The following is a 144179-nucleotide window of genomic DNA, read 5'->3' as shown; positions in this document are numbered from 1 at the left end:
TACTGTGCGCCACTCCCTCATATCTTTGTTATTCTAATCTCCCTTCCATTTCTAGGTGAGCTTGGACATGTCATATATGATCCGCGATCTTTTCTCCTCTCTGAATACCGTGGAGTCGCTAGAGAAGGAGGTTCGCAGTCCTAGCGGATTGAGGGCCACCTATGCCCGTCTCCAAACCGACATGGAAGCCGCGACTATGGCTAAACTCCGAGCTGAAGATGAACTTAAAAATGCTGAAACTGCCCACCAAAAATTCATGGATGGAGTAAATGATCGCTTGAGCAAGCAACGGGAAACCCTTCTCTTCTAGCACACTGAAAGCACCAATACCCTCCTTTTGTAACACACCAAAGATATGGAGCAACTGCGAATAAGCTTCAAGGCCCAACCTGACAAGCATGTGGCTAAAAAGCTCTGTGAAGAGCATGCCCGTCTAGCCAAAGAAGGTCGCCTCCTCCCAACCAAGCTTCAGTCTCCCTTACAAGAAACTCATAATGTTGCGGACCCTACTAGTGAGAATACTTCCATCCTGATGTCCAAGGACCTTGTTGATGATAATACTCCTCTTGAACATGCCGCGACATCACCTGAACCAACACTCCTTGCTGAAGTCCCGCTACAAGACTTAGATTAGCCCAACTGCTGGCTATTCCTTTGCTTTGAAGACTGTATTTGGCTTTGCCCTATCTATTTTGTAACTAACTTTGACACTTGTAGTACTCAGTTGTTATTTTCATGATGTTTAATTACTTTGTTTGAACTATTTTGCTCCCCACTTTGTTTTTCTTTCCCTTTGTCTTGATTGCGACCTCACATACCCATGCACCATATAGTGGCTCTGCCCTTTGGCACTCTCTAGTGTAGTAACTCCGGATACCATTATTCATCCTTTTCCATCTCAACTCTCTCCAATTGACCGTGTCACCCATTGGGGCCGCTTCTTTTCCTGTCCCCACGTGTGACTCAGGCCTCTCATCCGCAAAAGGCTCGTTCCATTCCACAGGATCAAAATTGATTTGGACCCCTCGTCCGCTAAGGGCTACTCCCCCCCCCCCCCCGCCCCGCTGCCTCTCTCTTTGAGTGATTTTGCAGGCTGCGGGGGCTCTCTCTCTTTGCCCCCATGTGTGATTTAAGCCCCTCATCCGTGAAGGGCTCATCCCACTCTGCGGGCTTTAGTAGGCCATGAAGCCTGTTGGGACAACTCATCTTGCCCTAAATTTAATTTGGGACCCTCGTCCACGAAGGGCTCCTCCCCCCCGCTGTGTCAAGTTTGATTGGTGAAACTATTCATAACAAGTGATATTCTCTTCTCAAAAGTGTCGTTGTATTATATATTTACAAATAGCTCCAGTGTTTTGCTCTGGATCTCCATTACATTCAAGTGTAGAATTTTTTTAACATTCTCACATTCCATGGCTTTTCTATTAATTTTCCCTCCGCGGTTCACAGTTTGTACGTGCCAGCCCCTCCTACGTCAGCCACTATATAGGGCCCCTCCCATCTTGGACCCAGTTTTCCATTGTTTTCCCTCTTGGTACTGGGTGTCACTCGTCGCAGCATGGAATCTCCTATTTTGAACTGCCGCAGCTTGACTCTCTTGTTGTACTATCTCTGAAGACGTCAGTGATACTCCTCTAGCCTGATGCGGGCCGAATCCCTTCTTTCTTCTGCCAAATTCAAGTCACTTGCTAGTATGCCCCAGTTCAAACCTTCTTCTATGGTCTTTGTTCGGGTTGTGGCTGCCACCATTTCCGATGGGATCACGGCCTCGACACCGTAAGTTAGGGAGAAAGGAATCTCTCTAGTAGCAGTTCGTGGTGTGGTTCTGTAAGCCTAGAGAATATGATTTAATTCGTCGGCCCACGCCCCTTTCTTATCCTCCAGCATTTTCTTGAGATTGTTCATTATGGTTTTATTAGAGGACTCCGCCTGCCCATTGCCTTAGGGATTGTATGGAGCCGAGAACCCTTGTTTCACCTTGTATGCTTGTAAGAACGCTTGCACCTTTGCTCCTGTGAATTGAGTTCCATTGTCTGCGATGATGGCATATGGTAATCCAAATCTACATATGATGTTTTACCACAAGAATTTAATCACCTGTGCCTCCTTCACCTGCTGCAAGGGTACAACCTCTATCCACTTGGTGAAATAATCGATGGTTGCTAGCATGAACCTCCTCTTGCCGCTGGCCATGGGCAGCAGACCTACTATGTCCATCGCCCACATCGCGAACGGCCACGGACTAGACACGCTATGCAGTGGTTCAGCTGGAGCGAAAATCAACTGAGTGAATCTCTAACACTTATCACATATCTTAGCAAATTCCACCGCGTCTCTCTTCATATGGGGCCAAAAGTAGCCCTGTGTTAGTAGTCAGTGCGCCGTGGTTCTTCCCGCTGAATGGCTTCCACAATCTCCCCCATGTAACTTTGCTAGCACTTCTAGGGCCAACCTCAGCCCGAGACATTTCAATAGGGGTCCATTGAAGTTCTTTCGATATAACTCTCCCTCTAACAAAATATACCTCTGAGACGTCTGTTCCAATCTTCTTCTCTCATTTCTATTAGTCACCACTTTCCCAGATAAAAAGCTCTTGATGGGATCCATCCAACCCTCCTCTTCTTCCGCGGTCTGGCATACCTCCGTGCTGGGTTTCTCTAACCTCCTTACTTTTATCATCCTCTCCTCAGATCCCGGTATTGCTGCGACCACGTAGGCCAGGGCATTAGCATGTCTATTTTCTCCACAACCTAAATGCACAAACTTGATCTTCGCAAACCTAGCAGATCTTTCATGTAACACCTTCAAATACCTCGCCATTTGCGGACACCGGGTGGCAAACCCCCCATTTGCCTAACACACCACCAGATTTGAATCCTAGTACACCGTCAGCTCCCTTACCCCCAAATCCTCGGCCATTCTCAAATGCGCTATCACCGCCTCATACTCTGATTTATTGTTAGACGCCGTGAATCCCAGCTTCATGGTTAGTTCTATTTTGTTGTTATCTGGTGTAACCAATACAACCCCTATTCCACTGCATGCATCCGTGGCAGACCCATCTGCGAACACTCTCCACCCTTTTCTCTTGTCCCAAGGGTCTAAGAAATCCTGCTCAATATTTCTTTCAGGTTCCATGACCATCTCTTCCCCCCAGGTGGGATCCTCGATCTGCTGGGAACTCCGCTAGAAATTTTGCCACCGCCTGTGCCTTCTCCGCGGTCCTAATCTGGTATTGTATCTCATTAGAACTCAGCATCACTACCCATTTTAGCATTCTCCTAGACTTTCCGCTTTTAACGCTTGTTTTAGGGGCAAATTTGTTACCACCACTACCGAGTGTGCTTCGAAATAAGGTTTCAACTTCAAGGCCGAGAAAACCAACGCCAAAGCAAACTTCTCAACTCTACTATACCAGGTCTCGACATCTAGTAAGAGGTTTTACTTTGGAAGTAAACTGGCTTCTCTATCTTATCGACGATTCGGACAAGAACTGAGCTAACTGCATATTCTGTGACCCCCAGATATAAGTATAATTTCTCTCCCTGTTCAGGCCACGAAAACAAAGGGGCCTTGCCCAAATAACTCTTCAATTCTTGAAACGCCTTCTCGCATTCTATGGTCCATAAGAAATCTGGTGTACTCCTTAGCAATCAATACAGCGGCCTACACTTATCCGATGACTTTGAAATGAATCTGTTTAATGCTGCGACCCTTCCTTCCCGCTAGGTGTTGTACCTCTTTGATGTCCTGCGGTGACGACATCTCCACCAAGGATCTTATCTGTTCAGGGTTAGCCTCTATTCCCCGGTGAGTAACAATGTAACCCAAGAACTTCCCCGTGGTCATGCCAAACGTACACTTCTCTGGATTGAGCTTCAAATTATGCGTCCACAGTATACTGAACGTCTCCCTCAAACCTTTTAAGTGCTCCTCCTCTGGCATACTCTTCTCCACCATGTCATCTATGTATATTTCAATTCCCTTTCGGATCTTGCTTTCAAACATTTTCTCTTTTAACCGTTGAAAAGTAGCCCCGACGTTCTTCAACCCAAACGACATCCTCGTATAACAATACGTACCGCCTTCCACCACAAAGGCCGTCTTCTCCTGATCTAGTTCGTACATCACGACTTGGTTGTATCCCATAGATGCATCCATGAACGAAAATATTTTGAACCCTGCGGTTCTATCCACCAATTCATCTACTCTCAGCATGGGGTAGTTGTCTTTAGGACACTCTAAGTTAACATCTATAAAATCGACACACATACTGACCTTGCCATTCTTTTTCAGTACCGTGATGACGTTAGACAACCAGTCTATGAATGCCACTTCTCATATTATTCCAGCTCCCTTCAATCTCGCAACCTCCTCGCAAATCCCCTCGGCATATTTCGGCCTAATGCTTCACATCTTTTGTCTCACAGGCTTAGCATCTCCCTTCATGTGTAACCGATGACATGCGAATCCTGGGTCTAATCCTATGACATCCTCAATCACCTATACAAAGGCATCCTTATTTTCATACAAGAACTGTACCAATTTACTCCTCCATTCCTTAGGCAAACTGGAACCTACTGACGTGAACTTCTCCTCCTCTCCCTCCCCTAAATTCACTATTTCTATCTTATCGAGGGTCTTCGGTCCCACCGCTGACTCAGCCTCCCCCTCCATATAGGCACACTGTAATTGCTATGCTTGCCTCTTCTTAGGGTGCGATGTCTCTCCTTCTGATTCGCAGACCAATCTCTTCACTGTACCCTGATGACTATTCTTGGCCGTCATCTAATCACTGCGGACTTCATACATCCCAGTTGGGGTAGGAAACCGAATCACTTGGTAGTAGGTGGAGGGTATCGCCTTCATTTCATGAATCCACTGCCTCCCTAAAATGGTGTTGTACTGCGAGTCAGCGTCCACCACCTTGAATTGAGAGAACACCGTAACCGGTCCCGTTGTCATTGGGAGCAGGAGCTCCCCCAGAGGTTCAGTCATGCTTCCATTGACCCATACAAATTTGTCTGCGAGGGTCTTAGTTGTTTCTTGTCTATCTTCATCTCTTCCATTGTCCCTCTGAACAACAAATCCACCGCGCTGCCGCAGTCAATTAGTACCATTTTCACCATGTAGTTACCCATCGCCACCGTGATCACTAATGCATCTACGTGCGGGGAGTCGACCGCCTTGAGATCCGCATTGGTAAACACTATGCTTCCCCTTCCATTCAGGGACCATGGAGTTGGACGCGAATGACCTAACGCCTTGTTAACTTGTTGGATGCTTGCAGTTCGTCTTATCTTATCTCGGTGGGCATTGTGACTCAAAACCTCTCCACTAAAAATTATGCTGATCGTTCCCAATATCCTCCCTTGATTTGGTACTTGCTCTGATTTCTCCTTCTCCATTGTAAACTCCTTTAGCAATCCCTTCTTTATCATCCTCTGAATTAACTACCTCAGCGCGTAGCAGTCATCCGTCTCATGGTTATGTATTTGATGGTAGGCACAATAAGGCTTGCCTTGCATTTTCGATGGCTTGGTTTGCGGCCCCTTATACCCCTGTAAATTCTGAATTAGTGGCAATATCTCACTCAGTGGCCTGTTCAACGGCACTTGTTCCGCTTCATGGTAAGGTTTTCTCTCCCTGTTCTCCCTCCTGACCTCTTCTCTACCCCTTTTGGGCCGCGACAAGTACCCACGATACCAACTGCCTCCCCTGTCTGACGACTCATATCTCCGACGGTCCTCGCCTCTGTCTAACGACAATATTGCATTCCCTTACCTTTTCATCTCTTTTTGCATAGTGTCCTCATACCTTATATATTTCTCCACCCTCGGGTATAGATCTTGTAATGTCGCAATCTTGTTCTTGGCTACAGACTCATGTACTATTGTTCCCGAGCATAAACCTCGTTCAAATGCTATCACCGCAGTTCTTCCATCCAAGTTCTCCACCTTCAATGTCTCTGCCTTGAATATGCACAAGAAATCCCTCATTGACTCCGCGAATCTCTATCTTACATTGAACAAAGCTGCGATATCTACTACCCGCTTCTTTTGATGTATGAAGTGGTCTATGAAAGCTTGCTCTAACTCCTAAAAGTTGTTTATACTCTTAGACAGTAACAGGTAATACCAGTCAGAAGCTCCCCCCTTTAAGCTTGCGGGGAACATCATGCATCGTAGCCCATCATACCGAGGTTCTTGCCATAGTGGCATCTGCTATCGAAAATCATGGATGTGATCCGCCGGGTCTCCTTTCCTGCCATACCTCTCGAACCTGGGCTGGTTGAACCTCTTTGGAACCTCGGACTTCCAAACTGCGTCTGCCAATGGGTTGCGGTTTAGTCCCGCCACCACTTGGCTCGCCGCTCCACCTATGCCCTTGGCTTTCTCCAGGTTCGCCTTCAGATCACTGGCAATCATTTCTCTAACTTGCTCCTTTGTGAGTCCTGCCACCGCATTATCCACCAAGTTTGGCCTCCCCTCCTCCTCTTTCTCTGACTTCGATGCATCTATCTCAGATTCCTCTATGGTTTCCTTCTCCCTTCGTAGCCCTTCATTTTCTTCCCTCAACCTTGCTATTTCCTCATGCAATAGCTTTGTTTCCTCTGAATCTAACACTACTATCTCTTCCCTTCCTTGCTCTCCCCCGTCGCTCCTCACTGACTCCACCTCCTCCTCGGTGACCACCGCTTCTCAGTCTTCCTACTCCTCTTTTCACCCTTGTCGCCATTTCTCTATTTACTTTGATCTCTCCCCACAGACGGTGCCAAATGTTGTAACCTCTTTTTCTCTCATTCTCTTCCTCTCTTCTTATTCTCTCTTAGCCTTTATCGATACCCCCATTCCTTTTTTTTTTCTGCCTTTCTCTCTCTTTCACTGTTCTCTTTATACCCCCTTACATTCCCTCGTGGTCATCCATCTGTCCATCAATCTCTCAGTCTCTCTGTCGCCACATGTAGGGTTTTTGTAAGTATCGGTGGGTCTGAGGATCTATCCTGCACCACACATGTATCGTGCTTATCTGACTCCAGGCTCATCCAACCTTTGACTCAATACATTCATCTGTCAGCCCCATGCCTCACGTGTTTCCCCCTCTCCCGGCCCCTATATTTCTGTAGCTGCGACCCTGCTAGGATGCTCCCTGTTTCACTTACTATCTTACTACCATGCCCATCTGTCGTTGATCTTCCGGCCATCATAATTTGGGTCACTACACCCATTGATCTAAGATTTCTAAATGAATACTCAATAGGAAAAATTGGAAGTCCTATCAACCCCTACACTACTTGAAGCACCAATATCTTGCGCTGGAAAAGAAGAAAAATATTGTGTTATAACTTATAAGAAGTTGGAGCAGAGACACAAATATATAGAGAGGAATAATATGCTAGAGCAATCAAAGTAAAACAATAGAAGTTCAGTTTAACTATGGATGAATAATATCCTAGGGTCGTAGGCACAATTACGCAGTTATTATGAAAAAAACTTGAATACGTACATATGCTGATATGCCAAAAGATAATATCAAATTAAACAATCAACTAGCAGACAAAATTAGTTTAAAACAAATCATCTATTGATTATGTTCTACCTTGACGTACACCTTCCTAAATCTGTAGCAAGCATGACAACCACCAGAGCACCGATTAATTTGATAAACCTTCAACAACTTGTTGCACTTTATCCAACAACTTTTGCTTGGTACTAGGATAGTAGGATGTAAGTAATAAGATGCCCTGTCGGCCTCTTCTTCTTTATAGCATGCCAGTATGCCACAACCTTCGGTATTGTTAGGAATATACAATTTAATTGTACTTACTCTTTACCAATTACCAAACTATACAAACCTTTCGTCTTGTAAGTGTCTTGTACTTCTTAGTTAAATCCGAGCCTAGTGTAGATACACTATGTCCTTAAGATAGATTTTCCCCCTCACGGTGCTTGAAGGTTGATGGGAAACTGTCTCCCAAGATAGAATGGATTTCCTTCTATAGAAAGCTAGTACTTCAATTCTATAGTGTATCTACACTAGGCTCGGATTTAACTAAGAACCGCAAGACACGTACAAGACAAAATGTTTGTATAGTTTGGTAATTGGTAAAGAGTAAGTACAATTAAGTTGTATATTCCTAACAACTTAAGATAGATTTTTCTTTGGTAAATTAAGTTTATTCGTTGAACTAAATGTTTGTTCATGATATATTTGTTATATTAGTTTGATTTTTTTGTTTACTTAACAATAAATATATTTTTGGAATAAGTTTACTACAAACTTAAGACAGATTTCTTGCCTTGAATTAATTTTGGTTATACTTATTGTAAATGCACTAACAATCTTGAAGTGGGTTTTGTTAACGTATCGTTGAGAAGCGGTGGTCAAAAGATTGATATGTGGCAGAAACGTTTTCTTGCCATAGTTCCTCACTATGATGCTTCCATGCACTGGGACAGGTATGTATTTCTAGTTAATTACACACTCAGAAATTATATATTTTGGCAGTTCTTTAGTAGTGAACGCTAAGGTGACCTTCGAAATTCCTTCAATCCGGTTGAAGAGATGTGAAAGAAGGGAATGGTTCACGTACTGATTGAATGGAAAGTCAATTTGCATCGATGAAGTGCTTGAAGCACACTAGTTTATATCCAATTTAATGGACGTCCGTCCAATAACTTAAATAACCACCATGGTCTTTGTAATAGTCTTGGCGCCATATGGTTTGGGTTTAAACAAAGATGGTTCATTGAACATGGGTGGAATTAAAGTGAACTTGACGAAAAGGTGCGACTGTTTGAAAAGGCAAACACTTAGAAAGCAGAACCAAGATATTTCGAACAAGACACCGGTGCAGCCTGTTGGTAAGATAAGGTTCAAAACTTGGAGTTTTTGTGACTCTTTGTGAACATAACCAATAACCAACAGAAGTACTAAATGGTTGACTATTCAGTCTTGTGAATGTCAACATACTTGTAAGCAAATTGAGGTCTTAGAAGTGTTTAGACACTATATGAATGATATGTGACATTTTTTAACAAGATGTCTCACTTGAAAAACATATATCTAAATGGTTTCCAATTTATTGACTTTGTCATGAGAAATTGGAAAAATGTGGGGGATTATGTATCTCATTGAATTAATCAATTCAAAATTGGAAATTTGTTGAAACATTACTCAAAAGACATCAAATGTGGTGTTTTACTCTAGGAGAGATGCATAAATTTCAAGGAAATCCTCAAAACAAACATGCATAGCGAGGTCCACTATGGAATCAGAATTCATAGCATTGGACAAGGCTGGAAAAGAAGCAGAGTGGGGCTTCGAAATTTCTTAGAGGATATTCCAAACTAGGCTAAATCTGTGCCAGCAGTGTGTATACACTGTGACAACTAATCTGCTATTGGTAGAGCATAGAGTAGCATGTATAATGGGAAGTCTCGACACATATGTCGTAGACATAACACCGTTAGACAATTACTCTCAAATGGAGTTATCTCAATCGACTATGTAAGGTCAAAAGATAACATTGCAGATCCTCTTACAAAAGTTTAACAAGAGAGCAAGTGGAAAGATTATCAAGAGGAATGGGTTTAAAGCCTTTGAGATAATCAACCAAGAGTCATCATAATGGAAAAACCTACCTAGTTGACTAGAGATCCCAAGATCTAGGTTCAAAGGGCCAACTGAATTATGTCTGTGACTCAGTTAGCACTGGAGAGTAATAATATACTATAACCTATTCCTATATAAGACAGTGCATATCTGCAGCGAGAACCAGGATAAGTCAAGATTTTAATGATTTAATATATCTTGGAAAGTTATGTTATCCAAGTAGAGTATTGCAGGATACTCTTTATAGAAATTACCTATGTTAGTGCAAAGTAGGGCCGCTTCTATGAGAATTTTAAAGGCAAATGTCTCAAAAACACTATCTGAAACCAAGAAGTGTTCAAGGCCAAAATGAACACAACCGTGAGAACCAACAATATTCGAGAAGGCACTGCGTGAAGATGATTGTCTAGGTTTATACAAACGGCTGACAGTTCAAGGACATTAATTGAAGTCTACTGATCGTCCAATTAAATCCGGTTGTCTTTCACTAAGGCAAGTTCAAGGCCTCCCATGCTACTTGACCTAATGTGGTATCTTTTCATTTGTAAAAGAACAGAAATCCGATGTTTATGATAGAAGAAGCCAGATTTTCATTCATGTGGGGGATTGTTAGAAAAATGGATTTTCTTTGCACAAATCCATTGAGATATGAATAAGTAATTTGTCTCCCAAGTTATGCCACATTGAGATGAAATGGGTTTCTCTTGAAACAGTACGTAAATTAAGAAAAACCTTTTCGGAAGGGTGCACTGGTTCGAAATAGTGCATTATGCCGAAAAGGTGTGACCTTTCGAAATAGGCACTGGTTCAAAACAGTGCATCATGCCGAAAAGGTGTGACCTTTCGAAATAGGAACTGGTTCGAAATAATGTTTTATGCCGAAATGGTGTGTCCTTTCGAAACATGTGACTTTTCAAAGAATTGCTTACTTTTTCCCAAGAGTCACTGTGTTGTTTCGAAGAGACACTACTCACCTATAAATAGTGGATGAATTTGGAGAGAAAGACACACCAGATCACACATTTCTGATCTTTCTCTTCTCTCTCTGTTCTTAGTCAAATATTATGTTGTGTTCGCTGATTCTATAGAATTGAAGTGCTAGCTTTCTATATAAGGGAATCCGTTCTATCTTGGGAGACAGTTTCCCATCAACCTTCAAGCACCGTGAGGGGAAAAATCTGTCTTAAGGACATAGTGTATCTACACTAGGTTCATATTTAACTAAGAAGTACAAGACACGTATAAGACAAAAGGTTTGTATAGTTTGGTAATTGGTAAAGAGTAAGTACAATTAAGTGGTATATTCCTAACAACCTGTTGGGAACTTCAGGCATTGGTGATAGGTGTTAGGAACAACTTAGAGACTGTGCAGCCAGGTTCTACCCAAGATCTTGTGATAGGGTGTGTTAGCTTTTACCACAACAAAATTTATGATGAGAGTTATCGGACCAGTAGCTACAGGTAGTTGGATCTCCCCAACTGTTAGGGCTTTGTCCCCGCTGAATCAATATAGGTTGGAGTTGGTGGCGACCATCTAAGAATCAGGAATCTCCAGCTTTTTGAAGGCGCCGTAGTATAACACATCCGCTAAGTATAATCCATATTACCTAGATCAACCAATATGCGATGTAAATCATAATCTCCAAAAGGAAGTGTCTGAACAAGTGCATCCTCATGTGGGCTCTGGATGCTACAACAGTCAGCCTCAGTGAAGAGGATAAGTAGATCTTTGCGGGGTACCGTGTTGACCTAAGCACCCGTAGTCAGTTGCTATTCATGATCCTCATTTGCTTAGCGATGCGCATTTGATATTGTGCACCATTTTCAGTGACCTGCCCACTTCGTTTGCTTGCCTTTCCAAAAATCATATTTATCTGGAGGCGACCATTAAGTGATCCAATACCTGGGGGATCCTGAACTAACGTGATGATCTCCTTAGGCTGTATTGTGTTTGCCTCTTCATGTGCTACAAACTGTTTTAAGTACCCCTTTTCAATCAGATCATGTAGTTCGTTTTTCAGGGTCCTGCAAGTTCTGGTGCTGTGACCCTTACTCTTATGGAATTTGCAGTAGGTCCTTTGGTCTCTGGTACCCAGGGAGCCTGGCTTAAGTGGAGCTAGCCATTTGAGGTAACTCTGATTCTTGATCGAGTTCAGAACCTCATCTGGCATTTTGTTCAAAGGGGCAAAGTTTCTGTCCATCGAGGGAAGAGCTTCTTCAGCTTCTTCCACACATGGCTTCTTCTGTAGTTTTCCATCTGCACTACTGGTTACATTTTGGTACTGTCTTATGGGCATTCGTCCCTTTGATGGGGATTCAGCCCTTAGACGGCCACGATGACGATCTCTCTTCTATTTTTGAGGGGAAGAGTTCCCTTCTCGAAGGGATACAGGAGCTGTTTGATTAGCCTTTTTTGCTTCTAGACGTATGTTCAGGACATCCTCCTCCTACCCCGCATTAGGGGTGTAAAATGGGCCGGGCCGGGCCAGCCCCCTTATGCTATGAGGGTCGGGCTTGTGAGGGCCAACACTTAAATTATACAGCCCTTGCCCTCACCTCAGCCCCCTTTAGAAAACTGCAGGCCGGGCCTGAGGGCCGGGTCTATGGGCCGGGTTGTACAACTTGTCTATTATTCGAAACTCTTAAATACAACTTGTTTGGACTTCATTAACATATTTGGTTTTTATCATTAACTGATTAACATATTCATTACAAAAATTCTTGAAAACAACTTATCAAACTTCATTAACATATATAATAGAATATATGAATATATTCTATAGGATAGAGATATATCAATATAATACAGTTGTATCGGAATAGGCCACTCTTTTTTCCCTTATAAATTACATAATACATAAAAGCAACATAAAGTAGTAACGAAATCTTGCCTGCGTGGTGGTTATGGCAGCAACGCAAGTGATGAAGGAGACAAGGTGGCTGGTGCATCCATAAATTTGCTTTGACGAATATGTTTGTCTGTATATTAGCAGTGCTTAAAGTTAAAATCACTTCACTTGTAGCATTTTCTCTTACATAAGTTATGGGGCAATTTAGATGAAGCACGAAACTTCCAGTCCTCCCTAAGAGTATCATCATTAAATAAAAATACTAACTACAAATACAATGACTAGTTACAAACTTACAATTTACAAACCCTACACAAGTGGATGGTTCTATTATCAAACCTCTCGACCTCAAGTACCATCCACTGAACTTCAATCCACAGTTCCACACGCCAAACACACCCAACTGACTTCAGAATTGGACAGAACCTAACCACTGAGTAGAGTGAACTAGCATTTCTACAAGGAAAACAAAAAATCAGAAAAGGCAAAAAGGAAAGTTGAAAGAGTGAACCTAGACATAGACAGCAAGTTTGAAGTTTGAACATACCTGAGTTTTCAGTACAAATGTATCCTACAGGTGTGCAAAACAACAAGAGAATTGTTTAAATGCATCATTAAGCTTCATAGTATTCTCTGTACTTGATTCTTGATCACAACTTATATTTGCTTTAGTCTTCAAATATCTGCAAAGCAAAAGGATAAATATTTACAGTTAGACAAATCCAACTCTTATCATTGGCTAAGTACTATGTAAATATAAAGAACTGACCTCTAGATAAAAGACATCATTCTATAGTCTGTACACATGCAACCATGTCAGAGAAGAAGAATCAACCAAAATCAGCAAGTTAAATTTCAATTAGATATAAAGAAATTAACTAAAGAACAGTGTGCCTGAGACTTCTAAACTTGCAACATTACTATGTAGAAAAATCCCACTTCATTTCAAAAGTAACTGAAGGCTTGTGCGATCACTTCATTTGGTGCAAAACAAAATTGCAAAAGCCCCCTTCCAAAATCTACAAAACAATAAGTTAATAGTCAAGATTCTAGTATCACATAAAAATAAATACATAAATAAGTCACGTACACCACAACAATAGAAAGTACTAACGCCAAAAATCCCTCACGACCAAAGTCCACACGCTTAGTACGCCATCGCCGCTACATCCCCACGCCGCTTCATCGTCTCTTCCACTAAATTTTCATCTTGAAGTCCTTCCTCAGCTTGAAACCAATCCTTCAAACAAACCAAAGCTTCCACTGTCTCCGGCAACAAACAACTCCTATATTTGGTTACCACTCGTTCGCTTCCACTAAAAGCCGCTTCAGATGGAACAGTAGTAGCAGCACCGTTAGTAGGTCACGTGCCAAGGCAGACAGAATAGGATAAGTACCTTCTTCATTCTTCCACCATCCCAAAAGATCAAATGTCTTTTCACTACAAACATTAACAATGGGCAGATCTAGATACTGCTGCAATTCAGATTTGCTAGTGAGTCTAGAAGCTTCTCTCGTTGTGATAGCAATGTGGCAACCATATCTTCCACTACACAAGTGTTAGATAATCGCCACATTCGGACCTGGAACATTCACCTTTATCTTCATTTGGTATTGATCAAAAAGTGCATACAATTTTCTTTTATATCGATTCAATCTTTTCTGACTCACAGTAAGGATAGGTCCGGACACGGTATCGGTTTCAGATTCATGATCAGATAAAGGTTCAGATTCATAGTTTAGGTCCAACAACAATTCTAAAATAGTAAACTTATACCTTGGATCCATACATGAAGCTAAACCAAGAAGCAAAGGGACACGCTTCCAGTATTTATCATACTTGTCCTTCATGTCTTCATACATAAGTATAAAACCAGGTTCATTGGCATACTTCTTTAATAGCAATGAAATTCTACTCAATTGATAGCAAAAGGCAGAAGAAGTAACATAACTAGTCCCTGAAAACAGCTTAGTCGAGTCAAAGAATATTTGAAAAAAATCTCTAATGACAATGGCATTATTCCAATCTTCTGGAGAAGGAGCATGTGGAAAATCACTATCATAGAAAAAGAGATCAAGAACTTTCTGATATGGAATTGCATCACGCAACATTATGAATATCGAATTCCATCGAAGTTGGCATGTCAACAGCAACCTCTTCTCCTCCATGTTCAAACTCTTACAATTCTCAAAAACTTTTGCAATTTTCTTTGGAGAATTTTTCACATGCTTTACACTCTCTCTAATGTTATCAAGAGAGAAATCAACATGTTTCAGTCCAACTTTCACTATAAGATTCATAACGTGTGCATTACAGCGAATGTGACACAATTGTTTAGATAACAAATCAGTCCCAAACAGTGAATTTTTCAATCGAGACACAAAGAACATCATTGTTAGAAGCATTATCCAGAGTGAAAGAACCTATCTTGCCACAAAGATTCCAACTCAGAAGGTTACAATACATTGCATCACTGATAGACTTACCAGGGTGGGGTGAAGGAAGCCAAGGGAAGCTTATGACCCTTTTATGTAACTTCCAATCTTTAGTGATGAAATGAGCATTAATAATACACATATAACCTAGTTTCGATTTGAAGTCCACAAATCTGAAGTGAAAGATATTTTTCCGGGGACAGTGTCTAAGAGAGCTTTCAAAGCAGCTTTGTCCTCTTCAAAAATCATCATGACATCACTTCTCATTGTGATCCTACTTGGAGGTTTAAACTGGGGACCAAAGACTTGGTAATCCACCTATGGAAAGTCGGGCTTATCTACTTTAACGAATGGCAACTCTTCACGAACAAAGTATCGCGACATCAGCCTCGACCGGGCTCTGTCTTGGTTAAAGGTGAAAGAGAATATGGAACCAGAAGGGCCAACACCAATGATGGTTTGTCCCGTATTAGTTGCTGTTCTATTGAGACAAGATTCCTTGTGCCTACGGAGATGACTAGTCCCACCCTTGTTCCCACAAGACAACTTTTTGAAAACATATTTTACATATAGCAACCATTGAATCGACTCCATCAAAGATTTTTACAACAATACCATCATCATTAATTTCAACAGTTTTATCGAATTGGGTCCAAACATCAGAAATTCTGCGTTTTTGTTTTTTAGGGGGTCAAGCATAGAAATTCACAGACTCTCCTTCTGCCCCATCTTCAATTGGAGTTTCTACATCAGTAATAGTATCTAATATCGAAGCTGACACGTTGGCCATTCCAATCATATAGAAGTGTTAAAGATCTGCAAGTTGGAACAAACAAACCTTAGCACCGCACAAGCAAAATTCGTTAAACCGGAAGTGTGATACCAACCTGTCCAAAAAGTTAACGAAACAACACAATTTCAGCGGGGTATTCATTCAAATACAAGCTGTCTTGACATTGTATGCTCAAGGTGCTTACATGAGTTGCAGAAGGTTAAGACTTTAATGTATCATTTTTTCAGTGTTGTGGCATGGTTTTCAGACAAGATTTGGCTTGACCCTTCACCTATGAACACTTTATTATTGTCTGATATCTTGAAAATCTTCAACGTGACATTTATTATTACAAAATATGGTCTGGTGGTCAATCATCTTCCTCATGATTTTGAATTTATTTATACAGGCTTGCTGACTAGTCTAGTTATTGATTCTGGTGATGGTGTCACTCATGTGGTAAGATTCTCTAAAGGCTATACAAGAATTTTGCTCTACAGGCAATGGGTTTTCCTTGTTTTCTTGTCTAACTATGTTAGAAACTTAGAATTTGGTAGAAACTTGGGAAAAGGGATATTGGGGGACAGGTGGGATATAACCTCATTGGGTGTAACCTTTTGTAAGATGTGGGATATTGGGTGTAACTTGCTAAGATTATACATATATTACAGGTACCTGTGGTTGATGGTTACTCATTCCCACATCTTACAAAACGAATGAATGTAGCTGGCAAGCATATAACCTCTTACCTTGTAGATCTTCTTTGTGAAGAGGGTAAGAAGATTTATAAAACCGTACCAAAGAATTCCAAAGAAGAAACAATATACAAAACCGTACCAAAAACATTTTGTAACAAAGAATGAACTTGAAATATATATAAAACAAGCTCATTAGAAAGCAAAGTAGAAATTACATCATATCATTAGAAAAATTATAGCTTACCTCCTTAGCAATTCTTCACTGATTGTCACTAAGTGTTACTTAAATAGATCCAAGCTAACTTGACCAAAACAAGTGCTACAGCAGTCTTAGCCTAACAAGCCACAAAGAAACACACAACAAAATTAGAAAACAACACTATGAGAATGAAAATGAAACCGTACAGACAAAAAAATAAAGAAAGAAGGATGAAGATACCTAATTTAAAAAGATATAATTGGAAGAATGATTATGGGGGAAGAATGATTATGGGGGGAAGAATGGTTAGAGGAATAGAGGATGCATATTGTGTCATTTGTGTGCGGCGGAAATGAAGGCTAAAAAAGAAAAGAGAAAAGAAATAAGAAGTAGGGTTTTATTTGGTTGAATTTATATCAACCACTATACTTGAAATTTACATTTCTACCCTATGTAATAATAAGTAAAACTTAAAACCCTAAGGGTATTATATGTAATTTTTATTTAGAAAATCTAAATATCAATGAGGGCCTTAATACGGGCTTTGTGAGGGCCTTAGAGGGTCGGGCCGAGGGCCGCCCTCATGTTTCCATATCTAGGCCCTTACCCTCTCCTCAAAACATGAGGGTCGGGCCGGCCCTGCCCTCAAATTGCATGCGGGCTTAAATTTGAGGGCTTTTTTTGTTCATGGGCCGGGTCGGGTCTGGTGGGCTGAGGGCTTGAGGGCCGTTTTTACACCCCTACCCCGCATGAGCCTCAACCCTGTCTAGGAGTTCCTCTAAATCACGGGGTGGCTTCCTGGAGAGGGATCTGAATAAGGCGTTGTTTTCATCCAACCCTTGTTTGAAAGCTATTATGGTAGTATGTTCACTGCAAGACTCTATCTGGATTAGTGCTGTCAAAATAGCCCTCAAGCCCTTCGCCCGACCTAGCTCATGGGCTGAAAAAGCCCTCAAAACAAAGCCCACATTGATTTGAGGGCAGGGTCGGCCCGACCCTCAAACATATGAGAGGAGGGTAAGGGCCTAGACTTCAAATCTTAAGCCCGGCCCACAATCCGACCCTAATTAGGCCCTCATTTAGGCCCGCAATAAGCCCTCATCTATAATTACCTATTTACCTTATTACCATATTAAAGTTTTGTTTTACTTAAAATACCCTTAGGGTTATAGTATCTACCCTTTTAGAAATTGGGTAAAGTTGTCATTGTAGTTAATATAAAAGGTACTAAACAACAAACCCTATTTTCCCAGCCCCTCATTTTCACCTCACTAATAGAAAATAGAATGCTCACGATGGTTGCCGACAGGTTAAATCTCTCAAGATTAGTTTTCATTCTTTTTATACTTCAATTATTATATGTTTTAAACCTCATTAATTAATTGATAACATTAATTTGCAATGGTGGAACGCCATACATTAAACGCCGTCCTTTACAAACTGCAAGTGCACAAAGGTGATCTGCATAGTATAGACGTCTCATGATGTTTTCCATGATATCTAGTGGGAGATCGGGCAATGGTCTCTCTGTCACCTGTTGTTTTGTGTTAGATCTTCCACTTTTGTATTTCTTGGCCACTCGATTCTTCATCTCTCACGTTCCTTTATTTTAGTGGAGCAATAAATACAATTATACTTTTTATAACTTGCAAAGAGATATCTCTTTACTTTAGATTTCCGCATCTTTCACTAAATCTTTCTAAACGAAATTCCATCTTTATAGGAAGTTATGTAACTGTTGAAGTTGTGGGCAGAGATTTTACAGCCCAATCAAGTCAATCAAGTCAAGTTTAAGCTTCATATGCTTGCTTTTCCTTATCCTTTTTTGTTTTTTTTTGTTTATGGTCCAGGTTGTTGTTTTGGTAGTGGTGGAGAACCAAGCTATAAGAAGTCTTTGAATCACGTCAAAGTATCTTTGTCAAGGTAAAATGATTTTCAATACTGTCCTCAAATTAGTTACTTCTCTCATCGATCAAAATAAATACTAATATTCTATTATATACTCATTTGTTTTTAAATGCAGAGTTGACGCTGGGACGCTGCGTTACAAATTATTATTTCCTTAGGTTTGCTTCCTTCAGCTTGTTATATTTCCTTTACTAGATGGATACCATATTGGATTGTGATTCTGAGGTAGAATCTCCAGTTGAACCTTCAGTTGCTGTAGAGTCAGTTGGTTCTCATCCCCATACTAGTACAGTTACTTCAGTATCCATTGGTAAAAAATGCCCAAGATCTTCTGTTTGGAACCATTTTAATGTTAAGGCTGATAAGAATGACAATGGTAGTGAAGTAAAAAAAAACCTGATGGGTCTGTTAAATATAGTGTTGTGTGTAAAATTTGTGAAACTCCTCTTTCTACTGGGGGTAGGGGAGGGACTAGTCACCTTCGTAGGCATGCAGAATCTTGTGTTACTAGAACTTTAACTAAGAAGGGTCAAACAATAATTGGTAGAACTGAGAATGGTGTGGTTTATTCCTTTAAGTTTAATCAGATAATTGCCCGTCGAGAAACTGTTAGGTACTTTGTCGTTGAGGAATTACCATTTGTGAAAGTTGAGAAACCAACCTTTCATAGATGGATTAAGATGGCATTTGGCCCGCAGTTTAAACCTCCTTGTCGTTCAACAATGAGAAGTGATGTGATGTTGAGTTTTCAAGAAGAATGGTTTGCTTTGAAAGATATCTTGAGAAGTGTTCTTGGTAAAGTTTGTTTAACATCAGATTTGTGGACGTCAAATTAGAAGCTAGGATATATGTGTATAACTGCCCACTTTATAACTAAAGACTGGAAACTTCATAAACGGGTCCTTAGTTTCCCCGTGCTTCCTGCACCTCACACTAGAAGAGCGATTAGTGATGCAATGTATGCCAACTTGTTGAGCTAGGGGATATGTGATAGGATAGGAACTATAACCTTGGATAATGCGTCTAACAATGATAGTGTTGTGTCTCAGTTGAAAGATAAATTTTTTGGTGATGCTACATTAAGTAAAGAGCTGTGTCATCTTCATTGTACATCACATGTCATGAATCTGATAGTAAAAGCAGGATTAAAGCATGTTGAGGTGTCCTTTAATAACATTAGAGAGAGTATGAAACATCTCAAGTCTTCTCAAGGTAAACTAGAAAAGTTTTTTGAGAACTGTAAATCTTTGAACATGAAGACAAAAAGATTGCCCATTGACATTCCGACTCTGTGGAATTCCACCTTTATAATGTTGAGAGATGCAATACCGTACCAAAAAGTTATTGATCTCTTCTTTTATGGTGAGGAGTATGCAAATACTCCTACTCTTGCTGATTGGAAAAATGATGTTGCTATTAGAGATCTTTTCAAGGTTTACTAGGATGCGACTAAGTTGTTTTCAGGGAGTCGGTATGTTACATCTAGTGCCTTTTGTTATCAGTTGAGCAAAATCTTGTTGGTCTTGAAAAAATGTGATAGTGAACCTGCTTTCAAACCTATGTATACTAGCATGAGAAAAAAATATGATAGATATTGGAAAGATGTTCCTTTGGTTCTTGGGTTGGCTTCATGCATGGATCCCCGATACAAGTTTACGATTCTTGAGTTATGTGTGGACCTGAATTATGAATCTGAGCCTCAAGTTGTACCAAACTCAGAACTTACATTTAATCAGTTGAAAATGAAGACTTATAAAGCCAAATTGGTTGAGCTCTTTGAAGAATATGAAAAGAAAATGGGTAATACTAAATTTGGTTTGAATCAACTGGTACCTAATTCTGGTGATGATGATGACATTGTATTTGACTTGTTGTTACAGCGGAGAGCATCTTCTAGTAATACTAACAAGTCTGATTTGCAACATTATTTGGAGCAGCCAGTCATTAAAGTCGACAAAGAGCCACCATTTAACGTTTTGGATTGGTGGAAAACTCAGGAAGGTACTTATCCAATTCTGTCGGCAATGGCTCGAGATTTACTAACTTCACCTGTTTCTACAGTTCCATCGGAATCAGCTTTTAGCGCTAGTGCAAGGGTGGTCAGCAAGTACCGCAGCTCTTTGTTGTCGGAGACTGTTGAGGCTTTGATGTGCTTGAATGATTAGTTTCAAGATGAAGAAGGGCTCCAAGGTTATGGTGTGAAGGTGATGGAAGAGCTGATGCAGGATCTCGAGTTGTAACTCAATGTCTATTTTGGACAAGGGGATAAAATTTTGGTTACATTTTGTGTTCCATTATCGAACAAGTATTAAGTACATGCTTCATTTTCCTAATTCAGACTTGTAGGTGATTTTGGATAAATTTTGGGTGGGGAGATGAATGGTCTGACTAGTGACTAGGCCATTTATTGGAAGGGTACGGTTAGTTTTTTCAATATCCTTTTTATAATAATTATTATTCTATAAGTATTACTATGTCTTACTAAGTTTAATTTTATGTTTGCTGATTGTGGTTGTGTAGGTATCACATTGCATATTCAGGTCATATATTTGTGTAGTGTTATGGTGGGTCGGTGACTCGGTGTTACCTTTCAAGAATAGTTGATAGTGTACAGGTGATTTCTATGTTATTTTGCTTAGTTATGTACTTATGTAGCATAATTTCCTTGTTCTGATACTTGAGATTGCCTTCACATTTTTTAGACTTGCAATGTAAATTTTGCATATTTGGTAGTGATACAATTGGTTTATGCCATCTGAGTTGGCTGCTCAAATCAGTGTATTTTACACGCAAGATTCTTTGAGTGCATTATATGGTTTTTGACTTAATTTGGAGGATCAATTAGCTTTTCAGTTTACAAGCTTGTATGACCATATATTAGCTTTCTTCTTACGCAGTTATCGTTCATTTCCAGTAGCACTGGTCACTTGAAGAACAGTGAACTCAGAAAGGTATTGCCAAGTTCTGTTATTTGTTAATGTGTATGAAGTTTATTGTAACAAGTTGGTTACAGACCACATTTTTCTTAAAAGGCCAGGCATGTATATTGTCGTTGACTCGTTGTGCTGCATGTTCAGGTATGCCTTGAAGTCATAACCTGATTGCTGAATCATGACAGTGGATGGGGCCATAAACCACTTGAGACTTAGAACTATGTATTTGTTCCTCATTTTGTATGGTTGGATCCCAAACATTAAACATGTATTTGTAACCATAAATCAACACTCTATTTTGGGTCTAAGTGTTTGTATTGTAGTATGGGATAAGATCAATATTTCAATATTGAATGAAGACTGCTAGTCTGCGAGTTTCGTGTATTTGCACTTCTGCAGTCTTTGGTTATCTTCATGTTGGGTGAGCCAAATGGTATGTACCCATGTTACCCCTTATTATGGTTAATATGCACGCATTTCGCTCTGCTGATAGGAGATCGTCTGCGATTGATAGGTGCTTTCTTACATTTCCAATGTGTTTTACTTACAAATTTTTTCTATTACAAAAGCATCTCTTTGAGCAAACTTTCAAAACTGTAGTCCACGAATAAAGAAAGTTTAGGATGTGGTGGCTAAGTTTGAGTATACAGGCACTAGTGTTCTTTTCAAATGTATTGTACTAATTGGACATGTACGTTTTTTATTTCCTGAATTTGTTGGAGTCTGAAGTCCTTGTCTATCTTTTGCTAACCACACCCAAAGATTACAGTGAGGAAAAAAAGCTCTCTAACCCGGCCCTCAGCCCTCTACAATGGGCTGAAGGGCGGGCAAGGGCTTCATGCATTTTCTATTAGCCCGTTTTGGCCCAGCCCTCAACACTAATGATGGGCGGGCTAGCCCGGCCCTCAATTTGTGAGGGTTGTAAGTTTTGAGGGCCGGGCTGGCCCAGCTCGGCCTATTTGACAATACTAATCTGGGCTGAAATTTCCATGAATCGTTGCATGTAGGACCTCAATGCTTCTCCATCCTTTTTCTTGATGTTGAACAATGCGTCGATCCCCTTAGGTTGGTGCTTGTTGCATAAGTACCTGTCTATGAAGGTCCTAGACATTTCTTCTGAGGACCTGATCTGCCACTTAGGCAACCTGTGGTACCACTGGAGCATAGATCTAGACAGGGAAGCTTTGAACTCTTGGCACATGACATGGTCATACCTTTCATATTGTACCATAGTTGCTCGATATATGAATTCGTAATCCACCGGATCTGACTTGCCATTGAAGACACTAAACTTCGGTTGCTAGTAACCGCGGGGGCAAAGCTTTCTCATTATTCGAGATGCGAAAGGAGATCTGCCTGCCCCTATTATGGCGGATTGAACAAGGGAGTCTTGCATTTTTTTCCCCTTGCTTGTCATCCAATGCATCTGATGGATCAGGTCATTCTTCTCAGAATCCCATACAGTTTCTTTGGTAGAATGCTTATTGATCTGAGCTCTTTTTCAGTGTCGAGGGTCGACATCACGATCCTGGTCAGTTGACTCTGGTTTAGATGTTGTATCTGAGTCCTCATATGGGTTACTGTATTTCGACTCAGATGTCTCGTGTCAAACTGGACCCCACGCCTTAGGTTCCTTGCACAGCCACCTTCTAGAAGGTCGTCATCAACAAGATCGATGAGTGGCTCCTTCCCAGTGTCGAATTGATACAAATGCCTCAGCAGCTGTACTTCTCGTTCAAGATTGCTTCTTTGCTGTTCCAGAGCCTGTACTACCTAACTGGCCTGAGCAGACTCTGGGTTAGTGAGAACAACATTTTCACCATCTTGACGCTCCTCTTGAGCGTTATTCCTGGGGCCTACACCGGGAGCAGCTGGTCTATCGGTGCTGGTCATATGTCTTTGGAGGGGGTTATTCACATCATGGTGACCGACATCCTCCCCCCCCCCCCCCCCCCCTTCAGGTATCTCGTGCTCTTCTTCTCTCATAGCGACGCTGCGTGTGGTTGCGCTCTTTTTGTTTTCTTTGCTCCTGCCATCACAATGGTAAGAGTTTTTAAACTAAATCAGCCATTTGGAACGAATGTTTACCTGCTTTCGTCCCCACAGACGGTGCCACAAGATGTAGGGGAATTTTTGAGTATCCCCTAATCTTCCTCTGTGCCTTGTGATACAGAAGCTTTTACTGAGTAAAGAAGTGATGAGATGATTGTGAGTTCAGGGTTGAATTGCCTGGCGGCTACCTACGTATCTCCTTGTTTATTTAGGAGAATCAAACCCTATCTTGCGTAGTTCCTAAGAGTGAATCCCTCTGGTTTATATAGGAAGAGCTACGAGAGTCCTAGGGTTAGGACTGTCCTCACCGCTTGTGAGTTCCCTTCCATCTTTGGACTCTACCTTCCTATTAGGATTCCTCTCCTTATGGAAGTCTGAATCTAGACCATATTTTATGAGAGGTAAGTTTCCTTGTTGATCATAATGTCCCATCGTGTATGGGTAGATTATATCTAAAAGGTAACTCCTAAGATATGTCATCACAATTCCTTCTTTATTATCAGAGATCACTATCTTCAGTTTACTTCTGTTCAGGAACTGTCTATATCAGTTCCTAACGACTTGGAGAGTTGTCATACTCAGAGGCAGTCAGCCACGTGCCTAGCACATGTCTACTAAACACTCGTGCTAAGCATGAGATCACTTATTCACCGAACTGATTTAATGGTCCTCATCTTATTCTGGACATTTATAGTCTTAGGTTATTTCCCATACACGTGTCATCTGTTCAATGACGGGAAATCCCCCTTACACCATTCTTCTTATGTACTGGGACAATATTAGAAATTCATGTGGGGAAATTGATTTCCCTAACAAAATTAGCTGCCTTTAGTTTTTCAACTTCGGCTTTTACTGCTTTGGATCTGTCAGCACCTATCTTTCTCGGTTTCTGCTTGACCACTATTGCATCACTGCACACATTGAGCCGGTGGCATGCCACATGGGGGTCAATTCCTGGCATTTCTTCGAATGACCAAGCAAACACGTCTTTGTGTTCTCGAAGGAAATGTATTAGAGCCTGACGCTCTTCAAAACTCAACAAGGTACTGATGAAAGTGGTTTTTGGTGAGCTGCCTCCCACAATTTCCACTTCCTCTAACGGCTCTCAATTGTCCCGTTATACGGTAACTTAAGACATATTTCTTTTCCTTCTTCTTCTATACCAAACAAAATTTGTTTATGTTTTCTTTTCTGTTTTGGTTTAAAGGAATAACAAAGTGTAGTTGTATTTTACAAGAAAGAAACCCCCTCCTCTTGCACTTTACAGTTTCTGGACCATCTCAATCTCCAGAATATCTCTCCTCAGATGGCAGATAGTTTGATTAAGGATATCAATGATCTTGAAATCAAGGAAGCTATTTCTCTATGCCTGACAATAAAACCCCTGGCCTAGATGGTTTTAATTCTTTCTTCTTCAAGAATGCTTGGGATATTGTAGGTGAAGACTTCACCCTGGCAGTTAAGCATATGTTTGATCATATATTTATTCAGAGAGGTACAAACTCTACCCTTTTATGCTTAATTTCCAAAAATTCTGCTCCTTCCAAGGTAGAAAAATTTCGACCTATAGCTTGTTGTAATACCATTTACAAATGTGTTGCCAAGATACTAACAAGCAGGATGAAGGATTGCATCTCTCTTTTGATCTCTGGAGCCCAATCTGCATTTGTACCATGCAGGAATATTCAAGACAACCTTATTCTTGCTCATGAACTTCTAAGGGGATATTCAAGGAAACATGGCACTAGGAATTGTGCCATCAAGATTGATATTAAAAAAGCTTTTGATTCAGTCAACTGGCACTCTATGGTTTTGATTCTGCAGAGATATGGGTTTCCACCTCTCTTTATAGACTGGCTCAAAATGTGCTTTTGCTCTCCATCCTACTCCATCATTATTAATGGCACAGTTGAAGGCTACTTTGAAGGAGAAAAAGGGCTGAGGCAGGGTGACCCCATCTCCCCTTATCTCTTTGTTCTAGTGATGGAAATTCTCTCGGGTCTTCTTAATCATGCTCTTTCCATAGGACAGATTAAACCTCACTCCAAATGCAAGAAAATGGGCATTTCTCATTTGTTTTTTGCGGATGATGCACTCCTTTTTTGCAAAGGAGATATGGATTCTATTCTGGCTATTAAAGATATTCTTTTGAAATTCTCTAAAGCTACAGGACTGAATATCAACCCGACCAAATCTACTCTTCTAGCTGCGTGTATGTCTAAAGAAGCAGGATTGGATCTAGCAAATGCCATGGGGATTTCTCTCATTTCTCAACCTATTGTCTATCTTGGTCTTCCTCTCACCTCATCCAGACTAGGAATAAAGGATTGTCTTCCCTTGGTGGAAAGATTGACTTATAGAATCTCAAACTGGAAAAATATAAGTTTGTCAAAAGCAGGAAGATTAGAACTCATTCAGTCAGTGCTATCCTCCATCCAAGTTTATTGGTCTAAAACCTTTGTGCTCCCAAAAAAGGTTCTTGACAAGGTTTCTAAGATATGTAATCGTTTTCTCTGGTCTGGGCCTAACATGACACCCAAAATGCACCATGCAAGTCATGAAACCTTGAGGTATTCAAAAGAACAATGAGGGCTAGGTATGAAAGATGCTAGAACTTGGAACAGGGCTGCCTACTGTGGACTTGTATATAAAATTGCTAGTAAAGAGGATTCTCTATGGGTCGATTGGACATGGAGCCAGCAGATAAAGAAGCACCACTTCTAGACTATGAAAATTCCCTCGAGTTGCTCTTGGGTATGGAGGGGGATACTCAAACAGAGAAGTACAGCAAGGAAACATATCAAGTATGTCATTGCTAAGGGTTCAGAGACTCTTTTCTGGCATGATCCCTGGTGCTCTACCACTCCTTTATGGGAACTGCCTGAAGCAAGAAATCTCATTAATCTTCAAGATGATGCAAAGGTTAGTGATATTCTAGAACATGGAGAATGGTCTTCTTTAATTACCACCCTTCCGGATGGTAACATCAAGAAATCTATTATGGATACAGAAGTGAATAGATATCTAGCTAAAGATGAGGTTGTCTGGTCTCCAAGCAGCTCTGGTGATTTCTCGATTAAGTCTGCCTATGCAGTCCTCAAGAGAGTTCGTGCTAAGGTCAAATGGTATAGAGTTGTATGGGGTAAGTAGTCCATTCCTAAACACTCCTTCACTCTATGGCAACTTCTTGCTAACTGTCTACCCACTCAAGATAGATTGATCCAGAAGAAAGTATTGCATCATTCTCTGTGTAGCTTATGCAATTCTTCTGCAGAGCACTCCAAACATCTTTTCTTCGACTGTCAGTACTCGAAAAAAGTTTGGGAAATGGTCAAAAGCGACATTGGTATTTCTAGTATGGTAAAGAACTCCTCGGAAGAATGGTACAACATCTTTCGAATTTGTAGGCATACTTCTTCAGCTGTGGAGATTTACAAAGCTTTTGTTGGAGCCACGGTGCATGAGCTCTGGTGCGAAAGAAATAGAAAGAAGAAAAAGAATCTGAAGCTCACAGAACAACAGCTCAGTTTTAAGATCATGTCCCATATGAAGATCTATCTTCACCGAAACCTGTCAGAGGTGAATGACTCACCAGCGAATAGAGCTCTGGCTGCTAGACTGGGACTAGAACTTAACTACACTGTTCATGAACAAATCGGTTGCACATGGAGGAGCCTAGATGAAGAGTATTATATGCTTAACACAGATGGATCAGTGCAGCAATCAGGTAATGGATATGGAGGTACTATCAGAGACTCTCAGGGGAATGTCCTTATGGGATTTGCCGGAACTTCTTCAAAGCCTTCTGTCATCTTCCAAGAACTCTTTGCTATTGCGGTGGGCCTTAAACAAGCTCAATCCTAAAGTATAGCAAAACTGGAAATAAATTCTGACTCTCTAGGTGCTATTAACATCATAAATGGCCTTGCTCGAAGTCCATGGTATTGCTCCAATATAGTGGCCCAGATAATATCCCTTAAAAGTTCTTTTGTGGATTGTATTTTTAAGCATGTGTATAGAAAGGGTAATCAGGCAGCTGATTATATTTCGAAGTTGTATAGATCATCAGTTGATCAGGTTATTTCCTTCACCCCTCCTCTAGACTTTAAGTTACACTCTATTGTAGAAGAGGACAGGAAAGGAACTATGTACTTCAGATATTCTTTTAATACAGGTTGAGGTCGGCCATAACCTCTAAACTTTTAAAAAAAAAAAAAAAAATGTAGTTGTATTTTAGAATATGGCAACACCACCAGTTACTCCTGCTGTTACTGTTCTTACTGTTGTTCCCCATTATGTTCCTCATGGGGAAAAGCCTGAAAAGTTCAATGGAACTGATTTCAAGTGCTGGCAACAGAAGATGCTCTTCTATCTAACCACCCTTAACTTGGCAAGGTTTCTATGGGATAAGGCTCATGATGTAAGCCCTGATGAAACCGACAAGGAGAAGGTTTTGGCCAAGGATGCTTGGTTTCATGCTGATTTCTTGTGTAGAAATTATGTCCTTAGCAGGTTGGCTGACTCATTATACAATATGTATAGTATGTTCAAGACTGCTAAGGAACTTTGGGATTCGTTGGACATGAAATACAAAAGTGAAGATGCTGGCATGAAGAAATTCATAGTTGGCAGATTTCTTGATTTCAAAATGACGGATAGTAAGACCGTCATAAGCCAAGTCCAAGAACTTCAAGTAATCCTCCAAGATGTCATTGCTGAAGGAATGACCCTAGGAGAATCCTTCCAAGTGGCTGCTATGATTGAGAAATTACCACCATCTTGGAAGGATTTTAAGAACTATCTTAAGCATAAATGCAAAGATATGAATCTTGAAGAACTGATTGTTCATCTAAGGATATAGGAAGATAACCATCTATCTAAGAAGAAGGGCAAGGATCCCATGGTGGCAAAGGCCAATGTTGTGGAAGGATCAAGTGCTAAGGGAAAGATGAAGCACCAAGACAAAGCTCAAGGCGAAGAGAGTAGTATGCCTACTAAGTTCAAGGGCAAGTGCTACAACTATGGGAAGGCTGGACATAAGGCAAGTGAATGTCGCAAGCCAAAAAAATACAAGAAACAAAATATTGAAGAAAATGCGACAATGGACAAGCTTTCTGACAATGTTAATGACATGAACCTATCTGCTGTGGTTTCTGAATGTCTCATGATTGGAAATGAAAGGGAATGGCGGGTGGATACTGGTGCTACTTGCCACATATGCTCCAACAAATCGATGTTCACCACTTATCATGCTGTGGAAAAGGTAGAACAACTCTTTATGGGAAACTCTTCTACGTCTAAGGTTGAAGTCAAAGGAAAGGTGGTGATGAGGTTGACTTCTGGGAAGGAACTAACTCTGAATGAGGTGCTCTATGTGCCTGACATTCGCAAGAACTTGGTTTCTGGGTCGCTACTGAGCAAGAATGGCTTTAAGTTAGTCTTTGTTTCTGATAAACTTGTACTAACTAAGAATGATGTATTCGTGGGTAAGGGCTATCTTCAGGATGGGCTCTTTAGGATGTCTTGTTTTACTATTGCGCCAAAGAGTGCCAATAAAGTTGAATCTTCTGTTTACTTGATTGAGTCTTCACATGTGTGCATGGTAGATTAGGACATGTTAATTATGATAATTTGCATAGATTAATTAATTTGGACTATATACCAAAGATAAAAATAGACCCACAACATAAATGTGAAACTTGTGTAGAATCCAAGTTGACTAGATCATCTTTTCATTCCATTGAAAGAAGTACTGAACTTCTAGACTTAATACACACAGATATATGTGATCTTAAGTACGTGCAAACTAGAGGTGGTAAAAAGTATTTCATTACTTTTATTAATGATAGCACTAGATATAGTTATGTTAAGTTGTTAAGAAGTGAAGATGAGGCAATTGAAGTGTTCAAACACTATGAAAATGAAGTTGAAAATCAACTAAGCAAAAAGATTAAGGCTATAAGGAGTGATAGAGGAGGTGAATATGAATCACCTTTTAAAGGCTTATGTTATGAGCATGGAATCATTCATTAAACTACGGCTCCTTATTCACCTCAATCAAACGGTATTGCGGAATGCAAAAACCAAACTCTAAAAGAGATGATGAATGATATGTTGTTAAGTTCTGGTTTACCCCAAAATTTGTGGGGGGAAGCTTTGCTTTCCGCCAATTACATTCTCAACAAGTTTCCTAACAAGAAGACGCTTAAAACACCATACGAATTGTGGAAAGGTCATTAGACTTCATACGAATTCTTAAAAGTGTGGGGGTGTCTTTTGAAGATAGGACCCAAGACTATTGATTGTGTATTCATTGGATATGCAAACAATAGTAATGCATATCGTTTTCTAGTTCATAAATCAGAGATTCAAGATATACATGTTAATAAGATTATTGAGTCAAGGAATGCTTCATTCTTTGAAAATATGTTTCCGTATAACATGTGTATAGAGCCAAGTTCAACAAAGAGAACTTTAGATGCTACAACTAGTAACCATCCTACACAAAGCGAAATTGAGGAGGAACCTAGACGTAGCAAAAGGTCAAGGACGTCAACATCATTTGGACCTGTTTTTCTAACATACTTGTTGGAAAATAATCCTCAAATGTTCAAGGAGGCAATGCCATATCCAAAAGCTACTTATTGCAAAGAAGCAATAAATAGCGAGATTGAATTCATAATGCAAAATCATACATGGGAATTGGTGGATTTGCCACCAGGTTCCAAGACTTTGGGATATAAGTGGATATTCACAAAGAAATTTAAGACTGATAGATCAATCGACAAGTATAAAGCTAGACTTGTGGTCAAAGGCTTTAGACAAAAGGAGGGATTGGATTATTTTGACACTTACTCGCTAGTTACAAGAATAACTTCCATAACGATGCTAATAGCAATAACATCAATACATGGATTTGAGATACATCAAATGGATGTAAAGGCGACATTCTTGAATGGTGAGTTAGATGAAGAAATATACATGGAACAACCCGAAGGGTTTATTGCTCCTGGACACGAAAGGAAAGTTTGCAAGCTTGTTAAATACTTATATGGATTAAAGCAAGCACCTAAGCAATGGCATGAGAAATTTGACAATGTAATGTTGTCAAACGGTTTCAAAATAAACGAGTGTGACAAGTGTGTCTATGTTAAAAGCACTCAAAAAAGATGTGTTATTGTTTGTCTCTATGTAGACGATATGCTAATTTTGGATAGTAATATGGATGTCATAAAATCTACCAAACAAATGTTGTCTAGTAAGTTTGACTTCAGTTCTATACATGATAATTAGGATGACAAATTGAGAATCAGTGAACACAACATAGTATTTGATTAAGAACCGAGGGAGAAGAGAAATATCAGAACTCTGTGTGATCTGGTGTGTCTTTCTCTCCAAATTCATCCACTATTTATAGGTGAGTGGTGTATCTTTGAAACAACACAGTGACTCTTGAGGAAAAGTAAGCAACTCTTTGAAAAGTCACATGTTTCGAAAGGACACACTATTTTGGCATAAAGCACTGTTTTGAACCAGTGCCTATTTCGAAAGGTCACACCTTTTTGGCATGATACACTGTTTCGAACTAGTGCACATTTTGAAAGGTCGCACTTTTTTGGCATAATGCACTGTTTCAAATTAGTGCACCCTTTCGAAAAGGTTTTTCTCACTTTACGTATTGTTTCAAGAGAAACTCATTTCATCTCAAGTGGGGTAACTTGGGAGACAAATTACTCATTCATATCTCAATGGATTTGTGCAAATCCATTTTTCTAACAAGTATGTCATCTGGAAATGACTTAGAAGCCTTGTTAGCGTAAAAAGCAGCAGTATCTTCAATCAAGAATGCTTCAAAGTCATCTTCATAACAAGCCATCCCCCCCATTCCGATTTCAACGAATATATCCACTGCGTTCTTTACCAAATCTCTGTCAATCTTCTCACCCTTTCGTTCTTTGTCTATCATAGCAATAACAGAGTCTTTAACCTCAACTTTCATATAGATATAGACCGAATTAAGGAAGCAAATTAGACCAACATCTTTGAGTTCTGGCAAAATTCTCCAACTAACATAGTAGCGATCAAGATTGTCATGTCCTATTATACGGACATGCCAGTAATTACGTTAGTTACAACTACTATATATAAGAAGGAACCCTTTTTGATTTGTTCAATTCATTGTCAAGGACTACTTACACACTCAAGAAGAGCTTAATCAACACAAAACCCATCACTTAATCGATAAATGGGTATATATTTTATAAACAAGAGATGAGAAAATTTTCACTCATCTAAGGGGTTGTTTGTTTTTTTATTTTTAAGCATTCAACACTGCACTGAAAACTAAGTTGTTTATTTTTACTGAAGAAAGAGTCACACAAGTTAGGTTTCCACCTCTACCCTTCCATAACTTGATAACCCTTCCACAATGTAACTCATCTTCTCCCACTTTTGGTTGTTACGCTATAATAACTAGGTACGTAAAAGTCGTGTTTTATCAAAAAAAATTCTAGCAATGTGTTGTATGTACCGTTTATATATCTGTTTGTTTTTGTGTTTTAGTTGTTCTTTTGATTGGCAAAGATGTTTGAATGCGTTGGAAACAATTCCTTCATTGTAATTTGTATTGATTAATCAACATGTTTTGAATGATGCATATAGCTAGTACAAACTTGAGTGTTATTTATATAAGAATACCTAACTAGTTAAGTATATATCATAAAGTAAAAAGCTTTACCTACTAAATAGGCAGATTCCTTCGTCCTTCATGCTGTATTAGAACTTGTATAAAAAGACAACCTTCTGGTTTTTGTTTATGGTTACTTATGGACGGATCTTTTGCATCCATCAAATTCATATGACAATATATCAGTTTCATGTTAAGATTCACATCCTTGAATTGTATACATGCAATAAAACTCAAGTTCAAAGAGAGATTTTGAAGAGATTCACTCCCCCACATATGCTCTGATAGTCTAATAGTAGGCTGGTAGCAATACTAAGAAAAGTGGGAAACTAGAACCAGATGAAGAGGATATTTGAGGTTAACACTAAGTCCAAAAGCTTCAGCCATATCTATAGTGTTGGATGAAAATAAAGAAAACAATAAAGAGTCGAGGACAGTAGGAACAATAAACAACCAAGGCATGGATTACACTGTCCTTAAGGAAAGATTTCACCCCTTCCAATGGTGCAGAAAGACAGCAGTAGCGTCTTCTCCTCATAGGATACAACGATTACAGCAGTCTGACTTGCACTAGAACAAACTACTCTCTAGAACGGTGTATAACTCTCTCTGGCGGCTAATAGTAAGAAGAGAAGAAGAAGAGGCAGCAACAGTAGCTTGGGTTTAGAAATGTGAGATGTGTTTCTGTATTGAATACCTTTTATGGACGCAAAGTCCTTGTTTATATAGAGGTAAGGTCGTTTGTTTCCAAAACAAAGAAAGAAGTCTACTCGAAATAGAAGTCTGAACCCATAAGTAAATTGAAATACATTAAAGAGATTCCAACAATCCCCCACTATTTCAAAATACTTATAGTCCCCCACAATTTTGGAATAGAATATAACAAAAGAAAGAGTTACAAAATGCCATAGAGAATAAAAAAATCAATGCCTAAGATACTGGTGCCTTACGGGCTTAAACCAGTCATAGGGTAACATGTCTTATCTCACGTGAAACTGGTAGATATAAAATCTTTGAACCAACATTCCCTTGTAGTAAAATAGATCACATGCACCCACACCGCTCTTTCATTATATGCCAGTTCTGCGGTGTTGAGCTTTTTGGCCCTGCGCTACATGTGTTTCATGAATGCTCTAGGATACAAGTCTAAATATCCATAAGAACCGACCCAGTTCTACATTCAGATAGGTGGATATCCATCAAGTGAACATTGCAATTAAAATACACTATCTCATAATAAAATGGACTATGGATTCCAATAAAAGTAAAATAACTCATCCTTACTCATTGCAATTCAAGTTATACAAAGTATACAAAAATACTATCTCATCATAGGGTGGGATGTCTCAAAATAAAAGATAATAGTATATCAGAGCAACTAGGTGACTTGTTTTTCCCTTTGAACCTACTTCATGGGATCTCCAATCATATAGGTAGGGTTGTCGTCAGTGTCGCCCTATATCTTAGGCAAAAGTCTCATCCCCCTCGACGTTTCAACCACTTGCCTCATGCTAAGCGGTTTTGTCAGAGGATCGGCCAAATTTTAACTATGACCTCACATAATCTAGAGCCACAACTCCAGATTCCAGCAGCTGCTTTTCTCAGACGTATATGTCTGCTTTTCCCATTGTATAGTTTGCTATTTGCCTTTGCTATTGCGGCTTGACAGTCACAATGCATAAGTATAGCTGGAGGCGGTTTTGTACCAATATATAGGAAGATCTGCCAAGAGGTTTCGAAGCTACTCAGCCTCAGCACTTGCTTTATCTAATGCAATAAGCTCGGACTCCATGGTTGAACGAGGTATCAAGGTCTGCTTAGAAGATTTCCAAGCGACTGCACCTCCACCAAGGGTGAAAATATAACCACTAGTGGACTTGATATCATAAGAATCAGATATCCAGTTTGCATCACAATAACCCTCTATCACAGGTGGAGTTTGTCTAAAACGTATGCTGTAATCCATTGTTCCTCTCAAGTACTTGGCTAATCTCTCTAAAGCACTCCAATATTCCTTACTAGGACAATGATAGTATCGTACATGAGACTACCAATAATTTGGGCATATTTAGACTGAGATACACTATGTTGATTATTTTTCTTAAGTTCACTATTTGCCTCATAAGGTGTCGACACAAGCTTACTATCATAACAGTTAAACTTTTTCAAAAACTTCTCAACATAATGCTCTTGTGAAAGCTTATAGCCATCACTGTTTCTGACAATTTTGATTCCAAGAATCACATAAGCTTCTCTCAAATCCTTCATTTTAAATTAGGAGGATAAGAACATCTTGGTGTTTCTCACAATATCAAGGCTAGGACTCATGATTAACATATCATCCACATATAGATAGATAATCAAATATGTATTCACATCAAAAGATTTAAAGTAAATACATTTATCAGCATCATTAATATGATATCCATTGGACATCATGACACCGTCAAATTTTTCATGCCATTGTTTTGGCGCTTATTTCAACCCATATAAAGACTTAACTGATTTGCATACCTTATGCTAATTCCCTGGTACAATATTACCCTCAGGGTGAATCATATATATTTCTTTATCAAGATCACCATTCAAAAATGCATTTTTTACATCCATTTGATGAATAGATAAATTATGAATAGGAGATAGAGCCATTAGAACTCTTATAAAAGAAATTCTAGTTACAGGAGCATAAGTATCAAAATAGTCAATGCCTTTTTTCTGGGAGAATCCCTTGACTATAAGTTAGCTTTATATTTATCAATGGAACCATCTGTTTTCAGTTTCTTTTTGAAGATCTACTTGTAACGTATAGGTTTCGCCCCAGGAGGTAGATCAACTATCTCCCATGTGTGATTAGATATAATCGAATCTAGTTATGAGTTTATAACATCTTTCCAGAAAGGTGCATCTCTATAACTGATTGCCTCATTATATGTTACAGGATCATCATCAATGAGAAACGTGTAAAAGTCATCACCAAAATTGGTGGATTTTCTATCTCTTTTACTCTTTCAAATTTCTTGTTCATAAATTTCAGGATTTGTTGATTGTTGTTCACTAGGAGCAACCAACCTCTCAATGCCAATTTTCAAAAGAAACACATTCTCAAAGCAATCAACATTTTTACTCTCTATAATAGTGTTAGCATCAATAAGGTTATTATCAGATTTTACTACTAAAAATCTATATGTAGCACTATTATGAGCATAACCAATGAACATACAATCAACAGTTCTAGGTCCTAATTTTCTCATTTTAGGTTCGTTCACTAGAACCTTTGCAAGATACCCCCACATTTTAATGTATTTCAGGTTAGGTACATGACCCTTCCATAATTCATATGGTGTCTTATTTCCTGTTTTCTTGTTGGGTATCCTATTCTATATATGGCAAGTAGATAGGATTGCTTCCCCCCCATAAGTTCAAAACAGGGAATAAGACACCATAAGTTCAGGGAAGCTCCAGAACTTACAAGCATAGCATTCATCATCTCTTTTAGTGTTATGTTTTTCCCTTCTGCTACTCCATTAGACTCAGGAGAGTATGGTGGAGTAGTCTCATGAATAATGTCATTCTTGTCACAAAAGTCTTAGAAGGGGTTAGACTCATATTCTCCACCCCTGCCACACCGAAGTCTTTTAATCTTACAGTTAAGTTAGTTTTCAACTTCAGCTTTGTACTTGAGAAACATCTCACTTGCCTCATGCTTGTTTCTAAGTAAATATACCATGGTGTACCTAGAGAAGTCATCTATGAATGTAATATAATAAAATTTCCCTCCTCTAGACATGGTACTTCTAAATTCACCCAAATCTGTATGAAGAAGGGTTAGTAATTCAGTTTTATCTCTAGAAATAGTTCTGCATGGTTTCTTTGTGGCTTTAGTCTTAGCACATATTTCACATTTATCATTAGAAAAATCAGAAATATCAGACAATAAACCACATGCTTTCATCCTTTTCATATACTGAATATTCACATGTCCTAATCTACCATGCCATATATTAAAAAAGTCAAGCAAGTAAGCAGAAGCAGATTCATTCTCATTAATAATAATGTTGTCAAGTACTTTTAACATGAAAAGACCACTGTTATTACAATAACCTTTCCCAACAAATCTCTCAATCTTACTCAGAATGAACTTGTCACTTTCAAAAGTCACCTTGACGCCAGCTTTTCCCAGTAATGACACAAAAATCAGATTTTGACAAATCTCAGGAACATGGAGAACATTACTAAGTGAAACGGTTTCCCTGAAGTTAACTTCATAAGAATCTTGCTTGTTCCCTCAAAAGGAACAAACATTGAGTCACCCATATAGGCCTTTTCATCTTTCACTAGTATGTAGTCTGAGAAGGCTTCAACATCATCACAGATGTGGCGGGTGACACCAGAATCTAGTACCCAGTTCTTCTTCCTAGTGGCCATGAAAACCTGTGACACTACAGTAGATATGATGTCCTCTCCCCCAACTAAATTAGCGTTGGGAGGATCATCATCAGTGTCTTTCTTGTGCTTGCACTGAAAAAACCTATGTCCCAGTTTACCACAAACATAACAATTTCCATTGCCAGTACCACTCCTTTTAAAAGAAGTGCCTTTGACCTTGAAATTCTTATTTTTGTTGTACTTTTGCTTTTTAGAGTTTTTGTTGTATTTGCTGGGATTACCTTCAACGATATTGCCTTTGGAATTGAATTCCTTAGACAACACCTCATCCCGAGTCTTGTTCTTTTCCTCTATGTGAATGTGAATGATCACATCCTCAAGAGTCATCTGTTTGCGTTTATGCTTCATACTATTCTTATAATATTTCCAAGACTCGGGGAGTTTCTCAATTAAATATCCATCAATAAAGGTCTCGGGTAAATCAATACCCTCAGTTTTCAAATCATTAACTAGCATATGAAAATCATGGATTTGAGACGTTACATCTCTATCCTCTCTCATCTGGAACTTTAGAAAAGTCCCTACAGCATATTTTTGAGTATCAACATCCTCAATTATGTATTTTTTGTTCAAACTATCCCATATATCATGTGCATTCTTATTTGAACAATAAAATAAAAAAATTCATTGGACAAGGTATTCAAAATAGCATGACGACATATCATATCCCCATTGAGCCAAGCAGCTTGATTTCTTTCGAAATCATTAGAATCCTCCATGGGTGCTGTATCAGTGAGATACTTCACATAGCTGAGTACATCTAGGGCTGAGAACACCCTTTCTCTCCATTGCTTGACGTGTGAACTGCTGAAGGATTCAATCTTTGACACATTGGGTAAGTTGCAAGCAGACAGTAGAGGTGCAATATCCTTCATATTAGAAGTAAACTCCATGACTCTAGAATTGGTTTCTTTGTTCGGCGTGTCTGGTGGTGTAGACATATTGATTCTTTCCTTAAGATTGTTGGATACGAATAAAGAAAATAATAAATCGTCGAGGATAGTAGGAACAATAAACAACCAAGGCGTGGATTAGACTGTCCTTAAGGAAAGATTTTGCCCCTTCCAATGGTGCAGAAAGGCAGCAGTGGCATCTTCTCCTCACAGGATACAATGGTTACAACAGTCTAACTTGCACTAGAAAAAACTACTCCCTAGAACGGCGTATAACTCTCTCTGGCAGCTAATGGTAAGAAGAGAAGAAGAAGAGGCAGCAACAGTAGCTTAGGTTTAGAAGGTCGAGATGTGTTTCTGTATTGAATACCTCTTATGGACACAAAGTCTTTGTTTGTATAGAGGTAAGGTCGTCTGTTTCCAAAACAGAGAAAGAAGTCTACTCGGAATAGAAGTCCGAACCCATAAGTAAATTGAAATACATTAAAAAGATTCTAACATATAGCCCTATTGTTTGGCAGTTCCCAGTAAAATCTATATAACAGATTAGCTAGAATGGATTCAACAGTTGCAATGCCAAATGAAAATCCTACTAAACTTACCAAACTACCACCAGTTTCCACTTCCATCATCACCACTTCATTCACAGCCTCAACTTGTCTTCTTTCCATTCACGTCAATCCTAGCTCATATCACAAATCTTTTCTGATAACTGATCAAGCCCAACTCTCACATGATGCACGTCAGCTAATATATGTGCTTGTATTGGTCCATTTAAAAATTGTGCTAAACTTTTTTGTATATTCTCCATTTTTCTTGCAAACCGTAAGTAAACATTCCATTTACTAGAATGCAAGACTTTGTCTGCTAACTCTGAAGCGGAAACAAGTGTTCGAGAAAAATTGTCTAGTTGTATTTGACGTGTTTGTGGTAACTCAACACCAGTGTACTTGATCTCTTCTATGATAGGCTGGAGTTCTTTTATGGTAGTAATGAGTTGTTATTTTTTTATTTTGCACTTGGTTTGCATAGAAATTGTGTCTTTTTGCATATTAAAGATGAGTTGTTTTAGAAGTAATGGTTTAGTGGAAGTTGATTGTTAGTTCTCCTAAAATGAGCATTAAGAAATAAGGGCAACATTCATGGAGCCATCTCTGTGTGAACTTTTGGTATTGAACTATTAGTTATTGAACTATTGAACCAAGATAAATATATATATATATATATATTTATCTTATATTACTATATGAGTCTTTTAGGCGTCAAAATGTTGAATAAACAAAGGAAACTATGTCAAATCCATTTTTAACTCTTTTGTTTTACTAGTAATCAAGTTAGTGTTCAAAATAGATTGCAATGGTAAAAATGTCTAAATGATTTATATTCAGCATTCAGAGTCAGACTATTCATAATTCTGATAGAAAACAAACATGTTTTTCTTAGTTCAACATTCATAATTCAATATTAAGAAGGTGGGTCATTCAACATTCAGAATTCAGAGCTCAGAAAAACAAACGACCCTAAATCTTGACGTGGAAGAAGAAGCAGTTATTTATTTATGGGTTTTTTAGACATAACTGTCTCTCTTGGTATTGGGGAATTATGGACATAGTTATTGAACTAACCCTTATATATATATATCTAATTTTCTTTCTTTATAAATACTTATATCCCCCACTTTTGAATAAACAAAAGAAAACTATGTCAAATCCATTTTTAACTCTTTTGTTTTAGATTTGGTTCAAAATTGACCGTAAAAATGTCTAAATGATTTTTTTCTATTTTCTTCCAATAAAATAATAATAATAATAATCTAAAACTCTCATGATGAAATGCTGAAATTTAAAATCAAATCTTTCTATTCTACTATTTAACAAACATGAACTGATGAACACACTCAATGGGTGTTTAAAGTTTTAATTCATGTATTTGATGGCCATTGAGGGCATATTCAGCATTTCATCATGGGAGTTTTATATTATTATTATTATTATTTTATTGGAAGAAAATAAAAAAGCTGGACTAACGGTCAATGAGAGTCAAACCTAGTTGACCGACATCAAGCATTAAATTTGGGGGGTCATATCTAAAGAAAGAGAATTGCTAGCGTCCTGACCTCTAATGGGGTAGGACCATCCTAACCCATTACAGACAAAATAATACTACTTGCTCACCTATTTTAAAGGTTCCATTTGATTTATTAGAAAAAAAGACAATCAAATCTGAGTTGACTCAATTTCCTCCTATAACCTAACCAAGTCCCAACCAGCCCCAGCTACCTACTGCTCCGGCCGCCGGATTCCGACCAAGCAATTTTTTTTATTTTTGTTTTTTTTAATCCATACAATATTATTCATTTGAAATTACAAGTAGAACATAGAAGCATAACATCAAAATATGATACCTACCAATTTGAGATGAAAATCATCTAAAACAAGAGCCAATATATTCAAAAGTAAAAAAACTCTATATTTTTAGCAATTTCAAGTGAGTTTTAAATCCAAAAATAAAGCATAGTAAGAGCAAAACTAAAGAAAACTCATTCATTAAGTTTAGAGCAATTAAACTACTATGAGACTCCCATATTCTTTCAATTTCGGAATTTGGTAAGTAGTGGTGGGGGTGTGGAGAGTGAGAAGAGGGGTTGAGACTTAAGAGGGAAATGAGAGAAGAAAAATCAAACAAAAAAGATGAATAAGAAAATACCAAGAAGAAGTGAAAAGAAAAAACAAGATAGACGGCAGGTGGTGGTGGACTGTGGTGGTGGTGGTGCTTGAGGGAAGAGAGGATATTAGTGAAGATACTTTGAGTTGACTAGTTTTAGAATTTTAGAAAATTTTACAAGTACCTAGTCATTATGCCTTGTCTTTTTTGGGTTAGGATGGTCCTACCCCTTTAAAAGAGCAGGACGCTAGCAATTCTCTTAAAGAAAATTAGAGTGGGGGTTATATCTATTTCCCAGTTATAAATGGGAGGTATGTCTAAAAACCCTTTATTTTTTTATTTTATTTTGTGTTACGGGAGATCACTCATTTACCTTATTTATATTGCCAATAACCCATTTGCTTTTGCCAAAGGCAATTACCTAATTTGACGAAAATATCCAGGAAAGTACTCAGTTATCGTCCTACTAAAGAAAATATTCTTGTGATAGGTCATGTTCATGGGAAGATTACAAAGGTACAAATTCTACTTTTCTATGCTTAGTTCCAAAGAAAACTAATCCTTCAAAGATATATGAATTTAGACCTATAGTTTGTTGTAATGTGATTTACAAGTGTATTTCTAAGGTGATTAGCAACAGGTTAAAGCCATATATTTCTGAGTTGATAGAATTTAACCAATCTGCTTTCCTCCCTGGGAGAGCTATTCAAGATAATCTCCTCCTTGCTCATGAGTTTATTAGAGGCTACAAAAGGAAACATGGTTCACATAGATGTTCTATAAAGATCGACATCCAAAAGGCATATGATTCTATTAGTTGGGATGCTATACTCAAGGTTCTTAGAAGACTTAGATTGCCTGACACTTTTATTAGTTGGATCAGCATGTGTTTCACTTCTCTTATGTTCTATATCTTAGTTAATGGAGTGCCTCAAGGTTACTTTGAGGGCAAGAGGGGACTGAGACAAGGCGACCCCCTGTCCCCTTATCTTTTGTGATGGTCATGGAAGTTTTGGGAGGACTTTTGAAGAATGGAATCTACTCAAAAGACATGAAGTACCACCCGAGATGCAAGAGGGTCAGAATCACACACTTATGTTTCGCAAATGATGCTTTTTTGTTCTATAAAGGAGAGAGTGAGTCCATACATTCAGTGAAGAACATTCTTGATAACTTTTCTCTTCTTATTGGGTTACAACTGAACTCCATGAAGACTACTTTACTCACAGGGAGTATCACGTAAGAAAATGGTGAAGTTTTAGGAGGAATTCTTGGAGTTAACTTGGTGACTCCACCCATGACTTACTTGGGGTTACCTCTTACCTCATCCAGGCTAGGTGCAAGGGATTGTTTGCCGCTACTAGAGAAAGTTAATATTAGAATATCAAATTGGAAAAATAGATTTCTCACTTATGCAGGAAGACTACAATTGATCCAGTTTGTGCTCTCTTCTTTTCATACCTATTGGGCAAAAACTTTTATACTACCAGTTGAGGTGATGAATAATGTGGCTAAACTATGCAATAGATTTTTATGGTATGGTGCTGAAATGAAGAGAAAGATGCACAAGGCCAATCATGAAACTCTCAGACTTGACAAAAGTGAAAGGGGTTTAAGCATAATTGATGCAGAAATGTGGAATAACGCAGCATATTGTGGACTTGTGTTTAAAGTTGCTAACAAGGAGGATACCTTGTGGACCAAGTGGGTGTGGGCTTACCAGCTTAGAGGTAAGCATTTATGGACTATGAAGGTACCAGCTGACTGTTCTTGGGTGTGGCGGTGTGTGCTTAAATATAGGAAAACTGCCATGAAGCACATCAACTATATCATTGCAAATGGAAAAAGCACCAGTCTATGGCATGATCCTTGGGTCTTTTCAACTTTACTACAGAATAATGTACAGACAAAGTCTCTCTTACACTTACCTGATGATGCAAAATTTGGAGAACTTCTAACTGATGGAAGGTGGAATGATATAGTGTTGAACTTACCGGATTGTGACTTAAAAACTCAAATTCTTCAGATGGACATTTTCAACAGACTAACATATGACAAAGTTGTGTGGATTGGTACAAGCACAAGGAGATATACCACAAAATCTGCCTACATGTTGCTCAAGCCACTGAAAGAGAAAGTTATATGGTATAGGTTGGTGTGGGGGGAGTATAATATACCCAAACACTCCTTTATATCTTGGCAATTGTTTGCAGGTTGCATTTCTACGCAGGATAGGCTTATTCAGAGAAAGGTGTTAACTCAATCGGAGTGTAGCTTATGCAACTGTCACAGAGAGAACTCCAAACATATGTTCTTCAACTGTAACTTCTCAAAGGAGGTTTGGTCGAGAGTAAAGGAGGCTCTAGGATTGTGCAACACAATGAAAGAATGTACACAGGAATGGAATGATATTTTGAGAAGAACAAGAAGAAATGCATATGAGTCTGAGATCATTAGAGCATTCGCATGTGCAACTATCTATGCAATGTGGAATGAGAGGAATTCTCGGAAATTCAAAGGAAAGGCTCATGCAGCTATTACTATAGCAAATGACGTTTTGAAGAAAATGAAGATTTACTTACAACAAACCCTCAAAGAAATGCAAGATGCACCTGAAGCTAGGATGTTGTTGGAAAGGTTAGGGATTGTTTCTCGGTATAATCAGATGATACTTATGTTTCATGGATGGAGCAAACCACCTGAAGAATACATGAAGCTAAATGCAGACGGGTCTTTATCAGATGTGGATATTGGTTGGGAGGCTTGATCAGGGATCATCTAGGACAAGTGGTCATCACTTATGAAGTGCTAGAGCTCGATCTATTATGATGCAAGAGATGAAAGGAATTGAAATAGGACTGGAAGCAGGGTTGATGCGAGGTATAAAGAACATAGTGGTTGAATCAGACTCTAAGAGGGCAGTTAATGTTATCTTAGGTGCTGAAGAGAGTCCTTGGTATTGTCTAAATGTTACTGCCACTATTAATCATTTATTAACTATGTATGAGCAGGTAGAAGTAAGGCATGAGTATAGAGAATGTAACCATGTTGCAGACTATATAGTCTAGTGCTGCAAATGGACAAGGAGTTATGTTTGGTATCCCCCCACTAAGTCTAGGACTTTCTGTGATAGTGGAGAAAGATAGAATTGGGTACATGTATGAGAGATTTCATTCTAATGTAGGTTAGGATCAGCCATATATAACCCTTAAATGATTCAAAAAAAAAATGTTCATGGGAAGAAATATGGTGAAATCACTTGCTTGCCAACAAAATGATTTTGCTTGAATAAATGAACCACCAATACCATTTTTCTAAGCTCACTCCCAATCAATAAAGCAGAAGACTTCATCATTCCTTGTAAAATCTTACTCTTCAAATATATGATACAGTAAGTTAATTCCTCTCAGTACCACATCTTTCAAGAAGCAGAGAGGCACCAAATTTGTGTATTCGTCGAAATTAGAACTCAATCATCCTCACATATTTAATTAAAAATTGGAATTGGGAACTGAAGAATGGTGACAAAAATACAAAATCAATGAGAACTGTGGCTATTAAGAAAATCCTTCCTTGCTTAATATATTTTAAAATAGCGTGAGAAGTTCTCTTATTTCTATTGTCCAGCAAATCTACATGAAATAGATAATTTTTGTTTTAGAATATTTACATTATAATATTTAGTATGGAGAGAACGGTGCAATTTAATTGAAGTTGAGATTTGGGCTATGTTTGGTAGGTTGTATAAGGAGTCCATATCAATGAATAGGTGACGTGGCAGTCATGTTTAAGTACTGTGGGTGTTTGGTCCGAAAAAAATGAAAATAGGTTATGTACCACAGTGAATTACGTAGACACAAAAGTAAGGATATTGAAATAGAGAGATACAGTAAATCAGGTTTGATAACGAGGAGAGAGAAAGAGGAAACAAAATTTTTTTTTTGCTCATCCTCTCCACTATTCTGTCTAATTTCACTCTCTATTTTCATTTCACCCACAATTTTTCTTATTTTTCTTCTTTCTCTTTCTCTCAATACATCATTCTCCAAAAGAAACATGTTAATGTTCACAAACTCCATCTTTAATGTATGTATTTTTGTAATTGAAGAAAATATGAAAAAGTGTAGATAATCTCCAAAATAAGAGATGCTTATGGAAAGTGATTGCTATTTCAGATGAAATTACTAAATTTTTATACAAAATTGTTGGGTTGCCAATGATTGTTTGATTTGGGGTTTTTTTGGATAATTAATATTTTTTTCACCAACCAAACACTGGATTTGCAAAATCTGTGATAGAAGAGACTATTCCTCTCAAGCAATTTATCTACAGATTTGGGTCACCTAAACAGCTCTAAGTACAACGAATTCAGTCGCAGCAAACAGAGCCTTGATAAATTTTATGGTTAGAATTAAGGTGAAAATTTAAGTAAAATGGACTCATGGAAAATGGGTATTGACTTAATGAGGCTATTCCATCATAAAATGATTTTTAGTTTTGATCTCTAATCACCTTTCCCGATGAAGAACAAAGGTTCAAGAGGACAAAGGTTTCTTTGGGCTTTTTCAAATTGACTCATGGAAAATGGGTATTGATTTAATGAGGCTATTCCGTCATATTTGATATTGGCCCTTGGCAAAAGCAAATGGGTTATTGACAATAGTCGCTTCCTTAGAGCACCATCAATGCATTACTAAAAGTCATTTCTAATGTGATAGGTAGCAATTTCTGTCTCCAACACGTTGCTAAATTGTTGTTTCTATCCAATTGAAAACTATAGCAGAATCAAAACCATTTTTGTGAAAATTATAGCAGTAGTTCATGCGGAACAACTTTAACCGTCCCAGTAGGATGTCATCTAAAAGTCTTTGTTTGTTTATTTAATAAAAAATCAAACTTTAGCAGCGAGCTTTATTTTTTTAAAAAAAATGGTTTTCTTTGGGTTCCAAAGTTTTTGTTTTATTTTTTTTTTAAAAAAATCAAATTTTAGTAGCGTGTTTGTATAAAAATAATTGATTTTCTAAAACAGGATAACTTGTCCTGTGCCAAAAAAAAAGGTTTTTGCAGTTTTTACTGGCTTGTGTGGGGCTTTCTAAGCTGGTTTTTGCAGTTCGTACTTGTCCATCATCATTTTTTAGGGAGGCAGCTAAGAACTTTGATTGGCATCTCCATTGTGTTCTTCAGGGTATTATAGTTTCTGATGGCTGCCCTGGCTTTGGTGATTTAATTTGCAGTGGTGTTTAGTGACGCTTCCATTATGCCTTGGTGGGTTAGGTATCTATTGTGCTTCCAATGTCTCTGTTTTTGCTTTTGTGGCTTCCTGTTTTCAGACTTTAGAGTTTTAGAACCACATTCTTAGGAGTTGTGGTTAAGTGCCCTATGGGTAAGATCATTGATGATGCTACAAATGCATTATGTCTTTATCTTCCCAATTTTGACCTTGTTTTGGTTGTGAAGGCTATCGTCCCGTCAAAACCAAGATTTCTACGGTAAGATTGTTGTTAGTCTTGGGACGGAGTTTGAGTTATCTGCTCATTAGAAAACAATCATTGGATGTTTGTAGTCCGAACATGCAAAAAAATTTATACGTGTTATTCCGATGGATGGACTTGGACAATGCATGTCACAGGTGGATCGGAGTATCGTGCCATTCTTTAGTACCGTCTTATGATTCCTCTATACTTTGATGGTGGTTTTTACCCTGTATGCAAAAAGAGTAGATTAGATGCATTTAGGGACCATGCAGCACGTTGTAGACATTTTCTCAGTTTTAAATACCGACACGATCATGTTAAAGACATTTTATGTGATGCATTTTGGAGAGTTGGGGTACAAGTGAAGAAAGATGCTCATGTTAACTTTCTCACTGATTCGATGAGGGTAGATCGACACTTCGGCCTGTGGATGTCTTGATTTACAATTAGTCTGAGGGAAAACATATATGTGTTGATGTAATTGGAGTCTCTCCATTAGTAGTGCTAGGGAATATTGACTTTGAGGTGGGGAGAAACAACTAAGAGAGCATCGACAGGAAAGATGGAGAAACATGAGGAAATTTATAGGACTAACCATCATTATTTTATTTCATTCAATTTCGACACTTTTGGGTTCTTGGAATAACAATCTGTTGAGCTCCTCAAGAGACTTTAGAGAGTTATGGACAGTGACGTTGTGACAACTGGTTCTAACGAGTTTGTTTTTAGTAATATATGATTTGCTATTCGGAAAGGACTTGCGGCTATACTTGTCCTAATTATTTGTAATACTTGTTACTAATTAAATTTCCAATTGATACAAACAAAAAAAAACGGAAAAACTATACGTCATAATTAAATAGAAAATGAAAATTATAAAAAACGCCTTGAAATATAAAAATATACTAGCTCGTAGGCCCGTGCATACGCACTGGCTCTTTTGAAAACATTTATATTTTTTTTAGAAAATTGGGACTACCGTTTTAGTCGCTAACTCGTTTTAATTTTCTAATAAATTATTTTAAATGAAGTTTTAATTAAATTTTAAAAACCCGTTTTTTCAATTGGGAGAGAGATCCTGTTTTAATAGGAGAATAATTCCCGTTTTAATTAGATATGTTAGATTTTCTCTTTTCAATAAGGGAGGAATTCCCATTTTAATAGGAGAATGATTCCCGCTTTAATTAGAAATATTAAAATTTGTTTTAATAGGAGAGGAATTTCCATTATAATAGGAGATGAATTCCCGTTGTAAAAAAAAAATATTGTTTTTCAAATAGGAGAGAAATTCCCGTTTTAATAGGAGATGGCGTGGAATTTTAATAGAGCTCAAAAAATATCCTTTGTGGGAGCTTTAATATTAAGATACTAGCTTGTAGGCCTGTGCATATACACTGGCTCTTTTGAAAACATGTAGATTTTTTTTAGAAAATTGAGACTACCGTTTTAGTCGCTAACCCGTTTTAATTTTCTAACAAATTATTTTTAATGAGATTTTAATTAAGTTTTAAAAACCCGTTTTTTCAATTGGGAGAGACATCCTGTTTTAATAGGAGAAGGATTCCCGCTTTAATTAAAAGTGCCAGAATTTATTTTAATAGGAGAATAATTCCCGTTATAATAGGAGAGAAATTCTCATTGTAAAAAAGGATTTCCGTTTTCAAATAAGAGAGAAATTTATGTTTTAATAGGAGATGATGTGGAATTTTAATAGAGCTTAAAAAATATCCCTTGTGGGAGCTTTAATATTAAGACTAGTTTTCGAACCCGTCCTACGAACTGGTGCCGTTATATTAAATTATTCTAAATAATATTAGCAACTATACATAGCTATGAGATATGAAAATTATTTTAATCACTCATTCAAATTAAAAGGGAAACAACAGACATTGATAAAACCCATTAGTTAATCTCTTATTTTATTTTTGTAATATATATTGATTAGAGCAATTTATCTGTTCAAAGATACCTGTCGTTCTTTCCCTGTGGTTTGATGATTGGGGATAGCTCTTAAACTCCATTTGTACACAAAACCTTGGCTAAAAAATGATTACATTTATTACTAAAAATATGATTCCATATATGTAAAAATGTCTGATAAGTCATCTCATCTCCAAGATCGAACAGATAATTATGTAGAGAGAATCATAACTCTACCATTCCCTCTTTATAATTGCCTTTAGATAATTTCTTTTTCCTGAATTTGTATGCACTGATTTCTAGGCATGTCGTTCTTTTCTGCAATCTCAAGTTTGTTGCAAATTTCTTCTATTTCTTTGTAGTTATAATGTACTACTTCAAAGCCTATCTCACTGCGCAGAAAATCAATTGCTTTTTTCGATGCTGAATTTTCTGAATCTTCTCGAGTTGTTGAATTTCCTTCTAATTGGTGATTGTCTTTGATGTTAAAGATTGGAACGTCAATTGATATTTGACATCTGTATTGATTTTCTCCCAATATTTCGTTGTAAAATTCTGGGTTGTCTATCTTTAATATTTTGGTGCAGTGCATCAGAGTATCTTTGAATTTTAGAGGGATAAGTTTTTGAAATTGAATTCGCTGCATCAATTTATAGATCAATTTATTGTTAGTAAAACACTTAAAAATTACAATTAAGCAAAAAAATATGAACATTAAATCTGTTTACCTTTTTATTGAATTTGTTGAGACTCGAGTACCGTTCTTTATTCTCCTTGATCATGAGTTTGGTATTGTCTAAAATAATACTTCTAATATCTGTACTGGATATTCTGCGACGTGCTTCAATTCTTCTAACCTAAACTTTAAAAAGTTAGTTATATATAACATATGAAAAATCATATTAAATAAAAAAAACTTGCCTCTGTTCGTTGTTTGATATTCATTGATTTCTCGAGGAATTCGATTCTTTCTTGTTGTTCTTTGAAGAACTTTCGCTTGATTTTTAACTCCTTGAAGTTGTAGTCAACAACTTCGAATTCATTAACTTTTTGTGTAAATTCAATTCCCCGTCTTGCTGCAGTGTTTTCAGTCTCTTCAATGGATATTTTAGACGCACCTTCCACACCAACTACATCATTTCTCACCCTGACGGTTGCATTGTACATTCCGTTATGTATTGAACTTTCGTAAACAGGTTGATCCAGATTTAGCTTTTTCATTATTTCTTCCAGCATAGGTTTGAATGACACTTCAATCCCTCCTGAATATTGCTCTGTTCTCATCTCCATAGTGATCCTTTTATGTGTTTTTGTATAAGATAGCTAAGAAAAAAATGTTATGTTCACATTGTAGTAAGTAGAAGATTATTTTTTTAATCGAAATAACTAAATGTAGCAATACACATTCAAAAAAAAAAAAAAAAAAACAGATACTTGTTTTAAAAAATCGTACCTTTTATGCTTCTTGTAGATCCATATTTAGAACATTATATCAACTTATTAGACATGATATGGCAGAATTATAAAAATTTGATAGGCAATATTGGAAAACTTTATTTGATTCATGTATTGGTAAAACTACTCTGCCTTATGGATGTGGCATTTGGAGTAAAAATGAATGGGTGACCATATTGTTATTGCCTTTGAAGCTAATTCTAATTTGTTTTGGGCTGAAAGGTATGGCAACGAAACATTGGATATGAATGATTTATTGGTTAAATATTGTGGGATTAGTGAAATTTGGGTATGACTGTTTTATTTTCTGCTTATTGCACTGTCACTGGTATTCCTGCCATTGTGTTTTTACCTACGGATAGAATATCGATGGTTCAATTGGTTCAACCTATTCATACAACTATCTGTTCGAATATTTATGCTTAATTCATGGATTAAAATAACACATGTTAACTAATATTATTAAAAAATCTAATAAGATTGAAAAAATTTTTATTGGAATGTGTACCTTATTTTTGTAGTAGCTCTGAATCCTTGTTTATGATGATAAGTTTTCTTAAAATTATTTTACTTGAGGTATTGTTGTGGGGTATTTATAGTTTTAAATTGATTAGGGATCCCTATTTGATTAGAAGTTTAGTTTGTGTATTATTCTAACTTCATGTATATCTATAGTTGTACTATTCAGCTAATGTCGCAAATATGGTTTGGTGTCTTTAACTTGGGCTTAAGCCCATTATATTTTTCATGTATAGACTTGAGGATTTTCTTTTCTTTTTCATGTTTGAGGTTGGTTATTTTAACATACCACTTGATTTTACGTCTAAATCTCTTAAATTAAATACAGATGTGGATATGGACTGTGCTGCTGGAAACGAAGGTGAAGCTCTTGTATTTGCTTTGTAATTATAACACATATATGAAATTATTTTTGCCGTTTCTCATCTAGTTGGAACATACCGTAGTGCAATTATTCGTATTCTATAACATCTAGTGAAACTGTTGAACTCATCGCTAAACTTTAGCAACTTCTAGTACTATGTACTTGTTTAATCTATTTGTGAGATCTTGTTTAACAGTAAGAACAATCTTAAGGTTAGGACAAATGAGTGCATGAGGCATAACTGATATTTTTTCCTTTTTTTTTATTTTATTAATACGTTTATATCATTTTCAGAATTGTTTTTTGTGCATGTCAGGTTGGTGTGATTGGGAATTTGGTCCAGTTATCCCCAAACATAAAGAAGGATGTTCTAGTTGTCTGAGCTTTACAAACTGTAATTGGATTACTAAGGTACTTCTTCATTGCTATACAGAGAGACATTTTTTCAACATAGATAGCTAACTTGGAATATGGAAAATCCCATGTTTAAAGATTATTTCTTCACCCTTTAATCTGCAATCTGATTTTTCTACATGTAAATGGATAGATACATTGAAGACAATGTCAAGGTTGTGGAAATGGATTTTGGGCAATCTAAAGGGAGTACAAAGAGCAGGAATGGCTATTTAACCAACGATCATGTTTAAAGGGCAGATCAAAGATATTCACCACATCATTACGCAGAACTAAAGCAAAACTATCTCTGCCACATGTTATTAGCAAAGATGAGCCCTAATGCCTGCAGTAGACATTTTGATGATTACTCAGTGAGTACGAAAGAGCAGCAGACTCTGTCACAACTCAAGTTTGTCAAAACCTGATCCAAGTTTATTAAGTATCTTTCAGTTTTGGTCAAAGCTATTGTAATAAGGATGCTTTCTAGCTTATCCGGAAAATAAACATTGTTTTGATTTTGAAATTATATATCTAAAGCTAATATAGTTGATATGGTAATTCCATTGATTTGTATTTGTGTTTAATTTTGCTGTTTGTAAACTTTCAGCCCCTAAGCCGACCTTTTACATGTTGTTCTCGTACTCATGTAAAATATCGTAACAAACCTTAATCCCACAAAATATAATTTTGATTTCCTACCCGTGTTTTCCTCCTCCATCTACATCCAAAAAAATTAATATGGATATGTTATCTTTCCTTGGCATTGTTATCGGGCATATTGTTTCTTGAAAGTGTTCCACTAAGTCATTGTCTTTGGAATTGTCGTGAGCCCGCCACATGGGCGATGACTACCAAAATGAGGTGATATGCCATACTTTCGGTAAAATTTGGTCACATTGCCAAAGATTTCAGGGGCCTTCTCTACCCACTGGTGACCTCGGGGTTTGCAACAACCGCTATAAGATGGCCATATAGTTGTTGGACGCATCGAATGATAAGGCATACAACAATTGCAGGAAGACTGGCCACCTGGGTCGTGACTGTCCGAATGAGTCATGTGGCTAGGCATTGCCCAAAATCTAGATATTAATCTTCTTGGTGGTTTTTTTTGACGTAGTAATGGTAGATCTTATTGGTCGTGCTGGACACTTGGAAGAAGCCTTAAACCTTGCAGCGACGATGCCTATTGAGGCATGTGTGGAGCACTCTTTGGTGCTTGTCGAAACCATGGAAATCGATTAGAAAAAGGAGAGAAAAGAAACGGCCGCAGCGGCTTAATGGAAGCAGAGGATGGGATTTTACATGAGTTATTTGCTGGTGACATTACGCACCCAAAGTCAAAAGAGATCAAGGAAGCATTGGATGATCTTTTACATATATCATTTGGACTATTTACTACGACTGCTGGAATTCCCATTAGGATTGTAAAGAAACTCAGAGTGTGTGAGGATTTCCACACTGTGATGTGTGGTGCGTCTCTGAGGAGAGAGATTGTTGAGGGATAACATGAGGTTTCACCATTTTCATAATCGATTGTGCCCTTGTGGTAATTTGTGGTGATTTAGGAGAGTTTATATAATGGAGTTGCAAAAGCGCGATAATAATACTAAAAAATCTAGACATCTAAGAATGTTTTCCGACCGCCTAATTCTTTTCGAGACTTCCAATGGTGTGTTTTTTTTTAAAGATCATTTGGTATTTGGCATTAGAATACTGAAGGAAGAACTCACTATCTCATTAATATTTGGAAGACACTGTCCAGTATTTACATTGTTGAATGTTCAGGGCATCCACTTATTTACAATTACTCACTTCTTTTAGAAGGTCAGCAAACGAAACAATGTTATGATACGAATACCTACTCCAAAGGTGACAAATGACTTATATTTTTTTCGATATCGAACACAATATAACTTGAAGTAGTCGAATTGGAAAAGCGAGCATGCTAATATTATAAATTTAAACTAAATATTAACGGACTCAATAGTTACAAACTTTCATAAATAAGAAGCGTTAAACCTCGGCCATTAAAAAAATACTATATGACCAACATAATAAATTTTTGGTATTGAAGTACTAATCCTCATGATTTTCTTTTCTTTATTATGGAACTCTCCATGCCCTTCATTCCTTTAATTTTTTCTTCGAGATAATATATTTTATCTTTGTTGTGTTTATCATCAACCAAACAATCTAGCATAATATTTTTGAGGATGTCGAGTTGATTTTGTTTCTCTTCAACTTCTATTCTTTTCTTCATAAGTTCTTTGAAATTGAAGTTTTCAATTTCCATATCACGTTCATCCTTTATAAATTGTATTGCGTGTAGGAGTGTAAAAAAAAACCGTTGACCCATCATCCGGTAGGGTACCCGGTCTTCACTCGCCACCCAAACCCGCACCGACCCAAAAATAGACCCGCCCCGCCCCGCCACCGTTTTTACACGGTCGGGCTATGGGTGTAGGCTCTATGATCAAATCCGACCCGTCAAGCCGCCCGACCCGCACCGTGTCAAAAGCCGTTGACCCAACCCCGTTGACCCGTACAATTTCAAGACTCTAACTCTAATATTTTTATATTTTGTTTATATTTTGTTTTAACTTTTGTAGGAATTTGAGAGATATGAACACAAACTTATGAGTGCAACATCAATTTTAAATAATCAAGTTTGAACATTTGGCAAATATCAAAAGTTCAAATTCAACTTTCGAATATTTGAGAAGATGAATCATTCATCTTTGTATTAATTTTGAATTATTTTGGTTTATATTTTATTGTTTTGTACCATAGAACCTCGCTCCCATCTTTATTTTATCATGCTATGGAAAATAATCAATTTACAAATGGTAAATCACGAGAAAGAAGTTTCAAATTTGCAGATATGGTTTTGGGTTCAAGTTCAAGTTTTTTTATATTTGTTTATTTTTTATTGATTGATTCCATTTTTTTCTCTATGTTGTGAATTGGAAATATATTATTTGCAGAATTATAAAGTTTTTTTGGGTGAAATTGGGTTAAAATGATAATTTCCACCCGACTCGGATGACCCGCCAAAACCCCCCATAAGTTTGACCCAACGAAGTCGGGTGATGGTACTAAGACATGACACTTCAACCCGCACCGCCCCGGCCCGTCGGGGACCACTAGATTTGTATCCCCTAGACCGCCCCGGCCCATCACTATTTGACCAGTAGTTGACCCGGCCCGCCCCGTATTACACCCCTAATTGCGTGAAAAGCTGCTGAATCCTCTACTTTTGCAACATAATATGTTGGGCTTCCATCAATTTCTTTAACTATGACGTCTTCACTGTTAAAGAATAAGTATTTTGGTACCTTTAATGTTACAGTGCTTTTGAATCGTCCGCTCTCTAATTCTGTGTTGTAGATCGGATCTTGTTGAATGTTAAGTCCTGCTTCTAGAATTTCCTTTAGTATTTTTTTTTTAACATAAGCTGTAATTTTCATACGCCATTATCTGCAATATACATAATAAAATGAAGTCAATAAATAATTGTAAATAATAAAGAAGAGGAAGAAAATAGGCTACCTGGTTTTTCGATATGTGTAGTTAAATTGTTTTTTTTTAGGTTAATAGATTATGTTTTACTAAGTGATTGGAAGTTCACTTTTCGTAGGTTTTTAGTTTTGTATATCTCTTAAATTTTGATATTTTGGAACAGCGAGCTTCTCCTTTTTTGCAGCCTCCACTCTATTAGGAGCATGGATTATGACACGTGCCGGGTATTTTGAAATTTGGATTTGAGTTTTATGGTGTGGGCACGTGCAAAACGTGTGAGGGGTAGTTGTTGCATTTTGAAAGGGCATAACACCAGACACACCACAATAGACGGTCAAACTTGGTAAATGAATCGTTAACTAACGATAGGGTTACCTAAAGCTAAGAAACATAAAACTTTGGGTCCAATGCAAATACCCATATTATTAGGACAACCTAAAGCTAAATCACCTTATTTTAAATTAGATTTTTTTTTTAATTAGGTAGAAGCTATTGGGTTTAGAAACCTATAAGTATACTATTACTGTTGGGCCTGGGCCCAACAAATTATAGCATATGTTTTAAGCGGGTACTGTATCTCAAATTCAATTCAAATTTAAATTGCTACCTCTTTTTCCCATGCAGCTTCCTTTCATACTAAATTGCTCCAATCTTCATGGTAAGATATGTATCTGATTATGTGAATGTTACTCACACTTCAAAATCTTGGACGTTTCTTGATTCAATGGCAGAGGAACAAAACAATAGTGATCACTTTTCAAGGGTTTATGATATTGACAAAGATTTAACCAAGAATACTTCCACCCCAGCAGTTTTTAATCAAGATCCAGATTTGAAAGTTTATGAGAAGAATATTAGTAGTCAAGATGATGATGTTACCATGGAGACAGACAAAGCAGTTGAGAATGTTTTAGCGAGCAAAGGTGTTTGACATCTAGCGTGAAGTTGTAGTTTATTGTAGGTTCAATTCCCAGACGTCATATGGGCATCTGAGCAACTCTTTCTACATCTAGGAGATAAATGTTGCGTGGTCAGTTCGCCGATGGATTCAGTGTTAGGGGTTTCTGGATCTAGGCTACTTAAGAAAGGTTTCACACAGAATGATTGCACAGGTTAGTATCTTTTTTCGCATTATTAATTTGTTTTCTTGATTATAATTTCTTAATTAGGGTTTAATTTGCATTGTATGTTCTAGAAAAGTATATAATTGAGTAATGTTGAGCATTCTTTTTTTGGCCTCAGTTATTTGACTGGTACACTTGTTAGAATATTTTTGTTGAATTGTCGCGGTTGTGTAATATACTTGTATATTATGTTATGGCAACAAAATGCAAATGATTGGAAAAGAGAGTTGCATTATTGAGGTTAGAAGCACTAAATTTGAGGGATCATAATTTTGCTTCTGGATACACCTCTAGTTAAAGAATTAATGTAAAGGACATACCATTAGTAAAAGAGAATGATCCTAGAATATTCAATTATCCACAGTTTGTGCTCAAGAGTCTCTATCACTTTTATTAACTAAGAAGTTGTATTCTTTGGGGTCTGTCAGTTTAAAAGGCTTTATTGAGGACATATATAGTATACTATGTTACTCTGCAATTAGGGTTGGAGGAGAAAGTGGTTCTTGTCCGTAATTATCGGGTAACATGGGTGCTGATGGTGCGTAGTTTTGAGAGGTGTATCTATTGAAAGAATCCATTGATTGTAAAAGTTTGATACAAATTTTTTTTGGAGATGGAATCTAGGATTAGGGAGTTTTGACTTTTGAGAGGTGGTAAAAAGCTGATGAAACCGTCAGTTTCGAATGTTACCTACTTTTTTTTTTGCTGATGATATAACTATATAAGAAACAGTAGGAACATATTTATTGGTCCACTTAACCGTGTCGGCCGCATTATTAGCCGCGTGTACATCCTTTTTACGGCTGTTCTGGAAATTGGAAAGAAGGAAATCAAATCGGAATAAGTATTGACTATGACGTGAACTTTGAAAGGCATAAGAAAATAGTGAAGGATCAACATGAGAAAAAGAAAAGAAAGATAAAGGGTGGCGCAAAGAAGTGTGATTGTCCCTTCTTGCTTAGGGGGATTTACTTGCCTGGTCGTGATGATAAGTGGAAGGTGAGTGTTTGAATGGTGGTCACACAACCACCCCCCAAGACCCGACTTAGGGGGTCATACATATGGGGGTAGGCTAACACGTGAGGAGCAAAAGGTTTTGTTTCAGATGACCTTAGGTGGACACTACTAAAAAAAAGGGTTTTTATCTCGGTTCTAAAATTAGCCTTATCTCGGTTCTGCTGATAAGAGAGATAATATGTCCTGTAAATGAGATAATATGTCCTGTAATTTAGGTACTAACTATGAGTATAAATCTGTTATCTCACCTCTTACTTAACCGAGATAAAATATATGGATTTTACCACTGGTGGATAGGAACTGATATAATAGGAAATTTCATTTATCTCACTGATATAATAGGAAATTTAATTTATCTCACATTGAACTGATATAATTGATATTAAACCAAATATCTCGACACTCAAATGATATAATAGCTATTATACCAAATATCTCGGCACTAAAATGATATAATAGCTATTATACTAAATATCTCGGAATAAATTAAAGAAAACAGAAATCCTAAAAAAAAATAGAAGTCCAAAAAAAATTGAACTCCCGCTCTACAGTACTCTTTATCTCGATCAGGAATATCGATATCATTCACGAACTCATGATAATGGCAACTGCCATTCTAATCCCAAGTATCTCGCTCTTTGCTATCTGTTCGTTTATTTTTAATCCCAACTATCTCGCTAACTATCTATTTCGATCTCCACTATATATCTCTTCAATTCGTGTATTTTTAATCCAGCTATCTCGCGCGCTCTCCACTATCCGTGTATTTTGCCCTCTTCACCTCTCGCACGACTCTCCAGAAATAATTCAAGTTCCACTACCCATTTCAACTCAGCAGTTTAACAACTCTTCTGGGTTTTCAGGTACTAAAATTATCTTAGATTAAGCTAGGAGATTATATAGTGTTCAAAACTAGTCAGATTTTTGAAAATTCATGTATAAATAAGTTAGTGCCTAACCTTTATAAACTGATTTGCAGTTTTTACATCAGCTATTCATTCCTTGTTAAAACAAATTGGATCTGAGGAGGTTCTGGTCGTCCTGCTGCCTCAACTTGATTTGCTTTTGAGCAGGTATTACTCTTATCTTTTTTCAGATAAGGCCTTATTGTACATAGCAAGCTTTTTTCTTGTATCTATGACTATATCAAGCTAGTGTTATTATTTAAGGTAACGTGATTGCACACAAATAGCTGATGAGAGTATGAGACCAAACAGATTCTTCCGATTAACCAGAATTGAACTTATTCCACCGGCTGGATTGTCTTCATTATTTAAAATAAGAATCATTCATTCTATTTCCAGTTCGTCTGTGCCTTTTCCTTGGTATTTGAACTCGCAGTTTTCGAATAACCCATCGGAGTTAAGAATAGATCCAGGCCTGTAGTATTAGAACAAATAGTGCTATCGATAAGCTTGTTAACGAGTTGCCCTCCATAATACAATAGTTGCACTGGTAGACCAAGACCATCATACAATAAGTTACACAACATTTAGTATTTCTGTTGTCAGAATATCTGAAGTTGGAAATGATCAAGGTTTAGGCAATAGAAGTTGAAGGCCTTTTATTTCTTCAATGACCTTCCAGTCGGCACGCACCCTTGCAACTGGAGTCATGCTAGTTTGATTTCACTCTGCGCTTGGAAGCTTCTTGACCAGCTCATTAGTCGATGTTGGTACCCTCGTCACTGAGATTCGTAATAGTTCATTTGATCACTTCAAACTGTATTTTATTTGTTAGACAGAGAAGTGAATAAGCGGCATAATCTGTATTTACGAGGCAACTAGTCATGGCTGATTAAACATCAACCCACATGCATGGACAAATAAAGGTTCTGACCAGACTCAATTTCCAAGTAGAAATACCGCGATACTTTCTTTTCCCTAATTCTTTAGTGATATCTCTATATATACTATATTCTGATCACATGATGTTTGATTTTCCCAGGTCCGTGTTCGTATCAGGAAGCAATGCAAGTCCTTGTCAGAGGACCAGTACAAGAAGGTCCTAGAGAAAAACTACATGGATGAGCTGTGCTTTCCAGTGGACTACTAAAGTTTTTATAATTTATGGTGTGGTTGGAACAATTAGACTACTGGCTGGTAAGTTTGGATGGACTCCTTATATTAGTTAATTTTTTATCTTGTAGTCCACTGGAAAAATTGCAATAGTATAATGGGAGACTACTAGGCTAGTGTGCTATTATAGTTCTTATCGTCTTACATTAATGCAATCTCTCTGCCATATTGTTACTTTAGATTCTTTATGCTATTATGCTAGTAAGATGGATGGGGTGATATGTGCCTGGTCATATTGGTGAAGTCAGTTGAAAAAAGAACTTTTTAATAATATTTTTTGTACAGGAACATATTTACTTGTAATAACTTCTCGCAAGGAGGTTGGCACTTATCTTGGTTTCCCCGTTTTCCGAGTAATGTCTATGAAGTTTATGGCCTGCAATGGGATTTTGAGGCTTTCATCTTGTCAAGAAGTAAGAACTTTTGTATTTGTGGAAAAAGGCCTCCTTACTTCCACTTCATACTTCATGGTTTAATTCCCTTTCATAAGAGGGGGAGACAAAAGTCTAGGTTTATATCTCAGATTCGTGTGCACTTAAATTCAATCGTTCCTGTAGTTTGATTGGACAATTATTTGAATAAGAAGCGAGTAATCGCTTTTGCAGAAAAGAGATGAGGCTTACTTTATGAGCCCTGTTAAGGACAGTGGAATCAACATCGGGTTGTATTATTCAGATGAAACAGACCTTACATTAAAGTGAGTCCTTTAAGCAAGATTTTAAAGTAGACGCAACTAGTATGAGAATATTTTCACTTATTAGGTTCAGATTAAATCAGGTCAGTATATTGTGTCAAACCGCAGCCTCGATGGTGTGCGGCTTTTGATATCTACCGCCTTGCAATGGGAAGTTAGCAGAAGGAAGGGCAAGGAAACCATTTTGGAAACAGGTCTGTTGGTATAGTCTATTGCAACAGTCTCATAGTCGATCACAATTTCTTTCATTCAACCCGACAATCCGGTAACTACATGTATACTATCTAACAGTTCCACCTTAAGCATTGGTGACTTCAGAATTTTTTTGGGATAAAGCTGTCCATACCTCACATAAAGCTGTCCATACCTCACACATGAGAAATTGCTCCAAACTTTCTTTACATATGCGGGTCATTTGCAATGTAAGATATACTAGATTTCCATTGTCTTTTTCTTGGATAGATAAGTTCCTCTCTTCATAACGGATCTTTGAGAATCTGTGTTTCAGGTTCGAGGATCAATTCCACTTCTTTGGGAGCAAATCGTGGATTTGAGCTACAAGCCACCGGATCAAAAATCGTCAATCATGAATAAACAGTATGTGACTCTTTATTTTTTTTGTTATATGAATGTTGTAGTATTTCCAACACAGTGCTTCTATAATGATATGCAGTAATCTTTTCTTTCTAGCCTAAAATCGTTCAACGCCATTTTAATGATCTCATTCAAAGATACGGAGAGGCCATGGCTGTTGATTTGACTGACAAAGTAAGGTTTTGTGTTCATGTATTTTCTTTTTTTATTGTGTCATTTACCTCTTCTTTCAAACTTTATCAATTTAAATGATTGAAGGTGAAGTTGTATCAGCCTTCAGTGAACATCATAATTGAACTGGATACAGTGTCTAACAATTGATTATTTTGCCTGCTACTATTGTCCCTTTTCTGAAATACCCACTCGTAGACTTTTATTTTACCTTTCCACTTGGACATTGAAATCCATTTGGGGATATTTAGATGTGAAACCTTAAATAATATCCCAAGCTTGGGAAACCTCAAATATCCCAAGCTGTCAATGATTAATTGATTATTCTTGAATATCGAGCGTTCAATGTCTAATACCACCTCCAATGTCTGTATTGCACAATCTTCCCATCCATTGATGGTTTCATCGGCCAAATCCTTTTAAGCACACCACGGATGACTTGGACAAGTCTTACGCCAAAGATGGCTCTCGTATTCTTGAGAACTCGACCATATTTGCGAAACGAAAGCTTTCTGTTGTTGTGGGATTTATGCAAGAAACCGCCTTCCAAGGTGGTAATTGCTTCTTTTTCATCTAGAATTTTTGTAATTGTATCAAAGATTAGCTTCCTATGCACTTTGGATAAATAAGAGGAATTAGTCTTGTAGCATTGTCTTTCAAGCAAGGAATACAAATCAGAATCATAGATCAAATCGAAGCTTTATAAACATGGCGTGAAGGGGGTGTGATTATAAACATGGCTGCCCGCCGGGACTTTATCCGATGCTTCCGGACCTTATATACTCTCGGCTCCAAAGGTGTGTTTTCTTTTATTTTGCTTAGTTGCTATTCACTTATGAATGCATACTTGTACTTTTTCTTTGCGATCGTTGTTCCTTGGTATGGTAATACCATAGGTGGTGTGGTGTTATTTACGAGATCACTTCTTCTGTACAAACGTCAAGAAATGCCTTTTTACGAGTGAAATCAGTTTCTGGTCAACTCGTTCGCTTTTCATTTTAAATTTGTATTCAGCTTGTAGGAATTGAATTCTGGTTCAGCATAATCCGCATGCTATTGTGTAAATAATAGTATCTCTTCTGCTTCTTATCTGTTGCTAGCGACAAGCCTCTGTTTTGTAATTGTTTGAATTTCACACGATCTAATTACTCCATCTGTCGTATCTTTCTTTGTTGGATACCAGAAATGTTTACATATGACCTTTTTTTGAAACTCAAGATGCGTACTTCAATTGTTTACATATGCTATAATGACATTGTTATGGCATGTGCTCTCATTTTTTTCATCTACTTTTCAAATACATACCAACAGATTTTACAGACTAGAGCTATGCTACACATTTGTCTTGATAGGCGTTAATTTTTACCCTACTTTGATCCCCTTCTCCTCCCAAATCATCTTTATAAGTTGAATAATAAAATGATCTAAACTAATTTTCCATTTTTCTTTGGTCTCTTGACATTTTGGTGATGCTTGTATTTCTGTAATTCATGGTATTCGAGAAAAAGAAAAGAATCTCAGATGCCATAGGCAGATGTAGCGTTGTTGGTCTTAACCAGGCTGTTACCCTCCTATCTAACAATTGGTGTTACTTATATTTGGGAAAAAGTACAGTTGCATAAAGAATTTGTGGGTGATGCTCATGTGCAGAGTTCGATATTAATTACCCATTTCAATATTTTCATCCCTATCTCTATAAAAGAGTTGAATTGGTGATAACTGGATTTGTGGATACGTTTGCTCCTAATTTGTCTAGGTGCTTTTGAGCTTATACAAGATGAGCGTAGAGCTGGTGCATGTTTATGGATCACGAAACCGCTTGAGAGGCATGGAGTATTGGCCTACACCAAATGTAAGAAACCAAGTACCGAACTAAATGACCAAATGCAAGAAAAGTATACTCAAACATAGAAAAATCTTATATTCAAATCCCCCGAGTTATGAGAAGACGTAAGTAAAACCCACTGAACCTTGTTTGCTTTGTCCAACTTTATCTTTTTTCTCTTTCTAAAGTCTCATCATATTGTTCGCGACATACTATCCATAGAGGCTTAATTATGATCGGTTAGTTAAGCATGGCACTTTAGTTTAGAATCGCTTCATGCCACCGATATTTCATTTCAACTTTTGGCTTCAAAGTCCATTTATGGCATTGTATGGTTGATTGTCGACTTATTTTGGTTTTCTTTGGCTAGGGTTGTTCACACTCGAGCCACAATTTTCGGTGCAACTAGCATTGTGCGACTTTGTTAAAATTACCGATTGAACCACATCATGTCCTTCTCAAAGTCATTTATCTTTGGTGTAAATGCTAGTGATGTAAGTTTCTTGATTCCTACCTCATGGTACATATTATTCTTTATTGACATTGGCTCATGATTTTAATTTTGTTTTCGTTCTAAGGTATTTGGCTGCTAAAATGATTCTTTTTCTTATTAACATAAATATGTGTTGGTAAATTTCAGCTCCGGTCATTATTTTGGTGGCAGTGACCAAGAACTGTCCTCACGTCTACCATTTGATGCTGGTTTTGAGGTGTTGTATAGTGTTAAAACCATATATTTCTAGCTAAAGCAATAATATCAGATACCCAATGGTTAGTCTTATGGAACTGGTGAGCTTGGTTCTCAAACACAACCACGAAAGCAATCAAGAACTTCAAGTGCATACTCTGTTTATTTATCTTATTAAAAAAAAACATTGTCTATACAGCTTGAGGGTTTTGCATTCAGTATTACACACTCTGGAAAGTTTTTTTTACAGTATTACACACTTCTGTTACTTTTAATCCTCTCGGTGTGCTGAAATAGGTGCTTCAGTTGATGAGTTGAAATGACACATTTTGCAGGCTGTGGGACTGATTGCTGCATTAGGTGATTCAGTTACTGACTTGAAAGTAGGAATCCCTGCCGCGATTATGACTTTTGGAAGTTATTCCGAATTCATGATGGTACACCTTTTTTTTTTTCTGGTCAATGAAAAGGATATCGTACTTGTTTTTAGAAAAATTAACAAATAAATCACTTTAGCTGCTGTGTTGTAGTTTACCATCTAACAGAGGAAACTAAAGGAGCTGACAAGAATTGTTTGCTTTTTGTTATTTCTGATTTTGAGGAAGAGGATAAATCTACGTCCTGTGCAACCATTGCAGCTCTCCTCCAAGTGTCTATGGTTAGGTTGCTTCTTTGGTGGGTCTGCAACTTGTCACATTACTCATAAAAGTTTCAAACTCACTTGATCAACAACGAGATACTGCTGCAAAGACGTTAAACAATGAAAAGAACGAGGACATGATGCACAAATTATTTACTGGGTGAGGATTCTCTTGATACTATACTACAATAGGTATGTATATATCTGAACTTTTTCCTAATAAGTCGCTTGTGTTTTGAAGGTTGTTTGTGCATATGTACCAGGAGCTGGCTTTCTCCCTACGACGAATATACCACTACGACGAATCAGCCCAGACCAAATTCCAGAAAGAAAAACCGTGGACAAATGACCCACATTATTTCAAACGTGTCAAAATATCGGCACTTGCTTTGTTAAAGATGGTTGTTCATGCGAGATCTGGTGGGAATATTGAGATAATGGGTTTAATGCAAGGGAAAACGGATGGGGAAGCTATTATTGTTATGGATGCTTTTGCTTTACCTGTTGAAGGGACTGAAACTAGAGTTAATGCTCAAGTTGATGCTTATGAGTATATGGTTGATTATTCACAGACTAATAAACAGGTATATATATATATATATATATATTTTGCCAATTAAAAGATTACTACTTGTTTGCCTTTTCCTCATTTGGTTAATCTTAAGATACATACTTGTTTTTTATGTTAGGCCGGGCGACTGGAGAATGTTGTGGGTTGGTATCATTCGCATCTGGGATATGGGTGTTGGTTGTCTGGTATTGATGTTTCGATTTCGGATGCTTAATCGGCAATTTCGGGAACCATTTTTAGCTGTTGTTATTGATCCAACCCGAGGACTGTTTTCTGCTGGGAAAATTGAAATTGGTGCTTTTAGGACTTATCCCCGAAGGGTACAAGCCTCCGGTGAACCTGTTTGAGTATCGACTATTCCTTTGAATAAGATTGAAGACTTTGGTGTGCATTGCTAACAGGTGTACCTTTTATTTCCTTTTCCAATTTTATTGTGATTTTTTTGTGAACGTGATAGTAATAGGCAAATGAGTAGTAAGAGGCCGATTTGTATAGTGGTGTAGGTATGTTACTACAAGACTTTGTTTGTGGACTTTGCATTCCACACCTACAGGTTTAAATGACCAACTTACTTATATAGTATGTGTGCCTCATTCATGTATAAATTGTTTCAACTTTCGGGGTAATGTAGCTCTTGATGTCGCCAGATTCTTCTACGACCAACCACGTAACTAGCAAAAATAGATATTGCGGATCATGTTTTGGCTTTCTTTTGACGAGCTCTATCGGGTAATTCTTCTCATCGTTAATAGCAACTACAATGGTTTTAAACTTACCTTCTTAGGACTCAAGCTGTTGTTCAATTATATGATTATAGGAAGGTATATTTGGTTGGGAGCCCAAATCAGTAAATCCGCTGCGGTAATCGCAAAAGGAACCGCAAGAGGTTCTTGGTAATTGTCCAAACTTCGGGTGGAATGTATACAGTGATGTTCTTATTTTCATGGAAAACATCCCAGTTTTTATTTCTGGCTTTAGGTTCGACCGGAGGTTGATCAGTTTTAAAATGGGCTCAAGAATTGCAATTAGTTAACTATATTGTTGACTTTGAACTATGACTTAAAGTCAAGCTGAGAGTCAATGGTGCCTCATCGTCTACGTGAAGACAAATGTTATTTCTGCAATTCCTATCTCTATTATATTATTTTAAATGCACAAAAGTGTCTATTTATTAACAACGTTTTTCGCTCTTAGGTCGATTGGTTTAAGAAAGATGGAGATTCGTATAACGGGACACGGTTTGCCAAAGTTTCTGGTAAGGTCACTATTGCAACATTTTTATACTTGTTCAACCCTTCATTTTTTTTGCCATTCTTCTTTTGTTTATATTCTCTCTTATTTGTGTGGTTCTATTGCTTAGAAGTAACTTCTAAGCAATGTGAGGACCCTACATCTATCCTACGAGCTTCATTAGGGTGAGATACATAGCTTCCAAAGGACACACATAGTAATGATTCTTGAGCAATCAAATAATTCGTTTCAGTGGGGGCCTCCACTAAAGATGCACCTCAAGTTGAGTCCTCGGTTGCTGCGTGGAGATATTCTTATTGACATCAATGACCGATTCCCTCGGGATTTCTGTCGATATATTTTCAAAGGAAAGATTGATCAAGACTCCTCTAGCATAAGTCCATTTGTACAATGATGGAACTGGATTGAGCATAAACATTGGTCATTCTTTCGGAAGTTAGTGTGAGGATGAGTTTGTTAGAAATGATGTTTCTCTTATGGATCAGGACCATCTTGGATATTCGTCTCCACTTACTAAAGTTGATGAAGAGAGTCTTGGAGCCTATAACTTTTCACAGCTGATGACCGACGTGAATATATACCTTGGGAGTTGTGGATTCTCAAATTTTTTTTGAGTAGGAAATTCAGCAGGAACCATCTGTCTCCTTTCCTGCATATATAGAGAAAGGTTAAAAAATGTCTTATTATAGTTCGAAGAATAGTAATTGATACAATATTTGAGTTTCTATAAATAATTGACTGATCACTAGTACTTTTTGAAAGTTATGTTCATGTTCGACATTGTTCTTTCTTATCTTAATGAAATAAGTTCTTCAAAGAATTTATTTATGTTGGGTTGCTTTTGTTAATTGGTGTTGATGTTTATGAATATGAAAGGGAATGTGGTGGTTTGGGGATGTGTTTTATTTTCTGGTTAATTATTATAAGCAATACCAACAAAAAATGACAAAGGGTGAGATAAAAAGTTGTCCAACAATCTCCTTTTCCAAAAGAATTTATCACGGTTATTTTTTGATATTATCTCGGTTTCAATAAATACTAATTGGTTTCAATCAACAATTTATCTCGGTTTTATTCTATATAATATCGGTTTTATTTAGAAAACCGAGATAATATATTTAGATAAGATGTCAGACTTCTGAGATAATTTAGTAGCTTATTATCTCGGTTTTGTAGAACTCTATTACCTCGGTGGATTTTACCTCGGTTGTTTTTTCCTAGAAAACCGAGATAAAAACTCTAACATCTCACCTTTTAGCTGAGCTTATAAGCCCTTTTTTTAGTAGTGGGAGTCAAGCCAAAACAGGTTCTTAATGTCATCAAAAGAAATTTTTGAACGACTCTGTTTATGTCCTAAAATAAATATTTCATTAAGTTATGATGAACTATATATAATTCAAATTGAAAAAACAAAAACATAAATTTGATGGATCTAACACTGTGCTAATCCTCATCCAATATAGAATTCAGCTTGAAAAACACTACGTTAATCCTCATCCAAATCTGATGGATTATTTGGGATGCTTAGGTAGTCCATATCCCAATTTGGTCCTCCTATAAGCAATGCTTCATTTATTGACTTCAAATAGGCATTTTCTTTTCTCAAGTTTTCAATATATTAATGAAATTGTTTTTCTCTAGTATTTGCTTCATGTAGCTCTTCACGTTTAGTAATGACTTCTTTGTGGTTGACGTCTAAAACCTCAAATTTGTATACCTGTTGTAGAAAGCGGATAGCGTTTCCTAATGCTGCATTTTATGAGTCCACTTTCTTAGTTTGATACGTCCCCGGAAATGATTGGCTTATAGGATCATTCGGATTTTTGAAGATTTCTCTCATTATCGGCAAATCTATTATGACATCTACAGCCTATTGGTTGTTTTCAATCTTTGATATGTAAACTGGTTCTCCCTGAATTTTTTCCTTGATTAGAATTTCCCTCAACGCTGTCTTGAGTGAAATTTTGTGTTTGGTTTCATACTCCATGAGCTGCATTTTAAAAATTACATTAGTTTATATTATACAGAAATATGCAGTATCACCATTGTCAGGGCATATAGTAATTTGGTATTTTTAGAACATGCAAATTTTAGGTTTTGTTTTATTGATGGATCTTTTACTATTTTGTAGGCTTTGTGGGAGGATACCAAATGTGTGTCAAAGTGGGCTATAGTGAATAGGTGCAGGTATATATATACCACTAAACTTTGTTCCAGCATTACGTAATTTTGATATAAAAACATGCATTTCTTATACTCTAGTTACATATATATACTATACCGTACCTTATACACACACACACCTTTCCCCCTTGAAATAAATTTTAAAGCATATGAATGATTTGAAAGTTGATATGTTCTCCTTAGGTCTGCTCTTATATTTCATATAATTTCATCAATAATTGTCGTGTTGGATTGATTGACTCAATAGCTTCAACCCGAGACTTGTCTCTTCCACAGTCCCACTGATTTCACAATATTGAGAAGAATTATAAAGAGGAGGGGTAAGAGGGGTTCCAGGAACAGTTAATAGTGAGTGGTTGTTACACTAATACATGTCTTAAGTTCAATATAGTTCAATATAATTTTGAATTAAAAGAATAATAAAAAATAAACCGTTACACGCTTACGCTAATATCTCATGTGTTTAAACTTTAATATCATTATTATTATTATTAATTTATCATCAGTTGAATCATAAAAGAGAAATCAACAAAATTATTAAATAAGATACTGGAAAAAAAAATAGTTTACCTTATCCATTTTTGTTAACTCTTTCTGAAGCTTTGATTGAATATCTTCTATTGTATGCAATGAAAAAAAGAAAAAGAACTCAGTTATATATGTAAAACTAATGTAAATCAGACTAAAAAAAACTGAAAGTTTACCTTTGTTTTTTGTTTTGTGTTAGGAGGATCGTTGGTTTTTTATATATATAGGTTTGTTTAGGTTTTCTTATGTCATTAGAAGTTTAGTATTAATAGAATTCTTATTAGATAGGTTTGTTTAGGAAATTAAGTATAAATAGGATTCTTTTGGTAGAAGAAGTCCTTATGTAGGCCTGGGAATTAGACCGTATACTTCCTTGCTAGTCTAGGAGATCTTCCTCAGGCAGTGAAGTTCGGCTACAATCATGAATCCAAACCCAAGATACTTCTTGAAGTAGGATCTTCCCATATCAAAAGCAGCACCCTCACACCTTCCTGCGACTTCAACTTGAGAAAATCCTCTATAATGACATCTAATCCAGAAGCAACATCTCGAACTAATCAGACTTTGTGGTACACTGTCCAACCAGTAATATAAATCAAGCGCCGGGCTTGACTAATTACATTGAATATGTCATACCAACATTTCCCGTACTCATAAGGTACCCCACCTTCGAGCTTCAAAGCTGGAAGGCAACCGTCAGGAACATTGGCATCTTGGTATAATGTTAGCTTCCCTCCTTGGCTGAGGGAAGTATGTACCTAGAACTCCTGGCAGTCAGTCTCTCAATTGGTATGTATTGAATAGATATCTTCAATACAGCTCCAGGGTTACATGGCTTCTTGTTTGACATATTAAGGATTTGAAAAGATCCTTCAATTTTGTTTCCTGATATTATATTTTCTACTGTGATTGCCACAACTCCAATAACTTGGGACCCCACAATATCACTGTCCTTAACAACAAAATGTGCTTCTACAGCGTGATGCGCAACAGGACCACTAAAATGTTGTGTCCAAACTGGGTTATCGTTATTACTAATAACGTAAGTTCTGCTGACGACAGCATTGGCCACTCAAACAGTGACATAGGGATCACTGTTTACCTTTGATACATGCCCTTCAATTTTGTTTGTGGTTAAGGTCTTATGAAACATATCCATGTTGGGTAGGTTTTTCGCCTCATAGACCCAAATATTCAAATTCCCATGTAAGAGCATAACCTTCAAAGATCCTTTAGACGATGGAACTGGCACAATCTGTAAAGACTGACCATGGCACAATCACAGAAATAATCTACAAAAGGCCAAAAGCCAAATATTAGAAGTGATCCATTAGCCAAATTGTAATTAAAGTCCAAAGCACTCACAGATTATGGTGCATCAATAAGGGGCCATAACCTCCTCTGTATTGAAAAATTGTAACAGCCTCATGAAGTGGCAAGCTGTAAATAATTTAAAATTTGTATAGTGAATTCACCCACTACTCTGTGTTGTACTTTTGGGTGCACTAAGAGGATTAGTGTTTTGATGCCCCCTCCCATTATGAACTTTCTAACTTGTATTACCGTGGTTATCTCAACCACCTTTCCATTTGCATTTAGCAACATTTGCATCTTTACTTATTAAGAGAAACTATATAGGCATATCAAACAAATATTAGGTATAATACTTTGTTCTTTAATGTACTATCCTATCTGGCTACCCTATTGTTTATAAGAGACGGCCAGGTTGAAAAGTGGTCCAGACATTTTTGTTTTGTAGTATATTATTTTGAATGGTATACTTGGGGGGTATGGTATGACATTATCATTATTCTTTCTAGTGAGTTGTGATCACCGACCAATATGATACCACTTATTGTGTTTGGCACAAAATGGAGATATAGAAGCAAATTTCTATTAATAACATAATTAGACTTATGGTTCGGCTCTCTTACATGTACTTTGTCTGTTAGATATCTTGGAATGTATTATGAAGCAAGAATTCGGCTTCTTGATTAATTTTGTTGAGAAGGTCCCCCGCTTTGCTTGTTACTGAAGCGAAAGCTTAGATGCAAGTATGCACACATAAGTGTTTACCTAGCATTATGAACTCGAGAATTACACCCACTAAACGGACATTTATTTTTTATTCATTTATTTCTTTTACAGGTTTCTTGGTGGGTCTGTGCAATGTCTTGTGTATGTGACTTGATATCTGTAGGAACCTATTAAAAGAATTTGGGATTCTGGAGGGACATAATGGAATCAAAGAAACTTGTCTTCAAGTCGATGGCATTTGATTTACTCCAACATTCTTGACACTAAATTTGAATTGTGGATTCTATCAAATTAGTTCATATACATGTTTACCACTGCCCGGATGACTAAATAAATTGTCTTTTCCTCGATTGGTGCTCTATGCTTTTGCTATCACATCATTCGCTCAAGTATATGGATTCTTATATCTTTTAGATTTGAGGTGCACATCTTGGTTTTGCGATACACAATTTGGTCATGCCCGTGAATTGTCCTTTCAACATCCAATCAAATTTTACTTTGGTAAGAGTGCACTTCTCTTTGTTTGTTTCCAAGTAAACTTAAAATAGTTGTATTTCTTAGTTGTTTCTGTATAGATTTTATATGGCACAACAATCTCCTAGACTCCTCACATATCTGTCATAGAAATCTTTCGTTGGTTTTAGCGTGTCTATAGGTGACTTTATTGTACACCTAAACCCGTTACGCAATATAGGCTAAGGTGATTTCTTTGATAGGCATTTTAGGAGATCTCTAGGTTGAGTAGTCGACATTTAGGTGTGTTTAAGTTTTCGTGAATTATAGTTTAAATTTCGGTGATTTGTTTTTAAGCGTGCAAAGTTTGGTCTTGCCGGGGAAGCCCAAAGATTCCGAGTTTACAAAAACGGGTACCTCATATGCTTTTTCTTGTTTTCTTTGATTGTTAATATCTTCAGTAACACATGTTTTGAACACATTCATATCTTTTGTTTCCTTTCTAAACAAAGATCTGCTGAAACCGCCAAGTGTATTGTATATATCTTCTAACATTTGAATGTTTCTTATTTGCTAGTCATTTGGTTATTGAGACATCACAGAAATAGGTGATGTGCCTTATGCACTACTACTTCCTTGTTGAGGTATCATTCTCAGTAATCTGCCATGTATTGTTTTTCTATATTGATGCTATAGCTTTTGGGTGCTTTTTATTGTAGGATATTTTTTGCGAACATAGTATGTAAAAAATTTAGTTTAAAGTGCATGTTACTTAATTTTTTGTCACAATATATGCATCCTGTATACTTGATTTCTTAACTTGGTGCTATGTGGACTATGAATACTTAGTGTGGTTGTGGTTGTAGACACATTAGTAGTTATATATTCGTTTGTGAAATTACCATACTCTTTTTATACTGTTAGGCACCAATTTTATTCCCAATTGCATCTGTTGCTATTTGATTTTAATACAATATTTTTATAGTCCTTTTTCTCAGTTTTAAATCTATCTTTATTTATGACTCTGCTATTCTATGATTTATTTTCTTACTTTTTTGGTGATGAGTGTTTCAAGCAAAACTCAAGATGATGCTCTGATATGTAAACAATTGAGCTACTTAAACTATAATAGCTTTGTAATTATAGAAGATATAATTTTAAACATCTAAAACCTGAGGATTCACATTTTTGTTTTTGGTCATCCTAAATCATATGTGGGTATGCCTGTTATATTTGTTCTTCATCATTATATGCTATACTGGGGCACCTTCTTCCTCACTTAGTTGATTGATCACGATAGTTTCTTTTATTGAAATAACTTTGTAGTTTGTATGTTCAAGTGGTCAGCTAGGCCATCTTTTTGGAAATCACTATCCTAACAACTTCTTATAGTGTACTCATTCCAACTTTCATTGCTTGCTTTACATAGCTAAAAATTCGAAAAAATAAAATAAAAAATAATTGAAGTTGGTGTTTTTGGTTTGTTGAATCATTCTTTTAGCCCCTCTAGTGTATGTACTCTTTTGTATCCTGTTTGATATTTTAAATGTTACAAACATAGGATCCAGTTTCTGTTAGAATTATTTATTGGCAATGTACTTAAGTGTAACATAGCTGTGTAGATTGGACTCGAGAGATACACCGACACGTGAGGATCGGGTCTTGTTCCTTCTTTCGAGAACCGATTAACTGATGAAAGACGATAGTTTTATCATTGTATGCAAACTTTCTATTTTCAAGCTGGAATTGGTACTACGAAGCTGTATAAGAATCTCCACAAAACTGTTGTCTCAACTTCTTTTCATGAACCACAGTTTGGCCTTCATTGTGTCTCAGTTGCAATCTAAAAGCATAAAATTCTCTTATGCTAATATTTTTTCTTTTTCTAACTACTTTATTGTTTCTATATGGAATGTCAATTCTATATCCATCTTCAGCATGGGGGAACAAAAGTGGATATTGCATTGCCATGAAACTTGGAAGTAATTCATTGATTCTCTTCAATCCAAATCCTTTCTTGTCCACAATAACATCTCTATGCTCATTAAATTCATCACCATTACCAACAATTAAACCAGCAACCTCTGTTGATGATGGTAAATTATAAAGTCTTCCATCTTTTTGTCTTCTATTAATCAGTTTTATGCTGATGTCTACTACATGACATTCTTTAAATCTATCCCTTGCCATTCTGTAAGTCTCAGTGAGTTTGTTGGTAACATTCAACATATCTATCAGTCCTCGAACAATGCTAGGATCTAACTCGTCTCTTGCCCTCTTCTTTACAATTTTTCTTCTTGAGTGAGTTCAACCTGTGTGAGACTTCATTTTCAGTATCATGTATGTACAACTGTGCAAACCTTGGACGCACTCCTTCTGGTGGAAGCAAAGTTCCTATTTTATGGTGATTTTGTCCTTTTATTTTATAAACAAAGGGCCCATTTCCATCGTTAATTGAACTCTGTACTGCACCACCAGTGGATGTGAACGCAAACATGGAGTTGTAGATGCTGATGTTTTCCATGTAATTTGAAGATTTCTGTCCACCTTTGCAATCCAATAGATTTCTCAAAAATTCAGGAGTTTCTTTTAGAAGAGGCAATTGAACCTTGCCGTTCTAACAACATATTGAGAATCTAGGATTCATAGGTTTTTTGCTCATATCATTCCTTTCTTCATACCAGACAATAGCTCCACAATGAGAACATATTGAAGTTGGACAACCAATATCTAAAGGCTCAAAACAACTTCCTGCAAAACAATTATTAGATTATTTTATTGCATACACTAAAATAGCAATACGGTATAATTTAGTGTCAAAACACTTACTTGTATGTGAAACTTCTAAATCACAAATACGTGGCACTCCTAGATTCAAATCATTGACATCGTCATCTTCAGAATCAGTCCCACTAATCTGTGAGAGGTAATCGTCGTCATTTATATCAACATCATCCAGTTGATATGAATGGAACTGATTTGGAGAAATACCAAGTCTCTTATTTCTTAATATTTGACTTCGTTTAAACCGTCGTTCTCTATCTCTTTCTTTAGTAATAATTGTTTAAAAATTTTAATCAGTCACAAATAATAAACTAAAAGGTAAATTATGTGATATTTTGATCATACCTCTTCTTTTTTTTTGGATTAATCTTGCCAGATGGATTTATTTTCGTCTTTTTTCCATCCTTTTCCTTCGTTGTTGTACACAAAAAAAAAAAATTACTTGATCAAAACAGGAGTCTGCAACCCAATAAATGCAAAAACAATTTGTTTAATCTTCAAAATAGACAGGGCTACTAATTTCAGTTCATGGACAACATAAGGTAGAGTTTACTTCCAAGCTTTAGAATTCGGTCTATAAAAGCATACATACTTCGCTTGTTTGGTTCTTCTGGGCATGTGCCCATATCTTTTTGTTTTCTTTTCAAATTAGTTCTCTTGTTTTTGAACCAATTATTTATTTGTTTTTCAGAAATAGGACCATGTTGTATGAGATCATTGGTAATATTTTGTATTCTATCTTTACATGGATTGCAGGTCTCTCCATCAAAGATTTCATTCAAAAATCTTTTTTGAACTAGTTTTGGTGTCCAACGCTTCATGATGGACATGGAGGAAGAGAGGGATAAAGATGAATGTGATGAATATTTATTGTAAACTGGGTGAATTGGAGATGAAGAATATAGAATACGTATTAATTTCTAAGTTTTTAAACTTCTATCGGTGGAAGAGTTTAGGAAAAAGTGGACACTATATAAGTACAAATTGGGTGTGTTTAGGAAATTGACGTGGCACTCTAGGAATTCAGCAGGTGATAAGAGAAATGAACAGAGTGATAAAATCTACAAATTCCTAGAGGAGTTGGGTGATAAAATGAGACTTGCAGGTTATCTTCCCAATATTGATTTTGTTCTGCAAGATGTTGATCAAGAAGAGAAGGAAGAGGTTTTGTGCGATCCACAAAGTGAAGCTTCTTGTTGCTTTTGGCATACTCAATTTAAGTGGTGGTTCTTCAATTGCGTGTGTTCAAGAATTTGAGAGTATGTGGAGATCGCCATACCGCCATCAAATTCATGTCAAAGATTGTTAGGGTGCAGATCACATTAAGGGACTCCTTGAGGTTTCACCACTTCAGATTGATGGATTCATTTCTGTTGAGATTTTTGGTGACCCTCCTTTCATCTAGTGGATGTGACTCGTCGAGGAAAAGAATACTCTAGCTAGTGGCAAAAGAGCAAAGGGTTCCTCGAACTTGGCTCCTTTTTTCGAGGTTGGCATGCTAAATAACTTCTCTCTCATGAAATAGCGAGCATTAGATGTTGCACCTCCAGCCATCCGCAAAGGATGTTCACAACAACCCGGCCTAAACTTTACACAAGCTTAAGACCCAACTCAGCCTTGTCCATCGCTGAAACCTTCTATGTTACTGGTCGCTTTGATCTGAAGCTTATTTGTTAAACATATCACAAAACATACTTGGATCCTCCTGCAAATTATGCAAGCTCCTCATGATACTTGCCTTGATGTATAACCCTCATTGAATATGCAAGCAAACCATTGGCAGATTCTGCCAAAAGCCACTTTTTATTGGATTATACCTTCTTTCAGTTCTTTGGAACAGAACTAGTGGAGCTGATCATTTTCTTGTTGCTTGTCATGATTGGGTACACTTCTCGTGCCTCCTTCAGACTTAAATTTCACCATTTTTTAGTTGAGACTGCAATTTCTTGTGTAGTCTCTGATAAATTGTGTATTTCCCAGGCCCCGCATGAAACGGTGATAAATACACACATAGGCAAAAGGATACTGAGAATCAGGCCGCAACATCAATGACCATATAGACTATAGAACCATTTAATATGTAGAGATGTATATCTTTTTGTCTAAATTCCGTAAACATTCATTGTCACAATCAATTCTTAAAGCTGTGTTGCAAGTTGGAACCCTGTGATACTAAGCAGACTCTGTTTTTGTTTGTCAATTCATAAGTGAAGTATTATCTTATTCCCACTACATAGAAAATTATGCTGAGAAAATGATCATAGGGCATAAAGGAAGGTGCATAAGGATCATTCAACAGAACCCCGTCTGTTCAATGGACTCTGTCAACTTCATACAGAGCAACAGAGGATTGGCGATTAACATACTAAAAGCCATTTCAAGTAGGAAGTGCAACCATGCTAACCATCTTTATAAAGGCTAAAAAGAGCCTAAATCTGCTGGAGCAGATCCACAAAGGTGACAAAGATAATTAATTATAAGCATTTGCTATACTGAAACGGAAGACAAAGATAACAGTCAATGGACAAAAAGAAACACGCCATGTAAAGTTAGCATGAAAAGATATTCTGAAAGCAATCTCTTGCTGATTATTCTTGTTTCAAGTAAAACAAATATTAAGTTACAAATGACTCATATCAGTACAATCACACTTAAGTTACATTACATGCTAAGGAGTAAGGCCTCAGGTTTTGAACTGACCATCAGGCATCACAACTCGATTGAAAGTAAATCTTCGAGGCATGAACCTCTATCCACCATCTCCACCAACACCAAATCATACGCTTTCTGAAAGAGATTGCAAGAGATTGCATCAAAACGGAAAGAAGATTTATAAATTTGACTTGATGCCTTGATCCAGATTCGGCTTCGCTGTAATACAATAAGAAAAATAATTCAAGACCAACTTGAAAAGGTTATCAGCAAATCTCAATGGCTTGCAAAAATAAACTTGCTGTCTTAAGAGTCAAGAAAGGGCTAATCATCCTACCGAAAACAATGGAGTATTAATGAAGATCAATTAAATCAAGTCAATATTCAATGAGCAAAAAAGAACACGGAGAGTATTAGACATTAACAATGAACATACATGTTTAATTTCACGACAACAAAGCAGATGCAACAGTGGGGTAAAACCAAACTGTTGAATCTGATTCAACTCTTAAGAAAAAAACTCATAGACTCCAATATTAATTAGACTGTAGTATGGAAGATCAACCCATGGTACATGGTTATTATTAAAGACGATAAAACATCTTAATGGTACAAAATTTCCTAAAAACTCATTTATGTAAGTATCTAACTTTATATCTGTAAGCACTAGGGGTGGGAATTTGGCCCTAACGACCCTAACCCGGCCCTGACCGACCCGACCCTAAGCCCTATAAAGCCCTCACAACTAAAGCCCTCACAGAGTTTAGGGCCGGGCCGGCCCGGCCCTAATGCCTTCTAGGGCAGGGCTAGGGCTAAGATTCTAAAACATAGGCCCGACCCTAACCAAGCCCTAACCAAGCCCTAACCGGCCCTATTTCATACTTTCACTATAAATACACATACCATAATTGTCCAACTCTTTGTTAAATATTTTCAATTAAAATAACATTGTCCTTTGTAATTTATCACTTACACCCAAGGGTACTTCCAATAACTTGTTTTATATAACAAAAACTTGTCAACTTAGCAGCCATGAAGAACAATGAGCACTAGCCTAATAAAAAATAAGACTTTATTCCTTTGATCATCAAGTCAAAGTCTATAACTTATTATTCTTAATTTCTTTTCTCACTTATTTCTTATAAATTATATTTTTATTCACATCCAAGCCAAGTCTAAAACTAAAGGTTTCCTTCCACACCATTAAAAGCAAAATCTGAGCAGGCGGACATTTGTAACATAGAAACCAAAAAACACCCTTTGTCAGAAAAATGACATTTGTAATCTCAAACCTTTCTCCATCACTTGTTCAAAAGCCAATATTTTCATTTCCATATACAAAGCTTGAATCACTTTTAAATTAGAAGAAAGATAATATTATATTTGTTTGAATCTATTATAGAAATAATTTATGATATTACAAATAGTTTAACAACTTCCATGACCCTTAACCAAAACTATTATGTTTCTTCTTATATATATTACTTCTTCCTTTAAAATGATAATATAATTATTTGTCTATGTATTTCAATGTTAAATGCAATTTTAGTGAGGTTTGAGTACAAGGAAGAACAAATTCCGAACTCTCGATGTACTTCAGTTCATTAGATTGTGGATGTGCATTTTAAATTTTTGGACTTATACAGGATTATTACTAGATTGGTTGGACTTTGAGTTTGTAGATTATTGTACATTTTTGTAATATAAATGAGTTTTAAAACTGATGTAGTAAAAAAAAAGAAAATATATAGGCCCGGCCCTAAAGCCCTTTGATAACTGTAAAATGAGTAGTTTACCTACGTGATAAACGATGAATTCAAAACGTAAGTAAACTAAACTTCTACTTTTAGATACGAGTCTATTATCAAAGCTTCTACTCTCAATGCGAATTGCACTAAATGGAGTACGAAGTTCGTTCCACTCCTAGTTCCCTAGCATGGATTGTTTTCTAAGTCTAACTAGTCACTCTTAAGTCAATGAGAGCTTTTTTCTGAAATATTATACTACGATACTTAATTAAGATGATTACTAGAAATTAACTACAAATGCTATGGAAATACTATTGTTTGACTCTAGATAAAGGAATTGTAGGGAATTGAATCCACCTCGAATCCAACTTAATGACCTAGTACAGATTGTGGTATCTCGATTCTTACGTTTTCACGGCAAGAATTCCGAGTCTAATCCCTAGTGTTCATGGCATTTCTACCAAGTACTAACTAGCATGTGAGGTCGCCCACCCATTCTCATGGCTTAAACGCGACCTTCTAGAGTGGAATAGATGCTACAACGTTTCTATACTAAACAACTAAGGTTTCATCAAGGCTTCATCAACCCCTCTAATGGAGGTTTAGCCTTGAGTCATCAATCTAACATTTACCATTGAATCTAAACTAAACATAATGTGAGAAATTGAGAATTACTTAATTTAGCAATAATGAATCTAATTTAATGGCCGGAATAAAACAATGACAAGAATTGAATTTAGATCTAAAATGGAAATGACAAATTCGAACTTGATAAAAATACTATTTTATTTATCTAATCTATCAAGAACAATGATTCAAGGATTTAATCTAAAACAAGAATTTAAATGGAACTAAAACTTAATTTAATTAATAAAACTAGATCTAAAATTCTATATCTTAATTTAGGTCTAACTAGCTACCATTAACAAAGATCTAAGCTTTTGTTTTTATACATCCAGATCCAAAATTCGTGCATGGGCTTGGAGCCATGGGTTGGGCCAGAGAATCGTGCCCAAAACCCAATTCTTTTCAAATTCAAAAGGCCTCTTCAGCTGCAGTTAGCTTCCACAGACTTTTCGTCCACTTCTGCTCCTCTGATTGGGTCAAGGCTTGACCATTGCAAAGCTCTTTCCGAGCCGGTCGTTTTGACATAAGATAGGCCTCAATCCGAGGTCTGAGTCCAAAGATATGGCATTCGAAGTTCTCACTGACTTTTGCTCCTTTATCTCGCTAAAGTGGCACATTTCTCACAAGATAATGGACTTTGAAGCCCCGAAATGCATAAAAAACACGTAATCAGTATTAACTCTTACTTATTATTCACATAATTGGTCTACAAAGTATGATTATTAAGGGGTTAAAACTACAGTTTTGGGCTCTTATCAAACCACCCCAAACAAAGATTTTGCTTGTCCTCAAGCAAATATGAGAAATTAGAATAAGTGACCAAAAATGGATGGAGTTCTATCTAATCTCGTTTCACATTGAGTGCGATTGCATTGACCATATGCAACAAGGCCTTAAACCACTAGGAATTCCCTAGTGGACGAAGTTATAGCCTCGTGAGAGTTTTCCAAATGAAGGTACTCACAAACTTCATCTATACTACAACGACTAAGAAATAAAACTATTGTTTTCCCCTTCATGCTCAACTATCTATACATCTCTATAGCAATTACATAAGAATAACAGTAAAACCCTAAGTTAATATATGCATAATAATCAATCATCTACAATAAACATATAACAATGAGTAATACTATGAAATGTTTAGCAGGTGTTTTTTCGAAAACTCGAAATAGCGCCCTTAAGTAGGTCCTCACATAAATGTCAAGACAAAACCCTCTGATTTTTCCACTGTTTTTACATCTAAAGCAGCAGTGGGCACACTTTACCTTACAATCTCAATGACAACAAGGAAGCCGGGTCGATCAAACACATCCGCCACTTACTATCACACTAACCTATTCCTAATTGAGCTAGAGGTCTTTATTAGGTGTCATGGGATTAGGAGATGGTTTAAGAAGGAAGGAAATGGATATTCTAGAGAACAAGTCCGAGATAATAGAGTCTTCATATTATGTAACTAGAGAAAACCTTGTTATTTTACTTTTTTCTACACTTTGTTTCCATCCTTAGCCATATTTTTTTTTTTTGGGCTTTGACTCCCCTTTTATCTATATTTTTGGAGTTTTTATTTATTTCTATTTTTTTTTTTTTTTTTTTTTTTTTTTTTTTTTTTCTTTTCTTTGGATGGAAACTTCTTTTTTTTATTTTCTCAAGCAACTAACTAATTTTTGTTTTTACAATGTGTTTTTCTTCTTCTTTTCTTCCTCATTCTATTCTCGACTTATTCTAAATTGGGTAGGTTGATTTTTTTATTTTGTTTTGTTTTTGTAATGTGGTAAAGGAATTGTGGTTTATGGAAGGCTAAAGAAGGGCTCAGAGTGGCTTACTAGCGGAAAGTAATTCATAGGTTTGAATTTCGGTTATATCGATCCAAAAGAGCGCCTAAATTTCTTTTTTAGGATATGGTTTAGTGATCAAGCAAGTGGACGGTGGATTTTCTATCCGGATTTTACTTCTCCCTTGTGTCATTTCTCAAATGTTTCGCTTCATATAAGGCTTTTAGGCTATATTCTCACAGGATTTGTAGAATAAGTACTCTAGCCTAGATTTTTAAACTTATCGCTAACAATCATAGATACTCATGTAATAAATTTATAGATAGATGCAAAGATTATTACATACATATTAACCTAAGTTTCTAACAATTATTCGATGCAACAGCCTACGGAGACTTCTAGATTGTTAAAAGCATGGAGAAAGAAAACAATACCAATATTCCTAAGTGTATAGCATACTTTTTATTTATATTTTGAATTTTTGAAATTTTAACTAGAAAACAAGTGCATATTATACATATCTATATCCTAACAGATGTCTTAATTACACGTGTTTCTATGCCCCCCAAACAAAAAGCATGCTTTGTCCTCAAAGCATTTAAATAAAGAGGGTAGGAAAAATACCATTGAAACGCGGGAAATTCAGAAACATCTGCAAAACAATGTTAGAACGTACTAATATAGGAAATAAAAACTGACGCAACACTATAAGAGTTCCACCCATTATGGGGTTAATGTAATTAAATTGCTCGGGACATAAGCGCATAACTAACTTAACTAAAACTTACCCGCACCCCAAAGATTTACTAGTCATCCTCCTCTTCTATATGAGGTTCTTTTCAAGATCCCCGCCATGCCATAACAACTTGCCACGCCTTTACGCCGTGGTATCATCAACTAATGCTAACCCTCTAGTGTTATTTGGTCCGATGGGGTGTAAGGAGCAACCAAATGTGGTTGCAGACTCGCCATCCCGCCAAGTCATGGCTCGAATGATCTTACCACACCATTGGTAGGTCTCATGATTTCGACCCTTTTCCAACTGCGGTAATCGCGTACGTATCACGGTAGGCAAGCGCCAAGATAAGGCGGCAAAACCAAGACAGATAAGAAGGTACTTATGCCTCAAGGTATGGGCTCGCCTCAGAGAAGAACTAAAACTCGGGAATGTCATACCTACGACGCCCCTCGCCTAAAGCAAGGAAAACGCCACCGGCCGGTATTATTGGCGTATAAACCGCCGTTTCTAGAATGTTCATCATGATGAACAACATGGTTGTGCCTACATTCAGTGATAGGCTACTCGTATTTATGTTATATTGGTCTTGGTCCATGATATTTAAATACCCTCCCCCCATAATACTCATGGAAATAGGCATATTCATATAGGTATGAAGTTATCCGTCATATATCCCCACGGTGCATGTGGTCGTAATGGCAACCCAAAACCAAAGCTATCAAGTGCTTATTGAATTCCATAGTCTTACCATCAATAGTAAGGGAAAAATTTTGTTCTCCTTTGGGTACAAAAAAGTAATATTATTATAGAAGAATTCAGTTAGCTTAGGTGAAAAAGAATCGGCATCACTCACCGTAAGATGCCGCCATCCTAATCGCAAGATCCGCCATGAACGATGTCCATAGGTATAGGTTCCCATCAAGTCTTCAAAAAGACTGCTCAGAATGACTATAGGTGGTGTCATCTCAACACTACTTTGTAGAATAGCCGCTAAAAACCGGAAGAACCTCGAAAATCTAAAAATTCTCGCGGTTTAAAAAAGCTGGCGGGCGCTGCCAGATAGAGCGAAGTCGCGCTCTTTGGTTTTTGACTTTATAGAGTTTGAGCTGGTCGCGCTCGATTTTCGATTTGGGCGCCAGTGAAATTTTCGATTTTGAAGTTTTTGAGCTGGTCGCGCTTTACTGGCGCGGGGCGCTTCTAGTGAATTTTCGATTTACAAGAAAGTAGGGCGAAGAAGTCGCGCTGCCGCGCTGGCCAGAGGGTGCGTAAAGTGAGTTTCTAAGAAAAAAAACAAGAAAAAACTAGAAAAGGGCCGGAGTGAAAAGTGAAAGATGATTGTGGGGTGTAGGTGGGTCAGTGAGTGTAGTATGATGGAAGTTTAAATAGGTTTCGGTTTCAAAACGAATCGGCAAGTTGCCAAATTGTTTTAAGGCAATTTCGAAATAGAAACCGCCAAACCCAAAAACGGAACTAACCATGTCTTTGATTTCCTAACAACCCCGGTATCTTTTAAACTTGGTTTAGAATAGTAACTTCTAAACTCTCCTACATATCATGCTACCGCTACAAAAAATCATAGATATGCCGTGATCGGACTAATTTTCAACTTTTACTCCAAGACAACTATAATAAAGATAATCAAAATAAATTATATTAAAATAATATGAAATCCAAGCAATCTAAAACAAACAAACTTAATACTCAAATCTAACTACTGAAATAAAATTCCACTAACAAAACAATAAAAACAATGTAATTAAAGGACAATAATCGATGGTGCACACCTAGGCGCAGGAAGAAGATGGTCCCCGAGATGGAGACGGGCTGTGGTGTCGAATGGCTTGAGCTTATCCGGCTCGGGCGACGACGACGCCATGCCTCTCGACTCAAACCGAGACAGACTCATCCACGAAAGTGGCATGCGTCAGAAAGCATCTCTATCCCGAACAAGCCGCGGCTTCCATCTCGCCTTGAGTACGCAAGATATCGGGCTTGGTGGTTATTGTGGATAACCTCCATGTTAGACAAGATATCATCCCGACTTTTTACGAAAGCATTTCAACCGCCGCCCCAAGGTCCGCTTTGCTTATTTCAAGCAATAACTGCCTATGTCTAATATCTTCACAGATACGATAACCGCGATCGCAAAACCACCAAGCAAAGATTATCATTCGCTCTAAATTAGAAGTATGACTATCAAAATTATCCTCAACCAACCATGTCATATCTTCCTTTTCATCATCCGACTCAACTTCCGCTCTCGCAGACAACGCCAAGTCTTTTGAATGCATTCCTTATAAATACCGCATTAGAGGGCAATTTGATCTTAATAGGAACAGATCTAGCGACGGCTCTAAATGAGAGCATAATCTTAGTGATCAATACGGGAAGAGGCGCGTGGCTCTTTCCCACCTCTAATCACATTCAAAATTAAATCAAGGATGCAGAAATCATACTCCTTCGCTTTGCAAATTCCGAGAGAACGCAAGCGCATTAATCAAGTCCGATGTCGCCGACTTTGTCTTTCCCGAGGACGCTTTTACCAATCCACCGAGCGACACCTACCGATTGATTGGTTCTCGTGGTCGCCCGGGCTTAACGAATGAGATATCGTGATTGTATTCACCCTCTATGACCGTGATTTTCATCAAAACAGAACCGCAGATAATCGGGCTTCCCGCTTGGTCGATCTAGGTTGGTTACTGTGGGTGATTCCTAATAGCTCACCAACAACCGCCTCGTAAATCCTCCGCTCCTCGCTATCCTAATGAAAATCCTATTTCCCTCCACTTCTCGCTTTTCTTATAAAACTGTTCCACCAAATCATAGTGGTAGGAATCCTCCATTTAATACCACAAACCGCTCCAATTTCGCTTTAAACATCTCCGCCATAAAAATGTATTAAACCGCTTCGAAGCAAAGCAAACGCTTTTCCGCAGTAATTCTACGCCGCCGGCGCCATTGAAGTTTTTACTCGATTTGGGGTTTGTAGATGGTGGTGGATGCGAAGTTTGATGAAAAACTAACCAAACCAACAAAGTGGTGGTTATGGTAGGTTCGGGCGCAGGTTCAAAACTCGAATTGGTTGGTGGTTTGTTGGTGGAAACGGTTGGAGATTGTGTTGGTGTTTGACAATGGGGTTGGGTGGTCTTTCTATTTGAATGTATTCTATTTTATTTATTTTTATTTTTATTTTTTTTTTTATTTGGGTCGCTAGGGTTTGGATTTATACTTTGTGTCAAGCGGCCGGAGAAGAAGAAGATCGCGATTTGGAGCTGCTGACAGATAGAAGAAGAGTCGATTTGGATTTTTGACTTACAGAGTTTGAGCTGGTCGCCGATGATGCTAGGTGTGAAGTCGCCCAAGCCCAATTCGTATTTTTCGACTTTTGTCGCATTTTAGCTAATTTCAAACTAGATTTCCGCTTCATATCGGGTCCGATTCTTTTAATGAGATATGGAAATGATCAGAGAGAATTTCCAATCCAATGATCCATAAAACACTCGATTCCAACCGGGGTGACGAATAAGATAGTGGAAAACGCCGTAGTGCGTGCATGACGAAGTTATGCTTAACTAATGAACACTAAATTTGGTAACGCCAACCCAAATGAACTATACTAATGGACCTAAACAACACAACTAGAAAGTTCGAGCAATCCGATGGAAAGATCGATTTTTTTGACCCCCAAACAAATTTTTAACCACAAAATTTGTTTACAACGCGGGTCGCTTTAAAGTCGATTCCCAAGACTTGTTGGATTGCTATGTCTATGATTTTTATGAATTTTAATTTATTTTTATTTGTTTACTATAAGAAACACCTAAAACAATAAATACATAATTCACTCCATAGAGGAACATGACTCAAAAAATCGAGAAAAACATGCTAAAGTGGAAAACGGAATTATGTGAACTGTGGACTTAGGATCCGCAGATTTTACAGCCACACACTCCATAAGGAGGGCCCGGTTACCTGAATGGTGTACTTATCAAGATATGGAAATGAAATTAAGTACACCAAATGACAAGGTCTCCTCATAGATGTGGTCCCGTGAAAAGGACTTCCTCCACATCGTGGGGACAAAAGTTCGCGGAAAATGTTTTAACCGCTGACCATTAACTTGAAAGGTACCGTTGTCATTGGGATTTACCAAGGTAATTGCCCCGTAAGGGGTGACTTCAAGAACTTAAAAGGACCGCATCAACGGGTTTTTAGTTTCCCGGGAAAATATGTAGACGGAGTTGTAAAGCAAAACCTTTGTCCGACCACAAACTCTTTGGCGCTAAAGATATGCTTATCATGAACACGCTTCATATTGGTTTTATAATCCTTCGAGATCGTGAAGAAGAATCGCGGATTTCTTCAAGCTCATTTAATTGTAACTTCGCGCTTTGACTTCATCAATATTGAAATTAAGGCTTTTTATAGCCCACGAGCACGGTGCTCTAATCAATCCGCAAATGACATGGTTTCCCAAATACAAGTCTAAAGGGAGACATACCCATAGGAGTTTTGAAAGCAGTTCTATATGCCCATAAGGCATCCGATAGACGCCGACCGACTTTCCTTTCCTATCGTGGTTTCATCGTTGTTTCTAAAATCTTTTGATTTCCTATTAGAAACTTCTACTTGTCCGCTAGTTTGTGGATGATAAGGAGTTGCTATTTTGTGTGTAACTCCGCATACTTTTTCACTAGGGATGCAACAACTGTTGCAAAAATGTGTTCCCCATCACTAATGATGGCTTTAGGAATGCCAAACCTACAGAAAATGTATTCTTTTAATAAAAATACCACGGTCTTATGGTCATTGCTACGCAAGCTAGGGCCTCTATCCATTTAGACACGAGTCCACGGCAACTAGAATATAAATATAACCGTGGGAAACAGGAAAGGGCCCATGAAATCAATACCCCAAACATCGAAAAATTTCTACTATCAAGATTGGATTTAAAGGCATCATATTACGCTTTCGCGGATTCGCCCAAGTTGTTGGCAAACTAATACACGCCTTGCAATGCACTTGGGCATCCTTAAAAAGGGTAGGCCAATAAAATCCACATTGAAGAACTTTAGCGGCTGTTTTCATTCCGCTAAAGTGGCCACCACACTCTTTGTCATGGCGTAGGATAGAACTTCATTATATTCCCACCGGGAATGCAACGCATCTAATAACTGATCCGCGACAATACTTAAAAGGTAGGGCTCATCCCAATAGTATATCTTGACTCGCCAAGAACTTCTTACGCTCATTTCTTGACCAATTATGAGGCATAACATCAGCCGCTAAATAATTTTAATTTATGTCCGCGATACCATGGTGATGAAAAATAGCATACGATGCTCATCAGAAAAGAGTCGTATGGACTCGTAATCACTACTATCGCCATTTGTAAGTCTAGATAAGTGGTCGGCAACTACGCTGACGACCCCTTTTGTCCTTTATTTCTAATGTGAACTCTTGCAGGAGAAGAATCCATCGGATTAATCTCGCTAGCATCCTTCTTTGCAAGAAGGTACCTATGGTCGCGATGGTCCGCGGTAAACTAAAGTTTTAGAACCAACCAAATAAGGACTAAATTTATCTAAAGCATAAATGACAGCTAAGAATTCTTTTTCAAGTAGTTGTATAATTCCGTTGAGCATCGCTTTTAAAGTTTTACTAGCATAATAAATAACAGCTGGACTTATTATCTAGTTTTCGTCCCCAAGATCGCACTAACCGTGATAGTCACTAGCATCACACATGAGTTCGAAAGGTTTTGACCAATCGAGGTCAGATAATAGGTGCAAAGGTTTAGGGCGCTTTAAGGTGTCAAAAGCCTGTTTACAGTTAAAATTAAAATCAAAGATTGCATCCTTCAAAAGCAGGTTAGTTAAAGGCCTAGCTATTTTCGAAAAAATCTTTAATGAACCGCCTATAAAACCCGCAAGGATGGCCTAGAAAGGTTCTAATCTCACCTGACAGTCCGCGGGTTTAGGTAGTGGTCGCTTATCTTATCTAGTTTGGCTTTATCTACTTCGATGCCATCACTAGATACAATATGACCTAGTACTATGCCCTTTTGACCATGAAATGACACTTTTCCCAATTTAAAACGAGGCTCTTTTTTCTTCACACCGTCAAAACCTTAGACAAAGGTTAAACAAATTGCGGAAGGAGTCTCCATAGATAGAAAAAATCATCCATGAAAACTTCCATAAAGCTTCTACCATGTCACTAAATATATGAAGCATACAATCACCGGAAGGTACCGTGAGCATTACAAAGGCCAAAAGGCATTCGCTTATAGGCATATGTTCCGGCGGACATGTGAAGGTTGTTTTTCTTGGTCATCAATATCAATAATAATCTGAAAATAGCCGAGTAGCCATCCGTAAAACAATAAAAGGCATGACCACCCCAGACGCTCAAGCATCCGATCTATAAATGGTAAGGGAAAGTGATCCTTTCGTCATAGCATTTAAACGCCTCAGAATCAATACGATTCTCCATTTCATAGGACCTCGAGTGACAACATAGTCACCCTTCCCGCTACGCACTCATGGTAACTCCCCGATTTCTTAGGAACTACATGAATGGGACTTACCCATTCGCCATCGGAGATTGGGTATATAATTCCCCGCGATCGAAAGTAATCGCAAGACTTCTTCCCTAACCACCTCTTTCATGGCAGGGGTTTAAGCGACGCCGAGGTTCGCGAGAAGTCTTCGCTATCCTCCAAATGGATACGATGAGTGCGCATATTAGGTCGATGCCCTTAATGTCAGCTAAGGACCAACCAATCGCAGTAATCGATGTTCCCTAATCACCCTTATTAAAGATGTCTCTTCATCTTTAGATAACAAAGAAGATATAATTACCGGATGACTACCATCCGGATCAAGTTGTATATATTTTAATTCGGGAAGAGGTTTAAGCACCGGGTGGGTGGAAAATCAATAGATATTTCGTCCGGTCCTCATTTTGCATAATGAATACCGCCGTAGCAAATCTTCATAATCAGTGTATGGAGCAACCGACGGGTCTACAATTGGTGTGGATTCCAGATGGTGTTGACTTCCTCTAAGTAGGAGTCATTTACAAAATCAGAAGTTCCAAAAGAAAGGAATTTGTACATATTATTGTTTTCGTGAAACGGTTGTTAAAATAATCTTGAGCTAAACTCTCAATCATGCTAACCTCCCCATCTACCGAAATTTAATCCGGGTAATCGCTTCATCATTTTAAAACATTTACCTCTACGTAAAGATGGCCAAAAGATAAGGACATCTTTCCATCGCGACAATTTATAAGCGCATTCGCGTTGCCAAGAAGGGCGCCCTAAGATGATCGGGTACAGAGTCATTAGCTTAATTTCTCAGATCGAGGATAACAAAATCAGCCAGGATAGTAGAAATCCCGAACCTTAACAAGCACGTTTTACTACACCTTTAGGATACTTAATTGACCGTCCGCTAATTGCAACGCTATTTTTGTAGGTTGCATTTCGTAGACCTATTTGTTTATATAAGTAATACGGGGAGTAAGTTAAACACCCCGTGTCTAATAAAGCCGGTCGCCGCGGTGGGAATCTCCTAAGGTGCATTTTACAAGAGGATCTACTGTGGTCCTTGTACTTAACAATTCCATTATTTTCGGATAAAGTTGGGAACCGCTCAGCTTAAAAAGGCGCCTTTGGGTATGTTCGCCTTTACCTAGTAGTGCACAACTCTTTAAGAAACTTAGCGTGGTTAGGAAGCTTTTAATAGCTTCGGAGAAAAAGGGAGGTTTATCGCTAGATTCTTGAAAACGCTCCTAATTTCCTCAAAGTTTGTATCCCTAGTTAGCATGGCTAATTTTTGAGGGAACGGTGGTTTCGCTTCTATATTTCGTGATATGGCTCTACTTGTCGCGGTAACCTTGGCTTTCGGTTTCTTTGGTTGTGGTTTAACCGGTACCTCTACCGCGGTAGGCCTCTCGCTTCTATTTCGCATCTAGTTCAATATCCGTGTAAGGAGTATCGATGGGGTAACTACAGCGAAGTTATTTTGTTATCAACCACTCTTCCGCAATCCGGAGAGTGGTGATGGCATTTAGGTCACCTACGCATTGTAGTTTCCGCACTAGAATTACCGTTTACCTCAAAGGTCGTGGTTTGTCGTTTTAGTGGTTTGGTATCGCTTGACCGAAACACGCCCTTTGGTGGAGCTTTTCTTCGGGCTAACCGTTGTATGCCCCGGTTTATTGATTGTAAGATCCGCTCGTTTGATTTAGTCATTGATTGGAAAAGTTGTTGGGTAACCTCAGATAAAGCGCCGATACGATCCGGTTGTGTAGTGTAGTAGTAGTCACGTGGTGCGACCGAACTATCTCTCGTTGATTATTTATGGGTGGGTTGTGATAGTTATTATTATTAACCGAACGATACCTCTATTGGTATTATAATTATTATAATTATTTTGACCTTGTGCTTGACCTTGCCCTAGGTCGCTTTGGTTGTTATAATTATTATAATTCCCTTGACTTTGTCCTTGTCCTTGTCTAAGTGAAGCTTGGTTATAATTGTTTGCTTGCCTAACGCTTTGATTATTGTACCGGAGGTGTTACTTGTTGATTATTTCTCCGGTGAAGTTGGGATGTCGTCTCCAAGGGCTTAGGAATAGGATAGTTATTAATAGAGTAAACATTATCTTGCTCTAGTGGTTGTTGTTCATAAGCTAGAGGACAATAATTGTCGTGGTGCTCGACTCAAACAGAAAGTACATGGGTTGGAGTTTACATTCATGACGGGATAGGCTTTTGTTGAACGTAAATAGCCTCTACTTTTTAGTTAGAGATTCGAGTAAATTTTAAGTTTCGATCGGTTTTATTCTCAAACATACCGGGCGGCCTTGATCGCTGAAGAAGAAACTAGCGGAGCGGGGATATCATCACCCCCAATTATTATTCCGCTTAGTTTGGTCTTCTAAAAATTTGTAAGCCTCCGGAGGCTCCTTTACTTAGGAAACTACCCCCGGCCATTATGTCAAGGACTTCTTTATGGTGATGTTGAAGTCCTTTGAAAAGGCACCTAACTAACGGTCTTTTGCTAGGTTATGGTGTGGACACTCTATAAGGAGATCGGTGAAACGATTCCATGCCCTTTAAAATGATTCATGAGGGTTTCGGCCGGAAGAAATGAATCTTGGAAAGCATTTCATCCGCCTTTAGGGTGGGTAAAATGTTCCATAAACAACAACAAGTTTAGCCCACGAGTCCACGTAATTAGGGCTTTGGGCAGCTTAACCAAGACGCCTTTATCGGCTAATGTGAAAGGAAATACCCTTAGTTTAATCTGTCCGCATCAACCGTAGGGTGGTGGAATGTTGTAAGGACTTGTTCAATCCCACGCGTAGCCGATAGGGTTTTTCATGGTCTAACCCATGAAAAACGGGGTAACAGATTAAATATATTTGGGGGATTCAAAATCCCCGTTGGGTCCGCTAGAACGATGCAAGACTTAGGGCTATCGCCAAAGCTTTGTAGAAGTCGGAGAGAGGAGTCTCTTTCTTCACCATTATGTCGTATGGTGTGTGTGTGATAGTAGTTAGAGGTGTCGGGTGGTGTACTAGATAGACTTGTTTGTTGTGGTGTAATTACGCTTTGTTGTTTTTGTTCGACTGCACCTTTAATCTCATGCAAGACTAAGTTGCTTTTAACTAAACATGCAACACTCCAAACAATTCTCGATATACTAGTAGAAAACCTCTAACCGAAAAATGCGAGGTATGGAAGAAAGGAATACCTCGATAGCGCCCCTTGCTTCGCTTTTATGAATAGCGTCTTGTGTAATGCGCTGTTCAGTGTAATAAGAGATTAGAACACCGAAAAAACTTGACAATTCAAGTTTAAATCAAACCGTGGAAATCCCGAATTTTCAGAGGAGGGCGCTGGCGCGCTTATCTTGCGCTGCTGCCGCCAAGGCAAAGTCGAAGCTCAAAGATAGCTGGAAGCGCTCTCTTTGAAGATAGCTGGCCTTCGATGTATAAACGAAGTCCAAGAAGATAGCTGGTCGCGCTTTCTTTGGGCCTTCGTGTATAAACGAAGTCCAAGAAGATAGCTGGTCGCGCCTTTTGTAGCGCTGGCCTTGGCGCCATTTTTCGAATTTTTCCAAAACTCAAACGCCAACCACAAGATGAATCAAACAAGGGTGGGTGGGTGAAATGTTACTTAAAAATAACTAATTATATTATGAAAACAATGCTAAAGTGCAACTAAGATGGCAGCGGCGCCATTTGATAACTGTAAAATGAGTAGTTTACCTACGTGATAAACGATGAATTCAAAACGTAAGTAAACTAAACTTCTACTTTTTATGAAGTCTATTATCAAAGCTTCTACTCTCAATGCTAATTGCACTAAATGGAGTAACGGTTCGCTCCACTCCTAGTTCCCTAGCATGGATTGTTTTCTAAGTCTAACTAGTCACTCTTAAGTCAATGAGAGCTTTACGAAATATTATACTACGATACTTAATTAAGATGATTACTAGAAATTAACTACAAATGCTATGGAAATACTATTGTTTGACTCTAGATAAAGGAATTAGAGAGGGGAATTGAATCCACCTCGAATCCAACTTAATGACCTAGTACAGATTGTGGTATCTCGATTCTTACGTTTTCACGGCAAGAATTCCGAGTCTAATCCCTAGTGTTCATGGCATTTCTACCAAGTACTAACTAGCATGTGAGGTCGCCCACCCATTCTCATGGCTTAAACGCCGACCTTCTAGAGTGGAATAGGTGCTACAACGTTTCTATACTAAACAACTAAGGTTTCATCAAGGCTTCATCAACCCCTCTAATGGAGGTTTAGCCTTGAGTCATCAATCTAACATTTACCATTGAATCTAAACTAAACATAATGTGAGAAATTGAGAATTACTTAATTTAGCAATAATGAATCTAATTTAATGGCTGGAATAAAACAATGACAAGAATTGAATTTAGATCTAAAATGGAAATGACAAATTCGAACTTGATAAAAAATACTATTTTATTTATCTAATCTATCAAGAACAATGATTCAAGGATTTAATCTAAAACAAGAATTTAAATGGAACTAAAACTTAATTTAATTAATAAAACTAGATCTAAAATTCTATATCTTAATTTAGGTCTAACTAGCTACCATTAACAAAGATCTAAGCTTTTGTTTTTATACATCCAGATCCAAAATTCGTGCATGGGCTTGGAGCCATGGGTTGGGCCAGAGAATCAGGCCCAAAACCCAATTCTTTCAGTCCAAAAAGGCCTCTTCAGCTGCAGTTAGCTTCCACAGACTTTTCGTCCACTTCTGCTCCTCTGATTGGGTCAAGGCTTGGACCATTGCAAAGCTCTTTCCGAGCCGGTCGTTTTGACATAAGGTAGGCCTCAATCCGAGGTCTGAGTCCAAAGATATGGCATTCGAAGTTCTCACGACTTTTGCTCCTTTATCTCGCTAAAAGTGGCACATTTCCAAGATAATGGACTTTGAAGCCTGAAATGCATAAAAACACGTAATCAGTATTAACTCTTACTTATTATTCACATAATTGGTCTAACAGTATGATTATTAAGGGGTTAAAACTACAGTTTTGGGCTCTTATCACCCTTAAAGAGGGCTAGGGTCAGGGTCAGGGCTTGAGGTTTAGACTTGTGACCCGGCCCGACCCGGCCCTATGTTGACTTTAGGGCCGGGCCGACCCGGCCCTAATATCTGAAAGGCTTTAAATGTTTAGGGCCGAGCTAGCCCGACCCGGCCCATTGCCCACCCCTAGTAAGCACTCATGTAGGCAAAAAAAATACAAATATTGAAATATATAAAGTAAAATAGGCATACTAAATAGCAAAAGCAATCATTGAAGTCACAAAGAGCGCCAGCAGTGTCCAATTTGAAGTTATCTAAGCATATGATCTAGCTATTCCAATGATGGATCTTTATTTTAAGGTCATTCCCCATGTCACATTTAATAATCTATCTTGCAAATAGGTGAAGTAACATGAATTTCAAGCTAGGTTACAATAGGTAAAATCAGGTCTACACAATGTTGATGTTGAAATGTTGAAGTAGAAAAGCATTGTCGAAATTAGATATTTACCAAAAGAAAACCACGCAATAGAAATTCTTACTTACGTTGAGCAGATGGAGTGTAAGACTGATGACATCAAACAATGTGCAGGGTCTTTGACACTGAAAATTTTGCTTGCCTTGGTCGGTTCACCTTCCCCTGGTCCGTGAATGTGAGTACACTGCAGCATCAACCACTTTAACACAATTTGTGGCAAGCAACTTGCTGTCATATTTGGAATATTCTGCTAACTCTTTGATGGGCTGTAGAACACTTCTGTTAGCCCTAACGGAAAGCTGCTTGTTGTTCTGAGTGACAATGTGAATTGCCTTATTGTTGATGCTCAGTCGGGAAAAGTAAGTGCAATACTTGCATAATCAGCTAGTATAATCTCAATCAGTATTTATTTAGAATGGCAAATCCCTTGATGAGTTGATCAATCTGGTCTTGGGTAATCTCGTCCTTAAACTTTGCCATCAATAAGTGTTTCACCAATCCAGTCGCTTCCTCCATTTCTATCTCACTGTTATCTCCAAGAAATGAGAAATTTGGCCTTAGCTACTCTCCTAGAAATGAGAAGTGATCTAGGAACTGATGACTTTTTTTGGATCTGGGCTTCTAAACTCAAAGTAGCCCACTTTGAAATTGAAACTTCGAAGGTCAAACCTACAAAAAGTACTGAATGCTTATCTGCGTTTCAACAACCTTTGAATCAATTAAGAACTGTAAAAAAGTTAATTAGCTTCTAAATCATTCATTTAGTTGGTTAATTTAATACTGAACTTTCAGGCCAAAAAAGAAAAAAAAATAAAAAAAAATCAGTATCTAACTTTATTCTACAGATAGATTAGGATTGAATTGCTAACATCACCGGGAGGTTACCGAAAGAGTGGATGTCCGAACTCACGAAATGTAAATTCAAGAAAAAGCATAAGGTAAATATTATTTCAGATTGATAACAAAAGACATGATATATATTATTCTGGCTCCCCTTGAGTGTACAGAGAAACCCTATAAGGAAAATAAATAGAAACTAAAAGTGGATGCAACTGAAAAGCTCTAGAACCATTTCCATAAACAAACAGGAAAAACAATTCTCATATATAAGGAGCGCCATTTACACAAAGGCTGAACTGTGAGTACCATGTAATACAAATGCAGCAAACCAACCCAATACACTTTTTGGATCAACTTCAATTTCTATCAGCCTTCTTGTATTCTCATCTTACAAAGCACTGAAACTTTGGACCTAGTGATCAAGAAATTAAACTATGGCAGAACTATTCGCAGTCTGAAATAGCATAGCAGGTATCAAAAAATACAGATACAAACAAAACCAGGTACAACCCTTCCTTTTTTTCGTTCTCTTGATTCAGTCACTCCAGTTTACTATGCAAGCCAATAGTATTTTTCAACGAAAAATTCAGACAACGCTGAAAGCAGACTGTAATGTAGATGAGAAATGGGATGCAATAGTCTGAGAGGCCAAAGCTTGAATCTGTTTCTTCACATCTACAGGAAGATAAGACGTAGTTGAGAACATCAAATCAAGGAATACAAAAATAAAAATCCGAGAAGATGAGAAGTAGAATAACTAAAGATAGAATGGTTACATAGTTACATTCTAAGAAAATAAAAAGGACTATAAGCTTATAAACCATTCAAATGTAATTTAGTAAAAAAACATACTTTACTAGCACAATAACCAACAAAGTCTGATTATTTTTCTCTTTATGATATTGTGAATTTGTTACTTTTAAGAACACTTACCATCTGATCCCACAACTGCCAGTCTTTTTAAATAGTTCATTTTTAAAGAATTTGAAAAATAAGCTTAAAAGATGACGTATTAGTACTCTAAAGAGATAGAACAAATTTTTTGAGCTAACGCATCGTGCTTGCACAGTAAATATTTACTGTCCCAAGACCACATCACAAAATATCTTGCTAACAACAAAGTGTCACAACATCATTAACGCCATTTTCAAGGTACACATGTTAGCAGCTTCGACCTTAACCTAAATGCACTACATCCATGTTCTAATAAACCTTAGCCACGTCTAGCTTAAGAATTCCAATGGCAGTGATAACTCTTTCCATTATGACACTCATTATTGTCTAGGTAGCTTCCCTTCTCCCTTAACATCATTTTCCCTTCAATTCAAAGCACTTAACCATGACTCCAAACCTAGCTCCAATACCAAATTTTAAGAATCAACCAACCACAGAAATAGGTATAGCCTTCAAACCCTCAAGAATTTGCATTCAAACCCATTGCCAAGACTGCATTTCTATTTGGGAATAACCATCATTTCAAAGTTCAAAAAATAGTTTGAATTATAAATATCATTTATGGTTGCATATTAAGTATGAATGCCAGAACATAAAACGTAAAAAAACGCAATAGATTATATTTCATAGTGAACAAATGGAATGAACTTTCTTTTTGAATGTAACCAACATTAATAGAAGTTTGATTGTTGTAACAAAGTATTTTGTACAACATAATAATTTTTAGCTCTTACTGAACACAAATAGATGAATGCTACAACAGTGCAGCTAAAAAAGTGACTTCTTCAAAAAGTGAGTAGCATCCTTGCCCTGCAGAAGTTTAGCGTTTCCATGTTGCCATGCAAATATAATGAAAAAGGTAGTGAACTGCATGTTTTATTTAATGTAGGACCATCAGTATGTAAGTAAGTAAGCCAGTACATAGGCAGACAACTATGAAGCAATTATTAATTCATTTCCACTTTCATGCTCTTGCTACTGTAACCTTCTTGTCAATCGTCTATAGCGATGCAACAACATTGTAAGTTAGAAATGAATGCAAGACTTGAAAATTGTGGAAAAATCATTGTGATATGGTAAGAACCACTGGGCACTGGCCCCCGAATACAAAATAATAAAAAAAAATGTTTCAATTAAAATAGCAGACACATTAGCAAATACTTTTAAGATACACCCGTAGGTCAATTTTAAATCAATGAACTTGAAATAGTACCACAAAGGGGGAAGGGGCGCAGATGGCGCAACCTATCTTTAAGAGGGGGCAACGGTGTGTTTCTTGTTACATGCGAGATCATGAATCAAATGCCTTTGTCTCTGTCTTTGTCGGTTGTTGGTCAGTCATTGTTTTTCTATTCATTATAAGCATTAAAATAGTAAAAATAAAAATAGACTAACATGAATAGTAAACAACTTCTCTTTGACACATGTCGCGGATTGCTATACTAAATGGATGATCTGAAGTCCATAGGACATACATTTTGTATAAACCACTCTTAAACAGTAAAATATTTCTTTATTATAGTAATAATCATATAAATGCATGGCAGAGCATGTAATCAATGATAGAAAATGTGTTAAAGTGCATTCAAAGCTAAGTTGATTGCAATTAATGAAAAAGGTTTACTACCTACTTACCTGAATGGGGGTGTTATGTCCAAGATTGGATGTTGTCTACCTTGGTTTTGACCAAGTGGAAATCATTAATCACCACCCTTCAACTGTCTAAATTGGGACGATGACCACTGCAACAGCTCGTTCATTCGAAACATTAAAACTCTGGAAAACACAATCAACTTAGAAGAGATCTTTACAGCACATATTAAAGACACAGAAACCTATCAAACGAAGAATTTGTGTACCTAATATCCACTAATATGCTATAAGATGATAAAACCATGCCTTGGGATCAAAGATATTAGATAAAAAAAAGACAACAATTTTCTTTTCATGTGGCCATTGAAATGAAGTCCACTAAAATATGAGTAGGTTCAGTGTATAGAGGGTACATGAAGCTAACCATTTTTTTGTGTCAGTTTACTGCCTTTAAAGGTAACTGTTGCCTTCTTTGTACAATACCGTTATTCCTTTTAGGTAGACCAGCCTGCAAGAAAGCACAAAATTTTGAACATAACAACCAACCGAATTGTAGTTACTCAAAAACAAATTTATATAACAAATAGCACACTGCTGTTCTTATAGACCACCGATCTATGTTGATATTTTTCATATAAACGTAACAGGCTACTCATAGAAAATTTTGAATACAGAATAGTAGTTCTCACGGGAAGTTCGATTAGTATGTGTGCAATTTGCTCAATTCAAACGAAAAATCAATAATAATAACTTTTCGTTAATAATCAACAATTCCATATGTAATATAACCATATACCACAGTAATCAAAAAATTAGGCTACTCAAAATTATACCATATCGTGGTCCTTATGTATACTACATCATGACAATTTCGCAATAATCAAAAGTAAGAGATAGTACGTAAAATTTAACCCTGCTAATTGGTATAAATTAATGCAATTATTCCAGTTAATGTGATTCCAGATAGTACACATCAAAGCAGTTGAAGTTTTACGTTTCCTCAACTGTAACATACACTTATGCAAAAAAAAAATCACTAAACATGCTTTAAATATATTAACTGTGCACACCAATGCCTCGAGGTTTCGATACAAATAAGTTTCATCATATGGCATCATATAAACTTAGCTGTATTGGGTACCCAGGTCGACGCACAACCTAAACATAACTTGCTAGTCTTAACGTATCTAAAATTGAGTAGAATTCGAGGACTTTGGTTATCTTCGACTCTTCACTCAAACAAAATTTCCACCAATCTATTTAAACAACAAAATAGATTTCACTAAATTACTATTTCCACCAATCTATCTGTCATACCCAAATTTGAATTGTTGGTAAAAGTAATCAATATTAAAAAAAAAAAAAAAACCCAACACCTAGATTTACAGAAAACAGAGAAATCCATTTAAACCAACCAACAAATCGAGTAGTTATACCTATAAAGGGTATTTGTCCTTGTTCCGTTCGCCAAGGGTTTAAGGAATACCCTTGTTTTGCAATACGACACGACATGCACGGAGTTAACTTTAGACCGAGTACCGCCTTGGTAGATGGAACGATTTCATTCACAGTTAGGTCGGGTTGTTGATACCTGCGAGTATGCGTCTTGAGAGCAATGATCATAGTATGAGGAGAACTACAAAATCAACAAAAGAAGTGAATTAACAAACACTCTACGCAATGTCAACGATAATCTCGTTGAACCCAAATGATTCTAATAACTGTGAGTTGCTGAAGGAGCCCGTTCAAATTTCCATCTCCTTCTCCCTAACAGAAGCTTGATAACAGAAAAGAACTTCCTAATCGATCACTTCTTCTCCATTCTAAAATCTAGCCTTATTCGCAGTATACACATCCTTAAAAATCACAAAAGCAATCCCAGCACCCTGTGCTCTAACTCAACGCCACGTGTTGGGAACTATATAATAGAGGGGACTGACACATCCACAAAGTTAACGTATCTGTCAATTTACTTGCTGACACGTAGCAACAAATCTCATTTCATTGACACATAGCATCTAACCTCCTAAGAGTCAGCAGTCCCCATTTAAAGCCTGAGATCTATAAAAAGCATAAATAACCTTTCGCATCCAAGTATCCAACATTCATCTTAATCCAAACTTATAAACTTTTTTTCCTTCCAAATTCAACCTCATTTTTTTTTCACTTTCGGATTTCTTCACAATAAAAAAAATCTCTTGACGGAAGAATGGAACTCCAATAACTTTAACTCCTAGGTTCTTTTGATTCCTTAAAATCAATAAGAGATCTCCGCCATGACCAAGCCCAAAACCATAGCTCGACCATCTTTTCATATCTTCAAAGTACTCTCCGAGGGATTTCTGAAGGAGATGTCATTGTTGCCACACATTTGAACTGTTTTCAGAAAGCACTCAGTTAGAATTGGATTGAGTTCTTATTGCACTTCATGCAACAAAAAGAATCAGCAAGTAAAAAAAAAAAAAAACACACACATCCAGAAATTCAAACCTTATGCTGCTTGTATTTATCTCTTATTGATGTCAGTGTGCTTCCTTTTCTATGCAACTGCAAATCATGAATCGCAAGGACACATTCCTTCAGATCAGACGGTCTATAACCCGATTGGAACTGCAGGGTCGCTTTCTGCAAAGTGTTGAATAACGTTACTCAGTACTCTTTTTAAACATAAACACTATTTTAAGTATCAAAGTAAAATTAACTACTTACCCAAGGGTGCATCTTTGGTAGAAGTGTAAAGTTGGTAAGAAAAATCACTGAGCTTGGCAATTCTATTGAGAAATCTCAACCTACATTAGAACAGGTATCAACTTTAACATCCACTATCGTACCACTGCTCTTGTATTGCGTGCAGAAGAGAGTTTTTGTATATGAAATTATGAAGTAGAAAGAACCCACTCGTAAAGAAGGAAACCCAGATTTCTTATTTTGGTCTCAATTATTACGTGGACACTCTCTAAAGGCTAAAAAAATAGAGCCAAGAAGGTACAGCTATATATATATATATATCTAAGGATATAAAAGAGAAATAAATATAGCAATTTTTTCTACTGATTTAGCTGACGTGTCACAATTTTCTATTCAAATGAGCAACTTTCTAAACAGGTCACCAAGTTGTGTTATATTTGTTTGTAGAGAGGTAGGGGGATAGCTCGTAAATATACAGCTCCCACGGGTAGAAAATATACGGCGTAAAGAGAGAGAGAGAGTGGAAAGAAAGAAATAAAGATGGATGATTACACGAGAGAAATGATGGATCTTAAAACCCTAGTAACTCGAACTCTTGAGAAAAAAGGTGTTCTCGCTAAGATCAGGGTAATCCCTTCCCACTTTTTGATTTATTATTACTGACTACATCACAAAGCTTTGTATTCAGATTGGATGTTCTTTGATTATATTATTTCCGGCGTGGATTTATAATTTATTGGTAAAAGGCTTTCCGGGCTTGATTCATTTTTATTTTTAATAGGCTGAGCTTAGGGCTAGTGTTTTTGAGGCCATTGAAGATGAGGATCGGGTAATAGAAAATGAAGACAGCGTGCCTCCTGCATTACTTGGTAGCTGCAATGACCGTGCAAAACAACTTCATGCCTCTCCGTCAGGTATAAACACTTCATACCTGTTCCGATTGGGGATGATAATCAATAAACTCTGTTGTGCTTTTAAGCGCTCTCTTCATTTCTATGATTGGGCTGGTGGAAGCATGGTATTTTTTTTTTTTTGGTTATCGGTGGAGTTAGAAATAATATGTAGAATGAGATATTCTATAATATGTAGAATATTCTATGTTGGATGATCGCTTTAAAAATATTAAGACTGAGATATTCTACGATACAAGGGAAAGTCCCTGCAAATAGGAGAAATTACTAAAGTTATTAAGATTGACCAGACAAGTGGAAGCATAGATTCTTTGCTGTCATCCTCCTTTTCGAACTCAAAGATTGGATGACTTCGAATTGGAGGATGACAGCAAAGAATTAGACAACTTGGTTTTCAGCTGTTCAGAGGAAGAGGAAGAGGACGATATGAGGTGGATTAGGGAGGATTGGAGGAAGGTGGGCTGGTTGCTGAATGGTTGTGGGCTTTGGAGCTTTGTATATAGGATTTGTACATTAGAGTCTGTTTTTGTTTTGTTGTAGTATGTCACTATGTCATGTGTTTGGTTTGTCTCTGGCTTGTTCTTTATTTCTTTTGTTTGTATTTTCTGTTACTTTTTCTCTGTTTTTTGGGATGTTTGGGACCAAACTCAGAATCTATATTCTAGTTTGCGTGTTGATGGAACCACAATTTTTATTAATAAAAGTACTCTTATTTATCCAAAAAAAGAAAAAACGAGCAAAAAAGGAACCATGCCGGTGTAACGTTTGCTCTGTTCTAGTCCTTGTCAGTTATGCATGCCTGTATTTTCTTGTGCATTTGACATTGTAATAAGTGTTTAAGGTCTACTATATTGTATTTCTCTTTGTTAATAGCTCTTCGGATGTGCTACATGCAGGAAATTTATTAACTGCTCTAATCTGTGAATACTTGGACTGGGCACAACTTAGTCACACGCTTAAAGTTTATCTGCCAGAGTGCAATATGGTAATCATGCAACTCTTTCAACATAGTGCTGCCATTATGAGTACTGTTATTAAACAAGTATGTTTGTGAGTGGGTTGCAGCAAAAGGATTCTTGGAAAGCTGAGTTGAAAGATTTTAGTAGCAAGAATGGCTACGATCTTAACAGGAATGGGGAAAGTGGTCCTTTGCTTCTCGATGTTCTTGAAGGTTTTCTGAAGTATGAGGTCTGGTTTTAGATCTCATCTCATCAAATCTTTACTCTGCTAAGTACTAATATTGGGTTTAAACAACCTGTAGAAAGATCCATTTAGTAGTCCCTAACATGTTTATTACTATCTTAAACTTGATATTAAGCTGCAAACTGAGAATGAGAAACTCTAACTAGTTCCTAATATGTTTATTTCTATCTTAAACTTGATTTTAAGCTGCAAACTGAGAATGAGAAACTCGTACTACCTATCAAAATTTTGAATGCTATGAGCCTATGAACTTAGATACGAGTTGTTGGAAACTGTCTAGAGAAGTAATCAAGGACAAACGCTTGAATTTGGCTGTATATGCTAAAGTAAGAAAAGATAGTTACCAATTTGTTAAAAATAAACTTTCTTAGAGAGATGATGTCCGTAGTGGGATTGCTTAGAACATTTTGGCCTCCCTAGTTGTACATCCTAAATCCTCATTGGTATCACTCTCCTGTGTAGAGATGCAAAATATTTGCACAAATGTAAATCAGTATGTTAAGATGTGTATAATTATGATAACTGATGAGGCATCAAACTTGAAACAACAAATTAAGTCTTTAAAATTAGTCATTTTGATGGAATGATGCGTAATCAAAATTCTAGGTTGTTTTGTAGATACTATTTTAGTTGGATTTAGTTTAATTAGAGTTGCTTTCTAATTAGGTTTTCTTGTGCTCCAAGGAATAATTTGAATAAATAAGGCCTATGGCCTCACCTATTATTAGGTTGATTATTGAGACTAACGCGTGTGATTTTTGAAGTTGTGTGTTGATTTTAGTGTTCATCTAGAATCCCATTTTCTATCAAATTAGGGTTGAATTTAGCCCTAGTTTGTCATTGGTGTTGAATGGAAGTTGCTTCCACCTTCAAGAACACTTCACATTTAATCAGAGAAGCTTCAAGATCAATCTCCATGAAACAATAGAAACTTCTAAGAATCCTTGCTTTTTGAAGCAAAGAAAATAGTCCCATCGAAACTTTCCATACTAAGCATGCCGATCAGGTTACGTATGGACTTTCCTTCTTCTTTATATCTGTCTTAAATTGAGAACTTGACATTTGGATGCCGTTTGGTTACCATAAGTCAGTTGACATCCAACAAGTTTAAAAGTAAAAAGTTTGCATGGCTACACAGTAAAAGTAAAAAAGACAAGGGTTAGTTTGGCAGCACTAACGTCCAAAGTCAAAATAGCCATGAAGCTCCTTTAATTGGTAGAAAACCCTAGTTAGATTGTACATTTTCCTTAAATATGGAATCAATTATTAAATTCTACAACTAGATGAAATCAGACTTCACATGATGTCATATTGAAGAAGTCTTCAGTCACAAGATGTCCAAGGAGACAAGGGTTTTAGATAATGATCGAATGAAGGATAACGAGATCAAAGAATTGCGTCCATAAATAGAATCCAAATTTTCTAGGCTACCCAAATATTTGCATATTGTAGTTCAGTGGGAGAAACATTCGAGTGAGGCTCCATTATTCGTCCATGTAGTCGTTTTCTTAGAGGCAAAAATCTATAGTTTCATTTACAAAAATAACTTCTTTTGTTATGGAATAGCAATATTGATTATTTACCCATACTTTTTTCTTTTTCACTTAATATAGCAAAAAAGTATCCTTTTTTGTGTTGCCAAACGACCTCTTGGTTAAGTTGTCTTGATATGGTTGAATGGTCAAAGTTTATTATCAATAAGCCAAGCCAAAGGCCTACGAGTCAATATAGCTAAAGGAACCAATGAATTTAGAAGTTACCCTTAAATTTAAATTTAGCTATGTTACATGGATACACCATATTTCTAAAATAATCCGTGTCGGATACACATCGACGTGTTCGTGTCGGACATACACGGACACATATTGTGTGTGATATTCCTTGGTTTTTGGTATTTTGCCGTGTTAGACACTCCGTATCTGTGTCCGTGTCAATGTAACTTTGAAATTTAGAAACTAATTTACCAAATTTTTGGAATTAAGATTTAACCTAAAAAGACCTATGCTAAAAACACAAAATTAGTTGCCAAACAATACTCTAAAAATCCTTAGTAATACTTAAAACCAATATGGGACTAAACCCAAAGGTTTATAAGTTATAACCCCAGAATGTATCTGATGGGCATCAGCTACAGTGAATTTCATCAGTCAATTGCGTATACAAACTCGAGACGAGTTCTTTTCAAACTGGGGAGAATGATGTAGATGAGTTCGTTTCTTTCAAGGTTTGGTGGTCAAGCCCATGGGCTGTGAGCCCACTAGTTTAGTTGCTGCTTTATTGTTATTAGTATAAATAAGGTCTTATGGTTAGGGTTTCAAGGAGTTGTTTTAGTTGTGTTTACGTGTGTTATGAATTATTGAGTGATTATTAATAAAAGTGAGACTTTTAGGGTTTTACAAAGTGTAGATTTTGATTAAGTTTTGTTTCTGCCATACCAAACCCTAAAAGTCTTACTTTTATTGATAATCACTCAATAATTCATAACACACGTAAACACAACTAAAACAACTCCCTGAAACCCTAACCATAAGCCCTTATTTATACTAATAACAATAAAGCAGCAACTAAACTAGTGGGCTCACGGTCTATGGACTTGACCACCGAACCTTGAAAGAAACGAACTCATGCTCTATATCATTCTCCCCAGTTTGAAAAGAAATCGTCTCGAAGTTGTATATGCGAATTGATCGATGAAATTCATCAGAGTCGATGCCCATCACTCCTCTCATTGTTCAAACGAATTCGACCTCGAATTTTATCCAGATAATTACTTACAAGAAGAAGAATGCACCAAAATGTTTGCAAGTTTGCAAAATCACCATATGCAAAGCGATGCAAGAAGAAAGATGTAAAGCCACCAACATGATTTCTCTGTTCTATGGAAATACTACCACATCCCAAAACAGAAAATACGCATACCTCCAATTGTAACTTTAGATGCACAGAACTAAAAAGCTTTGTATACTGAATATCAAAACCCTCCCAAACCGGATCAACATACTCAACAAAACTAGACTCATCATTCTACTTATCAAAGATTGGTGGAGCGCCAAATAGGGGAGCTTCAACACCTGCCGGCAGCCGAGCGGAGCCATCATTGAGGGGTACACCCTCACGTTCCCCATTGAGGGCAGGATCCCTGTTGGTGTTATCTTTTCTACCAACTTTGTTTTCTCTTATCGTTTTTTGGATTTGTAGTCGTAAGAAGAGGGATTGAGCCGTCAACCTGAGACACATCATCAGTATTAGCCACCGAACCATTATTCTGTGGTGGTGGAGGTGGTTGTTGTACCTCCTTTTTGGACTGGAAACCTTGTTTCGATCAGGTTCTGGAACATCTGTGTCATGTTTTTCATGTTTTCTTCTAAACGAGACGTGCGAGTATCCATGGATGGAGGACGACTTCGAGTTGCTATGTGATTCACCATAATAACAATAAAAATTTGATTTTTTTTAATTTTCAAAGGAATAAATCGTAGTGAACAGTACCATAACAGTGTTTGGTGAACAGTGCTGTGTAAACAACACCTCAATGAACAGTAACCCTAGTGAATAGTATTCTCTGCACAATCTCCTAAAAATGAACCGCTCTGATACCAAATAATGTAGATTGAAATGGCGGAAGCAACACTTAATCAAAATCTACACTTTGTAAAATCCTAAAAGTCTCACTTTTATTGATAATCACTCAATAATTCATAACACACATAGACACAACTAAAACAACTCCCTGAAATCCTAACCATAAGTCTTTATTTATACTAATAACAATAAAGCAATAACTAAACTAGTGGGCTCACGGCCCATGGGCTTGACCACCGAACCTTGAAAGAAACGAACTCATGTTCTACATCAGTATCATTATTTTTCGAATTGTTTGCAATTATTGATGGGAAGGGGAGAGATATTGAGTGAGAGTGATTACGACTATCTAATTGAAGGAGAAGAATATCATTGGAGAAAGTCTACATCAAAGCATGAGGTGAAAGGGATACCTGTAAATAAAAGTGAATTTTCAATGTTACTTTTATAATGGGTTTACACGTGAAGTTGTGTTAAAGGTTCCCAGATGGGGTGCGAAGTGAAGTTCAAACTTCAGATTGTAAGTTCCACCTGACAAATATTCACTTGCCAAAGTTGGAATTTGTCCAACCGAGATTTGTAAATTGAAATTTTTTCCCTATGTTACTGAAAATCTTCTTATTCTTTAGAAAATGTTGTATGGTGAAATTCGTACAACATATATGAGTATATGACGACTCACTTGGTGATTCTTGAAATTGTTCTTCCCTGTATATATTATATTAATCATCCTGGTCTATAAGATGATCACTCATCCAATTTATTATTATGGGTGAAGTTGAATTTTCTCTAGTTTATCAAATAAGGTTTGTAAGGGGGTTGAAACAAATTTAAGTACGAAAGGTGTATAACGAAATATTTCTTTTGCTACAAAAGATGGGTAATGTCGCAAGGGAAGGGGACAACTGTGAATGCACACCTCTTCGAGAATTGGTGATATGTATAAAATATATGATGATAGAAATCTTGGCTTTGGGTTTTCGCTTTCACAATGACAATGAGCTATGAAGTGATGGAAGTCAAATTGATTTAATTTGATTGTTTCTAAAGTAATTCTGAATTGCAATGTTTGTACAAGTATGTGCCATTACCACTAGGGGTGTGCACGGGTTAGTTCAGGTCGGTTTTGGGATGAAACCGACCACTGACCCGTTCCTGTTGGTACTGAAAAAAGGGGTAACCGAACTGAGCAGCGAAATAACCGATCCAAAACCAATTGGATGGTTTGGATCAGTCATTTTTTTCGGTTCTTGGGAAGATACACATACACCTCTTAATTTGATATAAAGACCCCCCCCCCCCCCCTCCCCCAATCCAAGATCCAATTGCTTTGAGATGAATTTTGAATTTTTTCTTTCACTAGAAGTAGCGTTACTGTTGGATCTTTGGGGGGGGGGATGTCTAAAAAGCCCTAAAGAAAAATTAGAGAATGAATTCAAAGAAAGTTAGTAAAAAGTTTCACATTTTTTTAAACTTATCTCTGATTTGATAAGAATATTGGACATGCGGGGGATAGTAATCTCACACATACAAGAAATTTTTTTGGAACTTCAACAAAAAAAAAAACAAGTGAAATAAAATCCAAGTTAAGAAGAGATGAAGTGAATCCAAGTTATACATGTAAGTTGCTGCTTAATGTGTTTGAATTGGTCATTTTATGAAGTAGAATTGCCATTTTAATTTGAATTTGGTGAAAAATGCTCAATTATATAATATTTTTATATATATATTATTCAAACGTGTCCATGACGTATCCGTGTCCTATATTTTTGGAAAATGTCGTGTCCGCATATCCGTGTCGTGTATTTGTATCCGTGCTTCCTAGCTGAACAGGCATGAAAATCAAATAATACTCAAAATGGTTCATGAGAGAGCTAGAGGGAAGAAGTAGAAGAAGAAATAGAGTAAAATAAAGTAATGCTTAAAATTGTTCATGAGAGAGTTAGAGGGAAGGAGAAGAAATTGAGAAGAAAAAGTCAAGATGAAAGAGCTATGAGAGTGAGTTGGAGGGATAAGGAAGTATGAGAGAGGCAGCTGTCTGAGAGGAGCGAAAGAATGAGATAAGTGTAGTAGGGTTTGTTGTGTTTTAAGTCAAAATCTGAGGGCTATGGTTGGATCTTGGCTATCTAACGGCTAATAACTAAAGGTATTATAAAATGTAACTTGTAACCAGGTTGGTTTGGTTTTTGGTGGTTTGAAGTTGTAAAAGCCGGCCACCAAACCAAACCTGTGGGTTTTCAGTAATTTCGAATCAATCTAGCTGGATTTGAAAGACCGACCAAGACCGACAAATTCGGTTTGTTATGTCGGTTTTTCGCACACCCCTAATTACCAACAACAACAGATTCAGAAAAACCTTAGAGACGGACAAATCCTCCTTGTAATACGTTTTCAGTTTCAGATAGCAGTCTTTCTGTTTTGCTTTTTTTAATATTGACTAAATGGAGCTTTAGCTTCCATATACTTTTGATTGAATGTTGATAATTATTGATGTATTTTGGAGACCTTGCTTTCTTAAAACATGTATGTGAATATGTTTTAAAACGTTCAACCTTTGGTGTACAAAATGCTTTTCAGCAAACGAAGTTTTTCGCTTGATTGCTAATGGCCTTGGAGTTGTAACTACTTGAAGATGGTTAGAGTAGCCCTTCAAGTGATCCTTGGGTGGTGTTTTGATATGTGTGCATGATCTTGATTAGCTCAAGTATCTTTTGCTAATAGAAATAATTATATATTCTAATAATTGTGTTTTAGCAACTGTGTTTACGTCTATTTATTGTTTTCACAGCACTTGTCTCAAGCAAGAACTGCAGGAAGGAGATTAAATAGTCAAGAATCTGAGTCTTTATCCAATTTAGAGTCCAGAAACATACGAAGACCCTCTTCGTCATCGGTTGCTGGAGGCCTACCTCCGCTTGGAAGGTACTATGACGACTTCCCTTGTAGAATGATATCCGATGTTGCTTTAACTCCTGTCTATTTTCATTCTTAACTTTAATGATACCCTATTGTGGATGTTGCAGGCCTGTTCCTGTTTCTCAGTCCTCTGGTAAGTAATGAAAGTTTTTCTTCTCTTTGTATATTGCATATAGGCTTGTTTATGTTTTCTTATTGATTTTGGCATTTCAGATAGGAGGCTAGGTTCCTCGATGCCTGCTTACAGAAAGGATGAATATAATTGGAGATATGACAGTGATGAGCTTTCCGAGGACGTAATTCGAGCGTCTAATGCCTTGGAAAACATACAGTTGGACAGAAAAGCACGGAATCTTACATCATCTTGGCGGTATGTGTAGGCTCATTTCTCTCGTAACTTTTAAAATATTAATGCAATTGATTGTTGTTCTGTTGGTCCTTACCAAGCTTCCGGCTAAAACTAAATCTTAAGGACAAAAAGTTTTCTTGTTCAATTGCACCTTGAAAGAAACTGCAGCCTGCAACTTGTGAGAACTGTCTAGTGAGCTAAACTTTACCAACATAGTTGTAAGTTGTAACAGTAATTCGAACTTTCTGGATAACATTAATGGGTTGGGATCTAGGGACGTATATAAAGGACTCGTAATACCACTCATGCTGCAGTATCAAATGAAATGCAATGGTTGAACAGGTTCAGCACTAAAATGAGTTTGATTTTGGTTGAAATGTTTGATCTGGTCAAGTGATAAGTCGTGGCAGTCTCCCCAAAGTAAATAATCTTCCCCATGGTTATGGGAAAATAAAGTTAAATTATATTCATAAGGGATTCCTTGAATACCAAGTTATTATGTAGACATTTCATGTTTTTCCAGCGACAACATAAAGCTTTTCAACCTCAAAAAAGGTAAATCCCCACTGTGACCTTCAAACCTACCTGCGGTTATTCAACTTAAGTGAACTACAGAAAAGAGCCTAAAGTTTAACCCAATCTTACACCAATTTTATTGTTGCTCAAGGCAAATGTGTCTATGGTATGAAATACTAGCACTGATACTCTTCAAGCAAAATCCACTTGTAATATTTCGATTACCTCAACAAATTTATAAAGGAAATTGTGCATTCAATCAGTTAATATCTTCACATTAAAGCTCTTAATTAGGAATCTAATTTGAAAAGAAAAGAAAAGAAAAGGTCCCAAAATGCGTTGTTCCTTGATTCAGTTCTTTAGTCCTCATCGTTATTGTGATGGGGATAAAAAGCTGTTTTCTCGCACGCTTTGAACTGGTGTGGAAGTGATAATAATGGTTTGGAAGATGAAAGAAAAGTGTTGGAGAGATTTTGTAGAAGAGAAGATCAATCTTTGTACCTTATGAATTATGTGGCAGACTGCACACCTGTTTAATTCAACCTAACAGCAGAAAAAAAGCATTCTCACTTGCCACGTTAGTCCACTATGACTTGTTGGATTTGCAGAATCTTAGGGCCTTCAGCGTGAGTGAGTTTATGGGTCCTAGATCCCGACCCAGCATTGAAATGCTTTACCATAACATCATCCTTCTAACACAGCTGACTGGTTTGAACTGAAACGAAACAGTGATGCAATATACGTTCATAACTCTAGTATTAGTTTTATTGCTAATGTTTTATGGGCTTTCTTGAATTAAGCAGTCTACAGGTACCCGGGACCATAGCTAGTAAATTCGCGTTTAATACCCGTTTTATACATTTTTACGTATAATATGAATAATAAAGCGAACGTTTCAAACCTAGGGATTAATACACGAATTCTATGATCCGGGCTTATAATTGCCAAATAATAAGGTCCGTATTTTTTAAATGAAAAAAACGTACTATAAAAAATATGATGCAATTTCAAAATGAAAGGTTTTGAAAATCCACTTAAGTTAGAACTTTCCATACCTAAAAAATACCGAAGAACTAAAGTGTTAGCAAGTAAATATAAATGAAAAATTGAGTTATGTATGTATAGTTAATGAGCAATTCTGACAAATTATTATATTCTAAACTTGTAATGCAACAAAGTATATCCGATTTTTTTCGTATTATATGCGTATAAAAGACGAATTGTATGTTTGGCGTTTTTTTTTTTTTTTTTGGCCGAATTTTTAAATGTATTATTATTCAAAATTTCAAATTTTTGACGAATAATTTCCATATCGAATTTTTGCCATCCGCGAATTTACTAGCTATGCCATGGATGCAAAAGTTGTATGGCATTTAGTCATCTACACTCATTCTCTTTCTTCCTGTGTGAAACAAAATCTGAAGTCATAAAGTGCATCTTTCTGTTTTGATAGCAGGCATGGTGGGGATGGAGTCTCGGAGGATGATGGGAAGGAAGATCCAATCTAGTTTTTGGCAATTTCGCTAACTATTTTAACTCGTTTGTTGTGTCCTGCTGATACAACAACATGCAAATCGTCCGTGTAATCCACATCGTTTGGTTGTAGTAATTTGGTTAGTTTTTGGATTTTCATTAGGCAGAGTTATTTCCGTGTGTGACTGAGTTTCTTAATTGGATCTCATCCATTTTCCATAAATTATAAATCTAATACCCAACAGGTATTTGCAGGAATGATGTATGTTTTGTGTAGTGAAACTAAGAATGTATTGTTTAAGTATTATGCCCTGTATCTTTCCACAATGGGTTTTGTTATAAGAATGAAATTGATCGATCGATTTGCTCAGAGTAGTGTGCTTCTTTTCTTTTTTTATTCCTTTATCAAGGCTATGTTCCTTTTCTATGTAGTTGGCACATCGTGAACTCCACAGACATTGTGGTTCAATGCAGCCGCGGCATAGAAGAACCCCGATTGAATTTGGTTTCTTTGTTGGGTTACCCTTATTTGAATCTAAATCTATGGTGTGCGAGATGTACTGAAAGTTTTGGTGCACACGATTTCTAGCCACACATTTGCGAGGGTAGAACCCAAACAAATCGGGTGAACAAGTTAATACAACAAAAAAGTAACATAAAGTACTATATGTTATAATCGCTAACATAGTTTAATGTAAATTATTGTTGTTGTCTTTTAGGGTGCGTTTGTTTGCATTAATGAATGTAAGACATATTTACAAAGAATGTGGTTAATTGAGAATATAATTATATTGCTACTTCTAATCATATTTTTCACTATATTGACAAGGTAATAACCAATTCCTCATTACTAATCCTCCATTACTAACAACACAATGTGTGTGAATATTTTGATTCCTCTAAGAGTTGTTGTCAACCATAAAAAACAAAAGTAAAAGAGTTGTTGTGGGTGCTAGATTCGTTCTAATAGGCTCACCAAAATTTGTCTAGAATCCAAATTTCCTTGGTTCTTCTACTGATCTATGGTTCGATTAAAATGACTTATGTTGTTATTTCAAACATATTTGTTATATTTTAGTGCCACGAACGACATACAAGAAAAATATATGTTTAATGGATATATATAATACATTATGCTACTAATAGTGTCATACTACAACAGTTGTTGTTCGTTCCAATAGGCTCACCAAAACTGGTTGGATTAAAGTCTTGTTGTCACTTCCAGCATATTTGTCACATTTTATCCCCATGAATGACATACGAGATCCATCTATATTATGCATTATGTTACTAATAGTTACATACTGTAAAATTATACAATAACAAATTATGGAAGTTGTATATTTTTTATAATTTGTGTCATAGGATTGAAGCCCTCGAAGAAGTCACAAATTTATGTTGTTTTCTATTGTATAATACATTTGTTACCTTTAGTATATTTATAATGTCAAACCACCACTTGAATTGAAATCGCTTGTTAGCTTGTGTATGTCGTGGGCAAATATCGTCAACTCGATATTCCAGCCCGAATATCGTAACTAACTCGAAATATCAACATGATTGTCAGTATCTTGTGCATAAGTTTATGTGTTACAAGAACAAGCGGGAAAAGGAAGGAGAAGAATGAGAATGGACACGCGTTAGGATAGGATTGGGCATCACTATAGCTGGAAGACTATATAAAGTGATGATCAAGAGAAAGAAAAGGGATTTTGATTCATTACATAAATACTTATAAAACTAGAACGAAACAGAGAGAGAGAGTGACTTTGTAACCACCATTAATGATGAATACAAAAGCTTGAGTTTCATTTCCAAACCTATTCAATTCATAACTGATCTTATAAGAAGACACTTGATCACCACATTGGCGTGTGATTCAAACACAAAAAAAGATCTTTCTTTTCTTCTTTCTTTGAAGATCGAATCCAAGGGTAGAAGTTTTGAGATACAGAATAATTGTGTGTTCAAGAAGATTCTGTTAGATCAGTGAAGTTGTGTAAGGAGGTATTCATTTTCTTGTCAAGATGCCTCCAAAGCGTGCTACAACAAGCAAAACGATGATGGTTAATGAATGGAGTACTTCTCAAGCAGCATCTAAAAATGAGGAACGAAGAACAAGGCGATCGGTAAGTAGATTGATGGAAGAAGTAGATGAGAAGAAGAGGTATCTGTAAAAGCCTTGTTGAGAAGGTTGGAAGAATTGAAAAAGCAGAACAACATTTTAATGGCTGAAAACAAAGCTGTGAGAGAAGAGAATGAGAAGTGTGCAATAGATGCTATGTACGAGAAAGATGGCGAGGAGTCGAGTGCAAGCACTCCAGTGGTAAGAAAGAATCATCTCGAGGAAGTGAGAAAAAGAAACATCGAAGAGGTACAATCAGTAGCGAAATTGACACCAAAGGTGGTGCAAGAGGAAAAGGTAAAAGCACCAATTACGAAGGAAATGGTACAGGAGATGATACAGAGGCAATTTGGGGACAAGCTCCTGGAACAGGTATCAGCTTCGATTTGTAAATTGGCAGATGATGTAAGTAGAAACCCGTTGAGAAAGGAAGTAGAGAGGGTGCCATTACCTCCAAAATTCAAGAATCCAAAGTTCACCCATTATGATGGGACCACTAACCCCATGGACCATCTCTTTAGTTATCGACACCAGTTTTCAATATATCACGGGTATTGGGATTTCGTACTATGTCGATCTTTTTCTTCAAGCCTTAAAGGCAAAGCATTGAAGTGGTTCTGTACAATACTTGAGGGGACCATTTCATGTTTTCGTGAAATCGAAGAAAGATTCCTCACCAATTATGGTCATCAGAGGGTGAAGCCGAAACAGGTGTCGGCTTTATTCCAGCTAAAACAACGGAAAAAGGAGTCTTTAAAGGATTTCTTGGCGAGATTTAAGGCCGAAACTCAATCGGTCAAGAGGCTTGATGAGTCTGAAATGACAGCCGTCATGGCTTTCCAAACAGGTGTGATACCTGGATCATATATGCACAAATATCTTTTGAGAAAAGAAGTTAAAAGTCTACAAGAATTGTATGACAAAGCTGAGATATTAGAGTGGAAGAAGGGATAAATGCAGCCATTGTGCAAATTATACTACAAGTGTCAGAGATAGGAGAGACAAAGATAATGGAGATCGACACGAAAGTCGAGACCCCTCGAGGTCAAATTACAAAAGACCTCAGGAGCATTATACAAATCGGGATAATCAATCACAACAAAGAAGGAAATATGAGAAGACACTAAAAGAAGAGCTAGATCCCAGTAATTTTATCGCCATCAATACCACACCGGAAGATATATTAAGGAGCATCGCAAAAGAAAATTTCGTGACCTGGCCAAAATACACTCTCAGGGAGATGAAGGGCAAGCCTTACTGCCAATTCCATAAGATTGAGAACCATGAGACAAACAGGTACTTGCAGTTATTAAAAGAAATTGATAGACTAATGAAGGATGGGAGGTTGCAAGAATTCAAGGTTGATGTCAGACCGGCAGAAACAGCAACAATACATGATAAACCCCTTGGAGTAATAAATATGATATACAAAGGGGAAATACCACAGAAGAAAATCATGAGAGATAAAATAAGAAAGATTTCATCGGTAAAAGAAGTGCTTGAGGTCAATGTCGAACCTGTTCTAGTAAATCAGAGTTTGGTATTGGCTAGCATCCCATGAGCAATTATGTTCGTACCAGATGACCTGTCTAAGGTGATGTTGCCACATGGTAATGCATTATTAATCACTCTATGCATCTCTGGATATGATGTGCAAAAGATACTCGTGGATTGTGGTAGTTCCGTGAATATTTTATTTTGGAAAGCATTCACAGGCATTAGTCTCGATGAGACTCATCTAAAGCTACCACAATTTAGTTTGTTTGGGTTTAATGGAAGCTTTACCAAGCCCGTGAGAAAAATGAAATTGCTAGTTCGAGCGAGACCTCAGACAGTGATGACGAAGTTCGTGGTCATAAAGCATCACTCCGATCACAATATAATACTTGGTAGAAAGTGGATACACGATATGCGTGTTGTCCCAAGTACATTCTACTAGGTTATCAGATTTCCCACAGTGTATGGTTTGCACAAAATTAGGGGGGATCATTCGTAGTCAGAAAAGTGTAATTTCGTCACTGTAAAGGGGATGATGAAGGGAAAAAGCCAAGACACTGGGGGCGTCTTGGAAAGCTCTAAGTAGCAGTTAATGCAAGCTTTACCTACTGACACCGATACTTAGATACATGAGCAGGTAAAGTTCACACAAGAGCTAAAGCAAAATGAAGAACCCTGGGAAAGAAAAACAATAGAGGCGGTGGAAAAAATTGATATGGGTACAAGAGAAAGTGAGCATCATACGTTCATTGGTACAGAAATGTCTGCCACTATAAGAAATGAGTTGATGGTCTTTTTGAAAGAGAATCAAGATGTTTTTGTATGGTCAATGTCGAACCTCACTGGTATCGACCCAGCTATCTGTTCACACAAGCTGAATATGGAAGAAAATGCAACTCCGGTCCATCAAAAGCATCGAAAGGTTAGACCAATGTACGAAGAAGTGGTGCAAGCTGAGATACAAAAGATGTTAAATAATGGCATAATTAGAGAAATGGATCATTCTCAATGGGTGGCAAACATAGTAGTAGTGCCCAAGAAGAATGGTAAAGCTCGAATTTGCTTTGACTTTACTGATGTAAATAAGAAGTGTCCTAAAGATCATTATCCGATGCCAATGATAGATGAGTTGGTTGATCGAACAGCTAGATTCGAATTAATCAGTTTTTGCGATAGATATTCGGGATATTTTCAGATTCTAATGGCTATTATAGATCAACTCAAAACGGCGTTCATCGTTAATGGAGGTATATACTATTTCATCAGAATGCCATTTGGGTTGAAAAATGCGGGAGCTACTTATCAAAGGTTAGTGGAGAAAATGTTTAAGAAGTTCATAAAATGAATTGTCGAGGTCTATATCGACGATATGGTTATAAAGTGCATGAAGGTTGAAGATCATGTGAAGGACCTCGATACTGTATTTCGAATATTGCGAGAATTTAACATGAAGCTTAACCCAAAGAAGTATACTTCCGGGGTCAGTTCTGGAGAATTCTTGGGGTATATTGTTACAAAGCGAGGCATCGACGCTAATCCTGATCAGATACGAGCAATTCAACAAATGCCATCTCCAACAACTAGAAAACAAATACAAAGGCTGACTGGAAGAATAGCTGGGCTCAACAGATTCATATCTAGAACCTTTGATCGATGTAAGCCGCTTTTCAAGTTGCTTAAAAAGAATACTAAATTATGTTGGAATGAAGAATGTGAAGAAGCATTTTCTGAATTAAAGAAATATCTACAAGAAATGCCGACGCTTACAAAGCCAGATGAAGGAGAAAGTTTGCTTCTCTATTTGGTTGTGTCAAAATTTGCTATAAGTTCGGTATTGATAAAAGTTGAAAAGGGTGTTGAAAGACCGGTGTATTTTCATAGCAAAACAATGCTCGAGGCAGAGACACGGTATTCGACACTGGAGAAATACGCTTTGACACTTTTATTCTCATCTCAGAGGCTGAAGTCGTATTTTCAATCACACTTTGTGATCGTTATGACGAATCTCCCATTAAAGCAGACTCTGGCGAAAACTGCCAAATTAGGAAGAATGTCGGAATGGCAGTACTAATAAATGAATTTGGTGTCGAATACCGAAACCGAGTAGTGGAGAAAAGTCAGGTACTGGCCGACTTCTTGGCTGATTTTCCATGTGAGGATGCTAGTTGGGGCATGGAAGAAGAGGAGTTCTAAACTTTACAAGAACCTGAGGATATTATCGATACGGATGATCCATGGGCTAGAACAAATGGTTGGAAACTATTTGTCGATGGATCATTTGGGAGTAAGGGATGTGGCATTGGGGTTGTATTGGTTACACCTAAAAATCAAAGGCTTGAAACAACGGTAATGTTAGGATTCCATGCATCGAACAACGAGGCTGAGTACGAAGGTTTAATCACAAGACTCGAGATGGCCAAATCTCTTAAAGTGAAAGAATTATCAATTTTTAGCGACTCAATGCTCATTGTCAGCCAGATTAATGGAGGATATTCGGCAAAATGTGATAACATGGTGGATTGCTTGAGTTTTATAAAAACTAAGTTGAGGGACTTTAGTAAAATAAAGCTTCAGCACCTCAATAGAAATGAAAACAGGCATGCAGATGCCCTCGCTTATGTGACAGTGATGCTAGAAAACACTGAGGGTCGAACTTTGCACATCGGTGTCCAGGAGAAGCCAAGCATTGATGTCGACGAACCAGAGGTTATGGAAATCGACACACTGGGGGCGTCATGGATGGAAGCATATATATCATACTTCTTTAAGGGTAAAGTACCTGAGGACAAAAATGAAGCCAGAAGAATCAAGTCTGGAGCGCAAAGATATGTATTGATTGATAATGAGCTATATCGAAAGAATCCTGGAGGTCCGCATCTAAAATATATATCACCTAAGGATGCACATTTAATCATTGCAGAACTCCATGAAGGAGAATGTGGAAACCATTTAGCTGGAAGATCATTGGCAAATACAATAACGAGGCAAGAATATTTTTGGCCCAAGATGCGAAGAGATTGTTTTCGTTATGTTAAAAAGTGTATGCAATGCCAAATACATGGAAAGACTATACACGTTCCAGCTGAGGAGCTGCACTGTGTATGGAACCCATGGCCCTTTGCGCTATGGGGCATGGATATTGTCGATCCTCTAGCACTTGGAAGAGATAAAAGACGATTCATGCTCGCGATCACTGACTATTTCACCAAGTGGGTAGAGGCCATAGCCTTATGATAAGCACCCAAAACTATAATATTAAACCCCGAGAGACATAGCATTTTGGTCGATTATGTGTTTAATAATCATGTAATAATTATATTTTCGTACTTTTGCAGGTTTCTGCAGTTAACATGAATATAATGATAAAACATGCATCGAAGTACGGGAATACTGGAATATTTGAAGCTTCCCACTCAACCCCAGTGAAGCCCAACAAAGTATGACTAGAGCCGAAGTTTCCAAAAGAACAAAACCAGTGCAGAACGGGTCCACATATAAAGAAGCAGCAAACTTCTAAAGCTCACATTTGATAAATCTAGATGCCGACGTTGGCTAGTGAATTGCCAAAGTGACCAGAGAGACGAACCCTACGCAAAGACAGAAAATTGTAAAAACGCCAAAATCAGCGCCGCCACTGGACACACTAAGTGGACCCACTCTGCGGGCCCAAAGGCATGACGAGTCAGCATAGGCAGGTGGCAAGTAATGGTCACAAATTTGTGCCACCTTGCAATGGAAAAGACACGAACCAATTCAATGTTTGAATTGAATTGGGCTAAAAGACAAAACTAAAACATAAAAGGACAAAACAAATGATAATAAAACAAAACTTTATAAAAACGAAGTTTTGATCTTAACAAACTGAATTGAGCTAAAAAACAAAACCTGATTAAATGTTTAGATTTCACGTGAAGGGTCCCGGCCCTATATATATATGTGGGGTCTTCATTATTCGCCTTCAAAGATTTTTTCATGCTTTAGCCTCCACTTAGCAGTCAATTAGTTTTTCATTTCAGCATTTAAATTCTGTCCCTTTTATTTCAGCAGCTTAATACTGTAAGTTATTTTCTTCTTAATGAAAGTCATTTCTTTTCCAGTTTAATTTCTGTCCAGCATTTATTTATTTAATGTATACATCAAGTTTAATTATTCTTCCAATGACTATGAGCTAACCCCCCCCCGGGGAGGGTTATGTTGCTCGTGTGAAAATCCAGATTGACTCCTTAATATTCTAGAATCACTACTTAGGAATTAGGTGTAGATTAGACATCCGGTCCCAAAATGACTGAGACTGTACAAAGTTGGAGTGTTGATGCTCCAGAACAGTCTCGCGAGAGACCCAAAATGTCTCGCGCGCGACTCTTTTGTGTCCAACAGCTCTCCAATTTGTCAAGCTGATGTAGAATCGAGCCAGGAGCTGAAATGATATTCCAGAGATAGTTCAACTTCTTATGCTAGTGCGATGCGACTCAGAGATGTGCGCGTTTCTCTAGGGATCAATACTCGACGTCGTCTCAGGTTTGTCTATGAACTCGAGACAAATTAAAGCTGTAGTGATATGGTAATATAAACTGTTAAAAAATGATTCTTGAATGAGCATGATTAACCCTCTCCCTGTTTCTCTATCTTTGTTTATTTACATCGAAATCACCGTTAGTAATTTACATTATTTACATTTCCGTTAAATTAATTAAACCAACTAAAAAACCTAAAATCCTACTCACTAAAAGTTGTAATTCCAGTTGTGAACCTTGCAGAGCCCTAAGGTTTGAACGATCCCTTACTCGACCTATCCTACCAAACCCACGTGAGTAAGGTAACTTGACTAAACGAACGACTATACGGACTTTGGACTTTGGACTTCAGACTGTGGACTGTGGACTTAAGAATAAATCCTAATAACGTACAATTTAACGTTTTATCAAATGGCGCCGCTGCATGCCGAAGGACTCTAGACATTTAACGTAATAACTGGAATACATCAAACATTAAAAACCTCTCCCCTGCCCCCCATCTTTTTAATTTCCATTTCTTTTGTAATACGAACGTGTTACGTACCTTATTGCCCCAACTTTTTCTACTAACAGATATCTGTGAACCAAGTCTTGTTTATTTTCATTAGCACAGTCTAAGTATTTCGTAGGAACTTGAAGCATTGAACTGACAAAAAAGTCTCGGACGAGACTATATTAGTAGCGCGCGAGACTAACCTGGAGTATCAACACTCCGATTTTCAGGTACATGCCACTTTCCTTTTCAGTACTCTTTTGGACTCTCTTGTCCAATTTATCTAGTAAGTTCACGAGCTCGGGAGTTAGTTCGATCGTTGTACGAGGAATCGCGGGACGCCAGGTTTTAAATTCTTAAACTCCTCAAACTTTGTCGAGGATATTATTTGGTTGTTGCTATAACTTGTTTTACCTTGCATGTTTGTCTGTTAGCATAAGAACTCTTTGCATATAAATGTGGTTCGTCATTACATCTTTACGTTAATACGATTAATATGATTCGAATATATTTGGATGTATGTGTAGTTTCAAACCACTTGCTTAGATTATTTTTGTATGTGTATGTTACATCAATTCACGTACACAGTATTCATTTGTATGAGTTCGTTCTCGACATTCCCCTAGCTCACATTTAAGTTGCACATATCGATAGCTATAAATTATTGCATGCGTAGGACATATTTCTATTCACATAGATTTGCATATGTAGACTTCCTGTGTAAAACTAGCATGTGTTAATTGTATGTTTAGTTTCTATTTTGACATCTATCGTTTTTAATTGCATGTTTCGTAATCACGTCTCCATAATACATTAATTACGTAAATTAAAAAAAAACCAAATTAAAAAAAAATTAAAAATTAAAAAAATATATATAAAAAAAATCCTAATAATTAAAATTTCATCTTAATCATCTTAATAACACCCCGCATAATACACCATCATAAATCATCATCCTATTCCATCAGTGCCTAGGAAACTTGAAAAAAATTGAGGTTGCCTAATTAAGGAACGTGCTAGCACGAACAACCTCCCTCAATTCTATCGGGTGACACGGCTCTTTGGAATATTCACACGTTGTCTAGCTTACGCTCAAGTTAGCAAATGTACGGGGAAGGCGTGCTTCACCTCCCTCCTCCCTTAATTCTAAAATCTCTAGTCATAATTCGTTCCTTATGAGCCTTGAATTAAAATTTGTATTTGTATGAGACTACGATCTGGTAAACATAAGGAATTAGAACTTACATATCGTCATCGGAAATACAATAAACAACTGCTTATGCTATCTCCTAGACATAGTTCCTCCTCCGTAAACCAACCTCGTTAAACATCTCCGTTGCCATTATCTCCCTTAATTATGACCGAGGAAAATCTCACAGTTGAGAAACCCCTTTCGAATTTCTATACTGCTTTATAGGAAGGACCTGCTTCCTGCATTAAACTCGATGCGATTGTAGGTGATTTTCGCATTCCACCAAACATTTTCGGTTTGTTACCTGTTTACCATGGTTTAGACCATGAAAAACCAGACAATCATCTTCGTCGGATGCAACAAGCAGTCACCAGTTTCCTCCATCCGACCGTTACCAACGAACAAGTCTTGCTTAGGTTGTTTCCCTTCACCTTAGCTGATAAAGCTTCAGTTTGGCTTGCCGGACAAGCGCCGCAATCCATTGACACATGGGCCAAATTCGTACAAGCATTCATAATAAAATTCTATACTCAGAAGAAAACTATAGAAATACTTCAGAAGATTCAATTCTTTCGCCAACATCCCTAGGAATCCTTTTCGGAAGCCTGGAGCAGATTTACTGATCTCCTTCTTGAATGTCCCCATCATCAACTCGACACCACTGTATTAGTCTGTTCATTCTTTAATGGTTTCTCTGACAATCAAAAGGAAATATTAGATATCATGAACGGCGGTTGTTTCATGGACAAAGGCGCTACTAAAGCATACACTTTCCTTGAGAAACAGGCTTCACGAAGCACCCATTGGGAAACACTGATCCTTCCAGATCTTCTAAAGACACTCCTACCAAGGTTACATCTATGTTCGAGGTCAAACCCGATCTGGAATTAAAAACCCTGATCGAGTCCCTAAACAAAAAGGTCGATGCTCTTTCGGTTCAAGTAAATGATCAGAAACCCAAACAGGTCATGGCTGCCAACACTTCCCCATGTCCTCTTTGCTTAAGTTCTGAGCATGCCGATTCTTATTGTCCTTTGGTATACGAGTGCCCTCTCCAATCTTCTGAAGAGTCTTGTGCTTTTAACATCCCTAATGCACCTTGGCGACAACATCCGAATTTGGCTTGGGCACCCCCTGCCCAACAACAAGCTCTTCCGGGTGTCAACAACGCTTCTGCACGACCACCCGCGAACTACAATTCCTACCGTCAAGGAAATCCTCCACAATTTCAGCAAGGGCAAAATAATTTTCCCAACAATGCAAATATAGGGTATCAAAACAACCGCAACCTTATTCCCGCTAATCAAGGATATGGCTACCAAAATCAACCTGTAAACAATAACCGTGAACTTATTCCTACTGCTCCACTGGTACAATCCGCTGCCGATAAAATAGCTGAAACTTTTCTGACTTACATGAATCAACAGAATCAAATCTTAGCATCTATCCAACAGTCTCTTCAGCTGTTAGTACAGGATAAAAGTCAAAAGGGCGTGTTCCCTGGCCAAACAGTTCCAAACCCTAAGCCTACAAACACTGCCTTTAAACTCAACAATGCACCAGGATCTAGTAATCCAAGCCAGGGTGAGGTAAATGCCATTACCACTCTTTGTTCTGGCCGAACCATCGACAATAACATATGTATGCCAGACGAAGAGTCGACAGAAGCAACGGCTGACGTTCTTCCAACTCCTACCTCGCAACCAATAACGGACGAAGTTGTTCCTTCCAAATCTACACCCATGTCCCTAGGAAAAGACGCCACTGATCTTTATGCGCGATTTCGCCCAAAAGCTCCGTTCCCTGCCCGTTTGGCAAAAAACAAACGTGATGAACATTTCGATGAGATCCGTGAAACCTTCAAAAATTTGACCATAAACTTACCTTTTCTAGATGCGCTTAAGCATTTGCCCAAGCATGCCAAGTTTTTGAAGGACATGTGTACCACCAAACGACGTACGAATGTTCCTCAACAAGCGTTCCTCACTGAGTAGTTTCCCTCGATTACTACTACCAATGGGGTGGTTAAATACAAAGACCCAGGTCGACCAACTGTACCATGCACATTAGGCGACAAGTATACCGCTATCGCACTTTTAGACTTAGGTGCCAGTGTTAACCTACTTCCCTACTACTTATTTAAGCAGTTAGGTCTTCATGAGTTAAAACCTACCAATATGACTTTATAACTCGCGGATCGCTCCATCAAGTACCCAAAGGGCATAGTAGAAAACGTTATAGTCAAGGTTCAAGATTTTTACTACCCTGTTGATTTTGTCATTCTAGATACCGAAGTGGCATGTGATTCCATTCCTATCATCTTGGGACGTCCATTTCTTGCAACTGCTAACGCTCTCATAAATTGTTGGGACGGTTCGATGACGTTGTCTTTCGGGAACCTTTCTGTCGAACTCAACGTGTTCAAATTAATGAAACAATTTCCCGATCCTATAATGGAGGGTGAGATTAGCTTGGTTGATAGTCTGGCACACGATTATTTCACAAAATCTTTTCCCGAAGATGAGGTACACCAATTTCTTTCTTTTGATAATCTTGAGTTTGACGATGACTCGTACATCAAGGATGTCCACGCATTATTAGAGTCAGTACCACTATTTGATCCTACTACTGCGGTACTAACTGATCCAGAAGAACCGGACTCAATCTTTTCCATTGAAGAGACGGTCGCTCACGAATCCTTAATCCCCAATCCTCCAACTCCAGATTTAAAACCTCTACCCTCTGATTTAAAGTACGTGCATCTCGATCCCGATGGTAGTCACCCTATAATAATTTCTGCTCACTTAACTACCGATGAAAAAGCACGTTTGATTCTTGTCATTCGTGAACACCGCTCCGCTATCGGGTGGTTCTTAGATGATATCAAGGGAATAGACCCTAGCGTATGCACACATCGTATACATCTCGATGATAGTTCAAAGACATCGCGAGAACCGCAACGTCGCCTTAACCCCGCCATGAAAGAGGTGGTGAGAGAGGAAGTTTTACGTTTACTTGACGCGGGTATCATATACCCTATCTCTGATAGTGACTGGGTTAGTCCTGTCCACGTTGTTCCTAAAAAGTCCGACATTCAAGTTGTACAGAATGAAAATGGTGAATGCATTTCCACTCGCATTCCATTAAAATGGAGAATTTGCATTGACTATCGCAAACTTAATGCCAGAACACGTAAAGATCACTTCCCTCTCCCATTCATTGACCAGATGCTAGAACGTTTAGCCGGTCATGCTTACTACTGTTTTCTTGATGGCTATTCCAGCTACTTCCAAATTGTCATCGATCCCGCCGATCAAGAAAAGACAACTTTCACATGTCCCTTTGGAACCTTTGCATACAGACGAATGCCTTTTGGTCTTTGCAATGCCCCGGGCACCTTCCAACGCTGCATGCTCCACATTTTCAGTGATATGGTGGAACGTTATATGGAAGTCTTCATGGATGACTTTTCCATTTATGGAAATTCCTTTGACGAATGCCAATCCAACCTTTCTAAGGTGTTGACGCGTTATGAAGAGAAAAATCTGGTACTTAATTGGGAGAAGTGTGATTTCATGGTTACCAAATGACTTGTTCTAGGTCATATTGTTTCGAAAGACGGGATAGAGGTTGATAAAGCTAAAATTGTTAAAATTGCTTCAATACCTTTCCCTCGTATAGTTCATGATATCCGTGCCTTTTTAGGCCACGCTGGGTTTTACAGGCGATTCATTCAGGATTTTTCTAAAGTTGCTTGACCCTTAACCAATCTCTAGCTTAAGGATGTGGTATTCGACTTCAATTACAATTGCAAACAAGCTTTTGAAACTCTAAAAACTGCCCTGACTACTGCTCCTATCATTCAACCCCCTGATTGGTCTCAACCATTCGAACTGATATGTGACGCTAGCGACTGTGCTATTGGCGCCGTACTAGGGCAACGACGTGATGACAAACCCATTGTCATTTACTACGCTAGTAAAACTCTTAATGACGCTCAACGCAATTACATAACAACTGAGAAAGAGTTCCTAGCTGTTGTCTATGCTTTGGATAAGTTTCGCCCTTACCTAGTTGGATCATCCACCATCGTATATACTGACCATGCCACACTTCGGTACTTACTCGCGAAAAAGGACGCGAAACAACGATTGTTCCGCTGGATCCTTCTCTTGCAAGAATTCACCCTGGAAATCAAAGACAAGAAAGGAACCGAAAATGTCGTGGCCGACCATTTATCAAGGCTGGTTGGCAACATTGATAGTGATTCTGAAGCCATCTGTGATTTCTTCCCAGACGAATATTTGTACTCTATTTTCTTATCTCCATGGTACGCGGATATCGTTAACTACCTAGTTACTGAGGAAGTTCCTTCCTCTTGGTCATGTCCCGATCGTAAAAAGTTCTTATCCACTGTAAAATATTATTTCTGGGATGACCCCTAGCTTTTTAAGTATTGTTCCGACTAACTCATTCGTCGCTGCATTCCCGACTGGGAGCACACCGACGTATTATCCTTTTGCCATGAACAATCTTGCGGAGGTCATTTTAGTGGAAAGGAAACTGCAGCTAAGGTGTTTCAATGTGGTTTTTATTGGCCTACCCTTTTTTGAGATGCACACGAACATTGCATAGCCTGCATTCGTTGTCAGCACTTAGGTCGAATTACAACACGCAATATGATGCCTCTAAATCCTATCTTGATTGTGGAAATTTTTGATGTTTGGGGCATTGATTTTATGGGACCCTTTCCGATTTCTCAAAGTTTTCTCTACATTCTAGTCGCTGTAGACTATGTGTCCAAATGGATTGAGGCACTCGCATGTCGCTCAAATGACCATAAGACTGTTGTGAAATTTGTAAAAGAAAACATTTTCTCTCGTTTTGGTGTCCCCAAGGCTATCATCAGTGATGGGGGTACACACTTTTGTAATAAATTTTTTGGGGTTTTAATGAAGAAATATGGAGTTACTCAAAAAGTTGCTACTCCATATCACCCACAAACGAGTGGCCAAGTGGAAGTCTCTAATAGAGAGATAAAGTCCATTCTGGAGAAAACTGTCAATCCATCAAGAAAAGACTGGTCTCTCCGCTTATCGGATGCCTTGTGGGCATACCGAACAGCATTTAAGACACCTATTGGGATGTCTCCTTACCGCATTGTTTTTTGAACACCTTGTCATATGCCAGTTGAACTTGAGCATCGTGCCCTTTGGGCCATCAAAAGCCTCAATTACAATATCAACGAGGCAGGCGAGAAGCGAAAACTGCAATTAAATGAGCTTGAGGAGATTCGGAGTGATGCTTATGATCTCTCGAAATCCTACAAAGCTAATATGAAAAGAGTGCATGACAAGCACATTTTGCATAAGGATTTTAAAATTGGCCAAAAGGTTTTACTGTACAACTCTAGATTACAAATTTTTCCTGGTAAATTGAAAACACGATAGTCTGGTCCTTTCATTGTGTCAGCTGTGACACATTATGGGGCAATCTCTTTGCTTAATCCACAAGATAACAGCGAATTTCAAGTCAATGGACAACGCCTAAAACATTACCACGAATTACGCTCACCAGATGTTGAATAGACTCTTCTTCAGGATCCGGTCTACATAGACTAGATGTTTCGTTTGGTGTACTCAATCTTGTTTCTATAGAGGGTACGCCATTTTGGTAGCTGGGCCATCTTCTATTTTATGATCTCAAAAGTTCTTTGAAGTGTGTGGTTGCAAGTGCCGGAACCTTAGTCCATGGAAACTCTATTTTAACCGAAGTATAAATGTCTTTTTGCAAACACGAAAAGCGTGCTGTCGTAAAAGCGATGGGTGCCTAAAAATTTACTTCCTTCCTTCTCTTCCCTTTTCTATTCTCTGCCTCGCGAACTTCAGCTAATCATTTGGTGTAAGTCTCACTCATCACGAATAGGGAATGGTCGTAGTACTTTTGATCGTAAACGACGTGCGCGAAGAAAAGGGTGGTGTATGCATTGCCAAACACCCTTCTGTCAAGGTCTTGACTTCCTATCCGATATTAGCCAGTTTAAGGTATACTTTTGTCTGACACCAACTGCGCAGGATAATCTTGTCCTCCGCACCATTTCTCCCACGGGTTGGGAATCGTGTTGAGAATTTGACATTAAAAGACTCATACACGTCTTGAGAATCTGACATTAAAAGACTCGATTCGTCTTGAGGATCTGACGTTAAAAGACTCACCTTGTAGATATATATATATATATATTGTTGACAAATTCCCCGTGCTTTAAGTTGTACACATAGAGATTCGTGTTCAACCTCGGATGTTACATACTTGGAACACAAATGGGTAATGGATTCCACCAGACCAACCCCTAGAATTGGTTACTTTGAGTTCCCTTTGGGGCGGTTTGAGGATAGTCGTATGTAATAAGGGCAATATTATTAGACCGTAGCGCGCACGGTCCAGGATGGTACCGTCCTGCCCCTAACCCATAATACATAAAGGTAAAGCCACAGTCTGGCTGGATTGGGTTCACTCCAGAGCCGACATGACAGTTGCCTATGAATTTAGATGGTGACTCTTTTGGACATCTAGTGTTTTTCACGTAATCTCCCTTGTATATAAATAAAATATTTATTTATAAATAAAACACCCCTTCTTTCTTTTCAAAACTTTTGTGACCTTTGCGAATGACTCATATAATTGGATAGCATTTTTCGTGCCGATCATTTCGATATCTCGTTCATCCAATTCGGAGTCCAAACGAGTCGTGGGTGAGCGTTTAGATTTTTTAGGCTTAAATCGGGCTTTAGGCATGATTTGGGCTTGGGAAATTTTTTTGACCCAACCAAATCTCGGGCCCTTTAAACCCGACCACACGCGTCACTATCACATACTTCGTCTTCCCAAATTTCCGGATCTTCTCCCCTCTTGATTAAGTCTTGCACGAGACAGGCCCACGTTATATCCAGGTCTCGGGCGAGACTCCTACAACTCCGACCCCAATTCCCTTCCATCAGCAAGTCCCATTTCTCCCCCTCATCATAAATCAATAGCCAGCCTCTCCATAAGACCAGTGATGGCCGGAAACAGGAGAATTTGTGTGGAGAAATTTTTTGGAAATTTGTTCGAAAATGGGATGTTTGCTCCATTCTTTGATAATGAAATTCATTCTAGAGGATGGGAGTACTTGTTATATGCCAATGGCAGGCTTTATTCCAAGGATTTGGTGATGAAATTCTCCGACAATGGGAGCTTTAATGGCGACCATTTTTGGGTTACCGTCGAGGGTGGGTGTGCGCCACGAAGTCACACTTGTTTTGATCTCCGGGATCACGGGCATTCCTTTGGTCGACCACGTACTGACTCAGCAGTAGTCCGTGTACCCACGGACTTACGACCTAATGCTCAACACGCTAATCGAGGGAGAGTACAACATAGATGGGAAATGCACGTATCAGCGCTCGGTGCGACGGAACCAGCTGGCGGTGACTCAATGGCTGGGACTGAATGTCATTGGCACCTCGAAGCCCTCGGACATCAACAAGACCTTCCTCCACCTTCTCTGGATCCTCTAGGAGCGAAAGGGTAACTTCTGCATAGTTACCTTTCTTTTTGATATTATTACACATGCCACTCTTAGGTCAGCCCCTCTTGCCGTTCTTGTAACGCAAGTTATGATTAATTTTGTCCGCCACCCCGCTACTCCCCATACCACAATATGAGAATATGCTTCTCTTCAAGAAATGCATACTGACCCCTTGGGAACCCACAACACCAATGGCTGCTGAGCACAGTAACGTAGGCCCATCTCACCCACCCTATTTTGATGAGACTACTATGAGTAAGATGAGTCACCCTATGGATACCTTGTGTGCTATGAACAGTGGCATGAGAGACATGTACACTCGCCAGGTATCGATGAAGCATTCCTTAGGCGAGTTAAGGATGGATATGACCACTCGCCACGGGGCGCTGACAGACAACATGGGCAAATTTCAGCAGGAAATGCGAGCTTCTATGAATGCATTTCAGGACCAGATGACTACTCGCCAGAACAAGTTCCAACGAATGTTCATGGCAAACCAGCATCAGTATCAGGCTCAGGTGTTGGATACTCTGGGTGATATCCAGGAGCAGTTAGCCTCCACAGGAGCTCGTCTTACACGACGTCGCAGGACTCCTGGTTCTTCTTCTGTAGCCCATGAGGATTCTCCTGCAGCCCCCGAGGATTCTCAGTAGATAGTTTATGTCACACCCCAAATTTCGACAGAATTCGGAAAAACAATATTTGTTCCCGACTCTTCGATCTTTGAGGTGTGACGCACTCTCAACTTCCAAAAACCCATAAACAATTTAAATATGCGGATAATTAAAAACCAATAAAAATTTTAACTTAAACAAAAGTCCTCTTCATTACAAAAATTTACAAATAAGATTAGGTTACAAATCTTTTTTCAATAACTCTTTATTTAAATTTACAAATGAAAATACAAATAACCTTGTCTCAACTGAAAATATATATCACCTCAAGGGAAAACAAAACATATCCTGAAATGCAACGCTAACGCAAACCACAAACAGCAACCAACCTTCTTCAACACTATACCTGTCAAGACTTATCAACTATGTTCATTTAATGAACACACCCGATAAGCAAACATGCAAATCAGGTCAGCATTATAAAAATGCTGGTGTGAGTAGCTCTAAAATGCAACATATACTTATACATATACATACACAATCCGTAAGGCAGTTAGTTCCTCCACCGAGGCGCCTTAACTTCCAGCAACTAGTACGACATTCTTAAGTACCATAATTAAGGCAAATAGTTCCTCCACTGAGACGCCTTAGCTTTCCGACAATAATGTGGAGGCGCCTTAGGTTCTAACTAAACTAATAACCAACTAAGCATATTCTATACTTACCGCATTTCATGCTCAATTACAGAGTGGGTCGTCTCTGCACAAGTAATTAGTTTGACCCACCCTTATGCAAAACCATATACAATCATCTGTCTAAAGATATATCATTAACCAACATATTATCATAATTATATTATTTAAGGCTTTCTTTGCGTGTCCCTAAAATCACGTCGTATCTATGTCTTACCTAGTTTCTCTGGCTATCACAATCGCTTCCTAACGCCGAACATGTACATCCACATGCCTCCCCTTACATAATGAACCACTCCGTGCATAACTACCCTGAGCGGGATGCCGCACACCAGGTAACCCTCACACGAAAGCCATTATGTAAGTACTGCCACTATTCGGCATAAAATATCGCGCGTCTCGTTCTAATTTTGCGAACGGAATAATCAAGCCACTATTCGGCTACGCCAGAAGGGCCATTCAGATTCACTGAAACGCCAGAAGGGCCAATCAAATTACTTACGCCCATAGAGTCATTCAGATTCACTGAAACGCCAAAAGGGCCAATCATATCACATACGCCCATCACTAGGGCCAAATCTCATGAGTTGTGGTAGCTAGGTTCTAGGATTTTCGTTACGTAATTTATTCAAGTGTCATACTTTCATGACTCATAATAATTTCACTATATCACGTGCATGCCAATTCATTATTGCACTAAGCCACACTATTTAGAAATATCTCAATACATCTCATAACACCTTTCATTCTTTCACGTGTCAATATATTATTGCACTAAGCCACAATCCCGTGGGAAAATATTCACCAATACTATACTACCTCATAGTAGCATCTCACATATATAATAATGGAGCGTTTATATAAATTCTCAAAGATATTGTATTTAATCGATATCCTAATATATGATATCATTTAACAGAACAACAATTTCAGCATACCCCATAACGTCACGATAGCTCTAAACGTATCGCATAACATTTTTATAGCGTTTCAGGAATATTATATCTCCTAAAATTTCACTCTTGTCACGTGTCAAAAATACAAACTATCAACGTCACATCTATCTTAGACCATGACAACCAAGGTTATACAGGCTTCCATAGCATTCTATCATTTGATTTGTCCATACAATTTACAACATAAAATGTAGCACAATTAAACAGTCCACAGTCCACAATCAAAGCCCAAAACCAAAACCCAAAAGTCTACCCATTTAAAGATCCAATTTGGATCTATATTAAGTCCTATGGACTAGCCCCAAACAATATTAGAAACTGGCCCCAAACAATATTAAGTGATTCGGCCCAACGAAAAAATAAAATAGAACGGCCCAAAATAACTAATGTGGTTTGGCCCAAACAAACTAACCAAATTGGCCCAAGGAAACTAATCTAATCTGGCCCAAAACAAAAGGTTAATTTCAGCCCAAAACTAACAAAATAGAACTGGCCCAAAGGAAAACCAACTAAGGCCCAACTAATCACAACTAAAACCGGGCCCAAATAAACAAAATAGAACTGGCCCAACCAACTTAAACTTGCTAAGGCCCAAGGCCCAACCAAATTAGAACTGAACCAGGTTCGTCTTCCTCCCTCACCAACTCTCCTCCACCACGTTCCAGCCCCGATTTCCGACCACCAATTCTCCTACTCCTCCCCATTCATCCCAGCGGTTTTGGTCAGGGTGAAAAACCCAACACTTTGATACCCTCAAAGCTCAAAACCCTCGCTGATCCAAAACTCAATCTCTCCGCCATTAACGCCTGTTGAACCTTCCTCCTTCACAGCACTCTCAGCTACTCCAACACACTCACTACAACAAACCCTCAGTCAACCAAAACCAATACAACCTACAACAACAAACACAACACTCCACCAACCAAAACAAATCAAATCACCTGCACCTAAAACAATAAACCTAACAATTTTTTTGTTGTTGTTATGATGGTTCGCGGCGTCATAACAGCCACTTTAGAGAGCCAGCAGTTCTAAAATTTGGAGTTTCAATAATCCATCACTCCATACGGCACCAGGGAACCATTTGTAACTATTCGACCCAGGATGCAGAATAAACTAGACAAATACTGAGCTGAAAAAATATTGAACAGTAAAGCTTTTTCTTATACACGCGAACTAGAAAAAAATGTAACTACTCACCTTTATTAACAGCTCAACGAATCCCTCCTAGTCCGAATCGTCGCGCTCCAACGCTCTAGTAATCCAGCTTCTATCTCTGCCTCCATTTTTATTATATTTTATTATCTAAGAACCCTATTCTCCAGTACAATATGAATATATACTTGGGTTTGAAATCCAAGCCCAACACAGACTCGGGCCCATAAATCAGGCCCACATATCCCAAATCCAATCCAACCAATTTTAAATAAATAATTAAATTAAATAATAAATAAATAGATAAATACATATTTTAAATATGGGCGTTACAGTTTATGTTCACCGTTCTTGTATTTCTTTATGTCGGATATTTTATTTACGTGTTTGCATTTTATTTTCGAATCTTAGGATGTCTGTTAATTCTTACATTCTCCAAATTTTCTACCTTATCGAATAGTATATTAGTTATCTCCAATATTATATTATATAGGTAGAAACATATATAATAATATTAGTAATAAAAATATATATAGATATATAAAAATATATACATATATTTTTAACGTCACAATTAACGGCAAAATTTTACCGTAAACCAACATTTTGAAAAACGGTCAGAAAACGGTCATGAAATCGCATCATAAAAATGGTCAGAAAACGGTCATGAAATCGCATCTAAAAATGGTCAGAAAACGGCTCAATTTTCTTCTATAAATAAGTTCAACACTTCCTTCACATTTCACTCCTTTCACTCTCTCCCCTCTCCACTTTTTATTCTAAAAATCGTTTTTAGATCATTCCAAGTTTCAAGATTCATGGATGCACTAGAAAAGTTTGAGCAGCAGCAGATTGAATATGCTACTCAAGTCTTCATGCTCGGTTGTTTTATTATAGTAATGTTGTTAATGTGGCATATAATTCTATCTAATATTTAGGTTTGTATTTTAGTTCACGTATCCTTATGATGTGTTTCCAATCCTCTGTATGTTCTTACATCTTATTGTAATAATATATTTACATCTTCCTTTGCCTTCTACTTACGCTATTTCAAAAAAAAAAAAAAAAAAAGGGCACTCCTTGTAGTCACATGCCCCATTTTTCTCATCCACACTTTGCGCCATATTTTAGAAAATACACGTGGTCTAACTACCCTGTGACACCACAATCCGTATTTTCTACATCTTCGGATTGGTGCCTATTTATAACAAGGATAGACACCCTAAATACCAACTTCCCTTTTTCTACTAAATATTTTCGTTACCCATCCATCTTTAATGGCCCTCACTCGAATTTTCGTGCCCAAGCAAAATTTTATGGAAAATTTCCAAAACGGTATTTTTCATCCATTTTTTGACACATAAATTTTTCGTCGAGGATGGTACCCTCTTTTACATCATAAACAGGCATTTTTTTTTTCCAGAGAATTGGTCCTGTTGTTTTATAAACACGGTTATTTCCAAAACGGGCAATTCTTTGTCCGTGCAAACGGATGCGAGAGTGAATTGACTATGGAAATTATCTCCGAGGTACTTCAAATTCCCATGACAAACCAAGGGATACATCTTCAGGATTCACCATTCGACAATATCAGACATCTGATGTTTGCAACTATCCTTCATGGTGAATACAACCGGAAAAACCGTGTTGTTTATCGGCGATCCTTGCAAAAGAACCAATTATCTGTGAGCCAATGGCTGGCTCATAATGTGCTCGGCATGTCTAAGACTTCCGAAATAACAAAGCCCCTCCTCCATCTACTATGGGTCTTGCAGACTAACTGCAATGATTTTTGCATTATTAAATTTATCTGGAACACTATCGCACGTGCCAGGAAAAAGGCAGCTCCTTTGCCTATTGTGACACTTATCATGATACGTTAGGGTTTTTCTAGTAGTTCTCCTAATACACCTCTCAGAACAGCTAACATTCTTACCATTCACTCAGTTTGCAGGAACGGTTTCTGGAATCCCGACGTTGCAAAAAACCATGTCAGTACAGAAACCGAAGAAGCTTGTTCCGCTGATAACATCTTCACTGAAAATGCATTAAGCAATGTATTTAATCCTATGGAAGGCCTTTGTTTAATTCAACAAGGATTGATGACATTATACAAACATCAAAACATTATCATCACCAGTCTCCTTGAATTTCACGACCTACAGACAATACAGGAAGAGGAACAAGCACAATTCTTGCACAGTCACAACCTGTTCTCGGCAAATCACACTCTCATAATGGAGAACCACGCCGAGATTTACCAAACACAGAGTGAAATTATGCAACGAGCTGTTGCCAGAATTGACGGCATCGAAGATCTTATAAATGGATCCCTTTCACAAAAGGATCCTCGCCATTACTTGGGCCCATGACACAATTTACATTTTGCAATTTTATGTTCTTTGTCATTTTTTTTTTAGTTTTTTAAATATAGTGCAATTTCCCTATGGTAATTTGTTTTTTTTTCTTAATTATTCTCATCATATTCTAATATTTGTTTATCTTTGTCTAACAGGTAGCATCTTTCTTCACACATCTTCTACAATGGAAGCTCCAAAGATGATTCCAGAACAATCTTTCCATTCGTTGCTGAATTCTCTTGCATATGGACATCTTTTCAAAGACTACATCATTCGAGTCGGTTGGAACTCTCTTATTCTACACCCGGAGCAGACATACTCCCCAAGTTTGGCAACTTATTTTTACAATCCGTATTGGTAACACCCGACACTCTTTTTACGAGCCAACAGTTGCTATGGCTCTAGACCTTCCTCCCTTTCAGCCAGACATCCCCATCCAATACATGGTAGAAAACAACTTTAACGACTATTCTTGGGAAAAATTTGCCACCCATTATGGCGATGGCTTTGCCCAGGTCAGGGAACGTGTCATAGCTGGCTGATGGCCAGACTTTACTATTCCACTTGCCAGTATGACCATGAATGTTGGAACTGCCATGTTATTTATTCTTCTGAACATCATGGGGGATTAGCATTTTTCCACTGCATCAAAGTCAGCTTGTAAGACGTTCCATGCACTAGCCTAGCAACATACCGCCTTCGACATCACAGACCTAGTTATTAAGAACCTAAAGAAGGATCGGTCTTTTCGGCAACACTATATCACCTTGCCAGTCACAGCATGCAAGATAGTGAGGACGTACTTCCCACAGTTTATGACCACCTTTCAGGACTGGGTAAAGGTCGACTCTATGTGTCCAACCAACAAGATCATTCGTTCCTTGCGATTTCGGACATGGCGACACCCTGCAAGGTATCTAAAGAAAGTGCGTTCCTTCCCTAATGATGATAAAATGATAGCTCATCTGGACACTACAAAGAAGAGGAAGTGGAGCGAAGTCTGGAAAGCTATGATAGATTGGTGTGATGCAAAGGAATGACATTTCTACAGGGACGAGGCAAAGATGGACTATCCCCAAGTTCAAGGTTGGGGCAATGTGAGTTGATGCATGTACATATTTGTTTTATGTTTTGATGTGAGATAAATAAATAACCTAACAGTGTGCCAATCTAACAGTGAACTTTCACTTTTATCATGTATAATATATAGTGTGTTACAATAAATTTCTGTGGAAGATGTCAGCTATATTTTTGCTCAAAGCCTCTCAGGTATACTCTTTCTTCCTCTTAACACTTTGAGGACACAGTGTCCGACTGTTTGGGGGTGGTGTGAACTTTTTGCAAAAAATTAAGCATGCATAGTTGTATATAGTTTATTTTATGTCTAAATTAACGTATTTAGTGACAAATTCTCGTTTCCTTTTCTGTGATGAAAGGTATTTAGAAATCTCACCCTAGCATCAGAATTAGGACTTGTTCTTAGAAACTTAATTTACTATGTATGCAATAGTTTTTACATCTTTTCATGAGCATTCATGCACTTACTATCATTAAATGTACACAGCAGTAAGTTTCTGGGACCCACGGTTAGACAATGATAAGAGTGAAATGAATAGTTTACCTACGAAATGAACGATGAATTCACAACGTAAGTAAACTAAACTATCTTTTGTTGCTTGTTTATCAAAGTTTTCTTCTTCTACTCTCAATCCTATGAGATATAGTGGAGTAGAGTGATTCGTTCCACTCTTAGTCCTTCCGTATGCTTGTTTTCTAGTCTCAATACTCTACTTAAAGTCAATGAGAGCTTTACGAAAAGGGGACTAGACTACGATGCAACTACCCACGAAATACAACTAGTCGGTTATCAGAATATTAAAGGGAATGCTACGTTGATTCGATGTTAAGGAGTTAGGGGATTGATTCCACCTTAACTCAACTTAATCCACTAGCGACGAAGTCGTCAGTAATCCGAATTGAATCTGCTACTTGAGAACAATCGGTTCTTCCTAATCCCTAATTACACATGGCATTTCTACCAATTTATAACTAGCATGTGAACAATTAAACCCATTCTCATGGTGAACTAATTATTTTCGGGCGTGGAATAGAAATTACGGCGACTTCTACGATAAACGGAATCAAGCTTTCATCAAGGCTTCTCAACCCCCTCTAATGGAGGTTTAGCCTTGAATCATTCATAATCATTTCCATTTAGATTAAAACTAAACATAATATAAAGCATTAAAATTTACTTAATTAAACAATAATGAAATCTAAATTAATGACTAAAATGAAATAAGAACAAGAATTGAAATTAGATCTAGAAATGGAAATGACAAAAATCGAAATTGATAAAGAATACTACTTTATTGATCTAATCAAATTGAAGAGCAAGATTCCAAGGTTTAATCTAATCTGAGGATTTGAAACTAATTAAATAAAACAATTAAATCTAGATCTAGAAGCGATTCTAATGGCTACTTTCTATTCTAAGCTATCTACCTAACCTAACTGCCATTAACAAAGAGCTAAGCTTTTGTTTTATACATTCAGATCAAAAATCGTGCATGGGCTTGGAGCCATGTTTTGGGCGGGAGAATCGGGCCCAAACCCAATTCTTTTCAAATTCAAAAGGCCTCTTCAGCTGCAGTTGGCTTCCACAGACTTTTCGTCTACTTCTGCTCCTCTGATTGGGTCAAGTCTTGGACCATTGCAAAGCTCTTCCGAGAGCGGTCGTTTTGACATAAGGTAGGCCTCAATCCGGAGGTCCGAGTCCAAAGATATGGCATTCGGAAGTTCTGGCGACTTTTGCTCCTTTATCTCGCTAAAGTGGCACATTTACGCACATAATGGACTTTGAAGCCTGAAATGCATAAAAACACGTAATCAGTATTAACTCTTACTTATTATTCACATAATTGGTCTAACAGTATGATTATTAAGGGGTTAAAACTACAGTTTTGGGCTCTTATCAGACAACTTAGTTTTCATATCCTGTAAGAATCTAACCAAAAAGCCTAAAAATGTGATATGTGAGTTAATGACATAGAGGAGTAGTTTTTCTGAATAGAGAAGTTCACACGTCTACTTACTTGATCACTACCCAAATCCTAGGCGAGAATTTAGTCCTTTTGTGGATCGATATAGCCAAAAATTCACACCTGTAAAAAATATTACCACTAGTCGCCCCACTGAACCTTTCATTAACTGTTTCTATTTCACCAAAAATTCATTACCTATCTATTAACCATAAATAAATAAGCCTACCTAGATGATGAGTATGAGAAATAGGATGAAGTGCAGAAAAATGAAGAGAAAAACCTTGTCACAAATCAAAATCAGTTACCTATTTCAGAAGAAAAGAAAAAGAAAAATAGAAATATATTTCCAAAAATCAAAAGAAATATCAAAGTTAGAATTCCCCCCAAAAATCAAATCAAAAGGGAATACAAGAGCTTGAAAAATCCAAGTATGGAAACCCATGTTAGAAGCAGGAAAGAAAATAAGGATTTCTCTAGTATAGATATCTTGAAGACCTTATTCTCTCATACTTATCAATTTTTTGAATTTTCTATTCCATTTTCTTCTACACTACCTCCTAAGCCCCATAACACCTAATAAAGACCTCTAGCTCAATTAGGAGTAAGATAGTGTGATAATAAGTAGTAGTTGTGACTTCTCGACCTCGGCTCCTCTAATTGTCATTGAGTATGTGAGGAAACTTGTGCCCACTGCCCACTGGAGATAGCAAACTTGAGTGGAAAAATAAGAGAGAAATTGTGTTTCAACACATACCTGTGAGAACCTATTTAAGGACGCTATCCGAAGGATCCAGAAACGGCCCTGCTCGTACATTTCATTATAAGATCACTGCATGCATGCTCATACGTAGATGTTTTGATTATTGTATATATACTAACTTGAATTTCGAAAGAATTAAATCCTTGTTTCCCCCGTTAGTGAGATGTCTAGATACCTGAGATTATTTCAGGAAACAAGCCTTTGTTACTGAGTCGTTGTAGTATAAACGAAGTTTGTGAGTATCTTCTCTGGAAAACTCTCACGAGGCTATAACTCGTTCACTAGGGAACTCCTAGTGGTTCAAGGCCTTGTTGCATACGGTCAATGAAACCGCACTCTGCGAAATGAGATTTAGCTTAGGACAACACATTTTTGACCACTTATCATTTTAATATCTCTTATTTGCTTGAGGACAAGCAAAGTGCTATTTGGGGGTGGTGTGATAAGCACCCAAAACTGTAATCCCGAGAGACATAGCATTTTGGTCGATTATGTGTTTAATAATCATGTAATAATTATATTTTCGTACTTTTGCAGGTTTCCGCAGTTAACATGAATATAATGATAAAACATGCATCGGCACGGGAATCTTTGGAATATTTGAAGTTTTCCACTCAACCCCGTGAAGCCCAACAAAAGACCGACTAGAGCGAAGTTTCCAAAAGAACAAAACCAATGCAGAACAGGTCCACATATAAAGAAGCAGCAAACTTCTGAAGCTCACATCTGATAAATCTAGATGCCGACGTTGGCTAGTGAACTGCCAAAGCGACCAGGGCGACGAACCCTATGCAAAGATAGAAAATTGTAAAAACGCCAAAATCAGCGCCGCCACTAGACACACTAAGTGAACCCACTCTGTGGGCCCAAAGGCATGACGAGTCAGCATAGGCATGTGGCAAGTAATGGTCACAAATTTGTGCCACCTTGCAATGGGAAATACACTTACCAATTCAATGTTTGAATTGAATTGGGCTAAAAGACAAAACTAAAACATAAAAGGACAAAACAAATGATAATAAAACAAAACTTTATAAAAACGAAGTTTTGATCTTAACAAACTAAATTGAGCTAAAAAACAAAACCTGATTAAATGTTGGGATTTCACGTGAAGGGTCCCCAGCCTATATATATGTGAGGGGGGTCTTCATTATTCGGCCTTCAGCATTTTCATGCTTTAGCCTCCACTTAGCAATCAGTTAGTTTTTCATTTCAGCACTTAAATTCTGTCCCTTTTATTTCAGCATCTTAATACTGTAAGTCATTTTCTTCTTAATGAAAGTCATTTCTTTTCCAGTTTAATTTCTGTCCAACATTTATTTATTTAATGTATACAACAAGTTTAATTATTCTTCCAATGACCATGAGCTAACCCCCCGCCCCCTCAGGGGGAGGGTTATGCTGCTCGTGTGAAAATCCGGATTGACTCCTTAATATTCTAGAATCACTACTTAGGAATTAGGTGTAGATTAGACATCCGGTCCCAAAATGACTGAGACTGTACAAAGTTGGAGTGCTGATGCTCCAGAACAGTCTCGCGCGCGACTCTTTTGTGTCCAACAACTCTCCAATTTGTCCAACTGATGTAGAATCGAACCAGGAGCTGAAATGATATTCCAGAGATGAAATATTAGTTCAACTTTTTATGCTAGTGTGATGCGACTCAGAGATGTTCGCGTTTCGCTAAGGATCAATACTCGACGTCGTCTCGGGTTTGTCTATGAACTCGAGACGAATTAAAGCTGTAGTGATGTGGTAATATAAACTGTTAAAAAATGATTCTTGCATGAGCATGATTAACCCTCTTCCTATTTCTCTATCTTTGTTTATTTACATCGAAATCACCGTTAGTAATTTACATTATTTACATTTTCGTTAAATTAATTAAACCAACTAAAAAACCTAAAATCCTACTCACTAAAAGTTGCAATTCCAGTTGTGAACCTTGCCGAACCCTAAGATTTGGACGATCCCTTACTCAACCTATCCTACCAAACCCACGTGAGTAAGGTAACTTGACTAAACGAACGACTATACGGACTTTGGACTTTGGTCTTCGGACTTCGGACTGTGGACTGTGGACTTAAGAATAAATCCCAATAACGTACAATTTAACGTTTTATCACCTTACAGCACATAAAAGAGCAAGATGTGATAAATTTTCTTTTCGAAAGAGTAATATGTCGATACGGGTTGCCATATGCCATTATATCAGATAACGGGCCCCAGTTTGAGGGAGGAAAAGTAAAAGCTTTCTTGGAATCATACAACGTAAAGCATTTCACATCTACGCCATATTATGCTCAAGGTAACGGGCAAGCAGAGGCAACAAATAAAACCATTATGGATAATATCAAGAAAAAGCTGGAAGACAAGAAAGGTCTCTGGGTGGATGAATTAAACATCGTTCTATGGGCTTATAGAATGATACCTCGAACTGCCATGAGTGAATCTCTTTTTACATTTGCTTATGGCATGGAAGCAGTAACTCCATCAGAAATGGTGATATCGACATCCAGAACCAAAGTTTTAATGAATGGCCAAAATAATGAAGTAATGGCAGCAGAAGTCCTAAATCTCGAGGAAACAAGAGATCAAGCAAGATTAAGGCTCGACACATACCATCGGCAGCTCAGAAAAGCTTTCAACAGGAAAGTGAGAGAAAGACATTTTCAAGAAGGTGATTTGGTCTTGAAAATGGTTACTCAAGCAACTAAAGAGAAAGGGGCTGGCAAACTAGCATCAAGCTGGGATGGGCTTTATATCATTCACAAAGTAGGAATCAATGGAGCTTACTATTTAAAAATGGCTGAAGGTGTAATATTACCAAAGCTTCAAAATATAAGCAATTTGAAAGCATTTTATCAATAAAGAATATTTCTAAGTATCATGATGTATTTTTTAAAGTTATGCATTCAATAAAGAGATGAATAAGTTCAAAAGCAAATCTATACAAATATCGTAGATCCTCGTATCTCTAGAATTATTTGTTGATAACAAGTCAAACAAAAACCCTAGTGATCTGTAGATCCTTATATCGATACCAGGTCAAACAAAAATCCTGGTGATCTGTAGATCCTCATCTCGATACCAGGTCAAAAAATCCAGTTCTTGGCAGCAATGTCGAGTTCGGGTAAAGAAATCCAGTTCTTAGAATTGTTGAGTTCGGGTAAAAAAATCCAGTTCTTGGTAGAATTGTCGAGTTCAGGTAAAAAAATCCAATTTTTGGCAGCAATGTCAAGTTCGGGTAAAAAAATCCAGTTCTTGACAACAATGTCGAGTTCGTGTAAAAAAATCCTGGTATTGACAGAAATGTCGATATAAGGTCAAGATCGTGATGAAAATCCTAGTATTGGCAGAAATGTCGATATCAGGTCAAGATCGTGATGAAAATCTTAGTATATGGGGTATTGAATGCTCAATACCAGGTCAAAGAAAAATGAGGCAGACGCCTAAGGTATGTAACAACAAGTAATATTTGCTTTCTTATTTTTCGATTCCAAATATGTTAGGGGAATAGTATCGAATTTCAAATTTGATGTTTTAAAATAATTGCAAATGCCATTTGATAGAGTTGCACTGAAATTTTTTGTGTTTAAGCAAAAGTAGTGCGATAATAATTCATTAAAAATGGACAACATAAGCAAAACACGACTGTTACACATCGAATGTAAAACTGAATAATATAAAGAAAATATTAATCTTCATCTTCATCGTCATCCTCGTCATCACCATCATCCTCGTCATCACCATCATCACCATCATCCTCCTCATCACCATCAGTCAAAGACCAATCATTACCTTTTTCATAACAATATTGGTCTCGAAGCTATTCATCTTTATATTCTTCTTCTTCTTTGTCTTCTTCTATTTTCTTTTTTCTTTTTTCTTTTTTCTTTTTCTTCTTCTTCTTGTTTTTCTTCATCATCTGAATACTTGGTGGGAGGACAGTCTGACCAATGAGGCCAATCTGGGAGAACCATGAAAACAGCAAGAATAGTAAGGAAGGTTGAAACTAGAGACATTTTTTTTGTTTAGGTTTGGTGTTTTCAGTAAGAGGATTACAAAAGATGGTTTAGAATCATTCAGATGAAGGTCTTTTTATAGTAATAAATAATTATAAAAACGAGGAAATTTAATGGTGTTTAGCAAGAAAACGAGAAAATTTAATAGTGTTTAGGAAGAAAATGAGGAAAGTTAATAGTGATTAGCAAGAAAACGAGGAAATTTAATGGTGTTTAGCAAGAAAACGAGGAAAGTTAATGGTGATTACCAAGAAAACGAGGAAAATTAATGAAAAAATTAATGGTGCGTGGTTTTGAGCCAGATGGTTGAATTTATTTATTGTTGGTAATATGAGTTTTTATATTGAGTAAATGTTACAAGTTCATTATCAAATTTGTCTTCAAGAGCAAGCTTATGAGTTCGAGTCTTGGTATCGATACCAACTCAAAAAAAAATAAATAAAAAAATAAAAAAATCCTGGAGATCTGTAGATCCTCATCTCGATACCAGGTTAAAATTTATGGTTCAAAGACAACGGTATCTATAGAGTTATATCGATGTCGAAGAAAAGATATCAATCGATACAGCTTTTAATGGGATTGGTATCGAAAATTTAATTTTCTATTTAAAATATTACTAAGTATTAATTGATACTGCTTTCAATTGGAGTGGTATCGAAAGTTTAGTTTTCTTTTCAAAATATTACTAAGTATCAATTGATACTGTTTTTAATTGGAGTGGTATCGAAAGTCTAATTTTCTTTTCAAAATATTACTAAGTATCAATTGATACTGCTTTCAATTGGAGTGGTATCGAAAGTTTAGTTTTCTTTTCAAAATATTAATAAGTATAAATTGATACTGCTTTTAATTAGAGTGGTATCGAAAGTATTGTTTTCTTTTCAAACTATTAATAAGTATCAATTGATACTGCTTTTAATTAGAGTGGTATCGAAAGTCTAGTTTTTTTTTTCAAAATATTACTAAGTATCAATTGATATTGCTTTCAATTGGAGTTGTATCGAAAGTTTAGTCTTTTTTTCAAAATATTACTTAGTATCAATTGATACTGCTTTTAATTAGAGTGGTATCGAAAGTCTAATTTTCTTTTCAAAATATTACTAAGTATCAATTGATACTGCTTTCAATTGGAGTGGTATCGAAAGTTTAGTTTTCTTTTCAAAATATTACTAAGTATCAATTGATACTGTTTTTAATTGGAGTGGTATCGAAAGTCTAATTTTCTTTTCAAAATATTAATAAGTATCAATTGATACTGCTTTCAATTGGAGTGGTATCGAAAGTTTAGTTTTTTTTTCAAAATATTACTAAGTATCAATTGATACTACTTTTAATTGGAGTGGTATCGAAAGTCTAATTTTCTTTTCAAAATATTACTAACTATCAATTGATACTACTTTTCAGTAGAGTGGTATCGAAAATTCAATTTTTTTTTTAGATATGTGTTTAAGTGTCAAAGGCTACTAACAGATATATAGCAAATATAAACAAACCAAAAGGAACAAAAGAGATCTATTTCATATGTCGAAGGAAGTCTAAGAAAATAAGGCAAAATATACAGCTCATTGTATCAAAATTACAAGTTGGAGCAAATTTTTAGCTCATGGTGGAGTCTTTGGGCTGATTGAGAACATTACATCTGGCCTCGAGGGCAAAGTCAACACCAGCTAGCATATTGATTCCTTTGAGAGTAGAGGGATCAAGCGGAAATGAGTCAAGAATGAGAGTTGGGGAAGCCACAGTCTCGATAGGTTTAATGGTGGCCACATCGTCATCATGGGTGTTTTTCTCAGTCTCGATAGCCTTGGCTGCATTAGTATCAGCAACGACAACTTCTTTCTCACTCTCATCATCAGAATCAAGGTTGTATTAAGTAATAACATCTTCAGGAAGGTATTTTTTGAAGCTCTTCATAGTAGAAACACAATAATTCATATTGTGATTAGCTTCAACCAGTTCGAGATCGGCCTTTGCTATTTCGGCCACGAGTTCAATTTTTTCTTTCTCAAAATTTATTCTTTCTTCTTTGAATTTTGCTTCCATATTAGCATAAGAGTGCCTCAGTCCATCAGCCAATACAATATTCTCGCCAATAAATGTCTTCAGATTGGCATTCATAGTTTGACGAGTGGTTTCGAAAGCATTGAGTTTGGTGATGGTGAGAGCGTGATTTTCTTTTCTTCTTCAAAAGAGTATTGTAGTTGTTCTTTGTCTTTTTTCAATTTTTCATTATCTTCCCTAAGAAGGCGGAGGGAGGTCATGTCGCTCTCAAACTGACTGACCGCAACAACTTTAGCCTGAAATCAAGAATATAGCAGGTAGATGCATTATAAATAATGGATAAATAGTTATAAGAGTAAGGGCAAAGGTATATACTTACTTTTTCAAGGGAAGAACACAAAATGTGAAATCGTTCAGTAATAGGAATTTCAGCCATCGCTGATCGATCTCGAGGAAGAATCGTGTTCATAACTAGAGCTTCTCCGAGTTCAGGCGTCGGAGGATCAAAAAATAAAGAAGAAGATTTTAGAACCCTTTTCTTGTTACGAAGAATAAAATCAGCCACAAAAACTTCAGATGAAGAAGGAGAACCATGAACAGTGGATGGAGCAATGGGTTGAATAGTGGCTGGAAGTCGTAGAACAGCTGAAGATTTCGAGGGCACAGAGGTAGGTGCAATAGTGGTGGTAATTTTCGTAGTCTTAGATACTTTCGTAGTTGGTAACACTTAAGTGGTACAAGGTTCTTTTCTTTTCTTTTAAAGAAGGACAATATCAACATGTTTTTCTTTGGAAGGAATTGGAGCCTAGGAGGAACTACCACCTGTTGATTTTTTCGAGTTCAGAAACTTGTTGGTGGATTTGTCTTGATCACGAGGAATGCGAGATGCTATATCTGTGTACAATAAGCAGTGGTAATCAAACACATCTTGCAAAAGTGGATAATTATAGAAGTCTGGAACTTCTTGTTTAATTTTAGGGAAAAGATCTTCAGTCATATTAAAGTCATTAATCATATAATCAAAATAACATCGAGGAGTGTTATCAGGCAATTCTGAAGAAACAAAAGTTTTTCTAAATCCTTTTTCATAAGAACAAGGCTGTAATGAATATGGAGCAGCTTGGAAAGGTACAACCGTTTGGGGAGGTGAAGGATTTTGACCTCTAAGCATATTACTCTTTAAGGTATATAATGGAGCAACATAATAGTCGACATTTTGTAAGTCGACATTCGAGGCTAGATTTATATATTTATCAGCAGCAGTTATTTCTCCATCAGTGCCTTTAAAAAGCTCCAATACTCTAGTAGATTCTCCACGACCTCTCGAAGTCGCAGGTTTTAGTACTGAAATAAGGGCACAAGGGTAGGCCAATTAGATAAAAGGTCCGAAGTGGAGTGTAGAAATGTTGTTTCAAGAGATGGGGTCATAGATAACGTACCTCTAAGATTAAAAACACGGTGTACCAAGGAGGGAACAGAGACAGAAGAAAATGACTCCCATTGACCAGATATAATGAGAGGATAGAGTAGCCATCTAAAGTCACTATCTCGATTCACTCTTATGATACCCTGTCGGTTACTTCGTTTCTTGGGATAAAAATAACCACTAGGCTCATTTAAACCATTTTTGTTTTTTTCAGTACGTTCGACAAAGGTATAGTGGGTCTGAATGTCGATAAGCCAGATTTTTTGGGATCTCCGCATATCAGGTACAAGGTGCGCATTATAATAGTTACAAATGTACATCAATCTCCAAAAATTGCTCTTGCCTTGGCCAGGAGAGATGGTCAAATGGTTCAGTACTTCTCGATCGAGGTTAGTCAAAGGGAATTGCAAACCAGCAGCTAGTTGCCCAACAGTGATGATGATTGATTGGGCATCACCACTTTGGCATTTGGTACCTTTCCTACACCTAGCATAGTGTTGAAAAGTGATAGTATCGAGTATCTGATATGCAGCTCTAACTAATGCTAAGTTGGGTCTTTTCGGGAAATAAGGATTTAAACCATCACTCCATATGCTGTTGTCCTCCATAATTTCACTCTCTGATTCTGAGGTCACAGTCTCGAAAGGATGGCGTGCTAGGCCATCAACAAGATATGTTG

General features: G+C 37.4%; 6 protein-coding genes and 2 long non-coding RNA genes across 13 annotated transcripts; 6 read left to right on the top strand and 2 right to left on the bottom strand.

Moving 5' to 3' along the window:
- Window positions 1–12633: 12633 nt before the first annotated feature.
- Window positions 12634–13443, bottom strand: LOC147487951 (uncharacterized). The gene is made up of 3 exons (XR_015202910.1): window positions 13234–13443; window positions 13012–13147; window positions 12634–12920 (listed from the first exon to the last, which is right to left on the bottom strand). It is a non-coding gene; the product is annotated as an uncharacterized LOC147487951 (long non-coding RNA).
- A 28269-nt stretch (window positions 13444–41712) lies between these two features.
- On the top strand, window positions 41713–42918 carry LOC147487950 (uncharacterized). The gene has a single exon (XM_086574212.1). The coding sequence runs from the start codon at window positions 41713–41715 to the stop codon at window positions 42916–42918; it is 1206 nt and encodes a 401-aa protein (XP_086430338.1).
- Window positions 42919–51556: 8638 nt separating this feature from the next.
- On the top strand, window positions 51557–51784 carry LOC147487949 (pentatricopeptide repeat-containing protein At5g48910-like). Its single transcript, XM_086574211.1, has one exon. It carries the CDS (start codon window positions 51557–51559, stop codon window positions 51782–51784), a length of 228 nt encoding a protein of 75 aa, XP_086430337.1.
- Window positions 51785–57987: 6203 nt separating this feature from the next.
- On the top strand, window positions 57988–58650 carry LOC147487948 (uncharacterized). Its single transcript, XR_015201607.1, has 3 exons — window positions 57988–58041; window positions 58303–58430; window positions 58623–58650. It is a non-coding gene; the product is annotated as an uncharacterized LOC147487948 (long non-coding RNA).
- Window positions 58651–61724: 3074 nt separating this feature from the next.
- On the top strand, window positions 61725–63740 carry LOC147487947 (COP9 signalosome complex subunit 5b-like). Of its 5 annotated transcripts, XM_086571440.1 has the most exons (6): window positions 61725–61795; window positions 61942–62011; window positions 62325–62426; window positions 62591–62789; window positions 62871–63213; window positions 63319–63740. In XM_086571440.1, exons 4-6 carry the CDS (start codon window positions 62767–62769, stop codon window positions 63412–63414), a joined length of 462 nt encoding a protein of 153 aa, XP_086427566.1. In that variant the 5' UTR covers window positions 61725–61795; window positions 61942–62011; window positions 62325–62426; window positions 62591–62766; the 3' UTR covers window positions 63415–63740. The 5 variants fall into 5 exon arrangements, 1 of the variants encoding a protein (XP_086427566.1); XR_015201378.1 differs by lacking the exon at window positions 63319–63740 and having other exon boundaries at window positions 62628–62789; window positions 62871–63182; XR_015201375.1 differs by lacking the exon at window positions 63319–63740 and having other exon boundaries at window positions 62595–62789; window positions 62871–63182.
- Window positions 63741–71405: 7665 nt separating this feature from the next.
- Window positions 71406–71882, bottom strand: LOC147487946 (uncharacterized). The gene has a single exon (XM_086574210.1). The coding sequence runs from the start codon at window positions 71880–71882 to the stop codon at window positions 71406–71408; it is 477 nt and encodes a 158-aa protein (XP_086430336.1).
- A 26675-nt stretch (window positions 71883–98557) lies between these two features.
- Window positions 98558–109449, top strand: LOC147487945 (protein TONNEAU 1a-like). Of its 2 annotated transcripts, none has more exons than XM_086570844.1 (8): window positions 98558–98756; window positions 98911–99043; window positions 99937–100025; window positions 100106–100228; window positions 106614–106747; window positions 106849–106874; window positions 106955–107111; window positions 109063–109449. In XM_086570844.1, exons 1-8 carry the CDS (start codon window positions 98670–98672, stop codon window positions 109112–109114), a joined length of 801 nt encoding a protein of 266 aa, XP_086426970.1. In that variant the 5' UTR covers window positions 98558–98669; the 3' UTR covers window positions 109115–109449. The 2 variants fall into 2 exon arrangements, with proteins under 2 accessions (XP_086426970.1, XP_086426969.1); XM_086570843.1 differs by having other exon boundaries at window positions 98567–98756; window positions 109060–109449.
- A 28942-nt stretch (window positions 109450–138391) lies between these two features.
- Window positions 138392–138919, top strand: LOC147487944 (uncharacterized). The gene has a single exon (XM_086574209.1). The coding sequence runs from the start codon at window positions 138392–138394 to the stop codon at window positions 138917–138919; it is 528 nt and encodes a 175-aa protein (XP_086430335.1).
- The last annotated feature ends 5260 nt before the right edge of the window (window positions 138920–144179 follow it).

The sequence above is a fragment of the Coptis chinensis genome, chromosome 7 (genome assembly GCF_015680905.1).
Source record: "Coptis chinensis isolate HL-2020 chromosome 7, ASM1568090v1, whole genome shotgun sequence".
NCBI lineage: Eukaryota > Viridiplantae > Streptophyta > Magnoliopsida > Ranunculales > Ranunculaceae > Coptis > Coptis chinensis.
This window is presented reverse-complemented; position numbering and strand designations above follow the sequence as displayed.

Bases quoted from the DNA above. Each gene is read 5' to 3' on its own strand.
- LOC147487945 (XM_086570843.1), top strand. From the start codon at position 98,670: ATGGATGATTACACGAGAGAAATGATGGATCTTAAAACCCTAGTAACT. The intron at 98,757-98,910 runs GTAATCCCTTCC...TATTTTTAATAG, and splicing joins GTGTTCTCGCTAAGATCAGG to GCTGAGCTTAGGGCTAGTGT. The intron at 100,229-106,613 runs GTCTGGTTTTAG...TTGTTTTCACAG, and splicing joins AAGGTTTTCTGAAGTATGAG to CACTTGTCTCAAGCAAGAAC.
- LOC147487944 (XM_086574209.1), top strand. From the start codon at position 138,392: ATGGATAATATCAAGAAAAAGCTGGAAGACAAGAAAGGTCTCTGGGTG.
- LOC147487946 (XM_086574210.1), bottom strand. From the start codon at position 71,882: ATGTTGAATGTTACCAACAAACTCACTGAGACTTACAGAATGGCAAGG.
- LOC147487949 (XM_086574211.1), top strand. From the start codon at position 51,557: ATGGAAGCAGAGGATGGGATTTTACATGAGTTATTTGCTGGTGACATT.
- LOC147487947 (XM_086571440.1), top strand. From the start codon at position 62,767: ATGATGCACAAATTATTTACTGG. The intron at 62,790-62,870 runs GTGAGGATTCTC...TGTGTTTTGAAG, and splicing joins ATGCACAAATTATTTACTGG to GTTGTTTGTGCATATGTACC. The intron at 63,214-63,318 runs GTATATATATAT...TTTTTATGTTAG, and splicing joins ATTCACAGACTAATAAACAG to GCCGGGCGACTGGAGAATGT.
- LOC147487950 (XM_086574212.1), top strand. From the start codon at position 41,713: ATGCACAAGGCCAATCATGAAACTCTCAGACTTGACAAAAGTGAAAGG.